The following is a 144,179-nucleotide window of genomic DNA, read 5'->3' as shown; positions in this document are numbered from 1 at the left end:
GTTTCTAGATTTATTGCCCATCACGATCACTCCCACGCACATGTTGGTCGTATTTTGAATAAATATAGTTGATCAAGCTATATTTACCCCCAATACGATTACATAACTGCCCGGGTTTAACCGCAAGGTTCAACTCCTCTAAAGAGTTTTATTGCTTCTTACTGTGATAGTACCCTAAAATGCACACATATGTATGTATTTTATTTTTGTTCAGAGTAATTTTAGTCCCAATGTATTTATAGTTGCATATCTTGTATGATTAGATATTCCAGTTCACAATAAACATTGCTCTGATACTAATCTGTCACACCCCCGAACCAGAACGGCGGAAACGTCCGGGGGTTAGGTGACTTCATCTTGTAATATCATCACAGTGTATATAATTGAAACAAAACATCATCATCATCACACATACAATATAACAACCATCATAGTTTACATAAGTGTGTTGGGTTACAAATTACATTCCAAATGTTTAATGTATGAGGATAACAAAATACAACAAAATCTGCGTGTTCTTGATGACCACCCTGCTTAACGATTTCCTGAGGATACAAGTTATTTTGAAAACGTCAACATATATAATGTTGGTGAGTTCATAAGCATGTTTGTATGAAAGTTTTGTATCACATTGTAAACACCAGAAAATCCGATATTTTCTAAAAAAAATGGTTTGAAAATTTTGTATCGAATCTTGTTGTATAGCATGTGTGTTTCTGTTTTGAAGATGTATAAAGAGAGTATTTTAGAAAATCCGATATTTTATGTCTGTAATAGTGTTGTGGTCTTAAAACCCTAAGACCGAAAAATGGTGTTTGTATGGTTTTGTAATAGCAGAACTGTATATGTATTCCGTAAATTTGTACAGTGGAGTTAATCTTTATGTGAGTCATTATAACCATGCTTGATATGACTGATCTGCCTGTCATGACGTTTTTCAGGTGTCGCTTGTTTAAGGTAAGACGTTTGTCACCCTAAACTGGCTTAGTCTAACTGTAGCGAACAACTCAGGTGCGGGGCCGCCAACCCCATATAGATCTATACACAAACTCTCGCTCTCCCTCCAGGAGACCCTGGTTATAACTACATGGCTTATAGTGTACGCTAGGTAGGTACGGATGAAGGCGTGTCTCACAAGAGCCTTAACTATGTTTACGCGAATATTGTAGCACACTATTTAATGTTTTAAATAATGTTTTCGTGTATGTATTTAGGTTACAAGGCCCAATGTGTATGTACATGAATGAATGAGGCCCAATAAGCATGAAATGTGTATACAAGGTCCGACGAGTATGTAAATGGGTCAACAAGGCCCAATAAACATGTAAAGAGTATACAGGACCTATCAAGCATTTAAATGGGTCACTAAGGCCCACTAAACATGTAATGAATGTATCAGGCCCAATAAGCATGTAAATGGGTCACTAAGGCCCAATAAACATGTAATGAATGTATCTGGCCCAATAAGCATGTAAGTGGACCACTTTATCCGGTTCCAACCTACCAACTTTGATGTTTCTGGGTTTTCGGTTCTAGACCCACTTTACCCGGTACCGTACCTACAACCGGTTCCTATATACAGGTTCGGTTTCCGGTTCTACAAAATCCCATTAACCGGTTCCGGGTATTTCGGGTCCGGGTCCATCCGGTCGAGGTTTGGACCCACTTTCATCCCTAGTCCATGGTTATTAACTATTGGTAATATTTCTAATAATAACAGGGGCCTCTTGGATTGCCCTTAAGACTCAAAATATGTAGAATTAATAAAAGGGTAATTATTTTATTAATTATTATGGCTTAATAATTAACTAATTAGAAAATAATTTGGGAATTAATTAACAGTTTAATTAATAGAAGGGTTGAATATCAATTAATCGATAGTTGATTAATCAGGAATATTCCAGAACCCTAAAAAGAAGGGTGGTGGATGAAAATTCCCTTAAGAACAAGGGAATTTCGTTCATATGGTTATCCCATCCCACATGGGCTTGAGGATAAAACCTTGGAAGATATCCAAGGCTATAAATAGGGCCATAGGGATTCATTCTTCCTTGCTCATTCTTGGCTTGAAGTTTCGCCTCTTCTTTCTCCCTCTTTGTGGGGGAACTCTCCTAATAGTTTGTCCCCTCCTAATTATTTTTTATTCTACTCTTTTGAGATCATTGGTTGTGAAAAAAGAGAGGGAGTCTGGTTTGGGTCCTGATCATCCAAACAAGGTGGCACACACAAGAGCTCAAGTGTGAAGGTCTTTGGCTGCAAAATAGGTATGTGATTCTTCCTTTGTGTTTTTGTTTAAAAGGTAGATGTAATTACTATGAAACCATAAATCCATAGGTTGCATGTACACCTAGGTATATCATAGTTTTCATTTTTCCTCTACCTAGTTTATAGTGTACTTGATGCATTGAAAACCTAACAGAACACATCCTCTTAAAGTTTCCCATTAAGGAAAACCGTTTTAACATACATTTGGCACACCTCGTAATCATAGAAGGCGACTATGGCAAGAAGTATATCAATAGACTTTATCTTGGCTACTAGTTATAACGTTTCCTCATAATCAATTCCTTGAGTCCTAATGAAACCTTTTGCCTCCAACCTAGCTTTGAATGTATGTACATTCTCATCCATGTCGGTCTTCTTCTTGAAGATTCGCTTAAAACCTATTGTCTTAAGACCAGTTGTCGGATCAACCAAATTCCAAACATGGTTATCCATCATGAACCAATTTCGTTATCCATAGCCTCTTTCCATTGGAAAACCTTAGGGCCTGTCATCGCTTCCTTGCAGTTAGTTGGTTAATCCAGATTGACAAATGTTTTTTTATCACTGATCAATGTGTTTCCTTCCACCGTTATATGGAAACCATAGAAGTCGGGAGGATCACTAACTCTACTGGATCTGCGAAGAGGTAAGGATATGTCATTTGGCTCAACAGGTTTCTCAACCTCTGGTTGAGAGCCAATGTCAACTATAGGTTCACTGTTGGTTGACTCTTGGATTTCTCTAAGGTCAATTTGACTACTATTGACTTCTTGAGATATCAGTTCTCTCTCAAGGAGCACTCCTTTTTGAGCTACAAAGACTACGTTTTCACTGGGTCTATAAAACAAATATCCAAAATCCTTTTATGGATAAACGACAGAATGACATCTCTCAGATCGGGATTCAATTTTTTTTGGGTTTTGTGTCGAATGAAATCCTTACACCCCGACACCTTAATGTGATTAAGTGACAAAATGTTTCCAATCCACATCTCATGAGGTGTCTTTCAAACCATCTTAGTTTGTACAAGGTTTAAGATATGGGCTGTTTTTTCAAGTGCATAACCCAAAAGGTTATTAGTAATGAAACCCGACTCATCATATATCGAACCATGTCCAAAAAAGTTAGATTTCTCTTTTCATCAACAACATTAATTTTGGTGTTCTTGGAGAAGCTAATTATGAAACTATTCCACAATTTCTAAGATGATTGTTGAACTCGATACTAAGGTATTCTCTTCCTTAGTTGGATTAAAGAATATTTATCTTGTTGCCCATTTAATTCTCTACTTCGTTTTAATACTCTTTGAACTTTTCAAAAGTATCTGAACTATGTTTACTCAGATAAACATAACCATATCTACTTAAATTATGAGTAAATGTGACGTAACAGTGTTTACCATCCCATCTGGCAGATCTAAAGGGTGTTGGGTTTTGTATACTACAACATCCTATGGTGCACATACAACCCTAAATGCTTTGGATCTAAGTTTTCTCTAGTTATACATGCAATAAAATATCCAAAGCATGAATTCTACAACTAGCATACAATTTGATACTTGAATCATAAAAATAGATTAGATGATTACCTCTTTGTTGTAGCTTGATGTATTTGGCCTTTAAGAACTTAGCACCCCAAGTGTGATGCCACAAATGGTTCACAAAACACCATGAACAAAGGAGAACTTGAGAGAGAGGTTACTAAGCACAAAAATCGGCTACATTAACTCCAAGAACACTAGTCACCAATTTTTGGCTAAGGGGTGTCATATATATAGTGTAGGAATCTAAGAGTCATGGGTAAACCCTAATTCATTCACTTAGGTTATGATCCATATCTCATGTGGGCTAACTCTTCGTGGATACTTACATAAACTTAGCCCATCATGGATCAATAGCCCAAACAATATATATATATATATATATATATATATATATATATATATATATATATATATCACTGATTTACATAATCAGTCCCCATTAATTTAATTAGTCTCTTTTGATCACTAAATTAATTCCAAATTAATTCTTGATCAATACTAATTAAATATGGACTCTTATATATATAGAATGGGCCAAGTTCATTTAGGTTGGGCTAAGCTTTCATGGATGGTCCATGGAGCTTTTAACCTATGGATCCTATGTAAATGAAAGGTCATGGGTATTAGGGTTTACATGGATGTAACCCTAATCCTCTATAATATATAAAGGGGTCCTTGGCTCACAAAATTGGCATAAGTGTGTGAAAATAAGAGTGAGCCGATTTTAGTGTGCATACATATTCTCTCAAGTTCTTCCAAGGTGTTTTTGGTGATTTGTGATTCCATTTGAGGCTTCCACACTATTGGGGCTAAGCTCTTAAAGCTTGAAGACATCAAGCTACATCAAAAGGTATGTCATCTAACTAGAACTTTGTAGTATAGGTGCTTCATAATATGCTAGTTAGGATGAAACCTTGGAATAGTTAATATTTGCATGTATAATAGAGAAAACATAGATCCAAGGTTTATAGGGTTGCATGTACACCATAGGAGTGTTAGAATGCTCAAAACCCAATAGTGGTATCAGAGCCATGGGTTGTTTTCTGTTATATTGATGCAAATGTTTTATTTTCAAGTTGGAAAAAAAAGGAAAAAAAAACATGACGTTTGTCAAATTTTAAGATAATTACTTGTTTTGTGAAAAACGAATTATTTGTAAAATTTGAATCATTTGTTATATGAGTTGAATTAGGTCAAATTTAGTAAAAGATAAAATGATATGATTATTTTATTAGTTTTAAAAGTTTGATCTAAATGTTTTAAGGAGTTACATATTTTGTCATAAAATTTTGGAGCTCAAAAGTTTTTTTAAAGTTGTGATCTTAAGGGTTTTTGAAACTTCCATAAGTTATGGATATGAAATTTTTTTTTTAAAAAAAAAAAAAATTGATTCAAAGTTTTTATGGAGTTACAAAATTTGGTGTTAATGTTTTAAAGAATTCCATAACTTGTTCTTAAGTTATGGAACATGGAAAGTTTCATCATAAAACACCATTAATTCCATAAGTTATGGAATCCAAAGGTTTTCAAGAATTACAAAACTTGCCCTCAAGTTTTGGAATTTGAGAAAAGCTTTTTATGAAAAAAAAGAATTGAATTCTAAAACTCTTGGGTTCATAACTTAAACAATTAATTAAATGGTTTTAATTTTGAGTTTAATAATTGGAATTATGATGTTTTGTTGAATAGTTCAAATTAACTCTTATGGACTTTATTAATAGTTAATTAAAGCGTTTAATTAAAAGAGTATTATTAATCCATAAATATATGGTTTGAGTTTAATTAAATTAAATGTCTAGTTTAATTAATAGATTAAACCACCAAGTATTTTAAATGTCTAAAATACACCCTTATATTATTATAATATTAAAAGTTTAATATATTATATGTATAAGAGCAAGTCGTCTTACCATTAGTAGGCCTCATTCACGAAGCCGGTCTATAAGGGGGGTATAAGGTTACTGCCTATAAAATGGCAGTTTAATGGGTGTCCACTCTCACTCACCGCTTCCTTGAACGGTGGAGGGTCGTTAGCCGAACAGGTAGGACAAGGACTATAATTCTCCCTTCATTAAAAGTATTAATGATAAATACAAAGTAACTAAACCTTTTATTAATTCCCAATCTTAGTTACTTAGGAAAATGTGAATAAGGTGCTAATCCATGAAATTACACTTTGCACTTTGTTTAAACCGTTAGTGGAGCGTGTGTGGTTAACCGGCACACTAACCTGGATTTAACAAAGTAGGCAAAGGGTAACTTAATATTTATCATAGTATCGGTGGAGCTCGTGTGGTTAACCGGCACATCGATTGAGGGGTAAATATTAAGGGTACCAAGTATATTTGCATGGTTACTTCACACCTTGTTTTGTGATCATCGGCATCCCAGTCACAAAACCTGAAGGGCACACTCGAGATTGAAACATGCCATTGAAAAGTTCAATGAATCTCAAAAGAATCTAGGAGTTTCAAAACCAATTAAAACCTAATAATACATTTCGTTTATCTTGGTGGAAATTGGTGAATCGTCATTCACCTACCTTCAAATATTTTATAGCTTGGATTACGGCATCCCTCTTCCAAGTTATAAAATAGTTTGTTGGGTCCTAGCCTTAATATATCATATTGGGTGTTATATTAAGGACTTAAATCAAATTTACGTGAATTTCTCCCATTGTTGATGTCTGGTTTAGACAACAATGATCTTCCCAAACCAAGCTTTCCTAATGAATATGACTTCCCGAGTTTGGCTCATGGAAGTCATACTTCTCTTCCTCCACCTCCTCCAATTATTCTCCCTAACCCACAAGTTCAAGGTCACTCAAGCCCTAATGGCAAGCAAGGTCTATGTGTGATCACATCTTAGAGATGAAGTCACATATTGACAAGCCGGGAGAGTTGGGTGTCAAAGTCTTGAGAAAGTTGGATGTTCAATCACTTTCTAAGTCACATAGTGAGTTCCTTTGGGACTACTATGAAACAGACTATGACATGAACCTTAATGATCATATCTATTTGCTTGGTGCTGCTGAATCAGCAATGATTTGGAACGATAGTAAAGCAAATTTGATTAGAAGATCAACTTCCCAAAAACTTTATGGACAGTGACAATGGTGACACTGGAAATCCAGAAAAAGCATTCTCTTCCCAATGGAAAGGGATTGGCCATAGTCAACCCGGTTGACCAAATGGTAAAGAGAAAGGCTAAGTCTGAGATAGTCCCATTACCAAAGGGTCCATATGTTTATTTTGCAAAGGAAGGGGCGTTGATTGCAAAGCTGCCAAATTTACCTAAGGATGTTAAAGTCAATAAGTTTGACTCTACATCAGGTAGAGCCCATTATCTAACTCTGTTAAGTTCTATTCTGAGATCCTCATTACATGATGTGACTGGGTCACATGTTGATGTTTTAAGAATCAAAGAATAGAGAGAAATCTTATAGGAAGTATATGCTGATTCTGATCGCGAAGGTGGATTTCGATCGCATCAGAATTTTGAGCAGTTGCTTAAGAAGTTATGATATATTGCTAAGGAATAGATAACAACAATTTTCCATGTGGATTGTAAGGATAAGTTTTTCCGCAAAGTTTTAAAATAAAAGAAAATTGTTTAATTTTATTTATTTGAAGTATCCTTACAATGACATTTGTGGAAAATTGTTGCTTATATGATTCCACTGACAGCAATATTGGAAAATGGATTTGATTCTTTCATTTGTGGTAGTGTCTAAATTTACCAAATCAGGAAAGTTCCTCATCACCCAAGTTTCAATTGGACCGAAACTTGGAATCATGCAAGTTGAATAGTATGATGAATGAGAACTTTCAAGCATCGGAAAATCAAGACTAATTACTTGTTCACATGGATGTGTGAGTCAAGTGAAGGACTAAAGGGATCGAGTACACATTCTTGTGCACTGGTCATGTCCACCACAAAGCTCGTTAAGACTATTTGATTTACTAAAGTTTAGTAAATATGGTTATACTTACAAGTTTAAGTATAATTCTGAAACATTGGAAAAGTCTCAATGTATGGCAGAACGAATGGGAAGAATCAAATTAGGCAGAAAGATAAAAGTTTCTCAAATCTGAAAAGATGGGAGAGTACTTTAGTATCATGTTTGTGATCATCTTAATGATTTAGAAATCATATCACAATTAGTCCTCTAAAGGTCATCTTAGTGCATTCTTATGACTAAGAAGAGGAGTCATGAATTGTTGAAATGGTTAGATCAGGAAGATGAGTCATACTTCGTTCCAAAACAATTCTTAGAGTCATACTCCAAGATTGTAACTTGAGTGACATATCTTAAAGAAAGGTTTAAAACACTTGTCAAATGTAAGAGTAAAAGTGTCCTACTCTTGTACATTTGAAATTGGTAAGTTGTGATGTTTTGGATAAAACAAAGACCAACTAAGGCCAATTGTGTGAAATGTTTGTCTTGATAAAGAATCCGCACTATCTCTTGAATATTTGGCAAGATAGTCTTATATGTCAAGAGGATAGTGGGAGTCTTAAAGATCCTAAAAAGAATTTCAAGAACTAATCAAGAATAAAACCTGAGGTTCTTCACTAGCACACGACTTGAGGTTTATAACCTATCGTGTTGACATATTCTGTGCCCATTCCAGTTAAAGTTGGCTTTGCATAGGAGTTCTGAAAGTTCTCAATTGGTTGCATAACAACTTGGAAGCAATGGCAGGCCCTGTACTGCCAGGTGGCAAGAAGTTAAGATTGCATAAGTTCAGTCCATATGAGTTTGGATTTGTCATTATCCTTGTCTTGTGACTATGGTTTTGACGATTCACATGGATAAGAACACATACACCATAAAATCTAAGGGTCATAAGGTTTCTCTCCGATTCATGAAAATGATGGTGAGGAAACACTTCCACCAAGTAGATTTGAAGCAGATGGCAAAAGGTCTAAACAATTGAGACTATGATTATGACATCCCTTTTCATAGTTCTGAAATTCTTTAGACACACATGCATGCTATCTAAGGAAAGGTGTATGATTTTGATAAAGTTTTATCAAAGCATCTCATATCAGAAATCTGAACTTTGGTAAGAAAGTCAATAAAGTATTGATTTCTAGAAGTCCAGCTGATTTCTGAGTACATGTCAAAGCTAGTGGGAGCATAAGTGTTATGCTAATAATCATCATGTTAGTGGAAGCATGATAATTATTGTTAGTGTTGCAAGTTAGCAATGTTAATTATAGAAAACAAAAGTTTCAATTTGTGAGGCTGCAGGGATTGAAAAAGTTGTTTTGCTATAATTAAGGGAGAGGATATACTTCATTTCAGTTCTAAAGGCTTAGATTGAGACCTTAATCATCTTTAGTCAAGAATATATATATATATATGAATTTCATGTTGGATTGGTTCAACTTAAGGAAATTCTATATATTGCGTTCTCAAAATTCGATTATGATTACGGCACCCCTCTTCATAGTCAAATTTTGAAAACATGGCAAATAAAAATATTGTAGCAAAACACTGGTCTAGAATCATGTCTTTATGTGAGACATCATGAATCGTGTACCATTTGTTTTGGGTACAGGATCGATTGCATGTGCTATAATATTTGTTATTTCTAAATTTTTCCAAATGCCCAGAGGCATTAAGAAGGGAAAAGGTCTAGAATTGGATATGACTAAAATGATTAAGCAATTGTCGAGGACAATCTGAGGTTTACCAAAGATTGGTTGCTCAGGGACAGTTGGAAGTATAGTGCTAATTTTGGAAGGACCATATTGACATATTCTGAAAAGAGGCATCTCTTATTCAGAAGTGATAGTCAAAATGAGAATATGGAGTTGTCTCCATAGGTGGAAGTTATCTGTGTAAGATTAGAAAACTTAATGCAAGAAGCATGTCCAAAGCAATGTACTTTGAATATGAGACTTAGTTTCCATGGAGTTGATCTCCATTGGAATACCTTATAATGACTGTTGACAAGTCTTTGTGACTTTGTACATATTCATTACAGGAGGGTCAGTGCATATAAGTTTAAAATCTAAACAGATTTCGATAAATGATAGGAATTTGAAATTCTCACATTTTTCGATAAGGATTTGGGAGTGTGAAATTAGAATCATTGAAATTATGTTCAATTGGTTTATTTCACAAAGTAAGGATCATAGACAAACATAGAGTGCATACTTGGTGTATGGCAAAGCTATTGTTTAAGAAAAACATAGTGTACATGCTTGGAGCATGGGACAACTAGTGTTTTTAATTCAAGTATAAAGTTGATAAAACCGAAACAATGAATAATGAGTAATCAGTATGGTGATAAATAAAAGTGTTTATTTATATTCATAGGGTTTGATACCATATTTGATTCATTTATTCTTGTGTTTCACTTTGCATGTTTTGACTTCCAGAATAACTAAGTCGCTCTTCCTGAATGATTAAGTTATTCAAACCATCCACAGTCGGTCATATGTTGGAAGTAGATATGAATCAAGACTGTCATGGGTTGGTTTGTAGAGGTCCAAGTTGGTGGACAAAGTAGTGCTACAACACTCATGAGTGCTCATAAGTTATGAGTATTGGATTCAACCCGCGCTCATTTGAATCACTTCATGGATTTTATCACGAGTGATCATGAGACGATAATATCTTATATTCTTCAAACCTAGAGATATGAGTTGTTACTATGAGTTGGTTATACATTGATTGCACGAAAACGCATTTGGTAACTCGATGTTATAAAACGTGCCTTTGTGTATGATTCAACAAGTAGTAGAACAAGCCATATGAGTCAAAGTTTATCCATTCCTTTTACCTTCGGGATAAAAGCGATATCTGTGGGCCCCTCGATGATTTAGCGATGACACATGTGAGTGTTTGGCCAAGCCAGGACTAATTTGATTTCTTCAATCAGTCAGTCATCATAAATCGAAAATTGGGAAACAACAAATGGACAGAGAGAATGATTATAATCCATGTCTCAGTCCATATGATATCTAGAATGGAGGAATATATGATCCCTTATCTAATGGACAAGTCATTGACAAGGTCAGAGTTCGACAACGGCTTTAAGAACTACGATTGCCAGTTAGGTTTTGAAGTCATACTCAATAATAGCTTTAGACTTATCCAAGTGGGAGACTGTTGGATTAGTGTCTAAGTCCATAACTATATTTGGTATGTACTTGACCCGACCCGGCATGGTCCATTTGGGTTGCACTTCATGGGCATAATTTATATGGATAGTCTTTTGAGAATAGTATATTTATGATTTATATTAATATATTATAAGTTCTAATATATTAACATGGAATCATATTATTTAATTAGTATTGATCAAGAATTAATTTAGAATTAATTAAGTGATCAAAAAGAACTAATTAAATATGGACTCTTATATATATGGAAGGGCCAAGTTCATTTAGGTTGGGCTAAGCTTTCATGGATGGTCCATGGAGCTTTTAACCCATGGATCCTATGTAAATGAAAGGTCATGGGTATTAGGGTTTATATGGATGTAACCCTAATCCTCCATAATATATAAAGGGGTCATTGGCTCACAAAATTGGCGCAAGTGTGTGAAAATAAGAGTGGGCCGATTTTAGTGTGCATACATATTCTCTCAAGTTCTTCCAAGGTGTTTTTGGTGATTTGTGATTCCATTTGAGGCTTCCACACTATTGGGGCTAAGCTCTTAAAGCTTGAAGACATCAAGCTACATCAAAAGGTATGTCATCTAACTAGAACTTTGTAGTATAGGTGCTTCATAATATGCTAGTTAGGATGAAACCTTGGAATAGTTACTATTAGCATGTATAATAGAGAAAACATAGATCCAAGGTTTATAGGGTTGCATGTACATCATAGGAGTGTTAGAATGCTCAAAACCCAATAAAGACAAGGTTAGTGACAAATCCAAACTCATATGGACTGAACTTGTTCAATCTTAATTTCTTGCCACCTGGCACCTCAAAAAACTACCATTGCTTCCAAGTTGTTATGCAAACAATTGAGCAGTCATATAACTCACATGCATAGTCAAATTTAACTGGAATGGGCACAGAAAAAAGAATATGTCAACACGATAGGTTAAAAACGTCAAGTCGTGGGCTAGTGATTAACAGTAGGGTTAGTCTTGATCAGTTCTTGAAACTTTTGAAGATCTTTAAGACTCCCACTGACCTCTTGACATATAGGATTCCCTTTTCAAGAATCATTCCTTCAAACAAATATTCAAGAGTTAGTGCGGTTTCTTATCGAGACAAACACTTCATACAATTGGTCTTAGTTGGTCTTTGTCTTATCCAAGACATCACAACTTACCAATTTCAAATGTACAAGAGTAAGAAACATTTTACTCTAAATTTTATAAGTGTTATAAACCTTTCTTAAGATTATGTCACTCAAGTTACAATCTTGGAGTATGACTCTAAGACTTGATTTTTTGAAACGAAGTATGATTCACCTTTTGATTTGACCATTTCAACAATTCCCGATTCCTCTTCTTAGCCATACAAGTGCACTTAGAGGATCAATTGTGATATGGTTCCATAATCACTAAGATAATCATAAAACACGATACTCAAGTACTCTCCCTTCTTTTCAGATTGGAGAAACTTTTATCTTTCTGTCTATTTGATTCTTCTTATTCGTTCTGCTATACATTGAAACTTTTTCAATGATTCAGAATTACACTTAATCTTGTAAGTATAACAATATTTACTAAACTTTTAGTAAATCATAACAAATAGTCTTATCGTTCTTTGTGGTGGACATGACCAGTGCACAACCAAGTGTACCCGATCCCCTAGTCCTTCACTTGACTCACATATACATGGGAATAAGGAATTAGTCTTAATTTTCCAAAGATGAAGGTTCTCATCCATCATACAATACAAGTTGCATGATCCCAAGTTTCTTTCCAATTGAAACTTGGGTGATGAGAATCTTTCCTTATTTGGTAAATTCTCGACACTACCACAAACGAAAGAATCAAATCCATTTTCAACATTGCTAACAATAGAAACATACAAACATCAATTTTCACAAATGTCATTGCAAGGAGATATAAATATAAGATAAATTTCAAAAAAAATTATTTATTTATAAAATGCGGAAATTTTTTTTCCTTACAATGCAATTACAAATGAAAACTATGTTACTAAATATTTCTAAGCAATCTATCATAACTCCTAAGTAGCAGCTCAAAAATCCGATCATCGAACCATGCGACCGAAATCCATCTTCGCGATCAGATTCAACATGCTCTTCCTTTAAGCTTCCTTTCTTTTCTTCGATCCTACAAAACATCAAAATGTAATTACATTACATCATGTATTAAGAATCTCCAAATAGGAACTTAATAGAATTAGATCGTGGACTTACTTGAAGCGGAGCCATACATTTTGACTTTACCATGCTTGTGGTCATTCAGGTAGATACAACAACTTTGCAACCAATGTCCCTTCTCTTGGCAATAGAAGCAAACAGATTCTTTTGGAATGGTACACGGGACAATCTCAGACTTAGCATTTCTCTTTACCATTTTGTCAAATGACTTGACCATGGCTGATCCCTTTCCATTGGGAAGATAAAGTTTTTATGGACTTCCAATGTTGTCCATGGAAGTTTGGGAAATAGATCTTCCAATAAAATTTGCATTACCAGTGTGCCAAATCATTGCTGATTCAGCAGCAATTAGCAAATAGGTAAGATCAATAAGGGTCACGTTGCGGTCTGTCATGTAGTAGTCTTTAACAAACTGACTATACGACTCGGGAAGTGATTGAAGAACCAAGTCAAGATCAAACTTCCTTGACACAACGACTCCTAACATTCCTAGCATGTCAATGTGTGACTTCATCTCCAAGACATGTGAACACACAGACCTTCCATCTTGGTGTTTGCTAGCCAATAGGGTTTGAGTGACTTTGAACTTTTAAAGTCTTCGAACATGTAGGTTAGGGACAACTATTGGAGGAGGTGAAGGAAGTGAAGCACCACTACAGCACGAAGAAGGGATTAATCTTTCACTTTGATCATCTTGTGGAATATCATCTTTATTAAGAAAGGATTCAGGAAGACCATAGTTGTCAGAACTAGACATCTACAAGGGAGAAATTCAAGTTTAGTTGATTTATGTCCTTAACATAACACCCAAATGAAATATTAAGGCCAGGACCCAACACAATAATTTACAATTCGGAAGAGGGATGTCGTAATCCAATTGCAAATTATTTGAAGGTAGATAAATGAAGATTTATAAATTTCCAACATGAAAAACGAAATTGATTATTAAGTTTTAAATGAATTGAAATTCCTAGATCTTTTGAGATTCATTGAACTTTTCAATGACATGTTTAATCTCGATTATGCCCTTCAAGTTTGTGACTGGGATACCGAGGATCACAAACAATGTGTGAATAACCATGCAAATTAGCTTGGTACTTTCGAAGTCATTTATCACCTAATCAATGTGTCGGTTAACCACACACACTCCATTCATCTATGACAAACTACGAGCTACCCTTTTCCACCCTTACTAGTCCAAGTTAGTGTGTCGGTTAACCACACACGCTCCACTAACGATTTGGCAAGGTGCAAAGTGTAATTTCATGGGTTAACATCAAATTCACATTTTTCCTAAAGTAACTAAGATTGGGAATTTATAAAATATTAGTTACTTTATAATTCATTATACTTTTAATGAGGGTTTAGTGTCCTATCCTACCCGTTCGGCTAACGACCTCCACCAGTCAAGGAAGCGGTGGGTGAGAGTGGACACCCATTAAACCACCATTTTATAGGCAGTAACCTTATACCCCCTTATAGACCGACTTCGTGAATGATGCCTACTAACTGTAAGACTGACCTTTTACTTATACATATATAATATATTAAACCTTTAATTTTATATAGTATAAGGGTGTATTTTAAACTTTTAAAATACTTGGTGGTTTAATCTATCAATTAAACTATACTCTTAATTTAATTAAACTTGAACCATGTGATTATGGATTTATTAATGCTCTTTTAATTAAAAACATTAATCAATTTAATAAAGTCCATAAGGTGTAATTGAACTTATTCAAACAAACATCAAGGTTCTAATTATAAAAATTCAAAATTAAAAACTATTTAATCAATTTTTAGGTTATGAACCCAAGAGTTGCACCTTTTAATTACAAGAGTTTTAGAAATCAATTTTTCATAATTTGATACTTTTCAAATTCCAAAACTTAAGGGCAAGTTTTGTCACTCTTGAAAACTTTTCATTTCCATAACTTATGAGTTTAATGTCATTTTAATGGATGAAACTTTTCATGTTCCATAACTTGAGGACAAGTTATGGAGGTCATCAAAAAACATTTAGCTCAATTTTAACAACTAACAACTTTCATATAATCTAGGATTGATCTAACCAAGCTCATAAAACAAGATAATATCAAATCAACAATTTACAAGTAATTTTTTTTATCATAAAACCAACAATTATCTTAAAATTTTGACAATTATCTTTTGATTGGATGGGTATAATCACTACCATATCAGAAAAAACAGATTTTATGATGCAAAACAGTTTGTGGTAGTGATCCCAATCCAATCTAGGCCAAAAAACCCGAAAATCTGCCAACAGACTGTCCGACTCGTCGAGTCAATTTATGGACTCGTCGAGTTCATGAGTGGACTCAGCGAGTCCATGCTGACAGAATGCATATTTTCATTTTTCTAGCTTTGAACAATTCACAAATGCAACTATATAACAGAAAACTACCTATGACTCTGATACCACTGTTGGGTTTTGTATACTACAACATCCTATGATGCACATACAACCCTAAATGCTTTGGATCTAAGTTTTATCTAGTTATACATGCAATAAAATATCAAAAGCATGAATCCTACAACTAGCATACAATTTGATACTTGAATCATAAAAATAGACTAGATGATTACCTCTTTGTTGTAGCTTGATGTATTTGGCCTTTAAGAACTTAGCACCCCAAGTGTGATGCCTCAAACGGTTGACAAAACACCATGAACAAAGTAGAACTTGAGAGAGAGGTTACTAAGCACAAAAATCGGCTACATGAACTCCAAGAACACTAGTCACCAATTTTTGGCTAAGGGGTGTCATATATATAGTGTAGGAATCCATGAGTCATGGGTAAACCCTAATCCATACACTTAGGTTATGATCCATATCTCATGTGGGCTAGCTCTTAATGGATACTTACATAAACTTAGCCCATCATGGATCAATAGTCCAAACAATATATATATATATATATATATATATATATATATATATATATATATATATATATATATATATATATATATATCACTGATTTACATAATCAGTCTCTGTTAATTTAATTAGTCTCTTTTGATCACTAAATTAATTCCAAATTAATTCTTGATCAATACTAATTAAATAATATGATTTCATATTAATATATTATACTTTTAATATATTAATAAATCATAAATAACCTCTTACTCAGATATCCATCCTATCAAATTGTCCTGGTGATATGCAACCCGAAATGGTCCATGCTACTCTCGGGTCAAGTACATACCAATTATAGTTATGGGCTTAGACACCTAATCCAACAAAGGGTCCATACACATCTGTGTGTATGAGATCCAACAATCCTTCACCTCTTTCACAAGTCCATGTGAATAGTGATTTAGTCAACGTGCCTAGTAAAAAAGACTCATATACATCATCTAATTTTAAGTCGAATTATTCGAAGATTTCGTCTGACTGGAGCTTGGCGATGAGTTTATTATTTATGTGGCCAAGGCGACAATGCCATAAACATTATTTATCTAAGATATTAGAAGAATAAATATTTAAGTTAACATTGCTATCATTAGAAACACGAACAACACTTTCAAAAATGCCTTTGCAAGGTGAAACTTTAAACATAAAATAACCATCTTTATAAACTAAAATATCAGACTTTTTATTATCAAATAAAAACTAAAATCCTTATTTATACAATGCATGAAATGAAATAATGTTCTAGACATCTCCGAAGAGTAACATCAATTAATTAAATTAATCAAAACTCCACTACTACGCTTCAGCTCGAGCTTTCTAACCATTGAGACAGTCGAAGCTTTATTCCTCATGATTACATTCAACTCTCCACGCTTAAGCTTCCTTCTTGCCTATAATCCATGCAATATAGTGCATATGTGAGTATCACATCCCGTATCAAGAATCCATGAATTAGAAGTAGTAGTATTATGAAGTTCGATCACAAAAGTACCTGAACTGGACCCGGTTACTTGAACCTTTCCATCCTTGAGATCTTTAAAGTACTTTGGGTTGCTTTGTTTCCAATTGCCCTCAATGCCATAGTAGAAACACAATGCTTCCTTTGGATCACTCACAGGTGCAGAGGATATATTGTTGAACTCGAATGTAGTTGCGAGATGTCCAAGTCTATCCGAGTCTGTCCTTGTGTCGAAGTTAGTTTGTAGGTTTTGTATAAGGGAATTGCTAGTGTCGAAGTTGTAATGTTTTAGTCCCTTATATTTTTTGTAAGCTTTTATTATCCCTATAAATATGGGATGGGTACTAGAGTTAGAGAAGTTCTTAGAGTCTTCGACTTGTACTCTCTATTTTTCTCTGTATCTTGCAAAAGCTTAATCAAGCCAATCAGATTATATTACATCTTGTGTTCATAATTCTTTCTATACTCATATCTCATTTCATATACTTGATTAATAACAACTACATTTGGTATCAGAGCAGGATTCATTCAGTTTTGATCTGATTTTCTTACGTTTTCAAAAGGTTTTGAGTCTCGTTCTAGATTCAAAATATTCCGCTCTTTTGATTCTGAAAATCATCATAGATCATCTATTTTGATTCGATTCTACTTTCGGTTTGTTAGATCGAGTATTTTGTGTCAGTTTTCTGAAAGTTTTGTTCATCAAATCTCAATTCCTGAAGCTTTACACAAATTTCGTCCGTACAACAATGGCGAATTTTAACATGAACACCATGACTTCATACTCTCATCTCCTCGGTTCATCCACTAAAATTCCTATGTTGATTCCAGAATTCTATGATCAATGGGTTGATCGTATGGAAGACTATCTGAATGGAATTGATGAGGATCTCTTGAAATACATCACTGAAGATGTTCGTTCTCCTGTTGTGTTACAAACTATTGGAACTTCTGCTACCAATCAAGATGTTGCTCAACAAATAGAGAAACTGAAGAAAAATGATAAACGATGCTTGCGTGAATTACGTGGTGCTCTTCCACATGTTGTGTACAATTATGTGTGTAGCTGCAAGACATCAAAGGAAATTTGGGACACATTGAAAGAAAAATACCAAGGTAATGAGAAGACAAAAATAAGCTCAGTTAAGCAGTGTCTGTTGGAGTTGGGAGAATTCAAAGAAAAAGAAGGAGAATCCATTGAGCTGTATTATGACCGTCTGAATGAACTTATCTACAAGTGCAACAGATATGGAGTTACAAGATCAACAATGGAGTTCAACTTGACTTTCATCATGGGGCTTCGCAAGGAATGGCGTAATGTCAGTCTAATGATAAAAACTCAACGAAGCTTCGACTATTACTCTCTCAATGATCTCTGTAATGTGTTGAAAGCGCATGAAAGTGAAGTAAATGAGATAGCTGAAGAAACAAGAATTGGGTTGGGGGGTCCTTTGGCACTGATTTTGAAGGTTGCTAGTAGAGAAGCGGAGAAAGAGACTACTGAGAAAGAGGGTTCGGAAGATGAAGGTTTAATCCTCAATTCTGATGACGAAGCAATGGCTTTCTATGCGAACAAAAAGCCATTCAATCCGAAGACAATAATGAGTGAGTTGAAAGGAAGTTTTTCTGGGAAGGATGTGAATGAGGAGAAGAAAGTTTAGAAGAAGGAGGTGAAGAGTGAGGAAGCAAAGTTAGAGAAGAAAATCAAGGGAGATTCTGGATTCGACTGCCATTATTGTAATGGAGCAAATCACATGGCAAATGATTGTATGCTGTAAAAGAGAGATGAGAAGAAGAATAGAGTAAAGGACGAAGCCTACTACGTGGAGAGGCTTGAGGAAGTGAGAGCAAAGAATAAGGGAATGTCTCTGGTTGCGAAGGGATTAGATGATAAGGAGGGGACTTATCAAATATGGTCATTAGTTCCAGATGATGAGGATATGAGAAATCCGACTCATGGAGCAATGTTTGCAAGTTTTGAGGAAGATGATGAGGAGAATGTCACAGGAAAATGCTTTGTTTCGACCACTGCTCACAAGTCTCCTATGACTGCGTAGGTACGTTCTCTTCTTCAATCCTTTAATATTCCTTCTAATGCATATAATTCGATGTTATCTGATATTGATGAAGCAATTACTTATGTTAATGATCTACTTATTTCTGCTAGTAGTGATGCTGAAAAGTCTAGTACTTTACTACTAGAAACTCAGAGATGTTTGGAATTCAAAAAGTCTAGAATAGAACATTTACATTTACAAATAACCAATATCATGTGTGATAGAGATAGTTTGAGTACAGATAATAAGATTTTGCTTAAACAACGAAATGTATATTGTAATTCAGCTAAACGTTTGTATGGAAATTTAACTGCATTACATCATTCATCAGACATTAGCAAAGAACAGCATACGAAGCTTTTTCCCTTTTTAGCTTTCGAAAGGGAGAAAATTGATTCGACTTCCTATGACTATGAAAAGAAAATATATGAGTTCGATAAGGTTCCAAATGATAGATATGCATATGGTATTGTTAAAATTGATGAATGTTTGGATGCAAATGATCTTGTTGATATTGTGAATGAGACCTTGACCAAAAACGAACAAATAATTTTTTTTTGAAAAGAACTGAGAATTCGACATCTGACTCTCAAAACAATTATGTTGATGTTGAAGATGATTATGATAATATCAGTAAAATTGAGGAGGAGGAAGTTGTTGACTGTTCGAAGTTATCTGTCATTAATGTTACTTCAATGTCTAAGGGTAAAGAAACTTGTAATGATTCTTTGGTTAAAGTTGACACTTACCAACCCTCAACTTCGAAAGTTCATGATCGTGACCATGTGACTATCGAAGATTGTCAATCAGACAATGATAATGATGTTCCAAAATAAACAATCATACCCCAGGTTGTAGTTGATCAGGTTTATGATGAAACTGAGAAATTCAGCAAAGTATTGAAGGAAAAAGGTCCACATTATCTCGAAACGAATTTAGTGGTTTATCTAAACTTCAAACGCACAGATGAAGTTGTTTTTCCAAATCAGGAGTTTGTTACCTCTGGGAATGGTGATAAAGTTAAACCTGAAATCAACAAAATTGTTGAAGAGGATAACAAGAAAGCTTCGAAAGAAGTATTTTTCTCAAATCAAAGCACTGTCGAAAATAATCTCAACAAAAAACTCATCCACTTTCCAAAGACAAAAACCACAAAGAACTTGGGTTGTTAAATCTAACAAATCCAAAGATGAAAAACTTTCAAAAGACACAGTTTCTCAAAAATCAAAAACAGTTGCTCAAAGTTTCAAAGAACAAATTGAAAAGATTTCCAAAGAAAATAAGATTTCAATGACTAAAGCAAGAAATAAGGTTTATTGGCAAAATGTTGAGTCTCGAAAAAAACAAAACTTTCGTCCAATCAATCGTCTGAAACGGTAGAGTCTAAATCAGTTCAGACATCTTTTCAAAACAAGTCTTTTATTAAGAAAACACCCGCTCAATCTCAAAAAGATTTGTCAAAAAGTCAATCACAACAAGATTTTTCCAAAAGTAAACCATAAGTTTCGAAGTCCAATTCTAAACCAAATTTTCAAAAATCAAACAATGAGAATTTTGTGAAATCTCAGTCATCAAGAAATTATGTTCCTAACAAACATGCAAGGTTTTCTCAAAATCATTCTCAAAGAAAAGGTTTTCAATTCAGTGAACCAAGGAATGTTACTCAATTCCCAAGTCAAAGAAGATTTTCGAATGGTCCACAAGTATTTCATCAATCAAATGTTGGATATCAAAATCATATTCAACCACAAGTAAAATCTGGTTTTTCAAAACAACATTTTGAAAAGTTAAACGTAAATGCAAAGAGAAATGAGACATTCAAACCAACACAACCTCATTTTCCCAATCATCCTTCGAAGAAGCCAAGTAACACTTTGTTTTCAAAAGGAAAAACAGATGTCAAAAACATCAATCATTGGCTGGAAGGAAAAGGCAAATGTTATCAAAATGGGAAATTTTCACAAGAAGAAATCAGGTATGCTTATGAAAGCTACTTGAATGAGTCTTCGAATGGAAGTTCTTCATCCAAGGAGTCGAATCCTTCAGTTTGACAATGGAGAGGTGTTCCAAAAGCAAAGGTTGATGTGAAACGAACTGAGAAGGACAAAGGGAAAGTCAGTGTTGACTCTATACCAACGAATGATTTCATTTCAATATCCTCATCTAACGAAGTGAATTTAATTGACAACTTAAAATCAAAGGTTCGAAATTGGGTTTTAGGATCTTCATTTCATCAAGCATTTTGTTCTAATACTCAAGGACCCAAACAGCCTTGGGGACCTAAATTCTTTCATTGATTGCAGGTTTTATGTGACGAGCAATATGATGACAAATGTTACATTGATAGTGGTTGCTCTCGTCACATGACTGGTAGGAAGGAAAACTTGCAAGACTATCGAAATCTAGATAATGTTGGTGTGGTGAAATTCGGAAACAACCACAAATGTTAAGTAAAAGGATATGGTAAAGTCACGAATGGCAAGTTCATAGTTAACAGGGTTGCTTATGTTGAAGGTCTTCAACACAACTTGATAAGTGTTTCGCAACTTGTTGTGGGCACTGGCAATCAAGTTTTCTTTGATGAAGAAGGAAGTGTGATTTCAATCAAAGAAACGAAAGAAGTTCTTCTCAAATCCAAAAGAAAAGGGAATATGTTTACCCTTGACATCAAACCAATTGTTGGTGTTCCCTCTTTTTGTCTGCTTTCGAAAGCTTCATCAGACATAAGCTGGCTATGACATCGAAGACTTTCTCATTTGAATTTCAAGAATTTGAACAAATTGGTGGTAAATGATCTTGTTCGTGGGTTACCAATCTTAAAATTTGATAATGATACTTTATGTGCACCCTGCAAACAAGGGAAGCAACATAGACAAGGTTATGCGATTGTCATTGATTCGAAGATCATTGAACCTTTGAAACTTCTTCATATTGACCTTTGTGGATCTTCGACTATTGAAACTCTCAACAAGAAGAGGTACATCTTGGTTATTTTTGATGATTTTTCCAGGTTTACTTAGATGTATTTTCTATGACTGAAGTTAGAAACAGCTCAAACAATGATTGACTTTATCAAGCACATTGAAATGAGTTTGAAGAAAAAGGTTCGTAAGATCAAGAGTGATAATGGCTCAGAGTTCAAGAACAAAGTTCTTGATTCATTCTTAACTGATAAAGGGATTTCGCATAATTTTTCCTCTCCTTACACACCTCAACAAAATGGTGTTTTCGAAAGGAGGAATTGATCTCTCTGCGAAGCAGCAAGAACAGCGCTTACATATGCGAATCTTCCACAGTATCTTTGGGCTGAAGCAGTTTCGATAGCCTGTTTTACTCAAAATCGATCCTTCATTCATTGTCGATTTAATATCACCCCATACGAAATCATTAACAATAGGAAACCAACTGTTAAATTTTCCCATGTTTTTGGTTGCTGGTGCTTCATTATGAATCTTAAGGATAACCTTTCGAAATTTCAATCAAAAGCTGATGAAGGGATATTACTGGGATATTCTCATAATCCGGTTGCATACAGGGTGTTAAACAAACGAACTAGGAAAATCAAAGAAACTTTTAATCTTACCTTTGATGATTATTATGTTAACAGAGTCGAAAAGTGCTTTGAAAAAAGCCAATCATTAATGAATCGAATGATGAATCTTAAAGTTTGAATTCTTTAGATTTTGATTATGATTTCATTTTTGGGGTTCCTGACAGGGCAATTGTGACAACCGTCAAAATTCGAGTCAGTTCTAGAATTGATAAACTTAGTTGCACATGTAGGCATGACACATACTAGACTTAGTAAATGGAAGCTAAGTTATAACCTACTAGAAACTTTGAAACAAGTAGAATCGAAGGATAGTGTACTTGGATTTCACATTGTTATGTGAATTCTACAACTACTTAACTGTAACGACTATCCATATTCGGGTCATTCCTTGACTTGAACACCTTTTCATGAATCATATACACACATCATGCATTTGACCTATTAGTATAAATTAGGTCCGAGTCTCGTTGGAACTTAAGTCAAAGTTGAAAGCTAGGACTAGTATACTTGATTCCTCAATTTCACTTGAATCTCGAAACCACTACATAGAATGCCAATAAACCGATAAAATAAGTTACAAACATTATTTATAACTATAACAAAGTTATAATACCATAAGATAAATTGAAGTCTCAAAGATTCTATTGATTTTGATATCCAAAGATTACAAGCTCTCAAAAACCCTAAATACCCTAATATGATCTTATAATAATTAAAATTATGAAAATGCATTCAAGAAAAATAAAATTTAACTCATTAACATTTACCATTAATTTATAAATCAAAAATCAAGGTTTTATGAATAAAAACTTGATTTTAATGCACATTTTATATAAAATTTGAGATATTTTAAAAAATAATTTAAATTTTATAAAAGAAAAAGAAAGAGAAAAGGGTATTGCACCTCAAAAATCGGCCCCCCTCACCTCATTTCACTCTCATTCTCCAACACACACACATCTCTTCTTTCTCTCTCTAAAAACTTCTCTCTCACTTCTCTCTAGAAAATACTAAGTTAGATGTAGAATCTATGGGAGAGATTTTTCCAGTCGATAATTCATGAGTATATATGCATCTCTTTATTTTGGTGGCCAATTTTGATGGAGGGAAACCCCAAATAGATGATGAGAGAGATGAGATATCCAGAGAGATAGAATCCCTCTTTTCTCTCTTTTCTTCTCTCTAAAACCCCCGTTCCTTCTCTTCCTTTTACCCACAAAAATTTTCAGCAAAAACCACCATTTTGAATAAAAATATCCATCATCCATAAGGACTCATCAAGGTAAAAACACCTAACTAAATCATGCATGCAAGTTCCTCCTATTTTCTTATGATTTTATGTGCATATTACTTCAAAAACAAACTTCTACTTCTTCATTTCCTTCAAATTTGTTTTCTTTTGGTTAAAATGGATCTTAGAACATCATGGATGTGTTTTAACACCATGCATGTGGAAAAATATGGTTGCATGTTCATAATCTTAGCACAAAAATAGGTTTTCAAGTTAAGAACATAAAGCTCATTTTTAAGAGTTCTTGAGAAATTAGATTTTATATTTTAATGCATGTATGTAAATTATTATTTTTGAATATATTTGATATCTGGAAACATGACCATAACATGCATGGATCATGATTTCATAAAATATTTCAAAAGATTTACTCAAAGAAATGATGAAAACTCACTTTTCTAACCAATCATCATGCATGCAATCTGTCGGATTTCTTTGCCTGACTTTAAACTTCCTGTTGGATTAGGTGTCTAAGCCCATAACTATAATTGTTATGTACTTGAATTGATAGTAGCAATGTCCTTTTGGGTTGCCTTCAAACCTGGCAATTGAATAGGATAATTGTTGGAGAGAAAAGAATGATTTATTAATTTATTGCTTGTTTAATAAATTAATAATCAAGATAAACGATTTATTAATGTATTATGGATATAATATATTAATTAGAAATCATATTGTTTAATTACTATTTAATCATAAATTAATTTGGAATTAATTTTGGGATTAAAGGAATTAATTGAAACTGCAGGGACTAAAGGTGACAATGTTCAAAAGTTGTGCATTGAGCATTCTAGAACCTCCCTTAGAGGTGGGGAACGAAATATAGAGTGTACTAGGGTTTCCTTGGGATCTATGGGTGCCTTGGAAGCCTTAGGGAGGAAGTTAAGGGATTAGGGTTATCTAAGATACACCTGCCTTATCCTAAACCTTCCTTATCACCTATATAAACCCCTATAGGGTTGGATTTTGTCTAAGGCACTCCAAGAAAGGCTAAGGGCCGAAATTCTACTCTACTTCTCTCTCTCCATAGTAATCCTTTGTTGCTAGGTTTGTTTGTGAGCCATTAGAGGCGCGACACTTGTGGAGCTTGCTACCAAAGTTCAAGATCTTCAAGGATTTGATTGTTATTACAATATAACAATCAAGGTATGTATCCTAACCCTAATTATATGTTAATTTCGAAAATTACATGTGCCTCCTAGGGTTTCTAGTTTTTAATGTTCAATGCTTGTATGTCTAATAGTGAAAACATAGATCCTCACCTTAGGGTTGCATGCACACATAGGATTGTTTGTTATGTACAAAACCCATCAGTGGTATCAGAGCGTATGGTTTTTGTTTTCAATTAGATTTGGTACAATTGATTGAACTAGACAAAATTAGGGTTTATGGCTATTAAACCCTAAGGCCTTTAAATTTTCACAAATTAGGGTTTAAGAACCCTATTTTTCTAAAATCCCTAAGGGTTTTCAAACCCTTTCCTTTGGCCACCTTGGAGTCGAAATCTAGGGTTTCCTAACCCTAGGGTTTTTGATTTTTAGGCAAGTTTGAAAGCCTTGCCTTCCACTCCAAGCAGAAGATTTCGAAATCTAAGGAATCTGTTAGTAGGTTGTTATTTTTGGTAATTATCTTGTTAATTGTTTAATTGGATAATTAAAGATATCCCTGCCTAAGTTTCGAAATCCATGGATATAGGATTAAATTAAGTTAATATATTTAATTTAAATTGGTAATCCTTATTTGATTTAATAATTTAATTAATTTTTTAATTTTTGAATAATTATTAAATCAAAATAGTTCAAATTACACCCTTATGGTTTTATTAAGTTAATTAAAAGTTTAATTAAAAGAGAAAATTAATAAAACCACCTACTATTTTAAAAGTGTAAAATACACCCTTATACTATATATATATATATATATATATATATATATATATATATATATATATATATATATATATATATATATATATATATATAATTAAAAGTCTAATATTATATATGTATAACTTAAACTGCTAGTCTTACCGTTAGTAGGCCTCATTCACGAAGCCGATCTATAAGGGGGGTATAAGGTTATGGCCTATAAAATGGTTGTTTAATGGGTGTCCACTCTCACCCACCGCTTCCTTGATTGGTGGAGGGTCGTTAGCCGAACGGGTAGGATAGGGCAAACCCTCTCCTCATTAAAAGTATAATGAATAAAGTAACTAAATGTTTTTACCAAATTCCCAATCTTAGTTACTTTAGGAAAAAGTGAAATCGATGCAATTCCATGGAATTACACTTTGTACCCTTGTTGAGACGTTAGTGGAGCGTGCGTGGTTAACCGGCACACTAAATGGGTTCTAAGCAAAGGTAGCGAAGGGTGACTCGGTGTTTGTCATAGTTCGATGGAGCGTGTGTGGTTAACCGGCACATCGAATAGGTGACTGTAACATTGGGGGCACCATGTAAGTTTGCATGGTTATTCACACCCTGTTTTGTGATCCTCGGCATCCCAGTCACAAATCGAGGGGCATATCGAGATTTAAACATGCCATTGAAAAGTTCAATGAATCTCAAAAGATCTAGGAGTTTTCAATACATTTAAAACTTAATCTCCTTTTCGTTTTTCATGGTGGAAAATTAGTGAATCGTCATTCACTTACCTTCAAATGTTCTGCAAGTTGGATTACGACATCCCTCTTCCAAATTGTAGAATATTGTGTTGGATCCTAGTCTTAATATCTCATTTGGGTGTTTTATTAAGGACTCAATCAACTAACTTGAATTTTCTCCCGTTTTATAGATGTCAAAGTCTGACAACTATGGTCTTCCTAAATCCGTTGGAAAAAGTTTTCCACGTGAAGATGATGTTCCACGATTGTATTGTGGAAATAGAAATCATGCTTCATTTCCTCCACCTCCTCCAATAATTCTCCCTGACCCACATGTTCGAAGACTTGAAAAGTTCAAGGTCACTCAAGCCCTATTGGCAAAAGACACGAAAATGGAAAGTCTATATGTGCTCATATCTTAGATAAAAGGTTACATATTGATAAATTGGGATTGTTGGGTGTCGATGTTTAAAGAAAGTTGGCTGTTGACTTGGTTCTTCAGTCACTTCCCAAATCATATGGTAAGTTAGTTAGAGAGTACTATATGATGGACCACGACATGACCCTTATTGATTTGACTTATTTGCTTATTGCTGCTGAATCAGAAATGATTTGGTGCACTGGTCATCAAATTTCTCTGGTAAATCAATATCCTAACCCTCTATGGGAAATGGTAACATTGGAAGTCCAGAAAAAGTTTTCTCTACGCAAGAGAAAGGCAGAGTCTGAGATAGTCTTGTGTGCTATTCCAGAGAGTCCATAAGTTTCTACTGCCAAAAAGAAGGGGCATTGGTTACGAAGTTGCCCTGACTACCTGAGAGATCTAAGAGATGGGAGAGTCAAGATGTATGACTCTGCTTCAGGTAAAAATCCACTATCTAACTCTATTAAGTTCCTATTTGGAGATTCTTAATACATGATGTGATAAGATTACATTTCGATGTTTTGAAGGATCGAAGAAAGGAAAGGAAGCTTAAAGGAAGGAGCAAGCTGAGTCTGATCGCGAAGAAATGGATTTCGATCGCATGATTCAAGGATCAGATATTTAAGCTACTACTTTAGAGTTAGGATAGATTGTTAAGTAATATTTACATAGTTTTCATTAGTAATCGAATTGTAAGGACAATATTTTTCCGCAATAAAATAAATTTTGATTTATCTTATTTATGTTTCCTTGCGATGGATTTTATGAAAATTGGTGTTTGAATGGTTCTATTGTTAGCAATATTGTGAATGGATTCGATTCTTAGTTATGTTATTTGTGGAAATGTCAGAAATTTACCAAATGAGGAAAGATTCTCATCGCCCAAGTTTCAATTGGACAGAAACTTGGAATCATGCAACTGGTATTGTGTGACGAATGAGAACCTTCGTATATGGAAAATTGAGACTAATTCCTTGTTCACATAAGTATGTGAGTCAAGTGAAGGATAATGAGATATGGTACACAATGTTGTGCGCTAGTCAAGTCCACCACAAAGATCGATAAAATGTTCGTCATGATTTGCTAAAAGATTAGTAAATATGATTATACTTAAAAGATTAAGTATGATTCTGAATCATTGAAAGGTTTCAATGAATGGCAGAACGAATAAGAAGAATCAATTAGGCAAGAAAAATAAAAGTTTCTCCAATCTAAGAAGAAGGGAGAGTACTTTTGTATCATGTTTATGATCGTCTTAAGAACCATATTACAATTCATCCTCTAAGGACACCTTAGTACACTAGTATGGCTAAGAAAAGGAGTCGAGAATTGTCAAAATGGTTTAGACAATAAGATGAATCATACTTCGTTCCAAAATCAAGTTTTAGAGTCAAACTCCAAGATTGTGACTTGAGTGACATAATTTTAAGTAGGAATGTTCTTACATTTGCACATTTTGGTAAGTTGTGATGTCTTGAATAAGACATAGACCAACTAGTAGCAAATTGCGCGTAGTTTTGTCTTGATATAGACACACACTAACTCTTGGATATTTGTTTTGTCAAGAAATGTTTCTTGATAAGAGAATCTAATATGTCAAGAGGTCAGTGGGAGTCTAAAGATCCTGAAAAGTTTCAAGAACAAATCAAGAAGTAAACCTATTAAACACTAGCACACAACTTGAGGATTATAACCTATCGTGTTGACAAAATTGTATTTCTGTGCCAATCCAGTTGAGTGATTATGCATATGAGTTCTACGAGTTCTCAATTGAATGCATAAGGGCAAACACCTTAATCAATGAAAGTACATTGACTGGCATAGGTGAGCTGCTAAATAACTGGGAAGCAATGGTGGGACCCTTGATAGCAAGAAATTAAGAATGAACAAGTTCTATCCATATGAGTTTGGATTTGTCACAAACATTTTCTTATGATTGTGGTTATGACAAAATCACATGGATAGAACACATGCACCATAAAATCTAAGTGTCATGAGGTTTCTCTCCTTTATAAAAATGATTGTGAGGAAACGCTTTCACTAAGAGAGAGATTTTAAGGAGATGGAGGTTATGTAAATTGCATTCTCGAATTCGATTATGATTACGGCATCCCTCTTCATAGTTCGAATTGTGAGATTTGGAAATTAGTCTGAAAATTTGGGACTTAGTAATATAAGTTCTGAATTAGTTTAGACACACATGTGGGCTTTCTAAAAGGTGTATGAGCTTAGATAAAAGCTTATCGAAGCATCTCGTATCAGAAATATGAACTTCGGTAACAAAGTCAATAAGTATTGATTTCTAGAAGTCCAACTGATTTCTGAATACATGTCAAAGCTAGTGGGAGCATAAGTGTTATGCTGGTAAGAAGATAATTATCATGTTAGTGGGAGCATGATTATTATGATTTGCGAATTAACAATACTAATTATAGAAAACAAGAATTTCAATTTGCAAAGTTGCAAGGGATGAAGAGTTGTTTTGCTATAATTAAGGGAGAGAATATTATACTTCATTTCAAATCTAAAAGCTTAGATTGTGAGTTTTTAGTCAAATTTAGTCAAATATATATGAATGTTATGTTGGAATGGTTCAACATAAGGAAATTCTATATATGGAAAGGATAATTGCATTCTCAAAATTTGGTTATGATTACGGCATCCCTTTTCATAATCAAAATTTTGAGAACATGGCAATTAGAAATATTATAGCAGAGGACTAGTCTAGTATCACGTCTTTACGTGAGACATTATGAATCGTGTCCCATATGCTTCGGGTATAGGATCGATTGCATATGCTATAATATTTGACCGTTCTAAAATTTTCCAAATGCCTAGAGCATTAAGAGGGAAAAGGGACTAGAACCGGATTTCACTAAAATGCTTAAACAACTGTCAAAGGACGATCTAAGATTTCCTAAGAATTTGTCGCTTGTGAGTAGTTGGAAGTATAGTATTGGATGGACCATATCGACATTATTATGAATAGATAAGATTCTACTTAGAATTAGTTGTCATATGGCAAATATGGAATGTTTCCATAAATGGGAGTTGGATATTAAGAATCTATGTCGAGATTAGGAACTTTTATGCAAGAAGGATGTTCAAAGGAATGTACTTTGAATGTGAGACTTCACGTCTATGGAATTGTCTTGAAACAATCTCCGATAGAGAACTTTGTAATTTCATTGGCTGAGTCTTGGTGACTTTTGTGCAGTGACATTATGAAAGGATCGTTGCATAAAATGTTAGAATCTAACATATTCTAATAGTGGCAAGATTTTATATTCTTATACTAACAATGAGTTTTGGGGATTGTGAAATGAGTTTCATTGGAAATGTTTTCCAATTGATCTATTTCACAAAGAAAGGATGATAGGTAAACATAGTGTGCATGCTTGGTGCATGGGACAACTGTTGTTATAATTCAAGTGTCAAGTTGATTATCTGAAACAGTATACAATGAATAATGAGTAATCAATATGGTGACTAAATAAAAGGTGTTTTATTTATACTCAAAAGTTTTGGGGTCATATAGGATTAAGTATTATTATTGTGTTTCACTTTGCATGTTTTGACTTCCAGAATAACTAGGTTATTCAAACATCCACAGTCGCTCATACATTGGGAGTAGGTATGAAGCAAGACTGTCATGAGTCCGTCTGTAGATTTTCTAAAGTGTTTAGACATAGCAAAAGTTTGTTGCACAGTTCATGAGTGCTTTAATAAGACTAGAGTATTGGATTAAACCCACGCTCACTTGAATCACTTCATGGATTTTATCACGAGTGATTGTGAGACGATAATATCTTATATTCTTGAAACAAAGAGATATGAGTTACAGTTTGCAAATCGGTTGCACATTGATAATACGTAAACACACCAGTAACTTGGTGTTATAAAACATATTGTTGTGTGTGATTTGATGAGTAAATAGAGCAAGCATATGAGTCGATGTTTATCCGTTCCTTTTACCCAAAGTTGGATAAAAGCGATATCTGTGGGCCCCTCGATGATTTAGTGATGATACCATAAAGTACTTGGCCAAGCCGGGACTGATTTGATTTGTTCAATTAGTCAGTCGTCATAAATCGAAAATCGGGAAACAGAACATAGACAGAGAGAATGATTAAAATCCATGTCTCGTGTCTATACGATATCTAGAATGGAGGAATATATGATCCCTTATCTAAGGACACGTCACTGACTAGGTCAGAGTTCGACAACGGCTTTTGGTAACTAAAATTTGCTAGTCAATTTTTGAAGTTATACTTGCAATTATAGTTATTAGACTTATCCAAGTGGGAGACTGTTGGATTAGGTGTCTAAGCCCATAACTATAATTGTTATGTACTTGAATTGATAGTAGCAATGTCCTTTTGGGTTGCCTTCAAACCTGGCAATTGAATAGGATAATTGTTGGAGAGAAAAGAATGATTTATTAATTTATTGCTTGTTTAATAAATTAATAATCAAGATAAATGATTTATTAATGTATTATGGATATAATATATTAATTAGAAATCATATTGTTTAATTAATATTTAATCATAAATTAATTTGGAATTAATTTTGGGATTAAAGGAATTAATTGAAACTGCAGGGACTAAAGGTGACAATGTTTAAAAGTTGTGCATTGAGCATTCTAGAACCTCCCTTAGAGGTGGGGAACGAAATATAGAGTGTCCTAGGGTTTCCTTGGGATCTAAGGGTGCCTTGGAAGCCTTAGGGAGGAAGTTAAGGGATTAGGGTTATCTAAGATACACCTGCCTTATCCTAAACCTTCCTTATCACCTATATAAACCCCTATAGGGTTGGATTTCGTCTAAGGCACTCCAAGAAAGGCTAAGGGCCTAAATTCTACTCTACTTCTCTCTCTCTCCATAGTAATCCTTGGTTGCTAGGTTTGTTTGTGAGCTATTAGAGGCGCGACACTTGTGGCGCTTGCTACCAAAGTTCAAGATCTTCAAGGATTTGATTGTTATTACAATATAACAATCAAGGTATGTATCCTAACCCTAATTATATGTTAATTTCGAAAATTACATGTGCCTCCTAGGGTTTCTAGTTTTTTGTGTTCAATGCTTGTATGTCTAATAGTGAAAACATAAATCCTCACCTTAGGGTTGCATGCACATATAGGATTGTTTGTTATGTACAAAACCCATCACTTCCATATCTCAGTCATTGCTTAACCAAAATTAGAGATTCTTTTTCTGAAATATAATATTGTGAGTTAGCTTTCAAACCCATCGGACTTCACTGGAAAATTCTAATATTTAGATTTTTAACAATTTTGTAAACAACACCTTTTTGTGAATACTAGCTTTGTATTGCATGTTCAAAGGCCTTATTCCTCACTAAAAATCCTTCAAATTTTATTTTGAGAACTTAAAATCATCTATTAAGAAGGACAAAAAGATCTTGATTCAAAAGCCTTTGTAACATGTTGCAAAAATTCTCAAAGTAACATCAATAATCTTTACAAAAATCACAAGAACCAAGTTTTCTCTATAATTTATTGAGCGTTTAGGCATGTTTTTCGAAATCCAAAATTAGAAAACAATTTTTCATTGTTATTAAATTGTATGAAGATGCATTCTGGAAATTTTCAGCTTAATATATATTTTCTTTATTTTTACATGAAAATAATAAGAAAATAGAGTGTTAAAGCATATAAAATACTTACAGTAAATAAATTCTGGGAAAATTCATGAATGACCTATACTATAAAAAAACATCCCCCATGAAGTTCGAGAAATGTTATTACTATTTATTACTAGTTTTTATTTTATTGTTATTAAGCACAAATAAATAACAAAAGTCAGGTTCCAAGTTATAAAAATCATATTTATTATTTGTAAAAGCTTATATATATTATATGAGCCTCACAGAAAAATTTGATGAATTTTACATAACATTTTACTATTTTTCCAAGATTTAATGTATATTAAAAGAATTAAATAAGTGAAAAATAGTTAAACTTATCCAAAATTCACAAAAACTTACCAGGAAATCGTTTTTTACATTATAACCATAAATCCAAATTTCGTTGATACATCTTGATTGTTTACTATTTATTTCTATTTTCTTGGTATTAAACACACTTAAATTCTAAAAATAGGGATTTTATGTTCAGAAATGACTTTCAATAATTTCCCAGATTATGTACACTGTATATGAAGTTTACAAAAAGTTTGGTAATTTTCCTTAACTATTTACTAATTATTCACGAATTAATGCTTATTTAAATGAATAAAACAAAGAAAATATCTAAACTATTTGGAAACCAACTTTTATATATGTAATAACACTAGTACAAAAATTTTGGGAAACTTTTGAAACTGTTTTATATTTATCTCTATTTTGATAGAATAAATACACAAAAATCAGAACAATCATGTTTAACTATTTGAAAATACATTTTATTATTTTTCCCATATTATGTAATCTGTAAAATAGTTACAAAAAAATTATAAGAATTTTTCATTATAATTTACTATTTTTCCATGATTTTATGATTATTCAAGGAATTAAAATGGTGAAAAATAGTTAGACAAATCAAAAATTCAAGAAAATTTATCTTAACATCTTTGACTTCATTTGAAACTGAAATACAAAGTTTGGGAAAGTTTAGAACTAAATTGATTCGGTTTTTGAATATTTAATCATTGAAACACATCTTAAAATGTTAAATATTAACATTTCAATAATGGAAATTTTCCACTTAAATTGTTATATAACAATTGATTCATAGAAATCTAAATTTCATATAAAAATGTTTGTAACTTATCAATATTAAATTTTGACACAATATTGGCATAATTCTATTGTAGTAGTAAGTATACTAGTGTTAGATTTCGATTAGAGACTCACTAGTGTGTATCATTATTGTAGGAATCGGTAGTGGTACAAGTGGAATGTAGTTCAAGGCACCATTTGCATCATATCAATGCATTGTGAGTATTCACGCATCCCCTTATTTTCGGCTTTTATGTTTTGGGGTGGAAAAGGATGTCCGAAAAACTATTTATTGTTCGTTGTATTTTAATTGATTTGTATCAAACTTGATTGCTATATTTTGCTATGTATGTCTATACAACTTGAAACATGAGGCCTTATCGTCTTAAGTCCCTTCCTTTACACTTTACTAAAACCATTAACTCTTTGAGCCAATGGTCATTATGGATAACACTATTAGGAATTGACAACTCCTCACTCGCCCGATTGCTCAAGTGCATGATACCATATTCATCTATGAAACGATAAGCATAGATATTGATAGGGCATCAGTCATAGGCTTGGTTGTGAACTCATTGCTTGCTCATATACATACAAACTTGTTTATTAATTATAGCAATGAAACTTGTTACTTATTATAGCAATAAACTTTGTTTCTCATTATAACAACGAATTTTTATTACTAAAAGCTTATTTACTTGTCTTAGCAACGAACTTGTTTTCTCCTTGTAGCAACAAACTTGTTTGCTCCTTGTAACAACGAACTTGATTGCTCATTATAGCACTGAAACTTGTTTACTCGTTTTAGTAACGAAGTTTATTTCCCTTGAGAATATGAACGTTGCATCTCATTTGGGCAACAAACTTTATCTCTCATGATGACAACGAACTTTGTTTATGCAAACTTATTACTTATTTTTGCAATATATTTTTATTCTTGGAAACTTTATTACTCGCTTTAGCAACGAACTTCTATTCATGAAAACTTATTTACTTATTTTAGGAATGAACATTTGTTTATGGAAATTGTTATCAATATTCTGATTATCATGATTTCAAACTATATTATGTTATAAACTTGTGAGTACTCACCAACTATTTTTATAGTTGACGCTCGTTTTACATGCTTTTTCAGGAATCATCTAGTAAGAAGCACGTAGAGACACTTTACTTTTAGGAGCATTCGCATGTGTTGTATTTCATTTTACATTATAATTTATTTTAAAATTTTGTTCAAACTCATTGTAAATTTGTAATGGTTTTTAATACTATGGTTGGTGTTGTCTTTTAACTTTTGCTATGAAACCCTTTGTACTGTCACGCCCCGTATTTCCGTTTTAGCGGTGTGTGACAGCAATCGATGCAAAAATTCATGTTGATGATAATCAAGTACCTGAAGCATCAAAACACTATGAAGATTCGACTATCACACAAGATGACTTTGATTTGAATTCTTCAACCAATTCTCTAATTAACAACGAAAGTCTGCCAAATTTACCCAATGCTCAAGTGGAGGGGGAGCACTTGAGTTATATGAGTAGTGTTAAAAGGGAGAATACTTTCAAGGGAGAGCATAGTCCAGTGAATGCAGATGTCGAGGGGGAGCATCATAACATTAATCCAATTGTTCAGGGGGAGCAAAATGGATCTTTACCAAATACTTCGAATGTTCCAACTGATATTTTTCACGACTTGACTGATAACATGTCGAATGCAGGAGAAGGATCGAAAACTGAAGAAATGTTCAAAGATGCACCATTGGAATTTGATCTTGCATATCCACCAATGGATAGATGGACTCGAAGTCATCCACAAGAAAAAATTCTTGGTGATCCTCAAGCTGGAGTGTTGACAAGAGCTCAGCTTCGTGAAATGAGGTACTCAATAATCATCAAGAATTTTGTATGTTCAATGTGTTTATTTCTAAAATTGAACCAAAGTCAGTAAAAGCTATTATGGAACATCCTGATTGGGATGTTTCTATGCAATATGAACTTGCTGAATTTGAAAGAAACAAGGTTTGGCGACTTATTCCAAAACCAGATGATGTATCAGTAATAGGCTTAAAATGCATTTTCAAAAATAAAACTGATAAGGATGGCAATGTAGTTCGAAACAAAGCTAGGCTAGTTGTTAAAGGGTATTCGCAACAAGAAGGTATAGATGATGAAGAAACCTTCGCCCCTGTCGCAAGACTCAAGGCAGTTTGAATATTTTTAGCCTATGCAGCACACAAGGATTTCGATGTCTATCAAATGGATGCCAAGTGTGCATTTTTGAATGGTGAACTGGAAGAGACGGTGTATGTTGAACAACCCCCAGGGTTCATAAGTACTCAATGCCCTGATCATTACTATATTTGAGATAAATTTGTTTATGGTCTTAAACAAGCACCAAGAGCATGGTATGTCACTCTTACTACATTCATAAATCAATCAAAATTTAAACAAGGATCAGCTGATCCCACTCTCTTTCGAAAGAAAGTTGGAATCATCTCATGCTTGTTTAAATTTTGTGTTGATGATATTATTTTTGGCTCTACTGACCCTGCTTTATCAAGTGCACTTGAAAATCTTATGAAGAGTCAATTTGAGATGAGCATGATGGGGAAGATCAACAATTTTCTAGGATTAAACATTCGTCAGAGCAGAGAAGGCATATTTATCAACCAAGAGAAGTACTCTCGAACTCTGCTAGAAAAGTTTGGAATGAAGAATAGCTCAAAGTTGCGAGTACCGATGGCAGTAGGAACGAGACTTGGTCCTTCGTTGGATAAGTCGGCTGTCGATCTTACATTATATAGGAGCATGATTGGTTCGTTAATATACTTAAGAGCTAGCCGACCTGATATAATGTTTGTTGTTTTCAATTGTGCTAGGTACAAATCGAATCCCAGAGAACCTCATCTAACAGCTGTTAAGAACATTCTTCGCTATCTCAAAGTCATAGTTTCGTTAGGATTGTGGTATCCTTCAAAAACAGGGTTTTTCATTCAAGTATTTTTGGATGCAGACTTGGGTGGTTGTCAACTTGATCGTAAAAGCACAAGTGGCGGATGTCAACTTTTGGATGGGAAGCTTGTGAGCCGGCAATCGAAGAAACAAACTTGTGTTTCGATTTCCACAGCAAAAGCAGAATATGTTGTTGTTGCAGCTTGCACTTCTCAAATCATTTGGATACAAAGTCAACTGTGTGATTATGCTATCAACATGAAGAAATTTTCGTTGTATTGTGATTCACAAAGTGCTATTCGTATCTGCCATAATCCAGTGCAACATTCGAAAACCAAACACATTGCCCTTCGATATCACTTTATTAAATATCATGTTGAGGATGGCAACGTTGAAGTTCACTTTATAAAGACAATAGATCGGTTTGCTGATATATTTACCAAACCGTTGGATGAAAAGACTTTTTTATGAATTTTGTCGGGCTTAGGCATGCTTGATGTGAATGTTGTTCCTGGTCTGAATTCGTTATAAAAACAACCAATGTCAAAATCTCGTTGATCTATTCAGAGGTTACTGTTCACTATTCATCGTTCGACATGCTTCGCTTTCGACATTCCTCGGAAGGATTCAGCACACGATTCGCTACTTTATTCCAAGTGTTAAGACGATACATTCATTCCTTAAGTCTAAACTTTACACTTTGCATGTCCGATACATTTTTTTTCTTTCTTTTCTTAAGCCTTTTCATTCAAAAATAAAAAATATCAAAAAGATTTTATTATTTTGTTTTCATTCAAAAATCAAAAACAAAAAAAAAGATTTTCTTACTTTTGTAATTTTCTTTTCAAAATCACAAAAAGCCAAAAATATTTTCTTTGTTGTTTTGTTTGGTTAACTTGTTTTATGTAGCTCACTTCCGAAGACCTCTAGTGGTACATGTTTTGCAGCTCTAGGGACAGGTATATTTTTGATCCTTTGCCCTAGTTAGGTATCCCTAAAAGCATGCTGAACCATGTCGACCCAAGCCGCCATGACTTAATGTGTTTTGAAGCCTTAACGGATCTCTCATCACGAGGATTCCTTCCCAATCAGGCTATATTCATATTAGTCCCTGAGCTACCTTACTCTTTTCAAATGAGCTAAGAGTTTTCTGTTTGGTCCACAAACAACAGAGGTACAATCGGTTTCTTAATACCATCCTTTTCTTCCTAAAATTCTTTCACGATCACACACAAAGACACATACCCAATACATCTCTGGATAAAACCAACCAGGTTATAGGTATGTAAACAATCTGTGTTCATGATCCTGATTCATGAGTCTGTGATGAAGGTGAAACCCATAATTTTGAAACCTATAAGGAATTGATGGTGAACTTTTAGTTCAAGAATGTAACGAAACATTTGTTTCTGTACCACATTTCGATATTCAAAATCATATTCTTTCATTTTTGAGTGGTCTTGCTAAAATGTTCGACACCCATGACATTTTTACCCAACAAGATCCAGGATTTTTTTTTTGGAATATGATTTTTGTAAGACTATCATTTTGATTCTACGTTAATTGATATATTTTTCAAAGCATACTTGTCAGTGACTACATTGGTCAAACAAGTAATTTTGTATACAATTTCTCACACTTATGTTACGTTGTGACTTGTAACAAAATTTGAGCCTACCCTCGAAGACTTTCAAAAGATGCCCTTCGATACTCCTCTATGAGTATTCGATTGTAATTCACGGGAAACCAAACAAGCTATTCGACATCTCTCTTGATGTAGAATGAAGCGATGTTGAAAGATATACCACTCCTCATTAAACAAACCTTGTTGTTCGAATGAATAATTTCGCAAAGAATAATGATGGTGACAAAGCTGAAATTCGCAAGGTGATCAACTGGTATTTAGAAATTCGTAGAGTGATACATCAAGCTGCTCAGATGCTGATGCCTTAGATTCGACACTTCTCACAAAGGGGGAGAATGTTGAGGTCGAATGTAGTTTTGAGGTGTCGAAGTCTATCTGAGTCTGTTCTTGTGTTGAAGTTAGTTTGTATGTTTTGTATAAGGGCATTGCTAGTGTCGAAGCTGTAATGTTTTAGTCCCTTATATTTTTTGTAAGCTTTTGTTATCCCTATAAATATGGGATGGGTACTAGAGTTAGAGAAGCTTTTAGAGTCTTCTAATTGTACTCTATTTTTCTTTGTATCTTGTAAAAGCTTAATCGAGCCAATCAGATTATATTTACATCTTGTGTTCATAATTCTTTCTATACTCTGATCTCATTTCATATACTCGATTAATAACAACTACACATATCAACTTTTACCTTATTTCCACTTTGGGTATGTGAAGTCACAACTTTCCCTTTCCACATGGAATTGGAACACTTTTTAAAAAACGAGAAAAATAGGTCATCGTTCACTGGTCTCAGTCATTGTGAACACCCCTTGTAATAGACCTAATGTATTGTATTCCATCCTTTTCATGCAAATAAAGTTTTCATACTTAGAATTTCATACAGAATGCCCTTTTTGTCTCCAATGAACATTGATTGTTAATGAAACACTAATCACAATACACAAAGTAACGACATAGTATGTTAGAAATAAGAATTATGCATTAAGTGATTTCATGAACAAATAAAACTCTAAACAGATAGAACATGTTAACACGATTCCGTATATAAACAATGTCAAAAACGGAGATCGTATGCGAATGTTGCGCACTTTTTAAGAAAACAAATCAATTATATTACTGAGTTTTCCGTAAATGAATGTTTAATCGATTCCTTGGGTTAGCTACATATCTCATTTAGTATTTCTGAGCGTGTTTTTGGACTCATACTATACTCTATCATTTGATTTCACCCTCAGAATATTTTTAACACGGAGTTATAACACTTTCGCTAAATCAATCGAAACGAGAAAACTATAAATATAACTAAATAATAACTTCAAACAAGTTTTTAACGTAGTTTCATATTTCGTTCGGGAATTTTGACCACATATTTGGAATCATCAAATTCGGGACATCCAATGGGCATATTTGGAAAGCTGGAACATAGTCATTTTTTCGGGTTTTGGCACGCAGTTTGAGATGGAGACACGTGTCACCACCTAGGTGGTGACACTTGTCAAATATTTGTTGGTGACTGTTAGGGTGCAAAGTTCTCCTTGGATGTGATGTACGCTTACCCTCTTAGATTGTGTAATGAGTTTAGCTTTTCCTATAAATAGGAAGTAAGTAGCTCCCATTTATGTAAAAACTCATATGAGAGATTAGTCTAGTGAGAGAAATATTGCATGTACCTCTTTTTAATTACTTGACAGACTAATGAGAGCTAAAACCGAAATTATTTACATTGTGTGTTCTGGAATATTGTTTTGATTCACTTGATCATTACATTTCCACATTTTTCATCATAATCAGGTCACTACAATTGGTATCAGAGCGGATCCTTGAAGTTTTCAAGAAATTGATCCATGATGACATTTTTGATTTGGTGAATCATTAATCAAACTTCATGTTGTAAGTTTTCTTTAGTTGAGAGAGTTTTCGGTTCTAGAAATCGAATTAATTCTTTGATCTTGATTCAAATTTGATTTTCCCTCTCTAGAATTCATGTGATTTTTGCTTTCTATCTCTAGAATTTCATTCGAAATCACTTTCTCTCTCTAGAATTTCATTCAAAATCACCTTGTTCGATTCATCTACATGTTTGGCATGAGAAACTTTTTCTTCATCAGTTGAGGAATCATCGATTTTTGGAATAAGATCATCGAGCACGTATTCATGATTGTCATACCTTGTTGTGATCCTAAGATTTCTCATCCAATCGAGATAGTTAGCTCTGCCAGTGAGTGAAACATCCCAAGAATACGGTCCAAAAATTTCGTTTTTAAAAATCATTTGTAACGCCCCGATTCTCAGGTGTTGACTTATGGTTATAATTTTCATGATTTCAAGGTCTACTCGACGAGTTGGTTGCCCTGACTCGTCGAGTAGCAGCGGGTTGGTCCACGTGTTTAAGTGACCTACTCGCCGAGTCCAAGATAGGACTCGACGAGTAGGAGCTGGAGGATGAAACCCTTATTTCCGGGGTTTTGCGCCCTATTTAAGGGATCACTAGCCTCCTTTGGACTCCTTACAGTCCCTTGTCTGCTCAGCAAACCCTAATACGTGTGTGTGCTCCATTTGTGTGTTTTAAGCTTTGGAAGAGGATTCTTGGTGAGAAGAGCTTGGAAGATCAAGTGACTAGAAGCAAGGAAAGTGTGGGAATCAGAAATCTACCTCAGTTAGCATCCATTAAAGGTATCAAGTCGTTATCTTGACCTCATTTCCTTCTAGATCTCTTTTGGGTGAAGTTTAGGGCTTTTCTAGCATATTAGGAAGCTTTTTCTTGTGTATGAGCCAAGATCTGAAGTTGTAACTTCAGATCTGAGCTCTCTTGGGTCTCTAAGTCCATAAAGCTTCCACCTTTGGCAAGTATGAAACTCTCCTTCGGTGTAAAGCTCCATTACAAGCTTGGATTTGTCATTTAGAGCCCTTAGAGCCTTGCATGCACGTAAAGTTTACAACTTTATGTGATAAACATGCCTTAGGGAATTGGATCTGCAATATGGAACCTTATCATGGCTTAAAAAGCATCTGAATGGATGAAGGACTGAAGGGACTCGGCGAGTTGCATGGTCAACTCGGCGAGTCCGATGAAGATGGTCGTGCCAGGACTTTCGCATGGACTCGGCGAGTCGGTGGGGTGACTCGGCGAGTCAATGAGGGTTTTCCCGATTTTTGGACACGCGTGACTCAACGAGTTGTAGGGAAACTCGACGAGTCAATGAGGGGGATTTCACGACTACTCGAGTTCTGGAAGGACTCGACGAGTCAGTGACTGCACTCGACGAGTCGGATCAACATGGACTGTTGACCTTGACCGTTGACTTTGACTTTGACCAAGGGTTGACTATTTGACTTATGGGGCATTTTGGGAATTGATGAACATGGTTGTGTGACGAATATAGGTGGTGGAGTTTGTGGTGGTGATCCGAGAGTTTGAGCTTATCTTTCGAGTCGACAGTTGTGAAGTGAGTTACCTCACTATACTAAGGGGTCTAAGGCACCAAGATCGGCCCATTGGATATGATATCCTAGTAGTGATTGTATGTTGAGTATGAGTAGTGTTGCATGCTAGTTTCTATGCCAGTTAGGTAGATCGATAGGACTACATGTGTTGTTATATGATTATCTGTATGCGCATTAGTTATGATATATGATGACATATTATGTGGGATGGGTTAAGGTGATACTGCTCCGTGCCGTAACCAACAAACCCAGAAGCACTCCAGATATGAGCCAAGGGAATCTCGTACTGTGGGCTCGAGAGCATTCCAGTTACGAGCTGAGGGAGACTCATACTGTGGGCTCAATGGAAATCCAGATGTGAGTTGTGGGCCCGGAAGGCAATCCAGACTCACACTGTGGGCCCAAGGGTAATCCAATCTGTAAAGATGTGGACCCAGTACATGCTGTTATTTGTATATGTGTTGTTGGCAGTGTATCGGTATTTTGGGGGAACTTACTAAGCTTTCGGGCTTACAATTTCAGTTTATTGTTTCAGGTACATCAGGGGATTGCGGCAAGGTGAAGGCGTGATCGTATAGCTCCTCATGTTTTGTTTATGTTTCTGGGAATACTCTGATATTATACATTTTGAAAACAAGTTTTGTAATGATTAATGGTTTTGAAATGTTTTTAAAAAAATTTAAATTTGGCTTGATTTTATGGGTGTTACAAGTTTTTATCAGAGCCTTGGTTTGAGTGAATTGGAGGAACATTCGTGTGAATCCAGTCTCAAATCAAGGAAGGATTTTCAAAATAATTTGAAAATGGTTTTCAAAATAAGTAAAGGAGGATGCAGGGTGTACGATCAACCGGAGCCAGCAAGTAGACCCCAAAATACCATACAGTTATTTGATATTGTGATATGTTAGAGGAACATGCTAGTACTATGCTAGGGATCTTCAGGAATTGCATGATAGAATTGTCTGGTTACATGATGCCTGCTAGCCTAGGGTTTCCTTTAACGAGATTGATATCATTACTGTAGTTGCTTAGTGTATGCATCACGGTTATACATAATTAAGATCTTATAGCCTGAGAATGTTTGATTTGGCCTTATGTTCTTTTCTTGTTTGATTGGGGGCTTAGGGTAGGATCGGTTATCCGAAAGTCTATAGGGTCCAGCGTTATGTATGACTAGCATACACTAGCGTTGCAGGGTTGATGGAAGTCTTATGGATGGGTGGGTAGTGAGAGGTCGGGAGGCTAGTTATGAGATGGTTAGCCTTTCCTCTAAGGGAGAGGATTGAGCACTTGTTAGATTTTGTATATTGTTAGGGTGTTGTGGTGATACTTGAGATAAATATGGGTAGGTGTGGAAGGTAGTATGGGCCCGTACTACTGAAAGAACAGGACCCATACGCGTAGCAAGGAAGTCACAACCCCTAAGGTTTGGTTGGGAGTTGGTTCCCAGTTATTATGCGGATTGTCTGATATCTTCCTGTTATATTTTCAGTATGGTGGTTAAGAGATGTTTTGTGATCGGATCCCGATCGAGATCAAGAAAGGGTGATCAGGGCGCTTCGACAGAGCCCGAGGTTATCGGCCAGGGTCGGTCAGCAGTATTGACAGAGGATCGTGTCAGCGAGATCATCCACGAGGAGGTGGTCGAGATTGTCTGGGGTCAGATTCTGGAGTTGTTTGGGACTATCAAGTACGTTATGATGGAGTACTTCGATGACAAATACGCAGCCCTTGCTGAGACGGCTGCCGCAGCAGCTACAGCGACTGTAACATCGGCAGGAGGAGGAGGAGGAGCAAGTCGGGCTTTCCAGTACAGGGACTTCGATAACATGAAGCCCCCTACTTTTGATGGGACTCAGGATCCCATCAAATCCATGAGATGGATTTATGATGTGGAGGGGTGTTTCTTTACTTGCTCGTGTCCTACTAACCAAAGGGTCAGATGTACCCTGAACTTGCTAAGGCTCGGGGCCAAGGACTGGTGTGGATTGACGACAGGGTCGTAAACTGATGATCAGAGAGCTACTATTACTTGGGAGAAATTCAGGGATATGTTCTGTGCTCGATACATTCCACGGGTTGAGCGGGAACGGTTGGCTGACAAGTTTTTGAGTTTGAGATAGGATGGAGAGTCGGTGACGGAGATCACCCGTATGTTCACTGAGAGGGTGATGTTCTGCCGGGAGTTTGCTTCCGAGCAGGCCCAGATGACACGTTATCTGAGCATGCCCAAGACTGACATTCCTCAGTTATTTGCCACACAGCGATGTGATACTCTACCGGATTTACAGGAGGCCGCTAGGCGGCATGAGTTGGAGATTGAGCTGTAGTTCAGGGAGCAGCGGCAGGCCCAGACACATTCACAGCCGGCGCCAAATCGGTCTAAGACCGCTGATTCTAGGACCGGGGGTCAGCAGATCCGCACTTGTGGAATGTGCGGCAAGGGTCATTCGGGGGTTTGTCGAGCTGGTAGTGGGTGCCACAGGTGTGGTAAGGAGGGGCATTATGCGAAGGATTGTCACCAGGCCGCCCTGGTTTTGGGCATGAGGTTATGTTATCACTGTGATCAGGTTAGCCACGTAAAGGCCAACTGTCCGTTGCTTGCCGCTAAGCCGGCGCCGGCTACACTGAGGATTACCGATGGGAGGTAGTGTAGAGCAGAGCCCCCGAAGGCTCAGGGGCGCGCCTTCCAACTTACAGCCGAGGAGGCCAGGGCAGCACCGGATGTGGTTGCTGGTATGTTTCTATTCTCTATCTTATTTATTATATTGTGTTATTCTTATCTGTTGTACCTGTGATTAGGTACGTTTTTAGTGAACTCTTTGCCTGCGTTGCTTTTATTTGACTCAGGGGCGAGTCGGTCATTTGTATCACATACATTTAGTAGGGAGTTCAGTGTGCCAGTAGGCGACCTAGAGTGTCCGTTGCGTGTCTCCATCGCCAACAAACACGGGGTTTCTGCTTCTTCGGTCTACCGAGGATGTGATTTGGAGATCTTCGGGGTGTCTTTCCCGATAGACCTGATTCCGATTCCCATGAGGGATGTATGTGTGATTGTGGGGATGGACCGGCTAAGTCGATTCGGTGCCATGATTGATTGCGAGGGCCAGTGGGTAGTAGTTCAAACCCCAAGTGGGGGAGAACTGGTTATAATCGGCGAGGGCACCAGAGTGCGATCAGGGTTTTGTTCAGCTGCCAGGGCTCGGCAGTATATTCAGCACGGGTGTGCGGGTTACCTAGCGTATGTGGTGGATACGCGAGGCAGGGATCAACCTCCAGTTTCAGAGGTTCCGGTGGTTAGAGAGTTTGCTGACGTGTTCCCGGAGGAGTTACCAGGGATACCTCCAGAGAGGCAGGTCGAATTCCGGATCAACCTGGTGCCAAGTGCGGCTCCTATCGCCAAGGCACCATACCAACTGGCGCCACCCGAAATACAGGAGTTGTCATCACAGCTATAGGAACTGCTAGGCAAGCAGTTCATTCGACCGAGCAGTTTTCCATGGGGAGCATCGATCCTCTTCGTCAGGAAGAAGAACGGTTCGCACCGAATGTGCATTGATTATAGGGAGTTGAACAAGTTAACGGTGAAGAACCGTTATCCACTCCCTAGGATAGATGATCTCTTTGATCAGTTGCAGGATGCATCTTGGTTTTCCAAGATAGATTTGAGGTCGGGATATCATCAGGTCCGGGTCATAGAGGAGGATGTGGAGAAGACCACGTTTCGGACTTGTTATGGACATTACGAGTTCGTAGTGATGCCGTTTGGGCTCACCAACACGCCAGCAGTATTCATGGACCTGATGAATCGGGTCTGCAGACTGATGCTTGATCGCTCGGTCATAGTTTTTATTGACGATATCTTGGTGTATTCCAAGACCCGAGAGAAGCACGAGGAGCACCTCATGGAGTTATTGGGAGATCTGAGACGAGAACAGTTGTATGTCAAGTTCTCGAAGTGTGAGTTTTGGTTACGTGAGGTCCAATTCCTCGGACACCTCGTTAACCAGGAGGGGATTTTGGTCGACCCGGCCAAAATCGAGGCAGTCATGCAGTGGGAGGTGCCGAGGCCTCCTTCAGACATCATGAGCTTTCTGGGATTAACAGAGTACTACCGGAGATTCATACATGATTTCTCCAAGATTGCAGTACCCCTCACTCGTCTGACGAGGAAAGGGGTGGATTTCCGGTGGGGCCCTGAGCAGCAAAGGGCTTTTGAGACCCTCCGACAGCGGTTGTGCGTGGCTCTAGTATTGACTCTCCCGGAGGGAGTTGAGGATTTTCTGGTTTACTGTGATGCATCCATCACCGGTATGGGAGCAGTCCTCATGCAGAGAGAACGGGTGATAGCCTACGCATCGCGGCAACTAAAGCCGCATGAGACGAGATACCCTATACATGACTTGGAGCTAGGAGTGGTGGTATTCGCTCTCAAGATTTGGAGACATTACCTCTGTGGGGTCCGCTGTACCATATACACGGATCACAAGAGCCTGAGACACATCATGGATCACCCGAACTTAACCATGAGGCAGCGCAGGTGGCTGGATGTAGTCAAGGACTACGACTGCGAGATCCTTTACCACCCCGGTAAAGTGAATGTGGTTGCGGACGCTCTGAGTCGCAAGTCAGTTGGGTCTTCCACCCCAAAAGTATGTATGAGGATAGCGGTGGATTCTCCGCTTGTGAGTTTGATCAGAGATGCCCAAGTAGAGGGCATGCGACCAGAGAACTGGAAGCTAGAGAGAATCAAGAGCAAGAACACCCGGTTTGTGCAGGATAGCCGGGGACTGTTGACCCGATGCGGTCGGCTATGGGTTCCGATGTCCGGTCGGGTCAGACAGACAGTGATGGAGGAGGCTCACAAGTCTCACTTCTCTATTAACCCGGGGGCCACCAAGATGTACTGGGATTTGAGTATGAGTTACTGGTGGCCGTGCATGAAGCGATAAATCGCTTGGTATGTCAAGAGGTGCTTGAACTGTAGGATGGTCAAGGCCGAGCATCAGAGGCTGCACGGTATGCAGCAACCCCTAGAGATTCCCATGTGGAAATGGGAACAGATGACGATGGACTTCATTACCAAGCTGCCAAGGACGACAAAGGGGTTTGACGCGATATGGGTCATCATGGATCGATTGACCAAGAGTGCCCATTTCCTGGCCATATGGGAGAGTTCATCGGCCGAGAAGTTGGCCGATGTGTATGTCCGTGAGATTGTCGCTCGCCACGAGGTTCCGGTCTCCATTGTTTCTGACCGAGATGTTAGATTTACCTCCCGTTTCTGGCAGAAGTTCCACGAGGAACTGGGCACGCGGCTGCATTTTAGCACAGCGTATCATCCGCAGACCGATAGTCAGAGCGAGCGGACCATACAGACCCTCGAGGACATGTTGATGGCATGTGTTATTGACTTCGGTGGGAGCTGGGATTCCCACCTACCCCTTGCAGAGTTCGCCTACAACAACAGCTATCATTCCAGCATTGGCGCCCCGCCTTTCGAGTTGTTGTATGGGAGGAGATGTCGCACCCGGTTTGTTGTAGTGAAGTCGGACATAGGGTGATGGGACGGACGGAGGTAGTATTGCAGACTACTGAGAAGATTCAGCAGATTAGGCAGCGACTGCAGACCGCTCAGAGTCGGCAGAAGAGTTATGCCGACAGACGTCGATCAGAGTTAGAGTTCAAGGTTTGGGACATGGCACTCCTGAAAGTCTCTCCCTAAAAGGGTGTGATCCGCTTCAGGAAGAGGGGGAAATTGGGACCCCGGTATATTGGGCCATTCAGGATTATTGTCAGGATTGGCAATGTGACTTACAGACTAGAGCTACTGGAGGAGCTCATTCAGATCCCCATCACTTTTCACGTTTCGCAATTGCGAAAGTGCATTATGGATCAGGAGGCGGTGGTATCAGTGGATGACATTCAGGTCGATGAGCGCCTGAATTATGTTAAGAGGCCCGTGGCCATTCTGGAGAGGAAAGTGAAGATTCTACGGAACAATGAGATACCTTTGGTAAAGGTACAATGGGAGCGTCGAAGAGGGTCCGAGTGGATGTGGGAGTCGGAGGCAGAGATGCAGGGGCACTATCCAGAGTTGTTCACCACGGCTGACTTCGAGGACGAAGTCTAGTTCAAGTGGGGGAGAATTGTAACGCCCCGATTCTCAGGTATTGAATTATGGTTATAATTTTCATGATTTCAAGGTCTACTTGATGAGTTGGTTGCCCTGACTCATCGAGTAGCAGCGGGTTGGTCCACGTGTTTAAGTGACCTACTCGTCGAGTCCAAGATAGGACTCGACAAGTAGGAGATGGAGGATGAAACCCAAATTTCCGGGGTTTTGCACCCTATTTAAGGGATCATTAGCCTCCTTTGGCCTCCTTACAGTCCCTTGTGTGCTCAGCAAACCCTAATACGTGTGTGTGCTCCATTTGTGTGTTTTAAGCTTTGGAAGAGGATTCTTGGTGAGAAGAGCTTGGAAGATCAAGTGACTAGAAGCAAGGAAAGTGTGGGAATCAGAAATCTACCTTAGTTAACATCCATTAAAGGTATCAAGTCATTATCTTGACCTCATTTCCTTTTAGATCTCTTTTCGGTGAAGTTTAGGGCTTTTCTAGCATATTAGGAAGCTTTTCTTGTGTATGAGCCAAGATCTGAAGTTGCAACTTCATATCTGAACTCTCTTGGGTCTCTAAGTTCATAAAGCTTCCAGCTTTGGCAAGTATGAAACTCTCCTTAGGTGTAAAGCTCCATTACAAGCTTGGATTTGTCATTTAGAGCCCTTAGAGCCTTGCATGCACGTAAAGTTTGCAACTTTACGTGATAAACATGCCTTAGGGAATTGGATCTGCAATATGGAACCATATCATGGCTAAAAAAGCATCTGAATGGATGAAGGACTGAAGGGACTCGGCGAGTTGCATGGTCAACTCGGCGAGTCCGATGAAGATGGTCGTGTCAAGACTTTCGCATGGACACGGCGAGTCAGCGGGGTTACTCGGCGAGTCAATGAGGGTTTTCCCGATTTTTGGACACGCGTGACTCAGCGAGTTGCAGGGAAACTAGACGAGTCAGTGACTGCACTCTACGATTTGGGTCAACATGGAATGTTGACCTTGACCGTTGACTTTGTCTTTTACCAAGGGTTGACTATTTGACTTATGGGGCATTTTGGGAATTTATGAACATGGTGGTGTGGCGAATATAGGTGGTAGAGTTTGTGGCGGTGATCCGAGAGTTTGAGCTTATCTTTCGAGTCGATAGTTGCGAGGTGAGTTACCTCACTATACTAATGGGTCTAAGGCACCAAAGTCGGCCCATTGGATATGATATCCTAGTAGTGGTTGTATGTTGAGTATGATTAGTGTTGCATGCTAGTTTCTATGCCATTTAGGTAGATCGGTAGGACTACCTGTGTTGTTATGTGATTATCTGTATGCGCATTAGTTATGATATATGTTGACATATTATGTGGGATGGGTTGAGGTGATACTGCTCCGTGCGGTAACCAATAAACCCGAGAGCATTCCAGATACGAGCCAAAGGGAGACTCGTACTGTGGGCTCGAGAGCATTCCAGTTACGAGCTGAGGGACACTCGTACTGTGGGCTCAATGGCAATCCGGATGTGAGCTGTGGGCCTGGAAGGCTATCCAGACTCAGACTGTGGGCCCAAGGGTAATCCAGTCTGTAAAGTTGTGGAACCAATATATGCTGTTATTTGTATATGTGTTGTTGGCGGTGTATCGGTATTTTGGGGGAACTCACTAAGCTTTCGCGCTAACAATTTCAGTTTATTGTTTTCAGGTACATCAGGGGATCGCGGCAAGGCGAAGGCGTGATCGTACAGCTCCTCATGCTTTGTTTATGTTTCTGGGAATACTCTGATATTATACATTTTGAAAACAAGTTTTGTAATGATTAATGGTTTTGAAATGTTGTTAAAAAAGTTTAAATTTGGCATGATTTTATGGGTGTTACATCATTTAAGAGAATCATAATTTATCAAACATCCCAATAAAATCATAAGTGATGTGTCTCAATCATCATAATAAAATATTGTATCAAAATTATGTCTCAAAATATCAGAGTCTAAACGTCCCAGTCTGAAAGCTGTGGTGTGTGACATGCAGTCATCCCGAGCTCTTCCCCTTACTAGCGGAAGTACCTGAAACCAAAACATAAAACTGTAAGCACGAAGCTTAGTGAGTCTCCCCAAACTACCACATATCATACACATAATCACATAATAACATACATTGGGCCTTGCCCGCTACATCGGGCCCCGCCCGGCATCGGACCGAAGTCTGGCATCGGCCCCGCCCGGCATCGGACCGAAGTCTGGCAACGGGCCCCACCCGGCATTGGACCTAAGTCCGGTATACATATATCAAATCAACAAGCATATAAAATAAACACATAACAAAAACATATAGACATTCCTTGGGCTTGCCCCGACATCGGACCGAAGCCCGGTACACATAATCATAACATATAAGCTAAACATTCCTCGGGCTTGCCCTGACATCGGAACGAAGCCCGGAACACATAAACAGGCACATGTAAGAATCACGAAGACATCAAGCATACAAACATTCCTCGGGCTTGCCCTGGCATCGGATCGAAGTCCGGAAGCATATAAATACATCGGGCTAACCCTGACATTGCTAGCATACATAAATGAGCTGGCCTTGGTGCCTTAGACCTGTTCCTACTGGAAGAGGACTCACCTCGCAAAGCTGACTGCTGAAATCTCAAGTGAGGAATCTCTGACGGCTGCTCCAACGACTCCCCGACTATTATATCACAATAACACTTAGTCCGAACCTAATAATCCTCCTTAGGGTAAAATGACTATTTTACCCCTGGTCAAAGTCAACGCTTTGGTCAAAGTCAACCTTCTGGTTGACCCGCCTCTTCGAGTTGCTACATCAACTCGCCGAGTCCTAGAATCTGAAATCGCGATCTAACTCGTCGAGTCACCCCCGGCCTCGCAGAGTTCCCTGGCTACTGATAATCGCGATTTATCGAATTAACTCGTCGAGTCCCTTCACCGACTCGTCGAGTTCTACCTTAAGCTAAAACTGGACAACACAATCCGACTCGTCGAGTTCCTCTATGGACTCGACGAGTTCCTCTGTCTGTTTGGCCATCTTAACATATTAAGCCTCTACTCTCCAAATCCAACGTCCATACTTCATGTACTTACTGGAAATGATCTTTTAAGGGTAAATTTTCCAACTTTACCCGTTGATAACCCTTCTTAATGGGTTTAGCTAAAACCCTAACTCTTTTAGGACATAGATCTTTGTCCAAAAGCCTTATCACTCCAAACCAAAATATGAAAACCCAGATCTAGGTCCTAGATACCAAAATAACACGTAAAGCCTCAGACTTTACTTCCATGCATGGACTTTTGGGGCTTAAAAGGCCATAATAACGTCCTTAAGGCTTGCATGGGGCTCCAATGGCATAAAGTTTGCACCTTTATACCTTAATAACCCTTAATAATTCCAGATCTAGAAGGTAAGCCACTTGGGACGTCCATGTCCCAAAGGTCTAGATTCTTGAACCAAAACCCTCATAAAATGGAACTAAAGAGGTCTAATGAACTAATAGCCAAGCTAGAGACTTAATTACCAGAAAGTGATGTGGATGGAAGGAAATCTCTGGATTTACTATCTTTTCATTGAACCTTCTAGCTCCTTCTTCTTCTTCTAGCTTCAAGAACACACAAAATCACTCAAGAATGGCTCACACACTCACAAAATGCTCTAGGGTTTCGAGGATTAGGGTTTGGGACTTGAAAGCTGGAAATGAGGCCAAAAGGTGGGGACTAAGATGCTTAAGTAGGGTGCAAAACCCCGAAATTAGGGTTTCACTCTGGCAAACCTACTCGCCGAGTCGAGGACTCTCAACTCGTCGAGTAGATCACTTAAAACCTGTGTCCAAAACTCGTTTCTACTCAACGAGTCTGGGGCTCCCAACTCGTCGAGTAGCTCTATAAAAATGAATAAATTATACATAAATGCGTACCAGAAACCAGACGTTACAATTCTCCCCCACTTGACTTAGACTTTTTCCTCGAAGTCTGTTGCGTCTTGAAACAACCCCGGGTAGTGCTCCCTCGTCTCCTCCTCGGGTTCCCAAGTCTACTCAGAACCCTTGCGGAGTTTCCACTGCACCTTCACTAGCTGAACAACCTTGTTCCTCAAAGTCTTCGTCTTGCGATCCGGAATCGCCACCGGCCTCTCAATGTAGTTCAGGCTATCATCAAATTGAATATCCTCTAATGGTACAATCACTGAATCATCCACTAGGCACTTCCGTAACTGAGAAACATGAAAAGTGATGTGGATCTGGATGATCTCTGCTGGAAGATCCAACCGGTACTCCAACTTGCCCACCCGGGCTATAACCCTGAAAGGACCGATGTACCTGGGGCCCAACTTGCCCCGCTTCCAGAACCGGATGACACCTTTCCAAGGTGACACCTTCAGGAGGACCATATCGCCCACCTGAAACTCCAAGTCTGAACGCCGCTTGTCGGCATAGCTCTTCTGCCGACTTTGACCAGTCTAGAGCCTGCTCCGGACCTTCTGGGTCCGCTCTGTAGTCTTGAGTACTAGCTCAATACTCCCCATGACTCTCTGACCGACCTCGCCCCAACAGATTGGGGTCCTACACTTCCTCCCATAGAGCATCTCGAAGGGAGGTCGGTCTATGTCGGCGTGGTAACTGTTGTTATACGAAAATTCCGCTAACGAAAGATACATATCCCAACTGCCACCGAAATCCAAAACACATGCGCGTTGCATGTCCTCGAGCGTCTGTATCGTCCTCTCGCTCAGTCCGTCTGTCTGAGGGTGGAAAGCGGTGCTGAAGTGGAGATGAGTACCCATCTCGTCGTGAAACCGCTTCATAAATATGGAAGTGAAACGGACATCTCGGCCTAACACCACCGAGACAGGAACTCCATGTCGTGCCACTATCTCACGTACGTAGATCTTGGCCAGCTTCTTGACCGATATACTCTCCTGGATCGGGATAAAATGAGCACTCTCTGTCAACCGATCCATGATGACCCATATCGAATCTACTCCACGTGCGGTCCTGGGAAGCTTGGTGATGAAATCCATGATGATATCCTCCCATTTCCACACGGGAATATCCAATGACTGCATCTTGTCGTGAGGTCGCTGATGCTCGACCTTAACCTTCCTGCTGGTCAAGCACCACTCCACATACCATGCTATGTCCCACTTCATGCATGGCCACCAGTAATCAGGGCGAAGATCCCTGTACATCTTCGTCGCCCCGGGATGGATGGAGAACCTCGACTTATGGGCCTCATCCATCAAAACCTGTCGTACTCCGCCTCTATACAGAACCCACACACTCCCATGCAGGGTCAGCAACCCACGACTGGCATAATCAAATGAGGCCACCCGGCCTACGATCCGTTTGCACTTCTGACGCTCTTCCTTCAGGCCCTCGGACTATGCCTCTTTGATCTGCTCTAGCAATAGAGTAATCACTATCATCCTCAGACATATATCTCGAATCGAAGCCGCCACTACCTTGCGGCTAAGGGCATCAGCCACCAAATTGGCCTTGTCTGGGTGGTAAAGAATCTCACAGTCGTAATCCTTCACCACATCTAACCACCGACGCTGCCTCATGTTCAGATTCGGCTGATCCATGAGGTACCTCAAACTCTTGTGGTCCGTGCAAATGGTACAACGAACCCCATAGAGGTAATGCCGCCAAATCTTGAGGGCGAAAACCACAACCCCCAGCTCCAAATCATGCATCGGATAGTTAGCCTCGTGAGGCTTCAGCTGCCTCGAAGCATAAGCTCTCACGTGACCCCGCTTCATCAAAATCGAACCCATGCCCGTGATCGAAGCATCACAATAAACCACGAAGTCATCGACGCCCTCTGGCAAAGTCAGAATCGGTGCCTCACACAACCGCTGTCTGAGAGTCTCGAAAGTTGGCTGCTGCTCAGGGCCCCAGCGGAATGCCACCGACTTCTTGGTCAGTCGGGTCAAAGGAACAGTGATCTTGGAGAAATCCTGGATGAATCTCCGATAATAACCCGCTAGACCAAGAAAACTCTGAATCTCAGTTGGAGACCTTGGAACCTCCCACTACATCACGACCACTATCTTGGCCGGATCGACCAGAATACCCTTCTGGTTGACAAGGTGCCCCAGAAACTGCACGTCACGCAACCAGAACTCACACTTAGAGAACTTTGTGAAAAGTCTCTCCCTCCTCAGAGTCTCCATCACCTCCCTCAGGTGCTCCTCATGCTGCTCCTGAGTCTTGGAGTAGACCAAGATATCATCAATGAAAATGATCACAGACCGATCCACCATCGGCCTGCACACGCGGTTCATGATATCCATGAACGCGGCTGGAGAATTGGTGAGCCCAAATGACATCCCCACAAACTCATAGTGGCCATAGCGAATCCTAAAAGCTGTCTTCCGCACATCCTCATCCCTGAATCGCATCTGGTGATAACCCGATCGCAAATCAATCATGGAGAACCAAGATGTACCCTGTAGCTGGTCAAACAAATCATCGATCCTCGGGAGGGGGTAACGGTTCTTCACCATTACCTTATTCAGCTCCCGGTAGTCTATACACATGCAATGTGACCCGTCCTTTTTCTTTACAAACAGGATCGGGGCTCCCCATGGCGAACTGCTCGGCCTGATAAATCCTTTGTCTAGCAGCTCCTGCAGGTGCGTAGACAAATCCTACATCTCGGGAGGAGCCAACCGATATGGTGCATTGGCTATCGGAGCCGCACCGGGGACTAGGTCAATCCTGAACTCAACCTATCTTTCCGGAGGTATCCCATGTAAATCCTCTGGGAATACGTCCGGGTACTATCGCATCACCGGTACGTCATTGACATAGGCGACATAACCCGCACAACCTCGCTGAAGGTAGCGTCTCGCTCTCGCTGCTGAGCATAGAGTCAATCCACCCTGCGGCCTCTCGCCCTGAATCACTAACCCTCGCCCACTAGGAGTCTGAATCCTCACTAGCTGCTGCTCCCAGTCAATCACTGCCCCATTGGGGCTCAACCAATCCATACCCACTATAACCTTATTCCCTCGTAAAGGAATAGGGACTAGATCCCCATAAAACTGCTCATCAAATAATTGTAGTGTACATCCTCGGTGACTCTCGCAACCCTGACGGTCCTATCGTCTCCTATCTCAACATCAAGCAGAATATCCAACTCTCCAGGATCCCCTGTGAATCGCTTGTTGAGAGCGAGCGATACAAAAGATCGGGTGGCACCCGAATCAAACAGTACCAAGGTTGATATACCGTTCACTAAGAATGATCCTATAACAAACACATAAACATAAGCAATAATCAATACAAATAAAGATACATACCCGTCACCATGTCAGGGGTTGCTTATGCCTCCTCTGCTATCAGCTGGAAGGCTCTACTCTTCACCACTGGCGCATCCGCCCGGCCTTGGCGACCGTCGGTAATCCTCAATGTAGCAGGAGCGGGTGCCGCTACCTTCCCTGCTGCTTCCAAACTCGGACACTGGGACCTCTTGTGGCCTCTCTGATTGCACTGGAAGAAAATCAGGTCAGATATTGTGGTGGTAGCGGTGGTAGAAGCAGCAGTATAATCCCTACTCACATGCCTAATTCGGCTGCACTTAAAGCAGCCCGAACTACCCGCCCTGTATGCCCCATCGTGCAACTTGCCGCACTTGCCACAGCGGCTGCGGCCCTGATGGCTCCTCGATCGGTGATCTAATACCTTGGGATTCTTGCCCTCACTCCCTGACTAACCCTCCTCTAGTTTCCTCTTTTTCTCCATCTCCAAATCCAACACTCTCATTCGAACCCTAGCGATCATGTCCTCCAGCGTCTTGCAGCTGGAGCGGCTCACAAACTGGCGGATATCACTCCGCAACATCTCATGATATCGGGCCTTTTTCATCTCCTCTTCCGCCACGTACTGCGTAACAAGAAGATCCCTCTCCCTTAACATAGCGGTGATCTCGGTCACCGTCTCTGTAGTCTGCTTGAGATCCTGGAACTCCCTCGCAAGCTATTGCACCTCTATCACACGTGCAAACTCGGCCCTGAACCTGGCCGAGAAATCACTCCAAGTCATCGCTTCTAGAACTACATCATCTCCAATGGCTCTCCCAACCTCCTCCCACCAGTCACGTGCCCTGTCCTTCAGAAGACAGGACGCAAGTCTAACCTGTTGGGTTTTAAGCACTATAACACTCCTATGTTGCACATGCAACCCTAGATTCTTAGGAACTATGTTTTCTCTAATTATACATGCATTTTTCAAATTTCCAAAGCTTATAACTTAACTAGCATACAATTCAAAGTAACAACTAGTTAGATATCTTACCTTTTGTGTAGTTCTTGACCTTGGAAGCTTGAGCACCTCAAATGTTGTGCCTCTAATGTGTCACAAACACCAATATGCAAAGGAGGCTTAAGAGAATAATACTTGTAGCTTCAAAATCTGTTCTATGTTCTTGTGTACATGTGTGTAGCCGATTTTGTCACCAAGGGTAGGCTTTTATAGTGTTTCTCAAGGCTAGGGTTTCATCCATAAAACCCTAATGCACCATGACCTTCCATCTCCCTTAGGCTTCATGGGTTAAAGCTCCATAGACTATCCATGAACCACTTAGCCCACCCTAATGGATCTTAGGCCCACACTATAAGAATGGATGATTTACATAATCAACCCCCTAGATTTAATTAGTCACTTTTGATCACAAAATTAATTTCAAATTAATTCTTGACCAACACTAATTAAATAATATAATTTCTCAATTAATATATCATACTTATAATATATTAATAAATCACCAATAATATTATTCTCAAAAGTCCATCCTATCAAGTTGCACTGGTGAAGGCAACCCCAAAAGGACCATGCTACAATCGGGTCAAGTACATACCAGATATAGTTATGGGCTTAGACACCAAATCCAACAGTCTCCCACTTGGATAAGTCTAATAACTATAACTGCCAATGTAACTTCAAGATCCGATTAGCGATCGCAGCTTCCAAAAGCCGTTGTCGAACTCTGACCAGTCGGTGACTGTCCTTAGATAAGTGATCATATTCTCCTTTGTTCTACAAGATATCAGTGGACAAATACATGGAACATAGTCATACTTATTGTCCTGCAATTAGTTTCCCGTTTTCCGATTAGTTTGACATAGAACATAATTGAACACATCAATTTCGTTATGATCGGGCCCGATACATAGGTCAAAACAAATCATCGAGGGGCCCAGATATCGCTTTTAATCCTTCTTAGGATAAAAAGAACAGATAAACTTCGACTCTATATGCTTGTACTAACTACTCGTTAAATCACACACAACGATACGTTTTATAACATCAAGTTACTGATGTGTTTACGCATCATTAATGCACAACCAATTTGTAGTCAACAACTAATATATCTTGGTTTGAAGATTATATGATATTATCATCTCACCATCACTCGTGATAAACTCCATGAAGTGATTCTGATGAGTGCGAGTTGATCCAATGCTCAAATTCGTATTTCACAAGAATGGTGCAACAAACTCTTGCCATGTCTAACTCCTTAGACATCTACAGCCAACTCATGACAGTCTAGCCTCATACCTACTTCCAATGTATGATTAATTGTGGATAGTTTGAATAATTATATTATTTAGGAAGTCAAAACATGCAAAATGAAACAACAGTAAATAATTGACACAAGACAGTAACTTTACTTATAAATAAAACTCCTTTTTATTCAATCATCAAAATGTCAATTAAAATTTAGCTATTACAAGTTTCTAATTTATCTAATTACTAAAACTAATATCGTCTTTTAGCCCAATGCCTCTTGCATGCCGCAAGTGCTTAACCCTATTCAGTCCCTTTGTAAGGAGATCTGTTAGGTTGTCTTGTGACGATATCCTCTTCACCACGAGGTGTCTTTCTTCTACCTGATGTCTTATGAAGTGGTACTTTCTGTCAATATGCCTTGATCTACCATGATCTCTTGGTTCCTTGGTTAAGGCAACCGCCCCTTCATTATCGCAGAAAACTTCTATGGGCTCTTTTATGGATGGCATAACTCCAAGGTCTCCGATGAAGCTCTTCAACCATATCGCCTCTTTCGATGCTGCGCTTGCTGCAATGTACTCTGATTCGCACGTTGAATCAGCCATAGTCTCCTACTTGGAACTTTTTCATGTTATTGCTCCTCCATTTAAGGTAAACACCCAGCCCTACTGAGAACACATATTGTCTCTGCCAGTCTGAAACCCGGCGTCACAATACCCTAATATTCTCAAGTCATCACTCCCACTAAGGGTAAGGATCCAATCCTTAGTCCTCCGCGGGTACTTAATAATGTTCTTAACTGCAGTCCAGTGAGATTTACCCGGGTTCCCTTGATATCTACTGACCATGCTCAAAGCAAATGTCACATCAGGGCGAGTACAAGTCATAACATACATGATTGAGCCAACTGTGGAAGCATATGGTATCTGAATTATCTCTGCTATCTCAGCTCCTGTACTCGGACTCTGAGTCTAACTCAGTTTGGTATTGCACTGGATAGGCAAGTCACCTTTCTTGGAGTTCTCCATGCTGAAACACTTCAGCACCTTGTCCAAATAGGCACTTTGACTAAGTCCTATTAGTCTATTACTCCTGTCTCTCAAAATCCTTATCCCTAGGATATAGGTAGCTTCTCCAAGGTCCTTCATAGCAAAACACTTCCCAAGCTAGGACTTAACCTCCTGTAAGGTCGGGATGTCATTTCCTATGAGTAGTATGTCATCCACATACAACGCGAGAAAGCTAACTATGCTCCCACTAGCCTTGACATACACACAGGAATCATCCTCGCTTCTCGAAAATCCAAACTTTTTGACTTTATCATTGAAACAAAGATTCCAACTATGAGATGCTTGTTTCAATCCATGTATGGGTCTTTCAAGCTTACACACTCTATTAGGGTATCTTGCATTGACAAAACCCTCTGGCTGACTCTTGTAAACATCTTCAGCCAACTTTCCATTAAGGAAAGCGGTTTTGACATCCATCTGCCATATTTCTGTTGGATAAGGTGTCTAAGTCCATAACTATTTCTGGTATGTACTTGACCCGACCCGGCATGGTCCATTTGGGTTGCATGGCACCATGCAATTGGATAAACTAAAATGAGAGAAATAACACTTATGGTTTATTAATATATTATAAGTTCTAATATATTAATAATATTATTTAATTAGTTTGATCAAGAATTAATTTAGAATTAATTAAGTGATCAAAAGATAACTAATTAAATATATAGGTAGATTATGTAAATCTTCCATATCTTATATAGTGGGCTAAGAGGCTCCATGGATTATCAAGTTGGGTTCCACCCATAGGATGCTCCATGGATGCTCCATGGGAGTTACAAACCCATGGGTCATGGAAATGAAGAGTCATGACACATTAGGGTTTACATGGTGTAACCCTAGATGTGTCAACACTATATAAGAAACTCATTCTCCACCAAAATAGGCTACACTAAGAAACAAGAGGGCTAGAGCCGATTTTGCAAGTGTAAGATTCTCTCAAAGTTTACTCCTTTGCATTTGGTGTTGTGTGAAGCATTTGAGGCATCACACTTGGGGTGCTAGGCTCACAAGGTTTCAAGGATCATAATCAACAACAAGGTAAGTTATTCTATCTTTCATTCAAGTTATAAATGTTCCCCATGTATGCTAGATAGGAATATAACCTTTCATTCAAGTTATAAATGTTCCCCATGTATGCTAGTCAGAGTACCTACTTGGATAAGGTGCTGAAGAGATTCGGCATGCAGGACTCCAAGAAAGGAGAGTTACCCATCCAGAGTAACGCCAGATTGAGTAAGACACAAAGCCCTAGTACTGAGGCTGAGATAGCAGAAATGAGTCGAATACCTTATGCTTCGGCTGTAGGATCGATCATGTATGCTATGACGTGTACTCGACCTGATGTAGCCTTTGCTTTGAGCATGGTTAGCAGGTATCAGGGGAACCCTAGCAAGGCACACTGGACTGCGGTAAAGAATATCCTCAAGTACCTACGGAGGACTAAGGACTGGGTCCTTACCCTCGGTGGGAGTGAAGACTTGAGAGTTGTAGGGTATAGTGATGCTAGCTTTCAGATTGATAGGGATAATTTCCGCTCTCAGTCAGGCTGGGTCTTTACCTTAAATGGAGGAGCAATTTCTTGGAAGAGTTCCAAGCAAGAGACAGTGGCTAATTCAACTTGCGAATCAGAGTATATAGCAGCTAGCGAGGCAGAAAAGGAGGCGATATGGCTGAAGAACTTCATTGGAGACCTTGGAGTTGTACCAGCTATTAAAGAGCCAATGGAAATTTTTTGTGATAGTGAAAGTGCAGTTGCCTTAGCCAAGGAACCAAGGGATCACAGGAGATCCAGACACATCGACAGAAAATACCATTTCATCAGACATCGAATAGAAGAAGGACTCCTCGTGGCAAAGAGGGTATCATCGGATGAGAATCCAGCAGATCCCCTCACAAAGGGACTGACTCGGGTTAAGCATCTCCAGCATGCTTGGAGCATAGGGCTGAAGGATGATATTAGATTTAGTAGTTAGATAACCTTGAAATTTGTAAAGTGTAATTGACATTAGATGATGAATAAAAGGTGTTTTATTTATGAGTAAAGTGTTGCTATCTCTTATCGATCGTTTACTATATTTCTTTTGCATGTTTTGACTTCCAGAATAATTATGTTTGGTATATCGTATTATTCGAACCTCCACAGTCGGTCATATGTCGGAAGTAGGTATGAATCAAGACTGTCATGATTGGTTGCAGAGGTCTAAGTTGTTGGACATGGCTACAACACTCATGAGTGCTCATAAGTTCTGAGCATTGGACTCAACCCACGCTCACTGGAATCACTTCATGGAATTTATCTCGAGTGATCGTGAGACGGTAATATCATATAAGTCTTCAAACCTAGATATATGATTTGTTACTTATGAGTTGGTTATGCATTGATTGTACGAAAACGCATTGGTAACTCGATGTTATAAAACGTGCTCTTATGTATAATTCAATGAGTAGTAGAACAAACATATGAGTCGAAGTTTATATGTTCCTTCTTGGATTAGAAGCTGATATATGGGCCCCTCGATGATTTTTTTTGACCTATGTACCGGGCCCGGTCAGAACTAAGTTGATGTGTTCAATTGAGTTCTATGTCAAACAAATCGGAAATCGGGAAACAAACTGCTGGACACAAAGTAAGACACTGTTCCATGTATTTGTCCGGCTGATATCTAGAACAGAGGATTATATGATCACTTATCTGAAATGGCGTATCATCATCTTCTCAGTTCCGAGAAACCTTGAAAAGAGCTACGATTGCTGATCGGTTCCTGAAGTCATACTTGCAGTTATAGTTATTAGACTTATCCAAGTGGGAGACTATTGGATAAGGTGTCTAAGTCCATAACTATTTCTGGTATGTACTTGACCCGACCCGGCATGGTCCATTTGGGTTACATCGCACCATGCAATTGGATAAACTAAAATGAGAGAAATAACACTTATGGTTTATTAATATATTATAAGTTCTAATATATTAATAATATTATTTAATTAGTTTGATCAAGAATTAATTTAGAATTAATTAAGTGATCAAAAGATAACTAATTAAATATATAGGTAGATTATGTAAATCTTCCATATCTTATATAGTGGGCTAAGAGGCTCCATGGATTATCAAGTTGGGTTCCACCCATAGGATGCTCCATGGATGCTCCATGGGAGTTACAAACCCATGGGTCATGGAAATGAAGAGTCATGACACATTAGGGTTTACATGGTGTAACCCTAGATGTGTCAACACTATATAAGAAACTCATTCTGCACCAAAATAGGCTACACTAAGAAACAAGAGGGCTAGAGCCGATTTTGCAAGTGTAAGATTCTCTCAAAGTTTACTCCTTTGCATTTGGTGTTGTGTGAAGCATTTGAGGCATCACACTTGGGGTGCTAGGCTCACAAGGTTTCAAGGATCATAATCAACAACAAGGTAAGTTATTCTATCTTTCATTCAAGTTATAAATGTTCCCCATGTATGCTAGATAGGAATATAACCTTGGAATTCAACTTTGCATGATTATTAGACAAACATAGATCCAAGGTTATTAGGGTTGCATGTACACTTAGGAAGTGTTAGAATGCTCAAAATCCATCAATTTCATAGTCATGAAATGCAGCTATGGCCAACATAACCCTTATAGATTTAATCTTCGCTACTGGTGAAAATGTCTCATCATAGTCAACTCCCTGAGTTTGAGTAAATCCCTTTGCAACCAGTCGCGCCTTATATGTGAGTACTTTTCCATCCATTCCGGTCTTCTTCATGAAGATTCATTTGCACCCGACTGTCTTTCGACCCGGTTCATTACCAACCTAGTTCCAAACTTGATTGTCATACATGGACTGAATCTCGCTATCCATAGCCTCTTTCCATTTAGCAGATTTAGGGCCTTCCATGGCTTCCGCGTAGTTATTAGGCTCATCAAAATTTACCAATGTACTATCACTGATAAATGTATCACCTTCTGCAGTAATATGGAAACCATAATAAAACTCAGGTGTAGTCCTAACTCTGGTGGAACGCCTCAGAGGTACAGGTTCGTCAATAGGTTCAACAGGAGTTTCCTCCTCGGGTTGATTGCTAGTGTTTAAGGTTCCTTCACCGCTTGACTCTTGAAGCTCTTCAAGTTCAAATTGCCTCCCACTGTCCCCTTGGCTTATTATCTCTCTCTCTCTCTCATGAAAGACCCCTCTTCTCGCGACGAAAACAATGTTGTCACTTGGTCGATATAAGATATATCCAAAGAATTTATGTGGGTAGCCGATGAAAATACATCTCTCACTCCGAGGTTTGAGTTTGTCATGAGTCTCGCGCCTCACAAAAGCCTCGCAACCCCAAACTTTGATGTGGTCTAAAGTGGTAACCTTCCCAGTCCACATCTCGTGAGGTGTTTTGGCAACCTTTTTGGTAGGGACCAGATTAAGAATATGGGCGGCAGTCTCTAAGGCATACCCCCAAAATGAGATTGGTAACGAAGCTCGACTCATCATGGAATAAACCATGTCCAACAAGGTTCGACTGCGCCTCTCATCCACACCATTCAGCTATGGTGTCCTAGGAAGTGTCAATTGTGAAACAATTCCACATTCCTTAAGATAGTCATGGAACTCGATACTACGATATTCTCTTCCTCGATCGGATCAGAGTACCTTTATCTTCCTGCCCAATTGATTCTCCATTTCTTCCTTAAACTCTTTGAACTTTTCAAAGGTTTCTGACTTATGCTTGATTAAGTAGATAGAGTCATACCTACTATAATCATCAGTAAAAGTCACATAGAAGCGGCTAGCATCTCTTGTGCCAAATCTGAAGGTCCCACACACATCAGTGTGTATGAGATCCAACAAACCCTCACCCTTTCATAAGTACCAGTAAAGGGTGACTTAGTCATCTTTCCAAGTAAACAAGATTCGCAAGTATCATCCGATTTCAAGTCGAATGATTCCAATACTCCAGCCTTTTGGAGTTGGCCTATGTGCTTCTTGTTGACATGTCCAAGACGACAATGCCATAAGCATGCTTTATACAAATAATTGGACGAATCAACATGTAACACATTATTTCCTAGGTTATCTACAAAATTCACAGTTTCATACACACCTTGCAAGGTAAAGCTTCAAAATAAAAAACACCATTATAATAAGCATAAATACCACCATTATTATTATTAAACGCAAAGGAAAAACCTCGTTTATACAAACTGTGAAAGGAAATAACATTTCTCGCCATGTCGACCGAGAAACAACAATTATTCAAATCTAAATTTAAACAATTACTAAGCAATAAAGAATAAACTCCAATCTTGGTCACAGGCGACACTTTCCTATTTCCCATGATTAAGTTTATCTTCCCGTGCTCCACATCCCTACTTCTTTTTAGTCCCTGCAAATTAGAACAAATGTGAATACCACAACCTGTATCAAGGACCCAAGAATTAGCATGTGATGTTTCATTAGAATGAATAGTGTAAATACCTGCAAAGGAGGGCTTGATTTTCCCATCCTTAATATCCTGCAAGTACTTTGGGCAGCTTCGCTTCCAGTGCCCCTTTGCATGTTAATTGAAGCACTCTGCTTCCTTCGGATTGGTACAGGGCACAACAGAACCAACTTTGGTTCCGCTAGAAGAAAATCTATCCCGAGACTTTCCCTTGGAAGGAGCCTTCCTATTTTTACCCTTACCAATTGCCAGGATAGGGGCAGCAGTAAGAGTATGAGTAGTAGCAACAGACTTGCCTTTCATGTTGCTTTCAGCAGTTCTGAGGAGACCCTGAAGCTTGCTAAGAGTGACCTCCTCCTTATTCATATGATAGGTCATACGAAACTGATCATAACAAGGAGGTAGGGAATGAAGAATAATATCAATAGCTAATTCTTCATCAAAGTTGACATTCAATTTTAGCAAGCAGTCCACATATATTTGCATTTTCTACAAGTGGCCCGTAATGGACTCTCCATCCTTCATTTTAGTGGTGATCATGGAGGCTATGATCTCATACCTCTCCTGTCGAGCTGATTGATGGTACATTTCCATCAAATCATGATACATTTCATAGGGGTAGTAGTCCTCATAGGACTTCTGGAGCTCAACAGTCATAGTTGCAGTCATTAGACACGACACCTTTGTCGCATCCCTCTCATGAGTAGTGTGTTCAGCAATTTGTTCAAGAGTAGCAGTAGTGACATCAATCTCCTCGAGCTCCTTTTCTAGGACATATTCTTTGTCCTCATAACGAATAGCCATCCTAATGTTTCGAATCCAATCATTGAAATTCGAGCCATTGAAAATGACCCTCCCACATAGGTTCAAGAGGGAGAAAGAGCCTGAAGAGATTGGGTTGGAAGCATTATTTGGGATAGACATCTGTAAAACAAAAAGAACAAAGTTTAGATTAGATGAAAATCCTTAATAAATCACCCAAATGAAATATTTAGGCTAGGATCCAACACAATATTCTACAATTGCGAAGAGGGATGCCGTATTCCAATTGTAAAATATTTGAAGGTATGTAAATGACGATTTACCAATTTCCACTATGAAAAACGAAATTATTTATTAGGTTTTAATTGGATTTGAAATTCCTAGATTCTTTTGAGATTCATTGAACTTTCAATTGCATGTTTAAATCTCGATTGTGCCCTCTCAATTTTCTAACTGGGATGCCAAGGATCACAAACAAGGTGTGAATAACCATGCAAATATACTTGGTACTCTTAATGTTACAAATCACCTAACCAATGTGCCGGTTAACCACACACGCTCCATTGATCTATGATTAACATTAAGCTACCCTTTGCTACTCTTTATTAGTCCCAAATTAGTGTGCCGGTTAACCACACACGCTCCACTAACAACTCAATAAAGTGCAAAGTGTAATTTCATGGATTAACACATATTCACATTTTTCCTAAAGTAACTAAGATTGGGAATTTAATAATAGGTTTAGTTACTTTATAATTTCATTATACTTTTAACGAGAATTAATGTCCTGTCCTACCCGTTCGGCTAACAACCCTCCACTAATCAAGGAAGTCGTGGGTGAGAATGGACACCCATTAAACTGCCATTTTATAGGCAGTAACCTTATTCCCCCTTATAGACCGGCTTCGTGAATGAGGCCTACTAACGGTAAGACTGACCTTTTCTTATACATATATATATATATATATATATATATATATATATATATATATAAGTATTAACATTTAATATTATAATAGTATAGGGTAGAATTTTAATCTTTTAAAACTCTAGAGTTTTGGAATTAAATGTCTTATTAATGTGACTTTACAAATTCCAAAACTTGAGGGCAAGTTTTGAAACTTTTCAAGACCTATCATATTCGTAACCTACGAACCATTATGAGTTTTAATATCCATGAATGTGACTTTTCATATAACTTGAGGACAAGTTACAATAGCACATTTCATTAACAATTAAATCAAACTTTGGATCAAACACAACTATCATATAATTTTTTCTATTGATCTAAACAAACTCATAGCAAGACAATTCATATCAAATACTACATATAATTACTTTATTATCTAAACATTTTACAATTGCCTTTTAAATGGATGAAGACAATCATTACCAATTCAGAAAATACAATTTTTATGATTACAAAACAGTTTGTGGTAATGACTTTATCCATTTTTGCCAAGAACTCGAATTTTCAGCACACATCAGCACCAACTCGCTGAGTACATGAACTGGACTCGCCGAGTTGATGCCTTATTGAGTGGACTTGGCGAGTCTGTTCATGGGACTCAGCGAGTTCATCTGTCAGAGTGCAAAAAAGTCGATTTTTCAGCTTTGAAAACAAGTGTGCATCAAATATAATAGAAAGCAATCCTAGGCTCTGATACCACTGTTGGGTTTTAAGCACTATAACAATCCTATGGTGCACATGCAACCCTAGATGCTTTGGAACTATGTTTTCTCTAATTATACATGCATTTTTCAAATTTCCAAAGCATATAACTTAACTAGCATACAATTCAAAGTAACAACTAGTTAGATATCTTACCTTTTGCATAGTTCTTGACCTTGGAAGCTTGAGCACCTCAAATGTTGTGCCTCTAATGTGTCACAAACACCAATATAAAAAGGAGGCTTAAGAGAATAAGACTTGTAGCTTCAAAATTTGTTCTATGTTCTTGTGTACATGTGTGTAGCCGATTTTGTCACCAATGGGAGGCTTTTATAGTGTTTCTCAAGTCTAGGGTTTCATCCATAAAACCCTAATGCAACATGACCTTCCATCTCCCTTAGGCTCCATGGGTTAAAGCTCCATGGACTATCCATGAACCAATTAGCCCACCCTAATGGATCTTAGGCCCACACTATAAGAATGGATGATTTACATAATCAACCCCCTAGATTTAATTAGTCACTTTTGATCTCAAAATTAATTCCAAATTAGTTCTTGACCAACACTAATTAAATAATATGATTTCTCAATTAATATATTATGCCTATAATATATTAATAAATCACCAATAATCTTATTCTCAAAAGTCCATCCTATCAAATTACACTGGTGAAGGCAACCCCAAAAGGACCATGCTACAATCGGGACAAGTACATACCAAATATAGTTATGGGCTTAGACACCAAATCCAACATAACCTTGTCCCCCTCGGGACATCTGTCGGTGCGGAATGCGTTGGCGACATCCTCCAACCATCTGGTACTCAAATTAGGGTCCCAAGCCCCATGGTAATCGGGATCTCCACAAGCCCTGAACTCCCTGAATGTTAGTGTGCGCGCCCCTAGCATGGCTGCCATCTCGGTGCGGAAAGCACCCAACCTCTTATCAAGTATCTCCAAGATGCCCTCCTTGACCGATCCAAAGATCACAGGAGTCTGATCTAGAATGTTGTGTGTGATCTCAGACGAGATGAACTCTCTCGTCTGCTCGTCAAGCTGTCCGGCTCCAGAGCCCGAGCCTGATCCCTCACCAGTGCCTGAAGTGCCGACTGACCTAGTCCGTAGCGTCACCATTCTGAAAATACACCATAACAAACATCAGTACACTCATCATAACTCGAGGGATCTCACATACTACAAGTTTCCTGGGTTCATCTCAGCCTTCCTTGATTTGAGTACGGATCCTCTACTTTCAGTAGTACGAGCCCATACTACCTTCCACATTTATCCGTACTTTCCTCAAGAACTGCCTTGACTCCACCAAGTCCCTTCTACTACTATTGTTGTTCTCACGCTAACCTCATCCTAGGCTTGCCCTAAGGTAATCACCAACCCACTCTCCTCTATCAGCTGCATAAGAAGTCTTTGTTATCTCCCCCTAACTAGCTCGCGAATAACATTACATATCACTAAGACTAGATAATTCTTCGAATGAGAGATCCTACCCTACAACGTTTGGACTCAAACAAGCGCTGCGAAATAGAGCTAGACCTAACCTCCTGAAATTATTTAAGCCTTGCAATATGTAACTTAACATATTCGTTTACTAGTTAGTAAAATATAACTAAAACTCCTAAAAGCACAAAGAAAGCAGCATTCGAGCATCGAGTAAAATTTAATCAAGCATATCCTAATCAGGCCGTCATATCACTGACTAATCTGTACTAGCATGCATTTCATAAAGCTGATAAACATATAACAGCCACATAAGGCATCATTCCTAGATCCTTAGTCCTAATCTAGCTTGCAGTTCACATAAACATGTCATAACATAAACTCGTATGGGTAATTTGGGAGTACTTACTTGAGCTCAGCTGATTACATACACCACACCCTTTTCTCTTTTCAAAATTCTTTTCTCTTTTCAAAGTTCTTTTTACAAAACAATTTTCTTTGGAAAATTTTCATACCAATTCCTTATTTTGAGTTCAGACACACCCGAGAATGTGTCTGAATCCCTCAAACCAAGGCTCTGATACCAACTTGAAACATCCCAAAAATACGGTCCAAAAATTTCGTTTTTAAAAATCATTTAAGAGAATCATAATTCATCAAACATCCCAAAAAAATCATAAGTTATGTGTCTCAATCATCATAATAAAATACTGTATCAAAATCATGTCTCAAAATATCAGAGTCTAAACGTCCCAGTCTGAAAGATGTGGTGTGTTCCTGAAGGGTTTTGAGCATTCTAACACTCCTATGGTGTACATGCAACCCTAGAAACCTTGGATCTATGTTTTATCTATGATACATGCAAAATTGTTTTCCAAGTTTCATAACCTATCTAGCATACATGGGGAACTTTTAAACATAAAAGTTAGTAGGAAATACATACCTTGTAGTAGTTATGATTCCTTGAAAACCTTGTGAGCCTAGCACCTCAAGTGTGATGCCTCAAATGTCTCACACAACACCAAAAACATTTGGAATGACTTAGAGAGAAATGATACACTTCTTGAAATCGGCTAGCCCTTACTTGTATGCTTAGTGGCTGATTTTGGTGAACATAAGAATCCTTATATAGTGTGTTACAATTAGGGTTACACCATGTAAACCCTAATTGTCACGACTTTTCATTTCCATGACCCATGGGTTCTATAACCACCATGGACCATCCATGGAGCATCCTATGGGTTTTAGCCCAACTTGATAATCCATGGAGCATTAGCCCACTATACAAGTATGGATGATTTACACAATCAACCCATATATTTAATTAGTCTTCTTTTGATAACTTAATTAATTCCAAATTAATTCTTGATCAATACTAATTAAATAATATTATCAATATATTAGAACTTATAATATATTAATAACCATAAGTGTTATTTCTCTCTTTTTATTCTATCCAAATGCATGATGTCATGCAACCCAAATGGACCATGCTAATCGGGTCAAGTACATTGCATAAATAGTTATGAACTTAGACACCTAATCCAACAGTCTCCCACGTGGATAAGTCTAATAACTATAAATGCAAGAATGACTTCAGGAACCGATCAGCAATCGTAGCTCTTTCAAGGTCTCGCGGAACTGAGATGATGATAATACGCCATTTAAGATAAGTGATCATATAATCCTCTGTTCTAGATATCAGCCGGACAAATACATGGAACAATGTCTTACTTATTGTCCAGCAGTTTGTTTCTCGATTTCCGATTTTTTTGACATAGAACTTAATTGAACACATCAACATAGTATTAACCAGGCCCGGTATATGGGTCAACACAAAATCATCGAGGGGCCCAGATATCGCTTTTAATCCAAGAATGAACAGATAAACTTCGACTCATATGTTTGTTCTACTACTCGTTGAATCATACACAAAGGCACGTTTTATAACATCGAGTTACCAATGCGTTTTCGTACAATCAATGCATAACCAACTCATAGGCAACAAGTCATATCTCTAGGTTTGAATACTTATATGATATTACCGTCTCGCGATCACTCGAGATATATTCCATGAAGTGATACCAGCGAGCGTGGGTTGAATCCAATACTCAGAACTTATGAGCACTCATGAGTGTTGTAGCCATGTCCAACATCTTAGGCCTCTACAACCAACTCATGACAGTCTTGATTCATACCTACTTCCAACATATGACCGACTGTGGAGAATTCAAATAATATGATATATCAAACATAATTATTCTAGAAGTCAAAACATGCAAAATGAAACGATAGTAAACGACTGACAAAAGATAGCAACTTTTATTCATCATCCTTCAGCCCTATGCTCCTTGCATGCTGGAGATGCTTAACCTACCCAGTCCCTTCGTGAGGGGATCTGCTGGGTTCTCATCCGATGATAACCTCTTTGCCACAAGGAGTCCTTCTTCTATTCGATGTCTGATGAAATGGTATTTTCTGTCGATGTGTCTGGATCTCCCGTGATCCCTTGGTTCCTTTGCTAAGGCAACTGCGCTTTCACTATCACAAAAAATCTCTATAGGCTCCTTTATAGCTGGTACAACTCCAAGATCTCCAATGAAGTTCTTTAGCCATATAGCCTCCTTTGCTGCCTCGCTTGCCGCTATATACTCTGATTTGCAAGTTGAATCATACACTGTCTCCTGCTTGGAACATTTCCAAGAAATTGCTCCTCTGTTTAAGGTAAAGACCCAGCATGACTGAGAGCAGAAATTACCCCTATCAGTCTGAAAGCTAGCATCACTATACCCCAATACTCTCAAGTCATCACTCCCACCGAGGGTAAGGACCCAGTCCTTAGTCCTCCGCAGGTACTTAAGAATGTTCTTTACCGCAGTCCAGTGAGCCTTGCCAGGGTTCCCCTGATATCTGCTGACCATGCTCAATGCAAAAGCCACATCAGGACGAGTACAAGTCATAGCATACATGATCGAGCCTACAGCAGAAGCATAAGGTACTCGACTCATCTCAGCTATCTCAGCCTCTGTACTCGGGCTCTGAGTTTTACTCAGTCTGGCGTTACTCTGGATTGGTAACTCTCCTTTCTTGGAATTCTGCATGCTGAATCTATTCAGCACCTTATCCAAGTAGGTACTCTGACTAAGTCCAATTAGTCTTTCACTCCTGTCTCTCAAAATCCTTATCCCTAGGATATAGGCAGCTTCTCCAAGGTCCTTCATAGCGAAACACTTCCCAAGCCAGGACTTAACTTCCTGTAGAGTTGGGATGTCATTTCCTATGAGTAGTATGTCATCCACATACAATATCAAAAAGCTGACTATACTCCCACTAGCCTTGACATATACACAAGATTCATCTTCACTTCTCGAAAAGCCAAACTCTTTGACCTTCTTATCGAAGCAAAGATTCCATCTGCGAGGTGCTTGCTTTAATCCATAGATGGATTTCTCAAGCTTACACACCTATTAGGGTACTCTGCACTGACAAAAACCTCTGGCTGAATCATGTAAACATCCTCAGCCAACTTTCCATTAAGGAAAGCGGTTTTGACATCCATTTGCCATATTTCGTAGTCATGAAATGCAGCAATGGCTAGCATAACCCTAATAGACTTAATCTTGGCTACTGGTGAAAAGGTCTCATCATAATCAACTCCCGGAGTTTGAGAAAAGCCCTTTGCAACCAGTCGCGCCTTATAAGTGTGTACATTACCATCCATGTCGGTCTTCTTCTTGAAGATCCATTTGCACCCGACTGTCTTGCGATCTGGTACATTGTCAACCAAGTTCCAAACTTGATTGGTATACATGGATTGTATCTCGCTTTCCATAGCCTCTTTCCATTTAGCAGCCTCATGGCCTGCCATGGCTTCCGTGTAGCTGTTAGGTTCATCCAGAATCACCAGTGTTCTATCACTGATAAGTGTATCACCTTCCGCAGTAATATGGAAACCATAGTAATGCTCAGGTGCATTCCTAACTCTCGTGGAACGCCTCAGAGGTACAGACTCTTCTGTCGGATCAACATGAGTTTCCTCCTCAGGTTGATTGCTAGGGTTTGAGGTTCCTTCACCACTTGACTCTTGAATTTCTTCAAGGTCAATTTGCCTCCCACTGTTTCCTTGGCTTATAAATTCTCTCTCTCGAAAGACTCCTCTCCTTGCTACAAAGACCACATTATCACTAGGTCTGTAGAAGAGGTAACCAAAGGATCTATGTGGGTAGCCGATGAAAATACACCTCTCACTTCGAGGTTCGAGCTTATCGTGAGACTCACGCCTCATAAAAGCCTCGCAACCCCAAATCTTGATGTGGTCCAGATTGGGAACTTTTCCGGCCCATTTCTCATAAGGTGTTTTGGCAACCTTCTTTGTAGGGACTAGATTAAGGATATGGGAGGCAGTCTCTAAGGCATACCCCCAGAATGAGATTGGTAGCGAAGCTCGACTCATCATGGAACGAACCATATCTAACAAGGTCCGATTACGCCTCTCAGCCACACCATTCAACTGCGGTGTCCTGGGAGGTGTAAATTGTGAGATAATCCCACATTCCTTAAGATAGTCAAGGAACTCTGTACTAAGATACTCACCACCTCGATCGGATCGAAGCATATTAATGTTCCTACCCAATTGATTCTCTACTTCCTGTTTAAACCCTTTAAACCTTTCAAAAGCCTCTGACTTATGCTTGATTAAGTGGACATAACCATATCTACTATAATCATCAGTAAAAGTCACATAATAACGATTAGCATCCCTTGTGGCAGTTTTGAAGGGTCCACACACATCAGTGTGTACAAGATCCAACAAACCTTCACCCCTAGCACATGTACCAGTGAAGGGTGATTTTGTTATTTTCCCAAGTAAGCATGATTCACAACTATCATCTGACTTTAGATCAAATGACTCCAAGACTCCATCCTTTTGGAGTTGGCCTATGCGTTTCTTGCTTACATTTCCAAGACGACAATGCCATAATGATGCTTTATCCAAGTTATTATTAGAAGAATCAATACACAACACATTATTTCCTAGATTGTCTACAACCGACACAGCTTCATACACACCATCACAAGGTAATGCTTTAAAATAAAGAACATTATTAAAGAAAGCATAAATACCACCACTATCATTATCAAATGAAAAGGTAAAACCTTGTTTGTACAAAGCATAAAAGGAAATAATATTTCTTTCCATTTCAGGCGAGTAACAACATTTATTCAAATCTAATGTAAACCCACTACTTAGCAATAAAGAATAAACTCCAATCTTGGTGACAGGTGAAGCTTTCCTATTCCCCATGATTAAGTTTATCTTTCCATGCTCCACATTCTCACTTCTTCTTAGTCCCTGCAAATTAGAACAAATATGAATACCACAACCGGTATCAAGTACCGAAGAGTTAGAATAGGGTGAGTTATTAGACAATATAGTGTAAATACCTGCATGGTTGGGTTTTACTTACCCATCCTTAAGATATTGCTGCTACTTTGGGCAGTTTCACTTCCAGTGCGACTTTTCATGGAAATAGAAGCATTCAGCCTCTTTTGGGTCAGAAGAAGGAGTTACCAAACCTTTCTTGGTTCCACTTGAAGAGGAGCCATCAAGGGACTTTCCCTTGGTACCCTTCGAAGGGTTCTTCCTCTTCTTTCCTCTACCTTTCCCGATTGCCAAGACAGGGGTGGATTTTAGAGTAGGAGTGGTAGTGGTAACAACTGATTTACCCTTAAGACCACTTTCGGCGGTCTTCAAGAGTCCTTGAAGCTTGCTGAGGGTAACTTCCTCCTTGTTCATGTGGTATGTCATGCGGAATTGATCATAACACGAAGGTAAGGAGTGCAAAATGATATCTATTGCCAACTCCTCGGGGAAGTTCACATTAAGTTTCAGCAAACGGTCCACACACCTTTGCATTTTCTACATGTGGCCCGTGATGGGTTCACCATCCTTCATCCTGGTTGTTATCATGGAGGAGATAATCTCATATCGCTCTTGACGAGCACTCTGATGGTAGCGGTCCATCAAATCCTAGTGCATCTCAAAAGGATAGTAGTCCTCATAGGACTTTTGGAGCTCGGCTGTCATAGTGGCCAACATGATGCATGCCACTTTGGTAGCATCCCTTTCATGGGCCTGATATTCAGCGACCTCCTCAGGAGTAGCAGTCGGCTCGAGTTCTTTAAGCTCCTTGTCGAGGACATATTCCTTGTCCTCATATCGAGTGACCATCCTGATGTTCCTGATCCAATCCATAAATTTGGATCCATCAAAGATGACTCTCCCACAAAGGTTCATGAGAGAGAAGGAGCCGGTAGGGTTTGAGCCAGAAGCAGCATTGTTGGAAGACATCTGAAAAAGAAGAAAGACAAGTTTAGATTAGATATAAAGATGGTCCTTAATAAAACACCCAAATGTACTATTAAGGCTAGGACCCAATCACAATATATTATGACTTATAAGAGGGATGTCGTAATCTAAGCAATAACATATTTGAAAGGTAGGTGAATGACGATTCACCAATTTCCACCATGAAAAACGAAATACATTTTTAGGTTTTAATTGGTTTTGAAACTCCTAGATTCTTTGAGATTCATTGAACTTTTCAATCTCGAGTGTGCCCTTCAGGTTTTGTGACTGGGATGCCGAGGATCACAAAACAAGGTGTAAAGTAACCATGCAAATTACTTGGTACCCTTAATATTTACCCCTCAATCGATGTGCCGGTTAACCACACGCGCTCCATCGATACTAACAGCCTTCGGAATATGTACTTAGGATTGCTAGAGGTTCACTTTCAGGTTCCAACAAACATTTAGTTACTTTATTTTTCATCATACTTTTAATGAAGATTTAGAAGTCCTTGTCCTACCCGTTCGTCTAACGACCCTCCACTAGTCAAGGAAGCGGTGGGTGAGAGTGGACACCCATTAAGCTGCCATTTTATAGGCAACAACCTTATACCCCCGTTATAGACCGACTTCGTGAATGAGGCCTACTAACGGTAAAACGACTTTGTTCTTATACATATATAATTATTATTAAACTTATAATATTATAAAGTATAAGGGTTGAATTTTAACTTTTAAAATTCTAGGGGTTGGAACTTAAAGTTTTTAAAGTGACTTTACGTGTTCCAAAACATGAGGGCAAGTTTTGTAACTTGACAAAACTATTCATCTTTCATAACTTATGAGTTAATGAAGTAATAAAATGAGTGACTTTTCATTTTATGTAACCTATGTGTTTCTTTAATGGACTTTAAAAGAAAGACTTTTGGTAATCCATAACTTGAGGACAAATTATGGATTCCATTAAAACACATAAAGATCATGAATTAAACATTAAACAAGTAATTTCTATGATCTATCAAGAACTCATAAGAACATGAATATTACTATCAAAATTTCAAGAACATATGAACACATATAAACATGAAATTTTGATATTAGCCATTGTAAATGGATTAGAACAACCATTACTCCATCTAAAACAAGTTTTATAACACCAAAACAGTTTAGGGTAATGTTTCTAGTCCATTTCCAGCAGCAAAACTCGAAAATCTGCATTCAGGGGCTCCTACTCATCGAGTGCAAGAGCCTACTCGTCGAGTAGGATGAATTTGGTCATGGACTCGTCGAGTTCCCCCCATGGACTCGGCGAGTTCATGCTTCAGAATGTAGAAAAACTGAGTTTTTTCACAATTTTGTATCAAGTATCAAACAAACAAGCCTAGGCTCTGATACCACTGAAGGGTTTTGAGCATTCTAACACTCCTATGGTGTACATGCAACCCTAGAAACCTTGGATCTATGTTTTATCTATGATACATGCAAAATTGTTTTCCAAGGTTCATAAACTATCTAGCATACATGGGGAACTTTTAAACATAAAAGTTAGTAGGAAATACATACCTTGTAGTAGTTATGATTCCTTGAAAGCCTTTTGAGCCTAGCACCTCAAGTGTGATGCCTCAAATGTCTCACACAACACCAAAAACACTTGGAATGACTTAGAGAGAAATGATACACTTCTTGAAATCGGCTAGCCCTCACTTGTACGCTTAGTGGCCGATTTTGGTGAACATAAGAATCCTTATATAGTGTGTTGCAATTAGGGTTACACCATGTAAACCCTAATTTTCATGACTTTTCATTTCCATGACCCATGGGTTCTATAACCACCATGGAGCATCCATGGAGCATCCTATGGGTTTTAGCCCAACTTGATAATCCATGGAGCATTAGCCCACTATACAAGTATGAATGATTTACACAATCAACCCATATATTTAATTAGTCTTCTTTTGATCACTTAATTAATTCCAAATTAATTATTGATCAATACTAATTAAATAATATTATTAATATATTAGAACTTATAATATATTAATAACCATAAGTGTCATTTCTCTCTTTTTAGTCTATCCAAATGCATGATACCATGCAACCCAAATGGACCATGCTAATCGGGTCAAGCACATTCCAGAAATAGTTATGAACTTAGACACCTAATCTAACAGTTCCATGTAGTCATCCCGAGCTCTTCCCCTTACTAGCGGAAGTACCTGAAACCAAAACTGAAAACTGTAAGCACGAAGCTTAGTGAGTCACCCCAAACTACCACATATCATACATATAATCACATAATAACATACATTGGGCCTTGTCTGCTACACCGGGCCCCGCTTGGCATCGGACCGAAGTCCGGCATCGGACTTAAGTCCGGTATACATATATCAAATCAACAAGCATATAACATAAAAACATAACATAAACATATAGACATTCCTCGGGCTTGCCCCGACATCGGACCGAAGCCCGGTACACATAATCATAACATATAAGCTAAACATTCCTCGAGCTTGCCCCGACATCGGACCGAAGCCCGGAACACATAAACAAGCACATGCAAGAATCACGAAGACATCAAGCATACAAACATTCCTCGGGCTTGTCCCGGCATCGGACTAAATTCCAGAAACATATAACTACATCGTCTAACCCTGGTATTGCTAACATACCTAAACGGGTCGGCCTTGGTGTCTTAGACCCGTTCCTACTGGAAGAGGACTCACCTTGCAAAGCTGACTGCTGAAATCTCGAGTGAGGAATCTCCGATGGCTGCTCCAACGACTCCCCGACTATTATATCACAATAACATTTAGTCAGAACCTAATAATCCTCCTTAGGGTAAAATGACCATTTTACCCCTGGTCAAAGTCAACGCTTTGGTCAAAGTCAACCGTATGGTTGACCCGACTCGCCGATTTGGTACATCAACTCGTAGAGTCCTAGAATCTGAAATCGCGATCTAACTCGTCGATTCACCCCCTGAATCGTCGAGTTCCCTAGCTACTCATAATCGCGATTTATCAAATCAACTCATCGAGTCCCTTCACCGAATCGCCGAGTTCTACCCTAAGCTAAAACGGGACAACACAATCCGACTCGTCGAGTTCCTCTATGGACTCGACGAGTTCCTCTGTCTGTTTGGCCATCTTAACAGATTAAGCATCTACTCTCCAAATCTAACGTCCATACTTCATGTACTTACTGGAAATGATCTTTTAAGGGTAAATTTTCCAACTTTACCTGTTGATAACCCTTCTTAATGGGTTTAGCTAAAACCCTAGTTCTTTTAGGACATAGATCTTTGTCTAAAAGCCTTATCACTCCAAACCAAAACATGAAAAACCCAGATCTAGGTCCTAGATACCAAAATAACATGTAAAGCCTCAGACTTTACTTCAATGCATGACCTTTTGGGGCTTAAAAGGCCATAATAACGTCCTTGAGGCTTGCATTGGGCTCCAATGGCATAAAGTTTGCACCTTTATGACTTAACAACCCTTAATGATTCCATATTTGGAATGTAAGCCACTTGGGACGTCCATGTCCCAAAGGTCTAGATTCTTGAACCAAAATCCTCATAAAATGGAACTAAAGAGGTCTAATGAACTAATAACCAAGCTAGAGACTTGATTACCAGAAAGTGATGAGGATGGAAGGAAATCTATGGATCTACTATCTTCTCCTTGAACCTTCTAGGTCCTTCTTCTTCTAGCATCAAGAACACACAAAATCACTCAAGAATGGCTCACACACTCACAAAATGCTTTGGGGTTTCGAGGATTAGGGTTTGGGACTTGGAGGCTGGAAATGAGGCCAAAAGGTGGGGATTAATATGCTTAATTAGGGTGCAAAACCCCGAAATTAGGGTTTCACTCTGGCAGACATACTCGTCGAGTCGAGGACTCTCGACTCGTCGAGTAGATCGCTTAAATCCCGTGTCCAAAACTCGTTTCTACTCGACGAGTATGGGGTGCCCAACTCGTCGAGTAGCTCTATAAAAATGAATAAATTATACATAAATGCGTACCAGAAACCAGGCATTATAGTGAGCTTCTCTTTTTGGAGAACAAAAATGAAGGAGAAGTTTGGAGTGGTGGGTGGAGGAGGTGGGAGAGGAAAACCATTGACGCCCTACATCTAAAATGAGATAGACAATTTTAGTTAGTTGATTCAATACTTAAATAATCACCCAATTTGTATTAAGGCTAGGATTCATATTTTCGATTCGTTTTATGAAGAAAGATATCGTAATAATATCAAAATTTTATTTTAGGTAAGTAATGCTCTTTACCAATTTAATCACTATGAAATTTCCTAGATCTTTTGAGATTCATTAAACTTTTCAATGACATGTTAAGCTCAAATTTGCACATCCTCTATTTGTGTCTGGGATACCGAGGTCTCACAAATAAGATGGTGAACCAACATGCAAAAATATGCAACCCTTAATTATGTGATGACTCTCTAATTGACGTGTCGGTTAACCACACACGCTTCGCCAACAAACCACAATAATTTTAAATCAATTTATCTATAATTTCAAACTACTTGGGCATATTTATCATTTTAGTTTAATTTTTCAGATTTAACAGAAACAACTAATATTTAAATCTAAGGATAAACCATAAAATTTAAAGTATAGGAAAACATAAAATAACAAAATCTGCATAAGGCGTGCCGCGTCCAACTAGGGGGTCTTTATATAACCGTGGTAACTTGCGGATAACGCTGATTTGAATCAATTAAATAATCATATTTAATCCCAATTCAGATCTTTTCCTTATCTGTTACTTGAATTGATGATGGAAGCCTCCTAGAAGCCCCTCAAAACCGTCCACTCTATATGGAGTTCCAGAATGTTTCTCATTGCTCAACTATTGAACAATTAACATTCAACCCTCGTACATTTAGACAAATCTAAATTAACTCTATTTAATTCCAAATTAATTTTAATTAATTCTAATTAGTTTCTAATTAATTTATTAATCTCCAATAAATTAATAACCTATTTATCTCACTATCTCAAATTCTTTTCTAATTATTTTAGCTTTTGAGGGCAACTTCAAAAGGACTTTTTTATTATTCCTAAAATTATACCAATTAGTTATGATATTGAACACATATTTCCAACGCATCAAATAACTACATATGAGATGGAAAGAACACCAAAACTTGAAGGTATAAGCACGACATGCCCGACCAATGGGTTGGGCAGGTTAGCTGACGACGCAAAGCCTAGTAACTCTTAGGGCCCCAATTTTGTGCATATTAGAGTTTATATATGTTGTAATATATATTATGTTTCTTAAGACTTTCTGAAATCAACATCCAGGTTACTTGAAAAAACGTTAGTTATAGGAAGGTTTCACAAGTGATTTAAAAATTTGTAAAATTTTGTACAACCATTTACGAGAATGCAATAATACATTTGAGATATATTTTGACTTTTATTATTTATGTGACAAGTTAAATGAATGTTGGGATTTTGTTGGTTATAAGAGGCATAATGAATATTGAGCTTTAGGGATAAACTGAACGGGAATTGAACTAGATATATTAGTATTTTATAAAACCGAAACATTTGGTAACGCTAGAGCAGAACAATACATTAAAATTTCTGCATTGTCCTTTAAACTTATATTTTTTTTTGAACCGACAATTCTAATCTACTCCTAAGGACATCTTCAACCCACCCCCAAATTCCATTTTTTCCTCAATTTTCTCAACCCTATTCAATTTCTTCCCATATATTTGGAGATATGAATAGTACTACCACATATATAAAGTAACACTATTCATTTCTCCAAATATGGTGATGGTGTTTCAGTTGTCGGGTTTAATCCATCGTTTTATATATTTATACATTTCTAGTTTATTTTATCTATTAGTTTTAATTTAAATATAAAATTTAATATTTATAATATTTTGTTATATAATACATTATATTAATTAATCATAAATATAAAATTTATTTTTATTTATCGAATTCATATAAAAATTTAAATACATATTAAAATCATGAAACATGATAACTTATTTACAAAAGCAAGTATAATATTTATTTTTATAAATGCATGTATAATATTTATTTTTATAAATGCATGTATAATATTTATTTATAAGTGTATTATAAATATAATCTTGTTTATTTAATATTATTGTAATGAAAAAAAATATAGATTATATATTTGTTAAAACTAAATTAATAGAATGTGTATATTTGACAATCTGTGTAAGTTGGAAGAATAAAATATATTAGGAATATATTTTTTGGGGCAAAAATGGGGTAAAAAATGAAATAGGGCTGGAGATGAAACACTATTTACTTATTTTTTATTCCATTTTTAGGAGAAAAAATAAAGATGGGTTGTAGAAGGTTTAAGCTAACAAGACCAATTCTATTTGGGCACTGATTCTTAATTTTATTAATCCACTAAATTATTAGTGTAATGACAATTATACCCATATTTATATATATGATGAATTTTAATGCTTCTTGGGTTGTTTCTTCCTACCTCAATTATACTAAAAATAATATATTGACAATTTATACCCCTTCACTAATTGTTTTTTTTCCTTTGTTGTTTTGACTACCATTTTTCTTTTTTTAACGGTGAGTCTAATCTTAATATTTATTTTTTCTTTGGTAATTCTTTTCATGACTAATTTTTTTCTAAAGATTTTATAAATTGACAGTTTATACCTCTTCTTTAATTGTTTTTTTTTTCCTTTGTTGTTTTCACCACTATTTTTTTATAATGAGTCCCCATCTTAATATTTATTCTTTCTTTGGTAATTTGTTCACATAGCTAACTTTTTATAAAGATTTTATAAAAGATAAAACTATAGACAATCAATCATTCAACAAAAAAAAAAGACATAACTTCAAACTAAAGTATATCAAATCACAATAAACTATTGTCCAATAAAGAAATTCAAACTAATGCATATCAAATATTCAAACTACTCATATGTAGAGGTGTATAGAGTGAACCGGTTTTTTGAAACCGGTACGAAAAAACTAAACCAGTTTTGTTAAAAACATGTTTTGAGAAAAACCGACGGTTAGGAATCATATATTTTAAAACGGAAAACACACACACACACACACACACACACACACACACACACACATATATATATATATATATATATATATATATATATATATATATATATATATATATATTATTTGTTATTTACCTATTTTAAGTCGAAACCAGTTAAGTGAGAAAGTTGGATAAACTTTTAAATCAAGTGATTGAAAGTCCTGATATTTTGAACTTGATACTTCTCATATAAGAAGCACAAACCTTGCGTTCTCATCACTTATACAACTAATATTATCAAATACTACATTGCTTATTTGGAAGACAAAGATAGAAGTTGAAGATTTTAGTGTTTGTGACGATTCCACAAACTAAAATTTTAAAGGGTATCACGTATTAGAATTCAATCATTTTTTTTTTCTATTAAGTGGTTGACTGTGTACTAGTTTTATCTGATTAATATGTTTATATCATCTTTAAAAAACTTGGTGGTGTAAATAATGGCAAGAATATATATATATATATATATATATATATATATATATATATAGAGAGAGAGAGAGAGAGAGGTTCAGGTGTTTAAAGTATTTATTGTGTTATTGTATGCATAAATGTGGGCCAATCAAAATTAAATAAAAAATTAAATAATTAAATAAATAAATAAGGGTAATTTAGTCATTTGTTTAATAACTTCCAAAAATAATCCCTATAATCATGGTATCTCTCCAGTTTAAATCTCGTTCCCCTCTTTATCTAAAAACCGATTCTGAAAACCCTAAATTGAACAAATCGACACCAGCGACCCTTTGTGGGGTTTCCCTTCATCGTCTCCTTCATAAGTGTGTTGTTTGGCATATCACGCTTCCTTAATTCAACAGTCGCCCCGACTCGTGTACTCAGCGGCGCATCGTCAAATGCCACCATTCCGTATCAAACTCTCTACAGGTTCATAATATTGTGCTTGTCTATGTGTGTATTGCCAAATTTTGTTCTTCTATTGATGGTTTTCTATGAGTTTCAGGCTTTATGTTAATTCATTCTCTTGTTTCTATTCTTCTAATGACGGCGTCGAATCCCTAGATTTCGATTTGTCTAACGAAGAAAGCAAGCGAAGATTAACTAACAGGTTTGATTTTTCATATCCCTATTTGACTTCCAGAAGCGTGATTCATTTCTGATTTGTGACTTTTGTTGTAAATTGGAGTATGTTGTTGTATAGAAGCAAACAAAGGGGTTTTCTGGAGCTGGACTTAGTTCTAGGAAGTTGGGTGGAGAATCACATTGGATCTTTAGATGTAAAGGGGATCAAATCGCTTATTACTGTCCTCGACCTGGTAAATTCCACTAATATTATTGCTAATAATTACCAGTAACAGATTACACCTAGGGTTAACATCCATCTTACTTACTTTTGAATTGCAGGAAAATCCAGATATGTGGAAATGGCTTACTGGACAGGAGCAACCTCCTAAAGCAATCGAGACGAATCCTGTGAGTTAAACTTTACTAAAAAACCTGAATTCATGTACTAGTTTGTTTCTTATGTATGTATTGTGTAGAGTGGGCTGATTTGGGGAAGTTGTTTTTGGTAATAAATAATAGGTATTCAATGAGGTGCGTAGCAAGGTAATGAACAACCTGGAGAACTATGCATCTAAACAGACAAGGGCTACACCTGGGCAACCATGGGTGAGAGGATGGGATGATTTCAAGAAAGGTCGTGATAGCCTTGATGTTGGGAATCAGTAGTGTTCTTCTATAACTCAATTGCTGCTGCTTAGTAAGTTTACTTATGTTAAAAAAAATTATTAAGAATAAAGGTGTTATGACATAATGATGATGGTGGTGATCTTCTAATCTATAGTGGACTTCATCTTTTATCAGAAAAGATGAACATATTCTATCAGAAAAGAATGGTATTTCTTCGTTTATAGCATTCTATCAGAAAAGAATGTTTTTTTTATGATAATCATGAACATATTCTGTTAGAATTCCCCGAATTAATATAATTATTGGTAAATGAATTCCAATTCTATCAGAATGGAATCACAAATTCCAATTATGTTGGAATGGAGTATGGATATTTTCTCACTAATGTATTAATTGTATTTGTTTCTACAGAAGCTGATGCTTGAAGAACGGACCACGAAATTTGAACGACGCCTCTTAACAACATTATTCTTTTAGAATGTATTAGTGTTTTTTTGTTAGATTTTGATGTTTTTTTTTTCAGATTTGAAAGTTTTTTTAGTTTTATTCTTTAAAAATAAATGTAATTCTTAGCAATTGTTACATGTATTCTATAAGAATTAATGTAATTTTTGTTTTAATTCTTCAATTGATGGTTCGAGAATTTTGTTATTCTACAAGAAATTTTTAAAGTCATGATCAAGAAATATGTTCAAGAATATTTTTATTATTTTATGGTTCAAGAATATTTTTATTTTTGAACATACTCAAACATATTCTGTCAGAATGTCCGAACTAAAAACCTTATAATTTGTAAAATCGGATTTTTAAAATTAATAGAATCTTTGACCCCTTAAAATATGCAAATTTCTTTTATTAAATCTATGTTAACCGACTAAAATACCCTTCTAGTTAAATTAGATGATATTTTTCAATTATATTTAATTAAATAATATGTATTAATCACTTTCTTAAAATAAGTAAAATGATTGACTCACATTTATGCATACAATAACACAATAATTACTTTGAATAGAATAACCTAAGCCTATATATATATATATATATATATATATATATATATATATATATATATATATATATATGTATATATATATATATATATATATATATATATATATATATATATATATATATATATATATATATATGGGAAAAGGGAATATACATTATAGCCCTACCTAAGCTTATATACATAACCAATTAAACTGTGTCGTTTTGGGCTAATTACAACACACGATTGTTTTTCTTTTCCATCATCGTAATATTCTAAAATTGTTTGTTTCCGCTATTTTCGGTATTGGAGGATTTCTTACTTCCAGAAATCGATCATGTAGGTTAATTGAAAAAAAAATTCATCGTATTTGCAATTGGAATTGGCATGTTTGAAATCGCACAACAACATACAAAGGGTAGAAATTGGCATCCGTTCATGTTGTTTCCCACTCACTGCACTATCAATTTGTAATTGAAATTGCCCATTGATTACCGAATTTTGCTGCTAGTAGAATTTGTAGAGCGATTTTTGTATGGTTCTCGATTTTTGTTGACTGGTTGTTCATTCTCATTTGTTGCTGCTCAAATTTTCTACACCATATTCAACTCGTTACCTGCTGCTTACTGATTTCTGAAAAAAGGTAAATTTTTTTTGTAAAATTTCATGATACATCTTGAATTATTTTTTCTAAATGTTGGTGAATGATGAAAAAAGAATTATGAACTTTGCTTGCATCCGTTCATGTTGTTTCCCACTTACTGTGCTATCAATTTGTAATTGAAATTGCCAATAAATTACCGAACTTGGCCTCTATTTCGTTCTATTCACTATGCTATTTTATTTTATATTAATTATTGATTTTGTCATTGTTGCTGGTTATTTATTTTTTCTAATAAGCAAACTATCATTTTGTAAATATCTTAGTTGGTAAATGATATTTTCTAATTCTTGATTATTGTTGGATGTAATGTATAGTGAATGATGTCTGAAACCGAAGCAGATGGGAATATCGAAGCACATACAACTGAAGATGTTGATGCAAATGATTTGTTAGAAGCAACATATGAAACTGAAGAAATAAAAGATGCAAATGTTGAATGTGAGGAAGATGGACTGAACAATGAAAGTATTTTAGGAAAGGTTTTCGATACAACCGATGATGCATATAACTTTTATAATGATTATGCATTTGTACATGGATTTGGTATACGTATTCATACCACATGCAAAAATAAGGGAACAAATGAACCTTATCGAAAGACACTTGTATGCGACAAAGAAGGTTTTAAACGGGAGGATGGTAATACTTTATTTGGAAATGAGAAAAAACGTCGTAGAGAAGTTAGAATCGGATGCAAAGCAATGTTTCGAATTTCAAAAAAGAAAGATGGGAAATGGTTTGTGGACTTGTTTGATGACACACACAATCACGAATTAAGCATGACACCAACAAAAGTGATGAAGCATCGGTCTCATGTGAAGTTCCACCGTACAATGGAATGTAAATCTCTCATGGTGGAACTTAATCAAGCAGGGTTGAAACCTTCTCAAATTAAAAAGGCTATTAATGCAATGAAAACCTCAAATGAAGTTGATGTTACTTCAAAACAATGTGTTGATGTATTATCTGAGCAACGAAAACACAACAAAGGAAGGGAGTTTTATGGACTAATAAAACATTTACAAGATAAAGCATTAGTGGATAATGATCAGTATTATGTTGTGGATTTGTGCAGTGATGGTTGTCCTAGAAATATTTTTTGGGCTGATGGAAGATCAAGAGACGATTTTACTAAATTTGGAGATGTTGTTGTGTTTGATGTCACTTATATGACAAACAAATTCAAGATGCCTTTTGCTCCATTTACTGGGGTGAACCATCATGGACAGTCTGTACTTTTTGGTGGAACGTTGCTAGAAAACGAAAAGGAAGAAACTTTTGTATGGTTGTTTGAGCATTTCCTAAAATGTATGTTTAGCAAATATCCGAAGGCTATTATTACTGATCAGGACAAAGCTATGGGTAATGCAATAAAAAAAGTGTTTCCAAACGCCCGACATCGCTTTTGTGCGTGACATATAAAAAAGCATGAATTGGAACACCTTCGACCGTACATTGCCCGCTACAGTGATTTTCAAGAATCATATAGAGAATGAGTAATGAGTGCCACAACTGAAGAATTTGAAACTAGGTGGGAAGTTATGCGTGATAAGTATAAACTCGAAAGCAATTTTTGGATAACTGAGATGTATAACCAACGAATACATTGGGCTAAAGCCTTCTTAAAGGATATTTTCTTGGCCGGTATGTCAACAAGTGGACGCAGTGAGAGTATTAATTCATTTTTTGATGATTTTGTTAACTCAAGTACCATGTTGAATGATTTTTTAGTACAATATGACAAAGCAGTTGCTTCACGAAGGGCCGCCGAAGAAGATGAAGATTTCAAGACTATGAACTCGAGGCCGGTTCTTTCCTCTATACATCCAATTGAAGCAAAAGCAGGTGAGTGTTATACTAGAAAGGTATTTGAGATTTTCAAAAAAGAATGGATGGAAGCTACTAGCAATTTAACACATGAGACTATAAGCAAAAGTACAGAAGAAATCAAGTATCGAGTTGGACAATTGGACATTGACAAAAAATATTGGCGGATTGTTACCTTTTGTTTGTCAAATAAGATACATGTCACATGTTCTTGTGCTAAGTATGAGACGTGTGGGATTTTATGCAAACATAGCTTATACGTGATGAAGAAAAGGCATGTTGATACACTTCCGAGTCATTACATTTTATCTCGGTGGACCCTTAATGCTAGGTACAAGATGGGTAAGCGTAGCATCAGACTCGAAGAAATGAATAACGGAAACGGGGTTAGTGCTTACACTTTATGGTGTGTTCGTTCAAATTTTAATAAAGTAATTGAACAAGTAAAAGACTCCCCTTCAGAAATAGAAAATGTCAATAACGTATTGATAAAGCTCTTACAAGATCAAGCAATACGGAAAAAACCTTTACCAGTTGAGAACGTATCTCAAGGTTCTTGTGTGAGAATGTCACAAGTCGATATGACGCCTCAGTTATTTGTCCGAGATCCTTTTGCTCCAACTAACACGAAAGGGTGTCCTAAAATTGCTAGTAGAATTAAGTCTTCTCTAGAAGTGCCAAAAAAACGAACATGCTCTTATTGTCAATGATTAGGTCATTATGCTACTAGTTGCTCTAAAAGAAAGGTACATATAGTAGTAACTTACTTTGTCATGATTTTGCAGTTCTTATATTTATATAATAATCTATTTATATTTTCATGTATCAGGTAGATGAATCGTTGCAAGAGAAACAATGATGGGATATGTAGTTGCTATGATTTTGTTTGATTCTCCTCTTTTTTCTAGCTTAGGTTAATTGTCCTTTTTTTTCTAGTTTTAAATAATTGTATTTTTTCCAGTTTTGGACATAAATCGTGTACGTTGCTGTTTTGGAATGAAAATTTTGAATGGTTACTTCTATTATGTGTAAAAAATGCAAGTGCGATGTAATTATGTGTAAAAATGAAAGTAGGGGGTATTATGTGTAACAAACGGAAGTACGGGGGTATTATGTGTAAAAACTGAAAGTATGATGTGATTATGTATAGAAAACAAAAGTATGGGGGTATTATGTGTAAAAAATGAAAGTACGATACTATTATGTGTAGAAAACGAAAGTATGGGGGTATTACGTGTAAAAAATGAAATTACGATGCAATTATGTGTAAAAAATAAAAGTGCGTGGATATTATGTGTAAAAACTGAAAGTACGATGTTATAATGTGTAAAAAAAGGAAGTACGGGGGTATTATGTGTAAAAAATGAAACTACGCGGATGTTATGTGTAAAAACTGAAAGTACGATGCTATTATGTGTATAAAATGAAATGACAATGCTATTGTTGAAAGTATTATTATGTTAATAAGAAGATTGGTTCAAGTACATATTACAAACTGAAACAAAAAATGCCAAAAATATGACAATACCATATATAAAGTTACTAAATTCTTACAACTAATGACAATAAACTTCTAAATCTACCAAACAAGAGTGATGAACATTAGACCCAATGATGACTGTTTTCCCTTTTTACCCTTCCTGCCTCGAGTTTCATAGTAGTCCCCAAATTACCCCTGTTGCCCCTCTTGCTCACTGGTAAGGACTGTTTTCCCTTTTTACCCTTCCTCTTGAACCGATAGATTATCTGCCACAACGATGACATGCAAAAAAAAAAATCAATGAGGTTTTGAGAAAATTGGAACCTTCATATGTAAATTACTGGAGCAACTTATATCCACATGGAAGCCATTCATTAAGACCAACAATATAGCTAAATGTTAGCAATAAAATCTTTGTATGATAATTCCTTAAAATACAATAATCATGGTAAAATGTCCAACTCGTCTTTTACTAAAATGTCCAACTTCTTTGCCTCTTCAAATAGCTTTCTCCTTGCATCTGGATTTCTATCCATCTGATATGTATCAGTAAAAATCTTCAAAAGACATGAATGCCCTTACAAGTGTTTTTTGATAAAGAAAATGATTACATACCGGAGCTAGACAAGGATTGCAATATGTCATGACTTTAATATATTTGCACTAAGATCCTTCATAAGTTGTTTCCACCCTTGATACAATGTGTCATCCACTTCCTAATTCCACCATAATTGTGATCCAATTACTGTCTTTCTCTATCCTACCCAATCCTACACAATGCCAAAATGTATTAGCATCATAAAAAAGAGTAAAAGGAAATGAAGAGGCTGAAAGACTACCTGCAACAGGAATGCTGGTATTGATAAATTGAAAGAATTCTCACTTTCCTTAACTGAAATAGAGAAAGCCCATGTTTTCTAAAGGGAGAATTGACACACAAATAGAAAAATTTGTATCAATTGTCGCAGCTTATAATTGGTGACTTCAATCGATGAAGGTAATTGACCCTTGAAATTTCAATTGACGATTACAGATTTCAACTGATACCAGATCGATGCAAATAGAACAAGAATCAAAGGGAAAAATCAGAAAGCTTCACAATTGAAACATTCCCCAACCATCTGTAGTCCTCTTTCGCCAAAATTATTACAATTTCGTCAATTCAGGTCATCTCGTCGTTACTGACCTGGTGGATCGAAACCACAAATCAGAAAAAAAAAAAAAAAAAAATTAGGTTAGGAAGGAAGTTTGTTAATTGAGGTTTATGTTAAATTGACAATCAATGAAATTTCACAAATTAGAAAAAGGCACCTTTTCCGGCGACTTCCGACTGAGCGTCGTCGTTTCCCTCTCTAGTGGTCAGCGTTGCCGCCATCGGCGACAACCCTCCGCCATCGGCGACCACACAACAACACAGTGGGATTAAGAACCCATGTACGCTCGGTTTATCCCCTGTGCATCTATTTTTCTTTCAACCAAATGACTTCAAATTGTGTTTCCTACTTCGAATTCGCTCCCATATCCTCGTCTCAGCTCCTCCCTCGTCACTTCTGATTTTTATGACCGCACACACCAGAACATGGTGTTTGTTTTGTTTTTTCCCCTAAATTTGGGTTTTTAATTACAAAGCAGACCGATGTCGTTTATAAGGTTTTGTAGGCAAACTTATATAGGGCTGTAATGTATATTCCCTATCCCCTATATATATATATATATATATATATATATATATATATATATATATATATATATATATATATATATATATATATATGATGGATTATTGTAAAAAAAGATATTGGTGTAAACAATAAAGAAAGAGCAAAGGAAAAAAAAAGATGAGGCTATAAAATGTCAATACCTCAAAAGAAAAAGAGATAGGGTTATAAAATGTCAATTCTTTATTTTGGTATAATTGCTTTTTGAAAAATTTGGCAAACTAAACAGAATTAAAATCTGCTATATATCTTAACAAAGGTATACTTGTAATTGGGGTAATTTTAGTGGCTTAATCAAATTCTTCAATGGAAGAATCAGCCCTTTATGCCATGACGGGGCTACCCTCAGTCCCTCACCTCAAAAAAAGAAAAAGGAGGAACGATCTGATGGGTAGAACCTTTGGTCCTTTAAACTTATATGCCACACTCATTCACTCCCCATCCTTCATCAGTAATCCCCTTTGTTTTCTGTTGATTTTGAACGAGGATGGCATACGATGTTGTTTGGCCCGGTACAGCTGACGTCATCGTGGTGTAGGTCAAATGAGTCGCCGGAGTCCAGGCCAGCTATCAACGTCGCCGGAGTTTCGGGATGCTAACGATTTCGTCGAGTCAGGTACAGTGACGTGCCGATGGTTGGTTTATCGACAGATATTTAACATTTTAGGGGTTTTTGATTTTGGATCGATTGTCGATTAATGTCTGTTATTTTCTTTCTGGAAAATCAATGTAGTGCCTGCTTCTTAATCTTGTGCTCTATGATTACCACTATCACTGTCTCCGGCAACAACATCTAACTTCATGTCAGATTCGTTGATTCAGGTTCTCCCCTTCTCCCTTACCTCTCCAAATTTCTTTTCAACCAAAACAATTAAGTTTTACTTTTTAAAAACTAAAAACATATATTATTATTATTATTATTATTATTATTATTTTATGGTGTTGGATTTTCATTGCCCACCAAGTGTTTGATCATTTGCTTCAGTGAGTTTTGCAATATTGACCATTTCTTTTTAATGGGGATAACACTGCCTCTTGATCTCGTTTACCTTGATTTTTATTTTATGAAACAGAGGTTGGTTAGTCAAAGACAAAAGTTTTCTTTATTCAATACATTTGGTTTTCTTGCACCAGAGGCTGTGGAGCTCCTCAATAGAGTCCAACGGGTCATGCATTTTAATGTCAAATCTCCTAGATCCACAAATATTGTTTTCAAAAGAATTGGTTTTGCCATCCAGAAAGGGCTAGCGGCGCAGCTTGTTGCCTGTTTGCCTTCAATCGATATGTATTGAACTTTTATTATCAAAAAAAGAAAACTTTGTTGCATAGATGTATATTTAACCCTCTTAAGAGGAGCTTTTAGATTGAGCTTAATAGTTATCCCCTTTTCTTAAAGCTTGCATTGCAACTTTGATGTTCAATAGAAAGTATTTTACATAAACTGAATGTACAATATACCCTTGGGTGATAAAACAAAGGAATCTTGTGAACCAAAAACAATTGACGTCCACAATTACAATGCCCACTTTAAGTTTAATCCAAATCAAATAATGCAAAAATCATCGTCAACTTCCACGTCCTCTTCATAAAGAAGAAGAAAAAGAAGTAAAAGTAAAAAAGAAAGCTGTTGAAAAAAAGCTGTAAAATTAATATTTTGGGAAGTTTGAGAGCTCACTTTCTTGAATAAAGAAGAAAAAGAAGGAAGATCACAGTAAAGGAAGCATATCGTTCTAGACTAGGTCAAAAAGTGTGAAAATTGATATTTTGGGAAGTTTTAGAACTCACTTTCTTGCAGAAGTAAAAGTAAAAAGAAAGCTGTTGAAAAACAGCTATAAAAAACTTAAAAACAAAAGCCCAGAAGACAAAATCTTCTTGAAGGCCTCTACATAAAACACACCACCTTCCTCCTCCTTCTCTCCGCCTCAAACATATGAGGTGTACGCCCTAAACCAGGCCCTAGAATCGCCGCCTCATACTCGTTTCATTCCCGAATCACCTTGAGACGCGCCTCGAGGCGTACACCGATTTTTTAAACAATGATCCGGTCTAGTCCCACGTACTAAATGCTACCTTAAAGAATTAACTAGCCAAATATTTTTGTTAATATATAATGAGAACTCTTTATTTATAATATAAGAAAAATAAATACATGGGAGTTATTTTACATATTAATTAGATAATGAAAAAATGGAAGTTGTATATTGATGTTTGGATAGCCAAAAGGGTCCGTACTCAAAACAAACATTTACCAAGAAGAAATGGCGCCCTTCTAACGAGGTGGTAAAAACAACGAAACAACAATTCAACGATCGTAAGAGATATCATGAAGTAGAAGATTGCAAGAGACATCAGGAACCATATCTTTGAAAATATGTAAAGCATCATCAGCCTGGCCAACATGAAACATGGTATCTCTATTATACAACTGTAAGTCACAATATCTGGTGGGCAACCATTTTCACTCGTTACTAAGTCATTGCCCTTTTTAATATCTTTTTTTCCACACAATCCTCTTATAAGAATAGTGTAGGTTGCAGTATTAGTTTCAAAGATTTTCACTTTTAACAGATGGTTTAGGACCATCTTCTTCTAGGAGTCTATTTTTTGATACTAAACCATGCATGTGGGCATTGTATCGTAACTGAACACATTTGGCTCAACATTTTTTTATGGCAAGTACAAGGAGTGAAAATCCATGATTAGTAAGTTTCATTTTGCAACAATTCAGTGATGCTTAATGTAAAGAAATTCCATTGAACCTCTTTTAAATTCATTTCTTTAAAAATGTTGAACGAAAGATAATGTTGATTCATTTTAGTTAACTAGTCAAGTAGCTTAGTAAACTGAACCACCGATGGCATTTGTCACATTTGTATCATTTTGTCGAACATCTTTCGGTCGTCAGTAATTTCTCCAATCATGCCAATTTTACATCGGCGACGCACACACAATCTCTTCCATGCCTCGTCTCAAGTCTCAACATTGGTGCAATAAACAATGCTTTTTGCTGTGGAACTAAACACAAAAAATATAAATAAAGTTAGCACAACTATATACAAAGTTTATTGTAAGTCACATCCTCTTATACCTTTGGTGTCACACTTTTGATTAATTGCTCCAAACATTCATCATATCCAACTCTTCATATGAAGAAATAAATTAGTTGAAACATAAGTACCAAATCTTTTATTTTCCATTTCTTCTAAAACCGAGTTTAGACTCTCATATTTGTTGTTGGTAAGTAATCCAAACACAAGAACGTTATAACTACTAACTTGATTAGAATCACGTCCTAGCTTGGGCATCTTGTGGATCAGATCTATTGCTTCCTCTACATGATGTAAATGACATAAATCACCAACGAAGGTAGTAAATGTTGTCACATTTGGTGTTATCCCTTTAAGAATTAGGCCTCCTAACGTACGTTTGACAATATTTAGCTTTCGAGTTTTTAGCGCCCCTTTTAGTAGAGTTGAGCCAATGATCCGCACCAGTCGAATGAAATATAGAAAGTACATTTCATTCGGATCCAATGTATTGGAGTATATAAATGTGTTCTCATTGAGATTTTCCTCTGACAACATTTCTTAGACTTTTGATGCAACCTTAGACCGCCCCCCTTAAAAAAACATTTAATCAAGATGCTATAAATGAGAAAATTGCTTTAAACATCACAGCTAAAAAAGCTAGTGGAACCATCAACCAATATGCTTTCAGAATGCTATTGTATATCCGCTGATTGGGGACACGATTCTTTTGTCTCGTGAGATGCATTACTTTTACCGCTTTCTGTGTAACATGGTTTAGCCGTAACCTTCGATTAAATTGCTATACATAATCACATGAGGATGGAGTTTCCCTCTCTCGTTCAAAAATACAATATTATTTTGAATACGCACATCAAGGAAGCTGCAAAAATGCTTGTGAAACTCGTTACTGCAAATCGAAGGTTACCGCTAAACCATGATACACAGAAAACAACAGAAGTAATGCATCTCATGACACAAAATTGCCTTGTCCCCGATTAATCGACGACATACAGTATCATTCTTAAAGCATATTGGTTGATGGTTGTCCTGACTTTTTTTTAACTGTGACGTTAAAAGTAATTGCCCCATCTATAGCACCTTGATTAAGTCTAAGGTTGCATTAAAAGTCTATGAAATATTGTCACAGGAAAAACTTAATGAGAACACATGTATATACTCCAATACATTGGATATGGATGAAAGACACTTTCTATATTTCATTCCACATGTGCGGATCATTGGCTCAACTCTAATAAAATAGATGTTTTCCACCGGTGCGGATCATTGGCTCAACTCTAATAAAATGAGAGCTTTCCACTCGAAAGCTAAATATTGTCAAACGTACGTTACGAGGCCTAATTTTTAAAGGGCTAACACAAAATGTGACAACATTTACTACCTTCGTTGGTGGTTTATGTCATTTACATCACGTAGAGGAAACAATGGATCTGATCCATAAGATGCCCAAGCTAGGATGTGATCCTAGTCAAGCTACTTATAGCGTTCTTGTGTTTGGACTACTTACCAACAACAGATTTGAGAGTCTAAACTTAGTTTTAGAAGAAATCGAACATAAAAGATTTTGTATTGATGTTTCAACTTATGTACTGTTAGTACTTTCATATGAAGTAAGAGTTGGAGGTGATGAACGTTTGCAACATTTAGTCAAAATTATGACACCAAAGATATAAGAGGATGTGACTTACAATAAATTTTATATGTAGTAGTTCTCACTTTATTATATTTTTTGTGTTTAGTTCCACAACGAAAATTAAGTGTGTGTAAGGACTGTTTATTGCACCAATGTTGATATGAAGGTAATTCAAGCTTTATCTTCATTTTGTTTGTAATATATGAATATTATATGTGACTTTTTGTGTGATTTTTATTTTTTTAAGCAGGTCATTGAGGATGATGTCAAACACTTTTTTGAATCTGATTGTGGAATGGTTTTTTAACTTTCCATATACAAAATTATGAAAACTTTGTTTCAATTTGAATTGTTAATAACATGTTATTTGTATTGCATTTCATAGGTGGTTTACAACCTAAACTTGCATCTAGACTTATTGTGATACTTCTCGTTGCACTTTTAGAGTTTGTGATGGTGAGTTTTCTAACCTTTTTTTTTCTTTTCTTCCAAGCATGACATATCAGTGGTTGATTATGAGGTTAGTAATTTTTCTTCTTGGTTTAAGAAGTGAAATAGGAATCGACCTTAGATATGAATTATGCCATTCATTTTTGAGAACCCTCGTGCTTTTGGGTACATTTTATACTTCTTTTAGTTTCTGTTTTGTCTCCACTCAAACTGTTTTTTTTTTCTTTCAAAAAGTGATGTTGGCATCCTGGTCTTAAGGTCCATGGGCTTAGGGCCGGTCCAAACATATATGGGGCCCGGGGCAAAAAGAAAAAAAGGGCCCCTCAAAGACAAATATAATAAAGATTAAAAAAAATATCATTTACTCTTCAATATAGACGTGTTTAATTAACGCTAACAAGCAAACTAAGTTGTTTATCTTTTGAGCTAATTTGAGTTTCAACCAACTTTAGGCCCTAAAAATCATTTAGGTAATAATTTTTTTTTATATATAAACTACATAGCCCATAAATTTTGGGCCCCCTGGAATCGTGGGCCCTGGGCGGTCGCCCGTGTTGCCCACCGTCTGGACCGGCCCTGCATGGGCTTTGGCTAGTCAACCTTGGTGTTTAAGTTCAAAAAGTAGTTGACTCTTGTTTTTTACCTTCACATCTAGCAGAATGGAAGTTGTATATTGCAAAAAGTTAATTGAACGTTTTTTAGTTTTAATAAAATATTTCAGGGCTAAACAACGTACTTTCAGTTAGTTCTTTATTATAGCATCCTACTTTTATTTATGTCCATTACAACATTGTACTTTCATTTATTTCTTTATTATGGATGCCATAAGGGTTAAATGCAAGAAGCAACAACATGCTTTCATTACTTTGTTTATTATGACATCCTACTATCAGTTCTTCCTATTACAAATTTATATTTTGAAAAACAACAATGTCATCCAAATGCAAAACAATTTTATTGTTATAATGGGTAGGTTTGGTTCTTCATGATGATTGGATATGCCTTTGAAGACCACTTTAACAAGCTATTCTAGCACTACCTTTTATCTTCCCAAGGTTATGTGTTTTATCACATTGTTATGTTATTTTGGCTGTGTGTGATATCTGGATTTATCTTTATATTATAGCCTCATACTTCCATTTCTTCCTCAAACGACCCAATTATAGCAATGTTGTCTATATACAAAACAAAAAAGAAAAGAATTGAAAGCAATGCTGCAATTGGGTTGTTCTTTCAAAGTATAATACCTTGAATAACAAATAAAAAATTGAAAGTATAAGCTCTTATACACAGATAAGTGAAAGTAGGTTGCTATTTCTTTATTTGGATATTGACCTCTAATAATGGTCTACTGGTGCCTTGAACAAAAGGCTTCCTACAATTTCTTCATTCAATGACTTATTAGGCTCCCTTTGTTACAGACATATGTCAATCAACATGGAATATGTCAAAGGGACAATTTTTTTTTACAGATTATTGTTATACCTAAAAAGGCGACTGACTCTTGACTTGTTTGTGTAAAAGACGTAAATACCCATGCTCATGCTCACGGGAAACCTTATCAGTTCTTTTTAAAAAGATAATAATCGTGTGTTTTGGATCTTTCAGGCCGAGAGTGCAACACGATATGGAAGCCTTCTTTTTAAGAAGATAATAATCGTGTGTTTTGGCTCATAGAATATGTTTGGAATAAATGAAATCTATCAAAATGAATCATAACGAGTCACCTGTTTGCTTTACAAGAATAGTAAAATCCTACAGAATTTGTTCTTTTAAAAAATTACTTTGTTCTTTTAAGGAAAAAAGAAGAATGGAATTGAATTCCTCCCACCCTACCCTTCGAATAAGTAAAATCCTATAAAATTTGAATTCCTTACATAGTGGAATAGAATCTTAAATTCCAGTTCCATCAAACATGCTCTTTAGGTTTGTTTGATTTTGATATGATATAATGGAAGTAGAACAAACATAGTAATGGAACGAGACATTGCCTTCCATTGTGTAATGTTTGGTTTACTCGAAGGCAAAGGAATGAAATGACTCAGTTAAAAAAATGTTGTGTGTTACGTGTTATGAGAAAACTAGATAAAACTAAATTGAAAAATAAAATACATAAATTTTAATTTCACAAAAAAAAAAAAAAAAAAAAAAAAAAAAAAAAAAAAAAAAAAAACTAAAGTTAAACAAAGGTATCTTGTCTAATATATTACCCATAAACATATTTAATTTTGTTTAAAATATATGTTAAATTTATTTCAAAGAGTTAAAAGAAATATATATTATTTAAAAACATTGTTTACAAAATCAAAAAAATAATAAATAAAGTTAAAAATTAATAACCATAAACTATAATAATAAATATTTTCAATTATTTTTAGAATATATATATATATATATATATATATATATATATATATATATATATATATATATATATATATATATATATATATATATGGCTTAGAGTCACCGGAAGTTCCAGATCTGAAGATGTAGAAGGTCAGATCTAGGGACATCGACGGAGGCGGCAATCTTGTAACAGATCTGATGTGACGGAGGTTGGGGGAAAGTTGTCGGATGTTACTAGCTGTGGTTGTATTTCACGAAGATCTGAGAAAAATGGAACAGAAGGCGATTGGCGTTGCTGATGGTGGTTTGGCGTCGTCAGCGGCGACGGTTCACCGCATCAGCGATGGAGGCAAGGCATCAACGGTTTGAGATCTCTAGAGACAGATGTAGGTGTTACTGATGGTGGTCGGAGGCTGTGACAATGCAATAAAAGTGGTAATGGAGGGGTCGTTGTTAGCGGTGAGGTCGTCGTCAACGTTGGTGGCACGGTGGTGTTCATCTAATGTGGTTGAAGGAGGTGAGAAGGTATATTTTTGTTTTTTGGAGAATAACGAGAGAAATGATGTTAGATCTACACTAATAGAATGTTTTTTCGTCCTTATTGTTTTTCCATTTATATAAAAAAAAAAAAAATCAAAATATTAGAAAAGATATATTTTTTTGGAGAATAATGAGAGAAATAATGTTAGATCTAAACTAATGAAATGCTTTCTCGTCATTATTGTTTTTCTATTTATATAAAAAAACAATCAAAAGATTAGAAAAGAGAAATAGAAAATGTAAAAATTAATGGTTCTTAGGGTTCTTAACCTTTAGGAGTTCTTATTTGAACTTTTCTATATATATATATATATATATATATATATATATATATATATATATATATATATATATATATATATATGTGTGCGCGCGCGCGGGTGAAATAGAGAACCATTATTAATCAATGAACCAAGGAACCAATCCAAAGCGTCGAAATTTAAAACGATCAACGGCAAAAGGAAGAGTTGTAGACTTTTACAATGGACGCACATGTACCGGATTATAACAAACCTCACTTCTTTTTTTTCGTTTAAAATTTTTTTAGGCCATGCTTTTTATCGAAAAAAAAAAACCGAATATACCGTTGTTCACGCTTTTTCATCCTCTTTCCATAGAGATCCATGATAATATATAAAAAACGAACTTTTTTTTTCTCGAAAAAAACCTACTTTTTCTTTGTTGAAAAGTTAAGGTCTGTTTTTTTTATAGAAAAAAATTAATAAATATATTAAAATTCATACTTTTTGGTACTTTTTAAACATAGATTCATATTCATGTTAAAAAAAAACATTATTTCAGTTCAGATTCACATTGTGAACATTCTCAGATTCACCGTGTGCATAATAATAAGTCAGATTCACAATGTGAATCTGAACTGATCGAACTTTTTCACATTGTAAATGTTAAAAATTGAAATATTTATAGTTTATATTCACAGTGTGAATGATTGAGTTTTTTTTAGTCGGTGTTGATGTTTATTAGTAAAGTACAAAAAATTAAATTTTTTTGGTATAATTAGTTTTTTTTTTGATAAAAATAAACTTAAATATGGAAAAACTAACAAAGTGAGTTTTTTTCGAAAAAAAAAAGTTCATTTTTTATATATTAACATAGATCTCTATGGAAAGAGGACGAAAAATCGAGAACAACGGTATATTCGTTTTTTTCTTTTTTTTTTCGATTAAAAATGTTGCCTAAAAAAAATTTAAACGGAAAAAAGAGGTGAGTTTTTTGGTAAGGAGGTGAATTTTTTGGTATAATCCGGTGTGTGTGCGTCCAATGTACAAGTGTACATCTATTTCCTTGGCTATTGATCATTATGATTTCCGACGGTCACGATTGGTTCCATGGTTCGTTGTTAATTATTGTTCTCTATTGAACCTCACCCTATATATATATATATATATATATATATATATATATATATATATATATATATATATATATATATATATATATATATATATATGGAGAGAGAGAGAGAGGTTCAAATGTTTTCAACAAGTATTGTGTGCACATATGGACCAATCAGAATTTAGCACAAATTAAATTTTTAAATAGATCAATAAGGGTAAATTAGTGACATTGCATGTATATTAAATAAATTCCAAAATTAAAATCAAATCAAATCCCTATAAAATTGCAATCAATTTTTAAACCCTACAAAAACCACCATAACGTAATTGACATCCTCCTCCTTCCTCATTGCTACTATTGCCGACGTGTTCTTTCCCCACATCAGCCATCAAACACCACATCACAACCACCAACGAAGAGGTGATAAAAGAAGGTATTACGAAGAATGGAGTTGGTCTTTGATGAAAACGACGATGAAAGCCCTCACCTTTCTTCCTGAACCCCAATTTTTCACTTCAAGCCTCCGTCAGTGTGTATATGTGTTTGATAAATGATAATCATTAACATCGCCATCATCTTCAACTGCTCCTGATTTTGAATTGAAAATCATAACCAAGCGCAGGGAACAATTTGGGTTATTTCTCCCTCTGCCTCTCTTTTGGCTTCATTAAAATAGTGGAGTTGGAAATCCATGTCAGGTTGTAACGTCCTAAAATTCAAGACCAAATATTTCATTTTCAATTTAATATTGACAAAATTGCAAAAATGGTCCCTGTGGTATGCAATTTTTTGGGGGTTTTAGTCCAAACCATGACTTTTTTGGATTGATGGTCATTTTGAGGTAGTTTGTAATTTTGGTCCTTCGGTAAACTGAAAAAGACTAAATTGCCCTTATTATATTTATTTTCCATTTTTCTTTTTTTCCTATTACTATTTATATAAAAAAAATAAAAATAGGGGCCCACACACTCACTCACTCACACACACACACACACACACTCTCTCTCTCTCTCTCTCTCTCTCTCTCTCTCTCTCTCCCCCCGATAAACTGAATCTCACAAGTCCCGTCATCTCTCTCTACAACTAATCTCCTCTTTATTTTGGCGATTTTCCGATGGAACCGAACGACAAGAACGCCGGAGCAGTGCCACTGACACCGTCGAAGTCGAAGCATTCCAGCAAGTCAAAGCTACTAAAGAATGCAAACCCTAACATTACTAGCCCTAATCCGAAAGCCTTGAATTCCCCATCAGTCAAATCAGCGATTAAAGTCCAGAAATCGGCGATGAAGAAACCTAATCAGATCTCTTCGCCTTCTCCCAAGAACAAAATTCAAGAGAGGAAGTTTGTGGTGGCGAAGAAGAATTCGAAGAGAGACAAGGATAAACCCCGATTTCAGTCGATTGTAAGTGTAAGGCTAGTGGTAATTCGGACAAATTTTGTGTGTGACATTTTTGAGACGTCCGGTGATAAGAGGAGAAGGGAGAAACTGTTGGATGAAGCACGGAAGAGTATTCCTGAACCTGGATCTGGAAGAGTTTTGAATTTGGTCAAGGCCTTCGAGAATATTCCCACGTTACCAGATTCAAATGAGGATGAACTCGAAGATCAGACAAACAACAATCTTGAGAGACGATTCTCATCTACTCCATTCAACCCATCTGATCTCTTAATCACTGCAGAAAATCTAGGGTTGTGTTCTTCACTTGATGGCAACCATGGGAGGTTGGTTGATCATCATCTATTAACTTTGCCATGAAATTTCTGTTAAACATGCTTCATTTCGATTCTAAATGGGTTTATTTCTATGAACACTCAAGACTACCTCCCAGCGACCTTTCAAGCTTAGAACTGAGGTTGGCATTTAGATTTTACAGCTCACTTATAAGTTACAACACTTGTACCTTTTATAAATCTCTTGAATTGAGCACATTAACTCATGAATCTGCAGCAAAGAGGAAGAACAAAACAAGAAGAGTTCATGAAGAAAGTCAAGGAGATGATAATTCAACAACAAAAGCAACAGATTCCCATGAGAGAGAGAGAGAAAGATAGAGAGAGATGTGGACCCAAATTAATTATTTATTTTCTTTCTGTAACATCCGGATTCCCAGGTATCTTATTTTAAGTATTTACCTTGAGTTTTAGGGAGGGACTCGGCGAGTAGGCGCTCAGACTCGCCGAGTAGGATCGCGAATTCTTGTTTGGATTAATGAGGGACTCGACGAGTAAATGCGTGGACTCGGCGAGTCCGCGCTGTAAAGTGAAACCCTAAATCTCAGGGCCTGAGCCCTATTTAAAGGCCTTTATGGCCTCCATTTGTGGCTACCAGTCCAGAGAGAGATACCCTAGCGATTGTGAGCGAGTTGTGAGAGAGTTTGAGCGTTTTTGATCATTTTTGGTGTGATTTTGCAAAGGAGAAAGTGTTTCCAGCAAGGGGAGGTCAAGAGGATTGCATTTCAATGGGTTTTCGGCTTGGATCTTCAAGTTTGAGGTAGCTATTTGATCCTATCCTTCTGTTTTGCTTAAGGGCATTGAATTTAGGGTTTTCTATACCCTTTTATGGCTTGTTTAGTTGTATATAGTGTCCCATTGAGTGCTAAACTCTAGATCTGGACCTTTTGAGGTCCAGAGAGCCTGAACCATGCTGCTTTTTGTGGTTCTATGGAGGAATGGGACATAGATTGCCATGTTAGAAGGGATTTGACCAAAATAAGCCTTGGGAGCATTGCATGTGTAGCAAGATTCGACCTTTACGTGTTTATTGGTCATGGGGAAGTTAGATCTATAGATTAGAGAAGCAGATCTGACCTCAAGAGGTCAGATGAGTGTTGTCATGGGAGGAACTCGCCGAGCCCATAAGGGACTCGACGAGTCGAGTCGGGTTGCCCCGCGACTCGCGAACTGTGACGACCCGTGAAGTATAGGGTTGACTCAGCGAGTCAAGTGAGGACTAGGGGCGAAGAGGACAGGCATGTACTCGCCGAGTCACTCTAGTGCACTCGGCGAGTCCGGTCAATGTTGACCGTTGACTTTTGTTGACTTTTAGGGTTTAGTCAGTGTTTGGACTTATGAGCCATTAGAGGGGCAGAATGGTCTTTTACCCTTCTTAGAGAACTTATAGAGAGGGGTTGGCCTAGCCTTTAGAAGTTGTATTAATTAGAGTAATTATTTATGTGATTAGGCGAAGGCTAGTGCAGTATTTCAGAGTTCGAGGTTTACCGAGTTACCCGAGGTGAGTCTTCTCACTATACTTTACCTAGAGTAGTAATTAGAGTTATGTGACAGAGTATCTTGTATGCTATTTATGTGATTGTGATACACTGCATTATTTCTATGTGATTCATGTCATGTATGTTCCAGAGTTACAGAGTTAGAACCGGAAGGTTCACAGAGTTAGGACCGGAGGGTCCACAGAGTTAGGACCGGAGGGTCCACAGAGTTATAGCCTCGAGTGGCTAATATGTGTTATATGTGGTATTTTGGGGAACTCACTAAGCATTTATGCTTACAGTGTTTTGTGTTATGTGTTTCAGGTACCAGTGAGGATCGCGGGAAGGCGCCGGCATGATCAGTACACACTATTGGAGTTTTACACATTTTGATCTTGGGATGTGTTTTCTTATGGATTTGATATGTGATACATTGAGATTTGAGAATATATATGAATGAAATTATATTTTTAAAAGTGAAAAATTGTTTTGAAATTTAGGGTGTTACACTTTCTCATTTAAATTAAATAGAAAAAACATAAAAAATATATCAGAAGGGCATTACAGTCATTTCAATTTTACGAGGGACTAAATTTACATACAAACATGGCCAAAAGGACCACGAAGCCAAAAAAGTCGGGGTTTGGACTAAAACCCCAAAAAAATGCATACCACATGGACCATTTTTGCAGTTTTGTCTTTAATATTTCGTAAACAGATTCACTGAAAACATCATAAGTTATATCATATCATAAAAACCCATAAATCATTTATCCCAAAAACATGTCATAAGGTAATAATGTCAGAGTACAAATCCCAAGAAGCTCATGTGCGGAAAATCATGTGTGTGATGCGTTGTAGTCACGCCGACTCCTTTCCCTTCGAAGAAGAGGTACCTGAAACCAAAACTATAAACCGTAAGCACGAAGCTTAGTAAGTTCCCCTATACTACCGCATACCATATAATAAACATACCGCCAGGCATATCTGGGTGCCCAACCTACCCTGCTAGCATACCGGGGTGCTCAACCTACCCCTGCTAGGCATACCGGGGTGCCTAACCTACCCCTGTCAGACATATCGGGGTGTCCGACCTACCCCTCCGGTTTATCTCAATCGGTTACGGGGACTATTTCACCCCTACTACTACCACATAACAACATAACATAAAATACTGTCAGGCATACCGTGGTGCCCGACCTACCCCTTTGGTCCTTTTGACCGGATACGAGGACTATTCCCCTACTTTCACTATCACGTGACATCATACCATACTAGCACATAAAGCATAACAGATAGTGGCATACCAGACAATTATCACAAAGACAATCATCTAACAAACAACTCCTACTAATGGGCCGACATTGTGGCCTTAGACACACTTCTACTAGAAGGTAACTCACCTCATGTTGCTGAACTTCACTGCAAGAAATCTTTAGCTATTGCCCTTGCAACTCCTCGAGCTATCAGAATATCACCTAATTAGCAATTGGGTCTCAAACCATGATCCATAATCCAAATCTTGGGGTAAAATGACCATTTTACCCCTGGCCCAACAAGACCCATAACTAAGGCCTAAGCCCAAAACCACTAAGGTCTAAAACCATAAAATCCATAAAAGTCCAATACATGGCCCAATAATGACCTAATTTTCCAAATTGGGCCCCAACCCTTACATGGGACTACCCTCTAACATCCATTCCGTACTTCATAACCCTCTAAGGGTTAACCTTGGTCAAAGTCAACGTCAAAGTCAACATTCTGGTCAAAGTCAACATCCTGGTTGACTCAACTCGCCGAGTTGGTCCATCCACTCGTCGAGTTCTTGATCCATGAAACTCTGGAAATCTCGGTCCTACTCGTCGAGTTCTTCCATGAACTCGTCGAGTTCCCCTTCAAACAGAGTCGAGACATTTCACTCACAACTCGCCGAGTTCCTCCTTGAACTCGTCGAGTTCCTCGATCTTCATAACTCAAAACCATGACCAACTCGCTGAGTCATCTCCTAGACTCAACAATTTTACTCAGTAACATAAAATGTTGGGGGGAACCACGACCCAACTCGCCGAGTTGTATGAACAACTCGTCGAGTCCCCCATAGCCTATATCCATTAAGTCACTTTCTGTTGGGCTCAGTGCATCCAATCCATAGATCTGGTCCCCAAGAGTCGATATATCATGTAAAGTTACTAACTTTACGTCCTTGCATGAGTTATTTAGCTCAAAAGGCCCAAAAAGGTGGTTCACAAGTTGCATGGGACTCCTATCACTACTACAAAAATACCCTTTAATGACACGCATTGCGTGTCAAGGAAGGCCCTGTCATAAAGGAAGACGACACACATTTGTGTGTCGTAACCTTATGACGCGCATTTACGACATGCATAGATGACATGCAATGCGTATCAAGGAAGTCCCTGTCATAAAGGAAGACGACACACATTTGTGTGTCGTAACTTTATGACGTGCATTTACGACACACATTATGTGTCATAATTTTAAATGTTTAAAAAAAATATTTTTTTTAATTTTTTTTATAGATTTACTAATTTTCAAATTAAATGACAATTAATGTCTCATAACACAACATAAAATACATTATATAACAAAAACAATCTATTTTATATAATAAATGTACCAACATTCATTCATTTAATCTACTTTGTGTTTCATACAAAAAAATCTAGTTCATACAATAAATGTACCATCAAAAAAACCATTTCCTTAATTCCTCTTTGCAACCTAAGAAAAGCATAAGACAGTAAACCGGCCTTGTGTATCTCAATCAATAAAATTTTTTCAATCAATCTATCAACCTTTGATGAACATTCTTTCTGTTCCATTTCCATACGTTTCACCTGTGCATACACACTACCATAAGCTTTTGAGTTTTCACCACCAAAAATACTAATTTTACATAAAAAAGAAATAACATGAATCAGTAGTTTTACCTCATTTTCTAACTTTTTATCTCAAGATTTTTCTCACCTATTTTATTCAAGTTTTTGCAAACCTTTAAGAATACTTCTGATTTGTGAATCACAGCCATTGACCTTCTTACGGGGTGCATTTACCTCACTTTGTGCTTGACTATGTTCATCTTTCAATGAAATATCCTGCAAAAGTGAAAATGTTATCTTTTATTGTGTCGTGGGGAGGGGTTGCATTTAGCTCACTTTGCTTTTCATTAACATCAGATTTAGCTTTTCCAATCTCTTGGTCGATTCTTTTTATTGTTTTACTAAGCTACATCACACATCAATTAAAAGTACATAAACAAATTATAGGATCAATAATGAATAAAAGAGATAGACTCATTAATTAAAAACAAAATAAAGTGGAATTGCTATGTATCCACCTTAAGCCCCTATTTGAGATAAGGTAATTTGGGAAAATCAATAAATAAGGAGCATCTTATTAGTATACATTTGCTCATCAGTTTGTTAAAAATAAAATGGAATAACAATTTGTTTACCAGAAGGAACCTGATTTATAGCAGCAACCATTGATGATTGATTCAAGAACAAATGAAAATGTTGCTATGATTGATGACCCCTTGGTTCCTTCAACAGAAGTGGTTAAGAATGAAGTTTTAGAGACTGAACTTGTTGATAATATGGAGTTGCCGCCAACTCTAATTGAGAAGCTTAAGAAGGAGATTAAACTGACGACAATGAAATATCAAGTGTATGAGAATGATTACTTACAGGTGGGGGACCTCAAGTATGCACAGGGCCGGTCCAAAGCTTTTTCATGCCCCGGGCAAAAATTGTTAATAATGCCCCCATATTTGTATGGACTTTCTAAATTATAAATATTTATAACAAAAATGAAACATGTTTTATGCAAAGTGTATCCATACATAATAAACTTTTAAAATTCACCTAAAACAAAGGATAAAACATGTTTAATCTCATCAATAAATAAATATGCTAAATTTCGTTATTTATTTTCAGCACTTGACAATTATGTCGGGAAATATGCTTAGGTCTATCAAATACGTCTTCATAAACAATAACTAGACAGAGAAGAATGAAACCTTTAGATAAATGATACAAACATTGAAAACAAAATCTGTAATTACGAAGATGCTGAAAATAAAAATTCACCATAATCCTATAAATCGTATCATAGAAGAACCAAAAGTTTTTTGCACAAATTGGTTTTCTTTTTAAAATGCTCATTATTTACTTGAAGGATTTCTTGGCAAAATGCTAATTATTTGCATTAATTGGTTTCTTTCGTAACTTGGTTTGATTAAATAAAATAAAAGGTGGAACAAGTAATTATTTACATTGATTGGTTTCCTTGATATCCCAGTTTGAAAGGAATAAAAAACAGGTTACAACAAATAAGTAAAAAACTCAAAGAAGCCATGCAATCAAATCCAAGCGCTCATGAATTTCAAACAACACTGGAACAAAGAAGATTCAACGGTTTTAATTAGCAATTACATATAAGCACAGTAATCTGCAATCCTATTTCTAATTTAGATAGCAAAATTCAGTTATTTTAATGGATATTTAAATATTGGCACTAATCCTAATTCACATGATTTAAACAGGAAATAATCAGTAATTTTTACTAGAGAAAGTTTAGAAATGCATATGTGCTACTATATATACAAGTTACACAACAAAGCTGTACACAATGCCGCCAATTAATAAACTTATTAGTCAAAGATAAAACTAATCTAGTAAGACCAATTCCATTCATCTCTTAAAGTTGCTGCACTATGTGCTGGTGAAGTTGTACCAAGTACAAAATATCTCTAGAGATGCTTAAAAATTAATATAATAACCTAAGGATTGCATATATATTATTATATCATTAATTGGTGGAAAAGAAAATGATATATACTTTATGAAGCAAGTTGTATATTTGGCTTGTAGTCAATAAATTTTATTTCTTAAGGCAGATATGGTTTTCCCCCCAAAAAAAATAGGGAACCATTGCAGAAAACTGGATGCTGTCTCACCCGATTCAACTTGACTTGTTCAAATATTATTATAATATTTTTTAGCAATGTGCTCTGTTCACACTAAGTTATCCAGATTCCAGTGTAGTGTGAACAAAGACTTCAGTCGTTTATACTCAATAAGTGAACAAACGAAACGAAAAATTACCCATTTTGATCAAACATAAAGAAAAATACCTGATAGGAACGGAAGCCTATTGTGATTCCCAATGGATGAAATCGGACCAGTAAGTGGATGTAAAAGCTTCCAAGTGGGGACTGCCAAAGGAGTATTTGTGCATTGATCCGTAAAGAGAAATTACTATAAATACGACTCTTAGGTTGCGTTTAGTTACGAAAAAACAGTTTTCATTTTCTATTTTTCGTTTTCCCTTTTCAGTTTTCATTTTCCGTTTTCAGTTTTCATTGAAAAATTTAGAAAACACGTTTAGTTAAAACTTATTCATTTTTCATTTTCAGTTTTAGAAAATTAGAAAACGTGTTTAGATGTGTATTTTTCTATTGGTTTTCATTTTTAGAAAACAGTTGCTGTGGTAGGGTAGGGGTGGGGGCGGCAGTGGTAGCAGGTCGGTGATTGTGGTAGTGATGGCGGCGGCAATCGTGGCAGTGGTGGTGGTGGTGATGGTGCTGGTAGGTCGGTGATTGCGGTAGTGGTGTTGGGTGGGTAGGTGTGTCTTTGTGTGTTTGTGGGTGTGTGTGTGTGTTTGTGGGAGTGGGTGTGGGTGTGTGTTTGGAGGTGGGGGTGGTTTTGTGTGTGTGTGTGTGTGTTTGTGAGGGTGGGGTAGGTGTGGGTTTGTGTGGGTTTGTGGGGGAGTAGTGGGGGTGGGGATGGGTGTGTGTGTGTGTGTGTGAGGGGGGGGGGGGTAGGGGGTAGGTGTTTGTAGGGGTGGGCTTGGGAGTGGGTGTGTGTGGGGTGTGGTGGGTAGGTGTGTGTTTGTAGGGGTGGGCTTGGGAGTGGGTGTGTGTGGGTAAGTAGGGGTGTGGTGGGTTGGAGGTGTAGAGGTGGGGGTAGGTAGAGATGTGAGTGAGTGTGTGTTTATATTTTAGAAAAATTTTGGAAGTAGAAAAATGCGGAAAACAATAATTATTGGTTTTCTAAAAATTTCCAACTTCTTCGTAATTTTAGAAAACATAAAATTTTCATTTTCCGTGAAAAATTTAGAAAAATAGACGAACTAAACGCGTTTTCAAAATTCTCATTTTTCTTGGAAAATTTTTCTGGAAAACGGCCCATTTTTCCGCAACTAAACGCACTCTTAGGTTTTGCAAATTCCATAGTTTTTCTCACTAGAAAATCCTAAATTGTAGTCTGAAAGAAGCAAAAGATGTTATCAATTTGACTAAAATTGTATGGAAAACATTCAAAGATGAAATAATAGTTTGCAAAAAAAAACCCCGAAATTGAAAATTCATACATGCGAGTTTCTCAATTTTCAGCAAAAATGAGTTACCGGGATGAGTGAAGATACGCAGATAAACAAAGATGCACCGAGAAGATCAGCAAAGAAGTGGAACATGCTCTCTCTATTAAGTCAAAAAGAAAACTTAGTCCCATGGTTGCCATCAAGTGAAGAACACAACCCTAGATTTACCCAACAGTTTCTCCCTTCTCCTCTTATCATCGGACATCTCAAAAACTCCATCTTCTTTGGATTTTTGTTAAAAAAACTACAGGTAAACTAGGGTTTTCTTCTTGTACATCAACTTCATTTCGATTGAAAAAACCCTTTTTGAGAATCCCTAAAAGTGTCATAAGCAACGGACAAACATTTTCCAAATTACCACTGGCCTTACACTTAATCGACTGATATCATATTAACTCGTGAGTTTTGTGGTCTTTTCTGAAATCGAAAGTGGGAGAGGACAAGTCGAACCAAATGAAAGAAAAACGAATGCAAAAGGGGGTGTTTGGGATAGGCGTTTTTTTTTTTTTTTTTTTTAAACTTTTGAGAATTTCGTTTCCCGCTGGCTAATTAGGTGGAGAGGTGGAGAACGCGCGTGTTACCTATAAAAGTTATAAAACGACATGATGATTTTAGGTCATGCAAATATGCGTATCGTAAATTCTTCAAAATTTATAAGAGATGGCATTTTTTTACAACACCCGTTTTTGTGTGTCCTAAATCGATGTGTGTCATAATTCGCGTGTCATTAAAGGCCTTTATTCTAGTAGTGCATGAGCATAAAGTTGGCACCTTTATGCCATGAAGTCCCACAAAGGCTCTAGATCCGAAGTCATGACTCCAATACATGTTTGCATCCATGAATGGTTCCAAAACAAGCTACTAAAAGCCCTATACTCCTCCATGAAGAGATCTAACAAGTGAATAGTCAAGGTATAGACTTTATACCTTAATATGGTTGCCTTAACAAAGAAACCCATGGATCCAAAGCTTCTTCCTTCAACCAAGCACCTCCAATTTCAACACTTTCAAGAATTTACCAAAAAATCACTCTCTTTTCACTCCTACACACTTAAGAGGGCTCAAGCTCATGAATTAGGGTTTGCTGGACTGAGGGTGGCGATGAGGGATGCCACAATGAGGTGTTAAGGTCCTTAAATAGGGTGCAAACCCTGAAAATTAGGGTTTCACTCTGGCAGTCCTACCCGTCGAGTTGGGGCTCCCCAACTCGTCGAGTAGGTTTCTTAACCCGCATCCAAATTCCCATTTCTACTCGACGAGTTTGGGGCCTTCAACTCGTCGAGTCCCTTTGCAAAAATGAGAATTCTTATTTAAAATACCTACCAGGAACCGGACGTTACAACTCTCCCCCACTTATCTTGGACTTCGTCCTCGAAGTCTACCGCAATCACCTATCCCCAAAAATGACTCACGCTATAAGCCCGTGGCTCCCTAGATTTGTCATGAACCAACCGACGTTTGTTACGAGCACTGACACTTGCCATCCTGAGGGTACACCCATCATCCCGCACGATCAATGGCCTTCCCAAGGCCACCAAAACTTCTATCCAGGATATATCACCCGGACCTTCAACCCTTGAAGGCTACTTCTATCTTCTGAGACCTGAAACTTATCGTAACCTGGCTTCCCGACGGCTCACCCATGCTGAAACGACTTTAAACAACTCTCTGTTAATTCCCCAAACTGCTGGCGAAACAATCATGACCCTTCCAATTATGTTCATATATCAGCCTATTCTGAACTACTAAAACCATTCTTAGAGTAATTCTTCAAACTCGGTGAAGAATATATCCTTGATCTCTCAAGTAAAACCAATCCTACTTTCCCTGGAGTTCGTACCCTAAGGTCTCAGTGGTCTGGCTCCCACTCAGACCTCTCAGACCGAACAGTCACCCCGCACGCTGCTACTGAAAAGGGAACAAGTCACTGTCCATAAACGGCTACAGAGCACTTACACCTGACAGAAGGATCAGATAATCCTTCGAGTAGAAGATTCATCCCTACAACGGTTAGACTCATACGAGAGCTGCGTAACACAGTCAAATCAACTACTCTGAGATTATTTAATCCCACTGTGAGTGACTTATCGTTTCCCAATCATTTAGTTACTCCGTCCGTACATGAAATCCTAAAAACACCAATACTGCCTGATACACTGGAACTGCCCGAAACGCTGATCTGCCTGAAACAGTGAACTGCCTGAAACACCAAACTGCCTGAAATACCGAACTGCCTGAAACACAGAACCGCCTGAAACACTGAACTGCCTCTCGGCTGCTTTCCAAAATCCACCGAGACCTCCCTGGCCTCGACTCGTCCGTGCTTCATCTGAAGTACCGAGTTTCCACCTGGTCACTGAGCCAAAGGCTCCCATATAGTCGCCCTAAGCGACTTTCAAACAAAATCCTCATCTGTTAATAGTTGCCATTAGTTTTTCTTGCCACTATGGCTCTAACGACCTCCTGATCTAACCAATCGAGTCCCTACGTCGAATCCCGATGTCACCAAATCCAAGGATGGAAATGATTGCTACATGACTGAAGATAACATTATATCATAAACAACCTTATGCAGCCCATCGATTCCTTGATCCCATGACTGTCGTGGTGTTCCCACGGTCTTATCACTGGCTCAACCAGTTCTAACCCATCTTGGTAATTCCGTAACCCAATTCGTGGATTTCCATGCCCCCACTGTTGCACCTAAACTGATGGGTACTACTGTTCTTCTCGTGATCTAACATCACTCCCATACTATCTATCAACCTAGTGAAATCTACGACTACCCCGCAAGTTTACAACACTCTAACACTATCTGAAAATCTTGTGAATGCTACGGCTACACCCGCAGACTTACAACACTTCTATCACTATCTGACAACCTTGTGAATGCTACAGCTACACCCGCAGATTTACAACACTTCTATCACTATCTGACAACCTTGTGAATGCTACAGCTACACCTGTGACAATCCGAAATTTCTAGCTAGTATAAACATTCAAATTTATCAGAGTTAGTCTTGTTTGTTAACTTTTAGCCTTATTTGGAGTCTATTCGAGTATTCTAAACTTAGTACATCAAAGGAATCAGTGTTAGGATGAATTGGTTGAAGTTCTAGTCATGAAGCAAACCGAAAACCTCCTCAAAAAGGAGTTTTCGGTCAAGATCTTTGGGTTTTCGGTCAAAGTGACCGAAAACTCCCTTATACATATATATTTCATGATCATTTTGATCATTCTTTCCTTTACAAGTCAAGAAAACTTCCATTCTCTCTCAAGTATCATCGAGTTCTTCATTTCAATCTTCAAAATTGTAAGAATTCCTTTCATCTAATTTGTTGATACAAAGCTTTATCTAGTACAACCCTTTGATTTCATCCATGAAATCATCTCTTTCGGGTTAGATCTACAAGAACACCAAGAACACCAAGAACACACACTAGTGTTTTGGTCCAAAATCAACTCTATTAGCCTCTAAATCGTAAGTATTACTTCCCTATACTTGTTATCTAGTTGAAACTCTTGATTTAGGGCCTTGAAATCATCATTTATCCAAGAACAAAAGGTGTTTTCGGTCTAGTGCATCTCCTTAGACCGAAAACCCTTATGAAGGGTGCAATATGACTTTAAGCCTTTCCTAATACTTAGTATTGAGTCTAGAACACTTCATTGATTGTGGAAAGCCCTTAAAAATCACCAAACATCATGAGTTTTCGGCCAACCATTTGGACCGAAAACCATTTGGACCGAAAACCTCTTTGGACCGAAAACCCTTTGGGCCGAAAACCTCAAGAAACATACTACTTGGACCGAAAACTCCTTTAAGTGGCTATACAACCCTTTTATGCAATCCTAAGTGATTTTAACACTTCCATTTAAGGATTTCTTTGTCATTAAAGTGTTATTCTTTACCTGATTAGTTGAGTAAACACTAATTGTATTCATATATGTGTCTTTATATGCTAAATAGGATCCGTGTGTGCTCAAGTCTTCACTTGACACTTAGCATCCTTTTTCCGATCTTACATTCGCATCACTCACTTCAGGTGAGTTCATACCCCTTAATCAACCTTTTAAATGATTTTAAATTCTTTTACGGGGGGGGGGGGGGGGATACAAGTTGAACTATTATAGTTATTATATCAATCACATGTGATTAATAACTACCAAACAAGTGGATTTCTTACTTTTCAAACTGTGTTATCAAAAAAAATACTTCAAACTGTTTTACAAACTCTTTTACATGTTAAATACTTTTATTAAACTCTTTTAAACTTATACGTTGTTAAATGTGTACCTATATAGATATAGTTATATAAGTAGGATTGAAAAGACTTAGGACTGATAGCTCACCTTACCTCCTGTTCCTTGTTTGGTTGTGGACTTAGGGTATCGGTTGTTTGTCCGAAGGTCGTTTGAATCCTAGTTATATATTATGTATATGTATATAGATATAAAAGTTTCTTCTTTCATTTCAATACCTTTGGGTAGCAAAGGTATACAAACATGTTCATTCATACAAACAACATTACTAGTAAACTATAATAGGTATAGTTTAGGAAGTTACAATACTATTACTAGAACAATGAAACATACAATGAGTCAGTTCATACATGAGTCAATACATACTATGATGAGAAACAAACATAACATACAGATAGAGAATACTATGATGAGAAACAAACATAACATACAGATAGAGAATACTATGATGAGAAACAAACATAACATACAGATAGAGAATACTATGATGAGAAACAAACATAACATACAGATAGAGAATACTATGATGAGAAACAAACGATAACAAATAGAGAGAACATACATACATACTAGACAGAGAGAACATACAATACAACTAGTACATACATTACATATACAACTACATTACAACAGTTATGTGAGCTACGTAACGGGGCATGGCATCACCTGTCATGGCTAGTTTTGTATCCAGAATCTCCTTAAATGGGGAGTGTTGAATTTGTGTATAGATATATACTGGATTGACTATCTTACACCTTGCTGCTCGCTACAGTGGGACTTGCAAGTCTACGGGTGCCAAATGTCATTTTTTCCGACGTCTTTCATCGTCGTGTTTTTAGTCGATAGTATGGTACAGGCATATCACATGTTACTTTAATTACCAATTGGATTAAGGTAGTTAGTACAACAGTAGTTACTTAATACAACACTGCAGTACTATTTTATTTCCCCATTGCATTCACTTTGTGATCTTCACACAATGAACGATAATGTAAAAACTATATTTTTGGTTAATGATAGTCATATTTGGGAAAATACACACTCTTACTAGAGTCAAACATACAAACATCTGATGCCTTGGTAGAAGGTTACGTTTAGTAGAAAATGGAGGATTTTCTAGGAAATACAAACATTTACAAACTTATACATCACATACTTACAAACATTTTTGTACAAACATTTGATGCCTTGGTAGAAGGCTACTTTTAGTAGAAAACATAGGGTTTTCTAGGAGATTACAAACAATTACAAACATTTACAAACTTATACATTACATACTTACAAACACTTTCATACAAGCAATGACACTAAAATACTTATGATCTCACCAGCTTTAAAGCTGATAAACTCTTTCAAAATAACTTGTATTCTCAGGTCATCAGTAGACAGGTACCGATGCCAGGCTTTTGAGAAGATGGAGCACTTTCAAGACTCATCTTACATTTTGATTTACATTTTTGGTGTCTTATAACTTTACAGAACACACTTGTATTAAAATTATATTATTAATGCAATGGATGATGTTGTTGCTTATTTACTACTATTCTTTGTTGTGATATTGTACATGACGTCCTCCACCCCCGAACGATTCCGCCGTTCCGGTTTTGGGGTGTGACAACACCCGTAGACTTACAACACTTATATCACTATCTGACAACCTTGTGAATGCTATGGCTACACCCGCAGACTTACAACACTTTCCACGCTGTCTGGCTGCTAGTGAATGCTACAACTATCCCGCAGTCTTATAACACTTTTCATGCTAACTCAACCGCTGACCATGGTATTTCCGCTGATTACTAATCCGAACACATCCCAAGTCGAGCATATATACACAATATAATATCCCAAGCTGAACTCATGTCCTGACTTGAATCCCTGACCTGTTTCCTGAGGTCTGCTATCCAATGCCAAGGGAAAACATGGACCAAATGTTGGAACGTTTTCTGAACTCCCAACTCCCACAATCCTCAAGATAGACGGCCACTCGACTGTCTTTCTCCCTAGAGGGGATGCGAAACTCATCCTAGTTTCAAACCTATTTCTGCTCCTGGATACCTGATCGATTCTCCCCCACTTAGACTCGACTATGTCTTCACGGCACATGAGAATTGAAGGATTCCCAATCATTCTTACCTTTTAGGATTCAACTGTAGACAACCTGCACTTACCAATGCTAGTGATCGATTATCAGTCGACCCTAAGATCACTCACCCTCTTAAATCTTGAAGAGTACTCTTGAAAGCGGATCCAGTTCGATACTTCAATCCACCTTCCACTAGATTATACCAACTCCTTAGGTTTCCATGCTGGTGACTAGAATCCTTAACCTTTACTTTGGCTGACGAATCCTCGCAGGACCACTGAACTCTAATCAAACACGACCCACACGAAGAGTACAATTTCCTTGGAACATCCAATGGTCAAACAACCCATACGACTACACTCGCATCCTTCTGCTACCACTCCTCTCCTAACGTCGGTAGTGCTAGAACCCATAAGTTCTCCCAAAGGCCACCGCCGATCGTACCAGAACAGATGATGAAACCACTATGCCCCATCGATTCAGGGGGTCTAGCCCTGATGAAGCTAACTCCAGACCTTCTTCATAATACCCCCTGACCGATTTCTACTACGAACCGATCGAACACTGAACACCCCGAAACTTTGAGCGAAATGCGGAAAAAGGAAGGAAAATCCATGGACCGACCCCATCATCTCCACCCCGTACGAACTACGAGATTACCCCAAGGATGCCTTCGGCATCCAGGGGTCACAGACCGACCATAGAACCATGTTCAATAAGTGGAACGCATTAGCTGTCCGCTATCAGGTTGGGCAGTAAGGGTCGAAGAAGGGCAATCACTCATTCTTAAAACCAGCGTTCCTAAGGCCAAAGAGTCGGCGGAAAAGGGGGGAAAGCTCTCCGTTCTTGGTTTCCTGTAGCTGGATCCTCCGGAACCACAAGAATCCTTAGTTGGAATCCAGCAAAAGGGAACAACCTTTCACTAACTACTTATAATTCACGGTATGCAAATGACATATGACAATATTTGAAGGTATAACCCAACAGGAGCAAAGAAATAAACCAGAGATACACTTACCCAACCCGCTACAATATTCCAAACCAAAACAAAATTCCCACAATAATGTACAAATAAAACTCAAGGAAGGCAAGGATACATACCCACAACATCGCCTGCTGGAGTCCCGACTTCTCCTGTCTGACACTGTGGGGCCTGATTCCTATCTGCTGGGGCTCCTGTCCCGCCCTCTCGACCATCAGAGATTTGCAAAATAGCCAGAGCAGGCGCCTTCGCTGCTCCTCCCCTCCTCCTCGGACAGTCGGCCCTCTTGTGACCCACCTGATCAAAGTGAAAACATAATGGGCTTGCCCCCTGAGAACAATCTCTGCTGACATGACCAACCCCGCCACACATGTAGCAGCCTAAACCCATGGAATGACAAACTCCCTTGTGCACTTTCCCGCACGTGCTGCACTGAATCTGGCCCTGTTGGCCTTTCACCCGATGATCAGAAGTCTTGTGTCTCTTTCCGGGACCGTCTACTATATGCACCTGGAACGATCCTCTCTTCCCAAGGTGCTCCAAATCGATCTCGCATCCTCGGACTCTGGAAGTCATATCCTTCAGGGTCTGACACCCTGTCACGCTCACTAGCTCACTTGCCAATGACTGAACTGTAAGAACTGGAACATCCTCTACCCCAAACTGGGTCACAAACTCCTCCCAAGACATAGTCTCCAATTCGGAAAGTGCAATAGATTGCACAATCAATTCCCAACATCTCTTTGCCGCCCGATACAGGAGATCCAAAGCGAATCAAACCTTGCCTCATATGGGGTAGGGACTAGTGCGGAAAACACCTTCCATCTCCTCAATCCAACGCAAACTCAAAATCTTGGCAGTCCTTCCCCCGACTGGCTCATCACCTGAGCCGAGACCTAATCCTGAACCAGAACCGCCTCCCTGAGTGCTCATCTCCAAACTAAAAAAAACCACAAAACAACTGGTCAAAACGTACTCAAGGATTCTCCTCCCCGAAGCTTCTCAGATTCTCTGAGACTCTCTCCGATTCGAGTATGGATCATGTGCTTTCAGTAGTACGGGCCCAATACTACCTTCCACACCTATCCATACTTTCCTCAACAATCCTCCCGAATCCTCCCAGTCACTTCCTCAAACTAAGGCACCCAAGTCTCACTAAACCTCATTACTAACCCACTGAAACATATCCTAGGCTTTCCTAGGTTCCCAAACCCACCCAATCCTTAGCTACTGAAAGATTCCTAGTAATGTCAACTAGCTACCTTATGAATATAGCCACGTGTAGCAGAGATCAGATAATCCTTCAAGTAAAAGACTCATCCCTAGACGGTTGGACTCATACAATAGCTGCGCAATAGGGTCAAGTCTATCACTCTGAGATTATCCAGCATGTGCTACATGTGACTTAGCATATTCACTTAGTAGGTAATTCACATTACTAAGAGTCCCAAAAAGCACAAAGCAAGCATCATTCAGATAATGGAAAAATCTAACCAACATACTACAATTAAACCATTCCCTCCTCTTATCAGGAATCTATACTGGCATGAGATTCTATGACTCATGCAATCAGGCATAACCTAAACAGGCCATCTTATCACTGACTGATCAGTACTAGCATGCAAGTCTACAAGCACATACAATAGGCTTATAAGGCATCCTATGTAGATCCTTAGCCCTAATCTAGCATGCAATTCACATATTCTCAATTCATAACATAACATAACGTAATATGTATAGGTATCGTGGGGAAAACTTACTTGAGCTCGGCCGATTGCACACATCACGCACCTTGTTCTTTTCAAAGTTCTTTTTCTCTTTTTAAATTCTTTTTCAAAATTCTTTTTATAAAATGATTTTTCTTTTGAAAAATTTCATACCAAGTCCTCAGTTTGAGTCCAGAGACACCCGAGATTGTGCCAGAATCCCTCAAACCAAGGCTCTGATACCAACTTGTAACGTCCCAAAATTCGAGACCAAAAATTTCATTTTCAATTTAATATTTCGTAAAACAGATTCACTAAAAACATCATAAGTTATATCATATCATAAAAACCCATAAATCATTTATCCCAAAAACATGTCATAAGGTAATAATGTCAGAGTACAAATCCCAAGAATCTCATGTGCGGAAAATCATGTGTGTGATGCGCTGTAGTCACGCCGGCTCCTTTCCCTTCGAAGAAGAGGTACCTGAAACCAAAACTGTAAACCGTAAGCATGAAGCTTAGTGAGTTCCCCCATCATACCGCATACCATACAATAAACATACCGCCAAGCATATCTGGGTGCCCGACCTACCCTGCTGAGCATACCAAGGTGCTCAACCTACCCCTACTAGGCATACCGGGGTGCCTAACCTACCCCTGTCAGACATACCAGGGTGTTTGACCTACCCTCCGGTTTATCTCAATCGGTTACGAGGACTATTTCACCCCTACCACTACCACATAACAACATAACATAAACATACTGTCAGGCATACCGGGGTGCCCGACCTACCCCTTTAGTCCTTTCGACCGGATACGGGGACGATTCCCCCTACTACCACTATCACATGACATCATACCATACTAGCACATAAAATTATCACAAAGACAATCATCTAACACACAACTCCTACTAGTGGGCCGACATTGTGGCCTTAGACCCACTTCTACTGGAAGGTAACTCACCTCATGTTGCTGAACTTCACTGCAAGAAATCCTTAGTTTTTGCCCTTGAAACTCGTCGAGTTGTATGAACAACTCGTCGAGTCCCCCATAGCCTATATCAATTAAGTCACTTTCTGCTGGGCTCAATGCATCCAAACCATAGATCTGGTCCCCTAGAGTCTATATATCACGTAAAGTTACTAACTTTACGTCCTTGCATGAGTTATTTAGCTCAAAAGGCCCAAAAAGGTGGTTCACAAGTTGCATGGGACTCCCATGGGCATAAAGTTGGCACCTTTGTGCCATGGACTCCCTCAAAGGCTCTAGATCCGAAGTCATGACTCCGATACATGTTTGCATCCATGAATGGTTCCAAAACAAGATACTAAAAGCCCTAAACTCCCCCATGAAGAGATCTAGGAAGTGAATAGTCAAGGTATAGACTTTATACCTTAATATGGTTGCCTTAACAAAGAAGCCCCTGGATCTAAAGCTTCTTCCTTCAATCAAGCACCTCCAATTCAACTCCTTCAAGAATTTACCAAAGAATCACTCTCTTTTCACTCCTACACACTCAAGAGGGATCAAGCTCACATATTAGGGTTAGCTGGACTGGGAGGGCGATGAGGGAGGCCACAATGAGGTGTTAGGGTCCTTAAATACGGTGTAAACCCTGAAAATTAGGGTTTCAATCTGGCAATCCTGCTCCTCTAGTAGGTTTCTTAACCCGCGTCCAAATTCCCATTTCTACTCGACTAGTTTGGGGGCCTCCAACTCGTCGAGTCCCTTTGCAAAAATGAGAATTCTTATTTAGAATACCTACCAGGAACTGGGCGTTACAACTCTCCCCCAATTATCTTGGTCTTCGTCCTCGAAGTCTACCGCAATCACCTATCCCTAAAAATGACTCACGCTATAAGCCTGCAGCTCCCTAGATTTATCATGACCCAACTGATGTTTCTTACAAGCACTGATACTTGCCATCCTGAGGGTACACCCATCATCCCGCGCGATGAATGGCCTTCCCAAGATCCGGGCTAGTCAATGTAAAGACTATGAGCATCAAAAATGAGTTTTTGATGGAATATTATTTAGAAGGATTAATCTTAACCAAGTTGTTGTATATGTTACAAGGGTTCCGTACATATAAAGAACGCTGAAATCCGAGTTATAACGAAGAAGTTATGGCTCGTCGAAGTTTTACGGCAAAACCGACACGGCACCGGGAGACGTAAATAGTGAATTTATGATAGAATACTTTTTAGCCTTAGTGATCTAAACAAAATTTGTAGTATATGTTAAACCGAGAACATACCAAAAAAATAACATCAAAATCTGACTTCGTGTGAGGAAGTTATGATTTTTTTAAGATTTGGCAAAGCAGGGCACAACCCGAAAATCGAATTTTAGATCGATCGATTTTTGGCCAACGCAACCTAAACGAGAATTGAAGATCTCGTTAATAGTAGCGCAACGGTAAAAAGACAGACGAAAACGGACGTTGGATGAAGAAGTTATGAATTTTAACGGACTTTTCCTGTCCCGGCCTGTTAAAAATATAACTTTAAAAATAAAGTCAAAATTAGCCGACGGAGTCTAAACGAAAGTTGTAGGGTACGGTCCCGCCTACGTGTGGATATAAAGAACGTCAAAAACAGAGTTCGTATGAATGAGTTATAATTTATAATAGCATATTTACATATTAAAATAAAGTATAAATCATATATACGTACACATATATATACAAATGTATATATCATTAGAAAGGTATCGACGATGCGATTGTTATAAGATTAGTGTTGAGTACTTTCGACATTAGTTTAGTACAAATATTGTTAAATCTATTTAAAGTAGTATTATGAAGGGGTGTTTAGTCGTTTATATAAGGTCATTAAGTAATTATGGAGGGTAGTTTTTGTAAATTCAATTACTATAAATAAGAGGCTTGGGTTCTCATATTTCTTGCACCATTCTCTTGATTCAAGAGTCTTTCTCTTCTTATCCCTCGAGCATTTCGGTCTCTCGTGATTCGACTTCTCTTTCTGTAGTTTTAGTATAGTAAGGTGAGCGCTGAAGCGCTGCACGAATCTTTCTTAGAAAGATTCAGCGACGAAGTTCTGCCCCTGCAGAGCCCGACTCCTAGCTAAAACCCTCTTGTAAGTAAGTTATGCATACCTATTTTAATATAGCTTATATTTAAAATTAGTATTGTTATTATGAACTTATAATAAATATTTGAGCTATTATTATGACTTATATAAGTGTCGTTATAATATCTTTTTAACTACTCGCGGTACGGAGAATCTGGTTTAAAGGGCCGCATATGGTTATTGGATTTCAGAAGTGTTATAATGTAAAATGGTCCTGCCCTCCGGTGTTTTATGTCTGGCCCTTGTTTGTACATAGTGGTTGGAAAGTATTGTTTAAACGTTTATATAATAATAATAATAAGACTAATAATTAGTCACGGTAAATATTAGACTAAAATCTAGTGGTAATAATACTAGGTTTCGTCGAAGGAAATTATTTTAAAGTAAACGAAGCGCTGTCCGAGTACCGAGTCACCACCTTATCAAGTGAGTGCATAGTTACTTTCATCTTACACATAGATATTAAGTATTTTATATAAATTACGTGCTATGTGTGCATATTATCTGTATACTTGCTATCTATGTTGGATGAACGATTTTATACATGTTTTAAATGATTTAAACTGTATATGTATTTTATATCTACAAAATGTGTTGGGTAAAACATGGGTAGATGTAATAGTTGCCGTGTGATAAAATAAAATAATGAGAGGCCTCGATGTTATTGATGATCTAGTCATCTAGTGGAGTATAGATGACGACCACAGATTATTCTAGACAGTCTAGTGGAACACTAGCAGGCTCGTTACTTGTAGGTGTTTTTGAACTACGTATTCACTAGGTATTTTTGAACTAAGTGTTCACCATATGTTTTGAACTACGTGTTCATCAGATGTTTTGAACTACGTGTTCACCAGATGTTTTGAACTGCGTGTCCACCATATGTACCCTGTTGTATAAACCCTGGCGACTATGCGACTTAGTGCCTGTTGAGTAAACCCTGACAACGATGAATTTCGTGTCGGTTCCTTAGGATGATCCTTAGGAATGAATGAATGAGGAATAGCTAATTCTTAGGGTAGATCCTTAAGAGTAAAGAAGATAATGGGGATGGGTAATTGGGTTTGATTGTTTGATGTTTAACATAATAATTATATTATTGTGGGTTGAAAACCCTATGTACTCACCAGGTTTCCCAACCTGACCCACTCAAGCTTATTTGTATCACAGGTTTCGATATGAAGCTACTTTACACTGAGGGATTTAAAAGAGATGTAGATCACTAGTGTAAATGAATGTAAGATTTGTTTATGCTTATGTTTCTGTATTGACGATGACATCCCAAATGTTTTAAAATGGATAAAAATACATTTGTTCGGAAATGCTTTGATAACGTATTTATCATGTTTTTCTGGGAACAAATTTCGCAACATTTTCATTAAAAGAGGCACTCTGATTTTTTATAAAGCATAAACAAAATCGGTCTTTTATGGCCGTGAAAATGGGGATGTCACACTTCCCAAGGCCACCGAAACTTCTATCTAGGATATATCACCCAAACCTTCAACCCTTGAAGGCTATTTCTACCTTCTGAGACCTGAAACTTATCGGAACCTGGCTTCCTGACGGCTCGCCCGTGCTGAAACGGGCACACAATAGATGTAAGAAACAAAATAACGTAGCCCTATATATATATATATATATATATATATATATATATATATATATATATATATATATATATATATATATATATATATATATATATATATATATATATATATATATATATTTATATAGGGTACGGACCCGGTAGGAACCGCGATGACTATTCTCCACCTATCATTTCGTCAATGACACAAACGTCAAACTCATTTACTTGGCCGTGAAGCGTTCACACGCGATGCATGTGTATGGAACGTAATACAGACTCGAGGGAATAATCATGTGAGATGAACGTTCATGGAACATCATTTAAATGAGTTTTTCTTTTCTTTTTCATTTATTTTGGATTTTTTTCTTTTTATTGTTTATTTTTTCTTTTACGTTAAAAAAAATCAAAATTTTTATTTAAATAGATATATGCTCGGTTTTAAAGATTTTAATTTTTTTTCTCGTTTTTTAAAAAAAGTTATTATTATTATTATTTTTAATATATTTACTACATACTTGAAGATAGTAGGTTTTTTTTTGTTTTTGTTTTGTTTTTATTATTTTTTTCTTTTTTTTATATATTTTTCTAACTAAATATTGGTTTCATTTTTAATATTTAACAATTATAAAATTTTAAATAAGAAAAATATTAAGTGATGCGACCTGGTCACCAGACATTTACGCCTACTGCCTCTGATTGTTCCGATGAGCCTGCAAGGTCACAACAGGATGAAGCCATTAGCCGTTCTCGAGGAGGAGGCTCCCAGGAAAACGCTATGACGGTCAAGCCAATGGATAGACTTGGATGTGTTTTAGGGTGAACTGGGAGAGAGCAGCTTACCTTCCTAGGTACCGGAGGAGGCCTTTTATATTGAGGCCTTCTGCTAGTCCGTATAGGATAAAGGCGTCAGACCCGACAGGAGCGGGGGCGCTAAGTGGGTAATCGTGCTCCTTGTTCTGTCAGAGCCAGCCAACGATTGGTTTAGGTGATAATGCGTTGAGCATCCTCCTTGTCGCCTGGAGCCGTTACATTTTGTCGTGGAGTAGAAGGCGCCCATGGCGGGGCCGAGCATTCTCCACGGGCACCCTACTGTTAGGGGCACCCACGGGCGCGAGGTTCCGTCGGGTCTGCTAGGCGTGGTTTGCTTTGGGGAATTCTCTGGCACGTCTGAGCGCAGCTCTCCTCATTCAAATTTATGTCTTTTTGCATGAGAGCAGTGAGAGGCTTTGTGATCCTTGAGAAATTTTCAATAAATCTCCGGTAGTAGCCCGCAAGGCCTAAGAATTGGCGCACTTCCGTTGGCGTTTTTGGGGCTTCCCAATTCTTGATCGCTTCGATTTTTGCGGGGTCTACAGGAATTCCTTTATTGCTCACAACATGCTAAAAAAAATGTACTTGCGTGATCCAAAACTCACAATTGGAGAATTTGGCGTACAACTTTTTCCTTCTCAGCAGTTCTAAGATCAGCTGCAAGTGATGTCCATGTTCTTCCTTAGTTTGTGAGTAGATCAGAATATCATCAATAAATACTATCACAAACTAGTCCAAATATGGTTTGCAGACTCAGTTCATGAGATCCATGAATACTACTGGGGCATTGGTCAGTCCAAAAGGCATGAACGGGAACTCATAATGGTCGTCCGGGTCCTGAATGCAGTCTTTAGAACATCTTCTTTTAGTATCTTGAGTTGATGATACCCTGATCTTAGATCTATCTTTGAGTAATTTCTAGATCATTGGAGTTGATCAAACAAATCATCGATTCTAGGAAAGGGGTACCGGTTCTTGATGGCCAGTTTGTTCAATTCCATGTAGTCGATGCACATTCTAAAAGACCCATCCTTCTTTTTGACAAATAATACTAGCGCTCCCCAAGGAGAAAAATTTGGCCTGATGTAGCCCTTGTCAAGAAGTTCTTGTAGTTGGCTCGAGAGCTCCTGCATCTCAGACGGAGCCAATCTATAGGGTGCTTTAGCTACTGGTGCTGCTCCAGGAATTAGGTCAATCCTAAACTCAATCTGTCTGTTTGGTGGTAGCCCCGACAAATCTTCTGGGAAAATGTTAGGTTAATCGCATACCTGAGGTATGTCCTTTATTTCTTTCACTTTGCTCTTCTTATATACTATATGAGCCAAGAAAGCATAGTATATCTTGTGTAGATATTTCCGAGCTTTTATGCAAGACACAAGCTTGAGGTTTTGACCCGACTTGTCACCATAGATGGTTATGGTTTCTATGTCGTGTAAAGTTAGCCGCACAACTTTCTCGTAACACATGATTTTTGCATGTCGAGGAGACAACTAATCCATACCAACGATGATGTAGAAACTCCCGACAAGCATTGGCATAAGTTCAACTCGGAATGTGTGGTCGTTCAGAGTTAGAAGGCAGTTTCTTAGAATTTCAGTGGTACTTTCTATTTGACCAGTTGCTACTTCTACCTCATACGCTACATCTAATTTACTGGAGTCATGGTTCAATAGTTGTTTAAATGTCAATGTTATAAAACCCTTATCAGCTCCGGAATAAAACAGTAGCATATAGGTTGTTGGTAAGAAACGTACCGGTAACCACTGAGGGATCTTGAATCGCCTCCTTGCTTCCAATAAAAAATGCCCGTCTACGATCCCTTTCACCAACATTTTTCAATTTCAGGCAGTCACGTCTGAAATGTCTCGGTCCACCACATTCGTAACAATTCCTACTACGATTTCCAATCGACCCTGCATTGATCTGGTTGCTCCCCACAGCTGGCATTATGTTTTTGCAATAACCAATCGTGTGCCCAAACTTCTTGCATTTGGTGCAAAAATAACATTCCCCAAGATGATGTTTGAGGCATTTGTTGCATTGTGACCCCATCACTATTCCCCTTATTTGTGGCACCAAACCCCAAACATAACGCTCTATCTATTTGTATTTTGAGGTTACTATGGCCGAACATAACAAAGCGAGGTCATTAAACCTGGTTATGTAAGCCTTGATGTCTAGGCCTTTCATTTTCAGATTCCATAGTTCTTGCTCCAATGCTTGAATCTCATCTCTCAGACAATATTCTTCTTTCTGCATCATTTTCAATTCTTCCCAAGTCTGGGAGTTCACAGGGATAATGCCTAGAGTTTTTACATAGGCATTCCACCAAGTGAGAGCTGAGTCCATTAACCTACTCACTGCAAATCGGATTTTGCTGTCGTCGGGATATAAACTTATTTGGAAGATAGATTCCATCTTCTCGATCCATCTTGTCAGCCCCATGATGCCATCATTCTCATAGAAGTTCTTGGGTTTGCAGTTTGTGAAGTCTTTATAGCTACATACTTGTTGTAGGCCTCTAACATCTCTTCGAGAACTGCTACCTTTCCCATTACCATTTCCACCATTACCAGCTCCAGAGGAACAGTTTCTGGCTGAGGTAGGGCAACCGTGAGTCAATCTGATATCAATTTTTCTAATTCTACTGTGGTTGTAGGCATACCTGCTTCAGGTGTCACATGGATTTCTATTGGCCTTGGTCGTACTCTTTTGGGTCTCCCAATTGTTGTTTCTGGAACATATGTTAGGTTAGGGTGCAACCTGGTGCTTCTTCTTCTTGGTGGCATGTTAGTTAACCTATTACATTTAACAGTGGGATATGAGTCGGTTGCACGTTGTTAGACGTTAATTTCAATATTACACTATTTGATTTTTTTTGTTTTTGTTTTTGCCTTTCATAAAATTTCAAGCATTACATTATTCATAAAATTTCATCAGTAAAAAATTCAAGCCTTCGTTTGACACCAACATAGTACATAATAGGCTTCAATATATTTTACATAGTACGATTATATCCACCATTACAATAATTTTTCAAGGTTTTTGGGAAATCACTATTCTACTAACTATTACATAGATGGCGCAAAAGCCAAAATATACAAGGAGTTACATACACCTTCTATATCATCCCTTCCCAAAACCCTGACCATACAAAGCATTGCTGCCTAATCTTCCATAGTTAATCCTATATGTTCTTCTACCACTCCATCCGATAGGTTATACTATACTCCCGTTCATCCTACTCACTGCCTGTCTCCTTCCACTCATCCAAATCGTAGGTAGGTATCCATTGCCCTTGTGATCTCAGCAAGTTGTACCCTGATCGTATCCAACCTTCCACTGATGGCCATTATTTCCTCTTCACTGGCTCCCACCCTGATAAGGGTTGTCTGGGCTTGGAGAACGACTTCCATCATTTGGGTATCCTGTTGCATCCTGGTAGCAACTTATGTGTCGAGTAGTCCACGCATCTCCGTCAGTGTATGTTGGTGTTGGGTCAACTGGGTCTCTAATCTTCCTGCTCTCCATGCTACGTGCGTGGCGTTGTTTTCACCCTCTTTGATTTCTCCCGAAATCACTCTCACTTGCTTTTCCAGTTTTAAAGTGCGGTCAAACAACAGGGCCAAAGATCCTCTATCATCAGTGAGCGGAGGATGCACTGCTGAGCCCTTCCCATCCTCATATCGGGTGGTGACTCTTCTACTAGAGATTTTGTCCTCGACGAATGTAGTCATCCAATTAGGGTCTCTCAGACCCCTCCTCTTGCCCTCGGATAATCCTTGTTGGGGCTTCTGAATTCCTCTGTGACCAAAAGTGGTCTTCCTAGTTGTTTGGCGAGTTTTCCTAGTCCTTCTCAGGATGTCTCTATTGATGGGTTTTGAGCATCCTAACAACCTTAAGGTGCACATACAACCCTAAAAGCTTTGGAACTATGTTTTCACTATTATACATGCAAAATTTGATTTCCAAAGCTTTATCTTTTCTAGCATGCAATTCTAGGTACTTGTATAACAAAACTATACAGAAATACATACATCTCCTTGTGATTGATTCCTTGGAGCTTTAAGAGCCTAGCACCAATAATATGTATGCCTCAAGTGAAGTCACAAATCACCAAAACCACTTGGAAGACTTGAGAGAATATGGAGCTCTTTAGAAATCGGCCTCACCTTGATATCACACACACTAGTGCCATATCTAGAGCCTTGGACATCTTTATATAGTATGGAGGATTAGGGTTACATCCATGTAAAGCCTAATACCCATGACCTTTCATTTCCATAGGATCCATGGTTTAAAAACTCCATGGACTATCCATGCAAGCTTAGCCCATCCTAAATGAACTTGGCCCAATCTATATATATATATATATATATATATATATATATATATATATATATATATATAAGAGTTCATATTTAATTAGTTCCTTTTGATCACTAAATTAATTCCAAATTAATTCTTGATCAATACTAATTAAATAATATGATTTCATATTAATATTTTATAACTAATAATATATTAATAAATATACTATTCTGAAAAAGATTATCCATACAAATTGTTTTGGTGAAGTGCAACCCAAATGGACCATGTCGGGTCGGGTCAAGTACATACCAAATATAGTTACGGACTTAGACACCTTATCCAACAGTCTCCCACTTGGATAAGTCTGGTAACTACAGTTGCAAGTATGACTTCAAGAACCGAATAGCAATCATAGCTTTTAAAAATCTGTTGAACTATGAAGTGCCATTTTAGATAAGTGATCATATAATCCTTTGTTCAAGATATCAGCCGAACAAATACATGGAACAACGTCGTACTTATTGTCCAGCAGTTTGTTTCCTGATTTCCGATTTGTTTCACATAGAACTAAACTGAACACATCAATTCGGTTATGACCGGGCCCGACACATATGTCAAAAAAAAATCATCGAAGGGCCCAGATATCGCTTTTAATCCTCCAAGGACTAAAAGGAATAGATAAACTTCGACTCATATGCTTGTACCAACTACTCGTTGAATCATACACAAAGGCACGTTTTATAACATCAAGTTACTGATGCGTTTTTGTACAATCAATGTACAACCAACTCATAATCAACAACTCATATCTCTAGGTTTGAAGACTTAGATGATATTACTATCTCACGATCACTCGAGATAAATTCCATGAAGTGATACAAGTGAGCATGGGTTTAATCCAATACTCAGAACTTATGAGCACTCATGAATGTTGCAGCAACACTTGCTATGTCTAATCACCTTAGACATCTACAAGCCCAATTCATGACAGTCTTGATTCATACCTACTTCCAAAGTATGATTGACTGTGGAGAGTTTGAATAAAGTAATTATTCTGGAAGTCAAAACATGCAAAGTTGAAACAATAGTAAACGATTGACACAAGATAGTAACACTTTACTCATAAAAAAATAACAACTTTTATTTAATCACCAAATGTCAATTACATTTTACAAGTTTCAGAGATAGCTATCTAATTATTAAAACTAATATCATCCTTCAGCCCGATGCTCCTCGTATGCTGCAAGTGCTTAACCCTGGTCAGTCCCTTCGTGAGGGGATCTGCTGGGTTACCTTCTGACGATACCCTCTTTGCCACGAGGAGTCCTTCTTCTATCTTGTGTCTTATGAAGTGATATTTTCTGTCAATGTGTCTGGATCTTCCATGATCTCTCGGTTCCTTGGCTAAAGCAACCGCACTATTGCTGTCACAGAAAATCTCCATAGGCTCCTTTATAGCTGGTACAACTCAAAGGTCTCCAATGAAGTTCTTCAGCCATATCGCCTCCTTCGCCGCTTCATTTGTTGCTATGTACTCTGATTCGCAAGTTGAATCAGCTACCGTCTTCTGCTTGGAACTTTTCCAAGTAATTGCTCCTCCATTTAGGGTAAAGACCCAGCCCGACTGAGAGCGGAAATTATCCCTATCAGTCTGGAAACTGGCGTCACTGTACCCTATCACTCTCAATTCATCACTCCCACTGAAGTTAAGGGCCCAGTCCTTAGTCCTTCGCAGGTACTTGAGAATATTCTTTACCACAGTCCAGTGGGCTTTGCCAGGGTTCCCCTGATATCTGCTGACCATGCTCAAAGCAAAGGCCACATCAGGGCGAGTACAAGTCATAACATACATGATCGAGCCAACAACGGAAGCATATGGTAATCGACTCATCTCAGCTATCTCAGCCTCTGTACTCGGACTCTGAGTCTTGCTCAGTCTGTCATTGTGCTAGATCGGTAAGTCACCTTTCTTGGAATTCTGCATGTTGAACCTCTTCAACACCTTGTCCAAGTAAGTGCTTTGACTAAGTCCAATTAGTCTTTTACTCCTCTCTCTCAATATCCTTATCCCCAAGATATAGGTAGCTTCCCCAAGGTCCTTCATAGCGAAACACTTCCCAAGCCAGGACTTAACCTCATACAAGGTTGGGATGTCATTTCCTATGAGTAGTATGTCATCCACATACAATACCAAAAAGCTAACTATACTCCCACTAGCTCTGACATATACACAAGACTCATCCTCGCTTCTTGAAAAACCAAACTCTTTAAATTTCTCATTAAAATAAAGATTCCAGCTACGAGATGCTTGTTTCAATCCATAAATGGATTTATCAAGCTTATACACTCTATCAGGATGCTTTACACTGACAAAACCCTTTGGCTGACTCATGTAAACATATTCAGCCAACTTTCCATTAAGGAAAGCGGTTTTGACATCCATTTGCCATATTTCATAATCATGAAATGCAACAATGGCTAGCATAACTCTAATAGACTTAATCTTCGCTACTGGAGAGAAGGTTTCATCATAGTCAACTCCCGGAGTTTGAGTGAAGCACTTCGCGACTAGCCGCGCCTTGTAAGTGTGTACCTTCCCATCCATGTCGGTCTTCTTCTTGAAGATCCATTTGCACCCGACTGTCTTACGACCTGGTACATTGTCAACCAAGTTCCAAACTTGATTGTCATACATGGATTGGATCTCGCTGTCCATAGCCTCTTTCCATTTAGCAGACTCAGGACCTGTCATAGCTTCCCTATAGTTGTTAGGTTCATACAGATTTACCAGTGTACTATCATTGATAAATGTATCACCTTCCGCAGTAATATGGAAACCATAATAATGCTCAGGTGGATTCCTAACTCTAGTGGAATGCCTTATAGGTATAGATTCGTCAGTTGGTTCAACAGGAGTTTCCTCCTTAGGTTGATTGCTAGGGTTTGAGGTTCCTTCACCGCTTGACTCTTGAAGCTCTTCAAGGTCAATTTTCCTCCCACTGTTTCCTTGGCTTATGAATTCTCTCTCACGAAAGATTCATCCCCTTTCCACAAAGACCACATTCTCACTGGGTCTGTAGAAGAGGCAACCAAAGGATTTTTGTGGGTGGCCGATGAAAATACACCGCTCACTTCGAGGTTCGAGCTTATCGTGAGTCTCGCGCCTCATGAAAGCCTCACAACCCCAAATATTGATGTGGTCTAAATTGGGAACTTTCCCAGTCCACATCTCGTGAGGTGTTTTGGCAACCTTCTTGGTAGGGACTAGATTAAGGATATGGGCGGCAGTCTCCAAGGCATACCCCCAAAATGAGATTGGTAACGAAGCTCAACTCATCATGGAACGAACCATGTCCAACAAGGTTCGATTACGCCTCTCAGCCACACCATTAAGTTGTGGTGTCCTGGGAGGTGTCAATTGTGAAACAATTCCACATTCCTTAAGATAGTCAAGGAACTCTGTACTAAGATACTCTCCTCCTCGATTGGATCGAAGCATCTTAATGTTCCTGCCCAACTGATTCTCCACTTCCTGTTTAAATTCTTTGAACCTTTCAAAGGCTTCTGACTTATGCTTGATTAAGTAGACATAACCATATCTACTATAATCATCAGTAAAAGTCACATAGAAGCGGTTAGCATCCCTTTTGGCGGTTTTAAAAGGTCCACACACATCTGTGTGTATGAGATCCAACAAACCCTCACCCCTTGCACAAGTACCAGTGAAGGGTGACTTTGTCATTTTTCCAAGTAAACAAGACTCACAACTATCATCTGAAATTTAAGTCAAATGACTCCAAGACTCCAGTCTTCTGGAGTTGGCCTATGCGCTTCTTGTTGACATGTCCAAGAAGACAATTCCACAAGGATGCCTTATCCAAACTAGTGGAAAAATCAATATGCAACACATCATTTCCTAAGTTATCTACAACATTCACAGCTTCATATACACCATTACAAGGTAATGCTTTAAAATAAAACACATCATTATAAAAAACATTAATAACACCACATTCATTATCAAATGAAAAACTATAACCTTGTTTGTACAATCCATGAAAAGAAATAATATTTCTCGCCATTTCAGAAGAGTAACAACATTTATTCAAATCTAATGTTAACCCACTACTTAGCAATAAAGAATAAACTCCAATCTTGGTGACAGGTGATGCTTTCCTGTTCCCCATGATTAAGTTTATCTTCCCGTGCTCCACTTCCTCACTTCTTCTTAGTCCCTACAAATAAGAACAATGTGAATTCCACACCCTGTATCAAGGACCCAAGAATTAGTATGTTGTGAGTTATTAGACAATATAGGGTAAATACCTGCAAAGGAGGGCTTGATCTTCCCATCCTTTATATCCTGCAAGTATTTGGGGCAGCTTCGCTTCCAGTAACCCTTTTCCTGACAATAGAAGCATTGTGCTTCTTTTGGGTTGGAAGTGGGAGTAGCAGAACCACCTTTGGTTCCACTTGAAGAGGAGCCTTCAAGAGACTTTCCCTTGGTACCCTTCGAAGGGGTCTTCCCCTTCTTCCCTTTTCCATGCCCGATTGCCAGAACAGGGGCAGTGGTAGGAGTAGAAACAATATTTTTCCCTTTGAGGTTGCTTTAAGCAGTCCTCAAAAGTCCTTGAAGCTTGCTCAAGGTGACATCCTCCTTATTCATATGATAGGTCATACGGAACTCATCATAACAGGGAGGCAAGGAGTGCAGTATGATGTCAATAGCCAGCTCCTCATCAAAGTTCACATTCAGTTTGAGCAAATAGTCCACAAATCTTTGCATTTTTTGTAGGTGGCCTGTGATGGACTCTCCATCCTTCATCTTAGTTGTTATCATGGAGGCGATAATTTCATACCTCTCTTGACGTGCACTCTGATGGTACCTTTCCATCAGATCCTGGTGCATCTCAAAAGGGTAGAAGTCCTCATAGTACTTTTGGAGTTCAGGTGCCATAGTGGCAAGCATGATACAAGCCACCTTGGTGGCATCTTTCTCATGTGCCCTAAAATCAGCAACCTCCTGTGGAGTAGCAGACGTCTCATCAAGTTCCTTAAGCTCCTTGTCAAGGACATATTCCTTGTCCTCATAGCGTGTGACCATTCTGATGTTCCTAATCCAGTCATTGAATTTAGTCCCATAAAAAATGACCCTCCCACAAAGGTTCATGAGAGAGAAGGAGCCGGTAGGGTTTAAGCCTGGAGCATTGTTGGAAGACATCTGAAAAGAAAGAAAGACAAGTTTAAATTAGATAAGGAATCCTTAATAAAACACCCAAATGTAATATTAAGGCTAGGACCCAACACAATACTTTATAACTTGGAAGAGGGATGCCGTAATCCAAGCTACAAAATATTTGAAGGTAGGTGAATGACGATTCACCAATTTCCACCATGAAAAAATAAATTATTAATTTTTAATGAATTGAAATTACTAGATTCTTTTGAGATTCATTGAACTTTTCAATGGCATGTTTAAATCTCGATTGTGCCCTTCAGGTTTGTGATGGGATGCCGAGGATCACGAAACAAGGTGTGAATAACCATACACATTAACTTGGTAACCTTAACTTTATCACCTAATCGATGTTCCGGTTAACCACACACGCTCCACCGATCTATGATAAACATTAAGTTACCCTTTGCCACACTTACTAGTCCATATTAGTGTGCCGGTTAACCACACACGCTCCACTAACGACTTGGTAAGGTACAAAGTGAAATTTCATGGGTTAGCACCAAATTCACATTTTCCTAAAGTAACTAAGATTGAGAATTTATAAAAGGTTTAGTTACTTTATATTTATCATTATACTTTTAATGAGAATTGTAGTCTCTGTCCTACCCATTTGGCTAACGACCCTCCACCAGTCAAGGAAGCGGTGGGTGAGAGTGGACACCCATTAAGCTTCCATTTTATAGGCAACAACCTTATACCCCCCTTATAGACCGACTTCGTGAATGAGGCCTACTAACGATAAAACTGACTTGATCTTATATATATATATATATATTATTATTATTAACTTATAATATTATATAGTATAAGGGTTGAATTTTAACTTTTAAAACTCTAGGGGTTGGAATTAAAGTGTGTGTGAGACTTTACAAATTCCAAAACTTTAGGGCAGTTTTGAAACTATTCAAGACTCTTCAATTTCATAACTTATGAGTTTAATGGTCTATTAAAATGAAGGCTCTTCATTTTATGTAACCTATGAGTTTTTAATTACTCTTTTAAAGAAAATGACTTTTGGTAATCCATAACTTGAGGACAAATTATGGACTCCATTAATACACATATATCATGGATTCAATTAATCAAATAAGCATGCATGATCATATTAAAACTCATAGAACAAAGCAATTCATATCATCAATCTTCAAGACATTAAGCGTAATCATATTAACTATTTCTTGAAATTATGACAATTATTTTGTAATTAGATTAGGATAAACATTACCATATCATAAAAACAGTTCAGATGATTAAAAAAACAGTTATAGGTAATGATCCTAACCCAATTTAGGCCAAAAAACTCAAATAGTTCGTTGTCAGCTCATCATACTCGCCGAGTGCAGGTCCAGACTCGCCGAGCCCAAGGCTAAAAGCATCAACTCGCCGAGTCTGTTCATGGACTCGCCGAGTTGAGCAGTCAGACAGCAAAACAACTTTGCAAAATCACATATAAGCAACAATATAATAGAAAACAAGCCTAGGCTCTGATACGACTGATGGGTTTTGAGCATCCTAACAACCTTAAGGTGCATATACAACCCTAAAAGCTTTAGAACTATGTTTTCACTATTATACATGCAAAATTTGATTTCCAAAGTTTTATCTTTTCTAGCATGCAATTCTAGGTACTTGTATAAAAAAACTAGATAGAACTACAAAACTTTCCTTGTGATTGATTCCTTGGAGCTTTAAGAGCCTACCACTAATAATATGTATGCCTCAAGTGAAGTCACAACCAAAACCACTTGGAAGACTTGAGAGAATATGGAGCTCTTTAGAAATCGGCCTTACCTTGATATCACATACACACTAGTGCCATTTCTAAAGCCTTGGGCATCTTTATATAGTATGGAGGATTAGGGTTACATCCATGTAAACCCTAATACCCATGACCTTTCATTTCCATAGGATCCATGGGTTAAAAACTCCATGGACTATCCATGCAAGCTTAGCCCATCCTAAATGAACTTGGCCCATTCTATATATATATATATATATATATATATATATATATATATATATATATATATATATAAGAGTCCATATTTAATTAGTTCATTTTGATCACTAAATTAATTCCAAATTAATTCTTGATCAATACTAATTAAATAATATGATTTCATATTAATATGTTATAACTAATAATATATTAATAAATATACTATTCTCAAAAGATTATCCATAATAATTGTTTCGGTGAAGTGCAACCCAAATGGACCATGTCGGGTCGGGTCAAGTACATACCAAATATAGTTATGGACTTAGACACCTTATCCAACATCTATAAGTGCTCGAAGGTCAGGGTATGGGAGGAGAGACTACCTCGACCTCCATGGGATCGCTATCTTCCGCGGTCTCATCGTCTTTATCAGAATCAGATTCCTCCGGTTCTGCTTCCATCTCCTCGCTTTCAGACGGGTCCTCCATAGGCTCTTCTTCCTCTGAGGAGTCCTACGACGCGACCAATTGATACCTTGTCTCTCGATCGGAGTAGTAGGGGTCTCCAGCTAGTAGAGGGGGCGAACACGGGACTCCATCCTTGTTCCTTCAAGTACCCATATATGTACACACACACACACACATATATATATATATATATATATATATATATATATATATAATTGTTAATTAAAAACTTAATCATATTCTCATATAAACATATACATTTGTTAGTGATACACATATTATACCTTATGATCCTTAAATCCTCAAAATTTTAATGTATCAACTACTACACTTAAGTTAAACAGTGCATATGATCGGTCCATAATAAAACTTAGGTGCGTAAGCTAGGTTTAGTTGTGGCACGACATATATACTATCAAAGTTTAGTTAAGTACTTGATCTAAAATTTCGAGTTTTAAGTTCATTTTATCGATTTCTATATGTTGTTGTATAGTTTAATATCATGACTCCCTTACTTTGTTTTGATGCGTATTATTATATAACAATAATAATAATAATAATTTGTGTATTTATAGGTTTAGAGGACTAAACCTTTATCAGAGAAGCCTTGCCCTAGGCTATAGTTGCATATCCTAACGGAAATACAAGTTTGCTATAGCTAAGACTCTGATACCAATATGTCACACCCCCAGCCGACGGCGGAATCTCCGGACGAGTGACGTAAGTCGAATATCACAAACATCGCATATATTGAATGTTAAAACAACCACTTAAAGATTTATACCACATGACATAATTATATCTTACTTTATTATATGATTCACGACAAATCTTCAACGACGCGAAAAGAGGACATACAACATAATTTATAACAAAAACACAAGATGATGGTCCCATTGTCTTCTCGTGGATTCCTGCCTTCATTTCCTGAGAATACATGTTAAGATACGTCAACAAATTTGTTGGTGAGTTCTACAGGTTTTGACTCCATAAATCTTTATAACGAAAATATATTTTCATGCAAAGAGTTACGTATAAAATGAATTTTTTTTCTTTTTCAAGACATAAAAATGACCATTATTCACCTTGAGAGTTTTTATTCCAAAATCGCTTATATCATATAAAAACTATTAATTAATGAGGCTTTAGGTACCAAATTGTCGTATCTTAATCATTATTATTTATTGTTATGTTAATTAATTTGAAAACCATCGGGAGATCAGTAAGGTAAATCCTTCTTACTATCCTTAATTCTTATCCAAATCGTGGGGTAATTGATCCCTGAGTGGACACTATTCCGATTCCATACAAAATTGGGAAAATTCTGGGATTTTATAATGAACTTATAACCGAACTCATGACACTACAGTTTTTACACCGACTCCACAGTAGAGCATGCTTAAGTCATTTACCCCGTTATAACACGTGGTAATGTTCAATGGAACTAACGTCAACACATAAATTCGTCTCGTGAGACATTAGTTGTCGCTAGTAACTCCAGACGGGCGGTCGAAACGTATAAGATCAATAGTATGACACTTATACATGTCGTTAGTCGTTCTTTGCAAATTTAGAATTATAAAATGGAGGGTTTCTACTATGGATTTGCGGTCTTGGATTTACCTAACAACACAACTCATATAGGAAAAACCCGAATGTGGTGGATTCTAATAGTGCATATAGGTATCATAGTCCTAGATTTCCTGTTAGGAGTTCGCTAAGTTATTATAAATATTTTTCGTCTAGGAAAACGAAGCATCACTTGTTATTAATTTCATGTGCTTACAAAAGTTTGTTCGGCTTCACACTTGTATTATTTGTTACAGTAACATTTGAGTAGGCTAACGAATACTTTTATATTGATTTTTCCTTTTTTATATAATACTCGAATTGTATAATAATATACCCATTTTTTTTTATTAACGATTTCTTAGTACCCTGATGTCGGTTATACATTCGTTTTAGATTATGCTTCATAGTTTTTAAAAAATATGACATATATTTTTATAGTGACTTCGAAGTTACTATATTTTTTAAAAATATATAAAAGTATTCTTTTTGCACTGTTTTTTTTTAAATATAGTAAGAGTATTTTTGTAGTAACTTCATAGTTTTAAAAAAAATACGAGCTATACTTTTAAAAAATATAGTAACTTCGAAGTTACTATAAAAATATAGGTCATATTTTTTAAAAACTATGAAGCATAATCTAAAAAGAATGTATAACCAACATTAGGGTACTAAAAATCGTTATAAAAATGGGTATATTATTATACAATTCGAGTATTATATAAGAAAGGAAAAATCGATATAAAAGTATCCGTTAACCTACTCAAATGTTACTGTAACAAATAATACAACCGTGAAGCGTAACAAACTTTTGTAAGCACATGAAATTAATAACACGTGATTCTTCGTGTTCCTAGATGCCAAATATTTATAATAACTTAGTGAACTCCTAATAGGAAATCTAGGACTAGGATACCTATGTACACTATTAGAATTCACCACATTCGGGTTTTCCCTATTTGAGCTGTGTTGTTAGGTAAATCCAAGACCGTAAATCCCTAGTAGAAACCCTCCATCTTATAACCATTAATTTGCAAAGAACGACTAACGACAGGTATATGTGTCATACTAGTGGTCTTATACTCTTCGACTGTCCGCCTGGAGTTGCTAGCTACAAGTAACGTCTGACGAGACGAATTTAGGCGTTGACGTTAGCTCCATTGAACATTACCACGTGTTATAACGAGGTGAATGACTTAAGCATGCCATGGAGCCGGTGCAAAAAGTGTAGTGTCATGAGTTCAGTTATAAGTTCATTATAAAATCCCATAATTATCCCAACATTGTATGGAATCGGAATAGTATCCACTCAGGGATCAAGTACCCCACAATTTCGATAAGAATTAAGGATAGTAAGAAGGATTTACCTTACGATCTCCCGTTGATTTTCAAACTAACTAACATAACAATCAATAATAATTATTAAGATACGACAATTTGGTACCTAAAACCTCATTAATTAATAGTTTTTATATGATTTACGCCGTAGTGGAATAAAAACTCTCGAGGTGAAAAATGGTCATTTTTATGTCTTGAAAAAGATAAAATTTGTCATTTTATACTTAACTCTTTACATGAAAATATATTTTCGTTAGAAATATTTATGGAGTCAAAACATGTAGAAATCACTAACAAATTTGTTGACGTATCTTAACATGTATTCTCAGGATATTAAGGCAGGAATCCACGAGAAGAGAATGGGACCATCATCTTGTGTATTTGTTATAAATTATGTTTTATGCCCTCTTTTCGTGTCGTTGAAGATTTGTCGTGAATCATGTAATAAAGTAAGATATGATTATGTCATATGCAGTGTAAATCTTTAAGTGGTTGTTTTAACGTTCAGTATATGTTATGCTTGTGATATTCGATTTACGTCACTCGCCCGATGATTCCACCGTCGGCTGGGGGTGTCAGATTGGTATCAGAGCCTTAACTATAACGAACTGGTATTTCCTTTAGGATATGAAACTATAGCCTAGGACAAGGCTTCTCTGATAAATGTTTAATCCTATAAACCTATAAATACACAAATATTATTATTATTAAGTAATAATACGCATCAAAACAAACTATGGGAGTCATACTATTAAACCATACAACAACATATAGGAATCGATAAAGTGAACTTGAAACTCGAAATTTTAGATCAAGTACTTAACTAATGTTTTATAGTATATATGTCGTGCCACAACTAAACCTAGCTTGCGCACCTAAGTTTTATTATGGACCGATCACATGCACTGTTTAACTTAAGTGTAGTAGTTTATACATTACAATTTTGGGGATTTAAGGGTCATAAGGTAAAATAGGTGTATCAACAACAAATGTATGTGTATATGAGAATATGATTAAGTTTTTAATTAACACACACACACACAGACATATATATATATATATATATATATATATATATATATATATATATATATATATATATATGGGTACTTGGAGGAAGAAGGATGGAATCCTGTGCTCTCCCCTTCTATTAGCTGGAGACCCCTACTACCCTGATCGAGAGACAAGGTATCAGCTGGTCGCGTCGGGGGACTCCTCAGAGGAAGAAGAGCCCATGGAGGACCCGTCTGAAGGCGAGGAGATGGAAGCGGAACCGGAGGAATCTAATCCTGATAAAGACGATGAGACCGCGGAAGATAGCGAGCCCATAGAGGTCGAGGTGGTCCCTCCTGCCAGACCCTCACCTCCAAGCCCAAGAGACATCTTGAGAAGGACTGGTAAAACTTGCCAAACAACTAGGAAGACCACTTTTGGCCACAGAGGAATTCAGAAGCCACGACATAGATTATTTAAGGGCATGAGGAGAGGTCTGAGAGACCCTAATTGGATCATTGCATTCACCTAGGACAAAATCTATGGTGAAATAAACATCACCCGATATGAGGATGGGCAGGGCTCAGGAGGGCGTCCTCCGCCTACTGATGATAGAGGATCTTTCGCCCTGTTACTTGACCACACCTTAAAACTAGAAAAGCAAGCGAGAGTGATGTCAAGACAAATCAAAGAGGGTGAAAACAACACCACTCACGTAACATGGAGAGCAGGAAGATTAGAGACCCAGTTGACCCAACACCAACATACATTGATGGAGATACATTGACTACTCGACACAGAGGTTGCTACCAGGATGCAACAGGATACCCACATGATGGAAGTCGTTCTCCAAGACCAGACAACCCTTATCAGGGTGGGAGCCAGTGAAGAGGAAATAATAGCCATCAATGGGAGGCTGGATGTGATCGGGGTACAACTTGCTGATATCACAAGGGAAATGGATACTTACCTACGATTTGGATGAGTGGAATGAGACATGCAGTGAGTAGGATGAACGGGAGTATAGTATAACCTATCGGATGCAGTGGTAGAAGAACATCTAGGATTAACTATGGAAGATTAGGCATGTAATGCTTTGTATGGTCAGAGTTTTGGGAATGGATGATATATAAGGTGTATATAACTCCTTGCAGATTTTGGGCCTTTGGGCCATCTATGTAATAGTTAGTAGAATTGTGATTTCCCAAAAACCTTGAAAAATTATTGTAATGGTGGATGTAATCGTACTATGTAAAATATATTGAAGCCTATTCTGTGGTGTCAAACGAATATTTGAATTTTTTACTGATGAAATTTTGTGAATACTGTAATGGTTGTAATGAAATGCAAAAAAAAAAAAAACAAATAGTGTAATATTGAAATTAATGTCTAACTAAGTGCAACCGACTCATATCCCACTGTCAAATGTAATAGGTTAACCAACATGCCACTAAGAAGAAGAAGCACCAGGTTGAACCCTAACGTAACGCCTGTTCCAGAAATAACAGTTGGGAGACCCAAAAGTGTACGACCAAGGCCAACAGAAACCCCATGACACATGAAGCAGGTCTGCCTATAACCGCAACAGAATTAGAATAGTTTATATCATATCGACTCGCGGTTGCCCTAGCACAGCCAAAAATTGTTCGCAACGCCACCTCTGGAGCTGGTAATGGTGGAAATGGTAATAGGCAAGGTAGCAGTTGTCGAGGAGATGTTAGAGGACCACAACGAGCGTGTAGCTATAAAGACTTCACGAACTGCAAACCCAAGAACTTCTATAGCAATGAGGGCATCATCGGGATGACAAGATGGATCGAGAAGATGGAATCAGTCTTCCAAATAACTTTTTGTCCCGACCACAACAAAGTCCAGTTTGTAGTAAGTACATTTATGGACTCAACTATCACTTGGTGGAATGACCAAGTAAAAACTCTAGGCATTATCCCTGTGAACTCCTTGACTTGGGAAGAAATAACAATGATGCTGAAAGAAGAATATTGCCCGAGAGGTGAGATTTAAGCACTGGAGCAAGAACTATGGACTCTGAAAATGAAAGGACTAGACATCAAGGCTTACACAACCAGGTTTAATGACCTCTCTCTGTTATGTATGGCCCTAGTAACCCCATAATACAAAAAGATAGAGCGTTATGTTTGGGGTTTGGTGCCACAAATAAGGGGAATGGTGATGGGGTCACAATCAACAACTTATTAAGGCGTCAGGAAATTGGCAAACCGTTTGGTCAAGAACGAGCTCAGTCGGGGAACAGTGAGTACTATGATTGAAACTCCCAAGACCGAAAACAAAAAACGCAAGACTAGAGGTAGGGATTTTAAGCACACATCGAGGAAGAAACAAGGGACTGGATCTGTGTACGCAACAACTACGACAACCAGTCCAACACCAGCTCCTCGGTCAAACAATATTGGTAGATACCCACAATGCAACAAATGCCTCAAACATCATCTTGGGGAATGTTATTTCTGCACCAAATGCAAGAAGTGTGGGCACAAGATTGGTTATTGAAAAAACACAGTGCTGGCTGCGGGGAGCAACCAGATGAGTGTAGGGTCAAGTGGAAATGGTGGTAGGAGTTGTTACGAATGGGGTGGACCGAGACAATCTGGACGTGATTGCCTGAAATCGAAAAATGTAGGTAAAGGTCTCACAGACGGGAATTTGTTATACGAAGCAAGGAGGCGATTCAAGATCCCTCAGTGGTTACCGGTACGTTTCTTATCAACAACTTATATGCTACTGTTTTATTTGACTTCAGAGCTAATAAGAGTTTTATGACACCGACATTTAAACAACTACTGAACCCCGAGTCCAGCAAATTAGATGTAGCGTATGAGGTAGATGTAGCAAATGACCAAATAGAAATTACCACTGAAATTCTAAGAAACTTCCTTCTATCTATGAACGACCACACATTCCGAGTTGACCTTATGCCAATGCCTATCGGGGGTTTCGACATCATCATTGGTATGGATTGACTGTCTTCTCACCATGCAGAAATCATGGGTTACGAGAAAGTTGTGCGACTAACTTTACCCGACAAAGAAACCCTAATCATCTATGGTGACAAGTCGGGTCAAAACCTCAAGCTTGTGTCTTGCACAAAAGCTTCGAAATATATACACAAGATATACTATGCTTTATTGGTTCATATAGTAGATAAGAAGAGTAAAGTGAAAGAAATAAAGGACATACCTCAGGTATGCGATTACCCTGACATTTTCCCAGACAATTTGCCGGGGCTACCACCGAACAGGCAGGTTTAGTTTAGGATTGACCTAATTCCTGGAGCAGCACCAGTAGCTAAAGCACCCTATAGATTGGCTCCGTCCGAGATGTAAGAGCTCTCGAGTCAACTACAAGAACTTATTGACAAGGGCTTCATCATGCCAAGTTTTTCCCCTTGGGGAGTGCCAATATTATTTGTCAAAAAGAAGGATGGGTCTTTTAGAATGTGCATTGTCTACAGGGAATTGAACAGACTGAACATCAAGAACTGGTACCCTCTTCCTAGAATTGATGATTTGTTTGATCAACTCCAAGGATCTAGCTATTAATCAATGATAGATCTAAGATTAGTGTATGGATTAAGATTACAAATACACGACGTAAATTGGGTAATATTAGATAACAACATTTCAATATCATTTATTTAACGAGTTGGTTAGTTATATGTAATTTATCTTATCTAAGGGCTAGATTATTATGATGGTTAAGAGTGAGATATGCGTAACCTATTAATTAAGACACATAATTAAGTTTGAATCGATTTTTATTGTAACACCGGGTTCATGGTATGATTTTATTTAAGTTTTTATCTTAATTTTGCCACGAACTCGACGAGTCTGCGTCCCGACTCGCCGAGTAGCAGCAGGGTGGACACGGGATTTGAGCGGTGAACTCGGCGAGTCGATGCATGGACTCGACGAGTCCACCTGTCTGGATGAAACTCTATTTTCAGATATTGCACCCTATTTTACCCATTCTAAAACACCCATTTCGTCCCATTCTCTTCCAGAAGAACTGGAGAGCGAAACCCTAGCCCATTTTGATCCTTGAGAGTGATTTTGGCTTGGTGAAGGAAGTTTGAAGCTTAAGAGAAGAAGGAGGAAGTTGGAGGGTGCAAGGAAGTGTGGTAGATCTGAAATCTACCCTGGGAGAAGCTCCTAACCAGGTAAGAAAGCTCCTTCTTAATCTTTAGTATAATAGATTCCCTTTTTGTCCCTTATATGTGGATTTCAAGACCTTAAACCTCCCAAACTCCGTGTTATTATGCCCTAGGAGCTTAGATTTATGGTTTGGAACCATTGCATGTCTCAGTTTTGGCCAGAATGGGTGAAGAGTCGAAGGGTACTCGGCGAGTGCCAAAGTGCACTCGGCGAGTTCCATGAAGATGGCCTTAGACTCGGCGAGTTGGATAACAACTCGGCGAGTCCTATGAAGATTGCCTGGTACTCGGCGAGTCGTTCTTCAAACTCGGCGAGTCCCTTGAATATAGCCTTGAACTCGACGAGTTGTTCTTCCAACTCGGCGAGTCATATGATCAGTCACTAGGATAAGAAGGGTTTAAGTGTAGGAGGTCCAACCCTCCGTAGTCGCACGTGGAATTAGCAATTTAACGTGTAGCTATAGTCCCAGAATCTCCAAATCTCCAAGGTTGATGTTCTGATGGAAGATTGGAGCGATTTGTGAGATCTGTTCGTCGGACTCGGCGAGTCACCCCCTTGGACTCGGCGAGTCCAGTCGCGGGTTTGTTAGTTGTCCCCGTCTAGCGAGTCAGGCTGACTCAGTGAGTGGGAACAGGGTCCCGATGAGTCAGAGTCGGGCTAGACATAGAAGGACTCGGCGAGTCGCCATATGGACTCGGCGAGTCCAGTCAATCAGAAGGTTGACTTTGACCAAGGAGTTGACTTTGACCGGTCATTTGACCTTAGGGGTATTTATGAGTACCTAATCCATGTTTACGGATTTATAGCCGGAGGGATTACCGGTGCGGCAGCCAGGCGTAGTCTGAGCAGGTTTTCGGCAGCTACTCTCGAGGTGAGTTTCCTTCCAGTAGGGACGGGTCTAAGGCACCAAGGCCGGCCCGTATAGAAGATATGTTAGTATCGGAGTGTGGGCGGAGCCCGTATCTCATAGCTGAGTTTGATTGTGATATATGCCAGTATGATAGAATTGCTTATACTTGTTGTCTGTGTGATACTTGTATGTT

General features: G+C 37.5%; 3 protein-coding genes and 1 long non-coding RNA gene across 4 annotated transcripts; all 4 read left to right on the top strand.

Annotated features, from left to right (window-relative positions):
• Nucleotides 1-35,239: 35,239 nt before the first annotated feature.
• Nucleotides 35,240-82,915, top strand: LOC145131476 (succinate dehydrogenase assembly factor 2, mitochondrial-like). The gene is made up of 6 exons (XM_079066155.1): nt 35,240-35,608; nt 81,966-82,111; nt 82,188-82,292; nt 82,371-82,500; nt 82,589-82,657; nt 82,769-82,915. The coding sequence occupies exons 1-6, from the start codon at nt 35,240-35,242 to the stop codon at nt 82,913-82,915; spliced, it is 966 nt and encodes a 321-aa protein (XP_078922281.1).
• Nucleotides 82,916-84,854: 1,939 nt separating this feature from the next.
• On the top strand, nt 84,855-85,949 carry LOC145131474 (protein FAR1-RELATED SEQUENCE 5-like). Its single transcript, XM_079066154.1, has one exon. It carries the CDS (start codon nt 84,855-84,857, stop codon nt 85,947-85,949), a length of 1,095 nt encoding a protein of 364 aa, XP_078922280.1.
• An 84-nt stretch (nt 85,950-86,033) lies between these two features.
• On the top strand, nt 86,034-87,220 carry LOC145131473 (protein FAR1-RELATED SEQUENCE 5-like). Its single transcript, XM_079066153.1, has 3 exons — nt 86,034-86,913; nt 87,076-87,107; nt 87,191-87,220. Exons 1-3 carry the CDS (start codon nt 86,034-86,036, stop codon nt 87,218-87,220), a joined length of 942 nt encoding a protein of 313 aa, XP_078922279.1.
• A 2,584-nt stretch (nt 87,221-89,804) lies between these two features.
• Nucleotides 89,805-90,927, top strand: LOC145133214 (uncharacterized). Its single transcript, XR_013718477.1, has 3 exons — nt 89,805-90,175; nt 90,293-90,381; nt 90,633-90,927. It is a non-coding gene; the product is annotated as an uncharacterized LOC145133214 (long non-coding RNA).
• The last annotated feature ends 53,252 nt before the right edge of the window (nt 90,928-144,179 follow it).

Source organism: Lactuca virosa, chromosome 8, assembly GCF_052849685.1.
Source record: "Lactuca virosa cultivar CGN04683 chromosome 8, Lactuca_virosa_CGN04683_v6, whole genome shotgun sequence".
Lineage (NCBI taxonomy): Eukaryota > Viridiplantae > Streptophyta > Magnoliopsida > Asterales > Asteraceae > Lactuca > Lactuca virosa.
Note: the sequence above shows the minus strand (reverse complement) of the source record. Positions and strands in the feature narration are given on the sequence as shown.

What these genes read in the sequence shown, in the direction of transcription:
- LOC145131476 (XM_079066155.1), top strand. Translation starts at nt 35,240, where the DNA reads ATGAGTAGTGTTAAAAGGGAGAATACTTTCAAGGGAGAGCATAGTCCA. An exon ending in TTATTACTGTCCTCGACCTG is followed by an intron (nt 82,501 to 82,588) that starts GTAAATTCCACT and finishes TTTGAATTGCAG; the next exon opens with GAAAATCCAGATATGTGGAA. An exon ending in AAGCAATCGAGACGAATCCT is followed by an intron (nt 82,658 to 82,768) that starts GTGAGTTAAACT and finishes AATAAATAATAG; the next exon opens with GTATTCAATGAGGTGCGTAG.
- LOC145131474 (XM_079066154.1), top strand. Translation starts at nt 84,855, where the DNA reads ATGTCTGAAACCGAAGCAGATGGGAATATCGAAGCACATACAACTGAA.
- LOC145131473 (XM_079066153.1), top strand. Translation starts at nt 86,034, where the DNA reads ATGAGTGCCACAACTGAAGAATTTGAAACTAGGTGGGAAGTTATGCGT. An exon ending in AGTTGAGAACGTATCTCAAG is followed by an intron (nt 86,914 to 87,075) that starts GTTCTTGTGTGA and finishes GTCAATGATTAG; the next exon opens with GTCATTATGCTACTAGTTGC. An exon ending in CTAGTTGCTCTAAAAGAAAG is followed by an intron (nt 87,108 to 87,190) that starts GTACATATAGTA and finishes TTCATGTATCAG; the next exon opens with GTAGATGAATCGTTGCAAGA.